The sequence below is a fragment of the Emys orbicularis genome, chromosome 6, assembly GCF_028017835.1.
Source record: "Emys orbicularis isolate rEmyOrb1 chromosome 6, rEmyOrb1.hap1, whole genome shotgun sequence".
In the NCBI taxonomy this organism is placed as follows: domain Eukaryota; kingdom Metazoa; phylum Chordata; order Testudines; family Emydidae; genus Emys; species Emys orbicularis.
This window is the reverse complement of record NC_088688.1, coordinates 122434923-122579101: the sequence shown is the minus strand read 5'-3', so window position 1 is coordinate 122579101 and position 144179 is coordinate 122434923. Positions and strand designations below refer to the sequence as shown.

At 44.0% G+C, this 144179-nt stretch overlaps 1 protein-coding gene across 1 annotated transcript; it reads left to right on the top strand.

Annotated features, from left to right (window-relative positions):
* Positions 1-40474: 40474 nt before the first annotated feature.
* Positions 40475-135921, top strand: GRIN3A (glutamate ionotropic receptor NMDA type subunit 3A). The gene is made up of 10 exons (XM_065406674.1): positions 40475-40737; positions 40837-41260; positions 72563-73164; positions 78359-79406; positions 101586-101731; positions 103429-103544; positions 111057-111208; positions 128953-129117; positions 131189-131262; positions 135585-135921. Exons 1-10 carry the CDS (start codon positions 40475-40477, stop codon positions 135919-135921), a joined length of 3327 nt encoding a protein of 1108 aa, XP_065262746.1.
* Positions 135922-144179: the final 8258 nt, after the last annotated feature.

Genomic DNA, 144179 nt, shown 5'->3' with positions numbered 1-144179 from the left:
GGAAGAGCTTTATTGCCAAAGGAACTCATGGGATGTACCAGAGACCCCCATGCAGCAGGAGACCATTTTCAGTCACCCAGTGGGTGGAAAGTTTCACCGCCATTGAAGAACGCAATATAGATCGTATAGGAAAGCCACCATTTGTATGCCATGACTGTAGGAAAAGCTGTTAATCCAAGATATATGTCAAAATACAGAGACTCTATATCAGGGTGAAACCATTTACCTGCATGGGATGTGGGGAGAGCTTTGTGCATAGGGAATATCTCAAAGCACAGCCAAGAATCCACACCCAGGAGCAAACCATTGACATGCCCTGAATGTGAGGCAAGCTTTACTATGAATGAAGTTCAATACAACAAAGAATCCACGCAAAGGGATGCCATCCCCTATGCAGGGGATCCGTAATCACTTAAGTCCCACAATTTAGGTAGGATTTACATGATGCATAGGCTTGTATGGGCCTTGTACACCGAGGTGATTTTCACAATGAATGTGGGAAAAATTTTATTTAAAATGTTTGGGAATCCAAAGAGGAGACAGCCTACCTGCATACACAGAGTGTGGGGAACGCTTTATTGGTAACAGGACCACTCAAAATCGAGCAGAACAGCAACACAGGGAGGTAACAGTCTACATGCCCAGACTGTAGGGAGAACTCCACTGCCAAGGGAAATCGAAAAAGCACCAGAGAGTATCCAGAGGCGGCATCTCTGCTCCTCAGGTTATATTTGGTTAGTTTAAGGAAACTGGAAGTAAATTGGTTATATTTGTTTGCTTATTCTTTTAATAAAACCATAAAAGCAATTAGACTGGTTCCTCGCTCAAAACGTCAGTGTTGAAAAACAACCTACTACAGGTCAAGGTAAATACATTGAGTAGATCCTGACCCCGTATTTAAAATCCTATTATCACTACACAAGACTCTACCCATTCCCTGCTCCATGTCCATGTGGCTAAGAAACATAGTAGCCCCACCAAGGCAGCTCTCCCCTCCCCACTGCTACCCCTGGGTCTGGGTAGCCAGACCAGAGACCCATCTCCCCTGTGCACCCAGGCAGAAAGCTGCCACAGTCTGGCTACATAGCACATGAGGGCACAAGCACAAGGGTAGATTAGCCAGGGCTGACTGCAGCACTCCATCTCCCAGAGAACCCAGCCCCACTGCTGCACACTTCTAAACTCCTGCAGGGATGCACTGAGGGAACACTGACTGTGCCTTTCCAATGGTCCAACAGTGCCACTGCTCAGTTGGCTCTTCTTAGAAGGCATTATGTTTTGCAGAGGCATAACGTACTCCCTCCAATACACTCAGTCACTGAAGGGACCTTTCCCTTTTTGCACTCCTTTGGCTGTCAAACACAGGCCCGCCGACAGCAATTCCGGGCCCCAGGGCAGAACAGTCAATGGGCGCTCTTCTGGCATGGCCAGGGCTTCCACATGCCCACCCAGCTGCCTTCGCCGCCCCCGGTACCACCCCGTGCGCACCTAGGAGACCTGCAGCCCAGCCGAGCGATTTAAAAGCCTACCATGGTGGAGGCCGGGGGCCCCCGGGCCCTTTTAAATCACCCGGGCCCCTGGGCAATTGCCCCCTTTGGCCTCCTCTCCCTCCCCCCGTCGGCGGGCTTCGTCAAAGACTACAGTTTAGCTCAAAATGTTTTCTGAATGCAGCTTCCTTTACATCGTCTGGTGTTGGCCAAACCCACCAATGGCCACGTGCGCTGTGCAGAAGCAGCAACAGCAGGTAACAACTCCGCCCCATCAGAGCAAGGAGCATTTGGAAGATGCAAAACAGCATTAGCAAAGGAATCATAAATGGGGAGGGGTGTGTGGAAGGGGACAAGATATTGGATATACAAAAGAGAGATAAACTCTGCCCTCTGGAAACAAAGGAAGAGCTAAGCTCACATAACAAGTGAGAAGGATAGAAAGATAGTGTGCATGCAAATGGATCAAGAACAGTAATAATCATAAGTTTTAGAAGGGATATAAACTCCCATCCTACAGGGCATAAATCAACCAGTAACTATGGGAGACTAGAAGGAAACTGTCTTTGTGGGCTAGTTATCTCATCTGCTTTCTGCAAGGTTTCTTCTAGCTTCCTCTAGAGGCAGTTGGTGCTGCCATTGTCCGAGTTTGGACACTGGCCTTGATGGACCATGGATCCAATCCAGTCTGGCGGTTCCTATTTTCCTACAGTTCTATAAACAGAGGCTAAACAGCATCCCTGAGGGAGTTGATCTTGAGAGATGTGCCCAGCCTAAAGAGAGAAGGTTGAGATTTTCAAAGCTGACTATGAAAGGGGGAGGGGGGAATGTCAGCACTCTCAAGGCCTCTTTAATCAAGCAGAGGAAGGCAGAACAAGAACCAGTGGCTGGAAGTTAAAGCCAGATACCTTCAAATTAGAAATAAGGCACAAATTTTTAACAGTGTGGTTTATTAAGCATTGAAACAAACTACTGATAGAAGAGGTGGATTCCCCATCCCTTAGAGTCTTCAAATCAAGACTGGATGCCTTTCCCAAAGGTATTCTTTAGACAAACATGAGTTATTCTTTTACTGGTTTCTATTGCACTATGATTATTTTGTTTCATTTTCCATATTGGTGTTCATTTCTGGCATTGCATTAGCTGAAGTCTTGGGAACACTTTTTTCTATGATGGGCCAAGTTAATCGCTGGTAGAGCTTTTAATAGGGAGACTGAGTCAGAAATTTTTTAAGTTCTCTCATCCGTAGTGTTTGGCTACTATAATTGCAAAAACAATTGCATCAACACTGATGCATTCTGTGCCCTGACATATTGTATTTTGATACACATCTATTACCAATTTTGTCTTTTATTCATCAAAGCTTTCCCTTTTACTTGTTGCTTCCAAATGACCCTCCAAGTGCCTCCAGATCAGTTCTATTAAATCTTATTCACAACCTCAATACCTCTGAGGTAATGTGTCTCACTGGAGCCTCACTTGCCTTAAATCAGAGCCATGAAGATCTGGTTTTAACAAACAGAACATGTAGAAGTTGCTAGCATGAGTCAGATCTCAGTGTTGTGGAATCTCCTGGTAAATAAAAAGGTCAGATACGAGGGTGATGGGCACCAGAGAGACTGCCCTGTCCAACAACTGCTGAGCTCCATACACTGGTTCTCTCTCATCATAAAGAGAGATTCATTCATGATGGACACTGACTAACTGCATTTCCTCAATGTTTTGACAGTGCAGATTACGCAGTAAATTACTCCAGTACTTCTTTGCCTAATCCTGTTCACAGTGGAGTCAATGGTAAAACTCCCATCAACTTCAACCAGAGCAGAATTGGGCCCACTGTGTACAAGGCAGTTTGTAATCAGTAACTGATGCAGTCTTGAGTATCAGTGTTTTGACCAGTTCATAGATGAGACTGCTGTGCAAGTTTTCCAGAGAATTTCCCTGTCAATGCCATTATACTTTATTCCTTTGAAGACAGATTAGACAAAATCCAGCACATCTATTATCTCACCGCTTTGATGTTATAAGATTAATGGCTGTAACGTTATCGTGAAATGCAAGTCAAGGCAAAATTTTAAAGAGAGTTCAGTGTCTTCAATAAATCCATTTATGGGTGGTTTTTTTCTGATGTAATCAAAGCAAACATTAAATAAGGCCAGGATAAGACTATCCAGAATGGCCATACTGGGTCAGACCAGTGAACCATCTAGCCCATTATCCTGTCTTCTGACAGTGGCCAATGCCACATGCTTCAAAGAATAAACAGAACAGGGCAATTATTGAGTGATCCATCCCTGTAATACAATCCCAGCTTCTGGCAGTTAGAGGTTTAGGAACACCCAGAGCATGGGGTTGCATCCCTGACCATCTTGGCTAATAGCCACTGATGGACCTGTCCTCCATTAACTTAGCTAATTCTTTTTTGAACCCAGTTCTACTTTTGGCTCTCACACATACCCTGGAAATGAGTTGCATGGGTGACTGTGTATTGAGTGAAGAAGTATTTCTTTGTTTGTCTTAAATCTGCTGCCTATTCATTTCATTAGGTGACTTCTGGCTCTTGAGTTATGTGAAGGGGTAAATGAGACTTCCTTATTCACTTTCTTCACATCATTCATTATTTTATAGACCTCTATCATAGCCCCCCTTAGTTGTCTCTTTTCCAAGCTGAACAGTCCCAGTCTTTTTAATCTCTCCTCATATGGAAGCTGTTCCATATCCTTAATCATTTTTTGCCACCCTTCTCTGTACCTTTTCCATTTCTAATATACCTTTTTTGAGATGGAGTAACCAGAACTGCAGGCGGTATTCAAGGTGTGGGCATAGTATGGATTTATATAATGGCATTATGATATTTATTGTCTTATTATCTATACCTTTCCTATTCGTTCCTAACCTTGTTAGCTTTTTTGACTGCTGCTGCACACTGAGTGGATGTTTTCAGAGAACTATCCAGAATGGCTCCACAATCTCTTTCAAGCGGTAACAGCTAATTTAGACCATCATTTTGCATGTGTACCTGGGATTATGTTTTCCAATGTGCATTACTCTGCATTTATCAACACTGAATTTCATCTGCCATTTTGTTACCCAGTTTTGCAAGATCCCTTTGTAACTCTTCACAGTTCATTTTTCTTTGTTTGCAATTGACTATTGTTATTCACCTGGACTCATTGTTTCTTAACATGAGGTTAAAAAAAAATCAAATGTGCATAAGGTGGTGGTGGTTTTTCCTAGTGGTGGTTCCATTAAGACCATCTTTTCAAGAATTCATTCTATTTTTGATCACATATTCAATTAGACATGTAAATAGACTATGAAATGTTATTTTTACCTGTTTGTTCCAGCTGTTTTGCAATCCTGGCTCTTTTGACATCAGTAGTTCAATTTCCATTCATTAGAGTCCTGGGGAAGAATGATTTATGATCAGGGTTTGGGTTATAAAATAATTCCTTTAAAATAGTTGGGAGACTCAATTCACCTTTATTATCTTTCCAAGTCACACTGTTTGCAAAAGGCTTATAAAATTGAAAGGCTAAATTTAGATCTGATGTAACCAGATACTGTTCTACTCTAGTGAATGAAGTTGTGGTCTCTTCTTACCAGTTCTAATAATATGCAGCAATTAGATAACGCTTTTCATCTGTAATGGCAAACAGCTTAGTAAGTTTAAGAAATTACTAGACATTTTCAGTGTCTATGTGTGGATAGCATGGACAGTTACACTAGCTAGGATACAGTTATAAAAATGGTCAATCCTCAAACTGTAATAATCGCCAGCTAGGATCAGGAAGAAAAAACTTTGTCATTGTATAACAAGGGCTTGATCTGCCTTTGTGGTAGTCAGTGGCATGACTCCCATTCACTGCAATGGTGCAGGATCAAGCCCATTATAGGAGGTTTATGCCTTCCTCTGAACCATCTATCAGCCACTGTCAGACAAGAGGGTCAGATGCTCACGCCTTTATTCCCACTTTAAAGGTCCCTTTACACTTGCCAGAGCGGTGGTCCAGTGATCTGTTCCAATGATCTGGACGGTGGTCCAATGATCTGTTCCAGTGTGGATATTGCTATATCCCCATGTTGACAAAAATAGTCAAGTGCCATTCAGGACCCCACAAGAAAACGTCAACTGGGAGAAAGAAAATTCTCCATACTTCTAGCTGTGCTTGATTTCAGCCATTGTAATACAACAGTCTGCCAGTAAACAGATGCAGTTGACACATGGAAGTATTATCATTCTGATTCTCCATGGCTCACATTGTTTTTATTTGATTACATTCCAGTGCATATTTAAGAAATAAGAACATAGCATTGACTCCTTGATTCTGTCATCTGGGGCAAAAAAAAATTCTTTGCAACCTGGAGTGCACTATGTCATGTTTGCTCAAACATGCTTTATTAGGATTATGCTTACGATGATCTATGCTGGGACAAAACAACTAATTCAGCCACCTGAAAGAAAACTGGCAGTAGATATGTCTAAAGTAAGTTTCCTAATGGCCAAGAAATTGCTTTAAATGCATCCAGTGTGCTGAAAATGTCAGATAAATGGCAGACACGGTCCACAATGCAGATATGTTAACAAGCTTTGTGCTTTCTGCCTTCTTTTCATCTGTGACCACATTAAACATTTTACCAGCCATTAAGGTCGTATTGTGTGAGTAAAATATGCAGATAGATATTCTTAGAGAATTTTAAAATCATGTAATGACTGTACAAGCCATTCAAATGCTGCCGGCTCAGTTCCTTATTAAAAAACACGCATGATGACATAATCAAGAATTCTAGGCTACAAGTCTTTCTAAAAACTTTTCAAAACATCTGCTGAATAGGCTTGCTGGTTCACATTACAGTGACTATTCAGGTCTAGGTATAACCCAAAGGTGAAATCAGGGGTCAGAATGGGAAAAAATGTAAGGGGTGGGATTATCTTGAACTCCGCTCACAGCCAAAGCGCCATCCACTCTGGAGGAAGAAAGGAGGTCAAACTTGGAGCACATTGTGCAGTTCTTCGTAATACAGTTGCCCCTCTTCTTTTCTGCATACTTCAATCAACAGCCAACAATGCAGATATTTACGTTATCATTATGCTTCAGAATCACTCAGCTGAGCATGCCCCTCGAAGCTATTAAGTTTGGGCTGTCTGCGGATTCAGGCAGACATCACTGTATCCATTATTGTTGTTGTATTACAGTAGTGCCTAGAGGCCCCAGTCATGGACAAGGAGCCCCTTGTGCTAGGCACTGTACAAACACAGAACAAAAAGTTGGCCCCTCTCCCAACAAGATTTCAATCTAAGTATCAGACAAGAGACAACAGAAATATAGAGGAGTAAAAGGGGGGGAAAATGAGACAATATTGGTCAACATGATAGGCAGTGGTCTCAGCATACCAGCTGCCTAACATTTTGAAGGTTATCTTAATAACCATAAGAACTAGAGACTTAATTTTTTTATAAAAACAAAACCTTACATTTTTGGACTCAAGATAGCTAGAAGGCATGGCAGCTTTCTGATACATGCTGGGACAACCCAGTTTGCCCCCTACTTCAAATTAATTTGGAAAAAATCACATAAGGTGAAGTCAATAAAATGAAGATCAATAAAGACAAGTGCAAAGTTCTACATTTAGGAAGGAAAAATCAAATGAAATGGGGAATAACTGGCTAGGTGGTAGTACTGTAGAAAAAGATCTGGGGATTATAGGATATCAACAAATTGAACTTAAGCTAACAATGTGGTGATGCTGCTGTGAAAAAAGACAAATGTCATTTTAAGATGTATTCACAGATGTGTCACAGGTAAGGCACAGGAGGTAATTGTTCTACTCTAATTGGCATGGGTGAAGCTTCCAGGTGTACTAAAGTGTCCAGTTTGGGGCACTTTAAGAAAGATGTGAACAAATTGGAGGTAGTCCAGAAAAAAGCAGCAAAAATGATAAGAGGTTTAGAAAACATGACCTATGAGGAAAAGTTGAAAGACTTGGGCCTGCTTTGTCTAGAGAAGAGAAGAATGAGGCGGGGCATGATAACAGTCTTCCACTATGTTAAGTGCTGTTATAAAGAGGACGGTGATCAATTGTTCTCCATGTCCACCTGGAGTCGGACAAGAAGTAATCAGTCTGCAGCAAGGGAGATCGAGGTTAGATATTAGGACACACTTTCTAACTATAAGGATAGTTAAACACTGGAACCAGTTTCCTACAGAGATTGTGGAATCCCCGTCATTGGAGTTTTTGAAGAACAGGCTGGAGAAACACCTGCCAGGGATGGTCTAGGAATACCAAATTCTGCCTCAGCAGGAGGATGGGCTAGATGATCTCATGCGGTCCCTTCCAGCCCTACGTTTCTGAGTCTATTACATAAGATGAGGATTGGTCAGGTGGGCTAGGTCACTGTGGGGTTTTCTGTGCATTGTAAGGAATGTAGGCATTTTAAAAACACTAACCAATTAATCATTGCAACACTTTTCAGCAATGGGTAAGTAGATATTATCATCCCTGTATTACGGATTTGGAAACTAAGGAAGAAAGGTGAATTAAGGTTCAAACTGGCCTCCAAGTATGAGTGCCCAACTTTAAATAGCCTTTCATTGTTGAGCACCCCCAGCTCTCTCTTACTTCCGTTGGAGCTGTTTGGTTCCCAGTACTTCTGGAAGTCAGATCCTATATGAACTGGTCTGGATAAAATGAAATAACCCTTCCCCATCCAACCTGGGTCCAAAACTAATACTTTTACGGTATTTAAGTAAATAGAGCTCTTTAGTTTTAGCCCAGCTTTACAAGCTGGAGAGATTCAGATGAACACCAGGAGGACACTTGTGTTCAGATTTTCAGAAGCGCTAAGATTTCATTTAGGCATCAAAATGGACAGATTTTCAGATGTGCCAGGACCCAGCAGCTCCTATTATTCTCCTTTGGGAGTGGCTACTTCATTAGGGGCCTAAATGGGAGCAGAGCTCTTTTGAAAATCTGCCTACCAAACTTCTGGCTGCTTACCCAAGCCAAACCTGATATGTGACCTGCTTGAGGATTCTGTCACCACCAGGAGTCATGTCAGAAACTGGCATTTATCAGGTGTTCGCAAATCAGCATTTCTGATTTAAAAGCCTTTAAAACAGTGTAGTCTAGTGTTTAGAGCAGTAGGCCTGGAAGTCAGGATGCCTGTTTTCTTGCAGTAGTTGTGTGATCCTTGGCTACTTTTATTAATTATTATTATTATACTATCGTGGGGTTTTCCATCCAAAGATCTCAAAGTATTTTAAAATTGTCAATTAATGAAACATCCCAACATCCCAGTCAGGGGCAGCTGTATGGCTTTTGCCGCCCCAAGCACGGCAGTCAGGCGGCTTTCGGTGGCACGCCTGCGGGCGGTCCGCGGGTCACGCAGATTTGGCGGCATGCCTGCAGGAGGTCCGCCAGTGCCGCGCAAGTGTCCCCGCTGCCAAATTGCCGTCAAAACCGCGGGACCGGCAGACCCCCCCCATCCTCAAAACGACCGGCAGGCTGCCCCCCATGGTTTGCCGCCACAGGCACGCGCTTGCTGCGCTGGTGCCTGGAGCGGCCCCTGATCCCAGTAGCTCGGTAGATAACTAATGTTAGACCCAATTTGCAGATCTACAAACTGCAGCACAAAGAAATGAAGGGACTTGCCTTTATTATTTCAACAGCTGTAAGTATTTACTGGATTGAAATCAGAAATAAGAAAGGAATAATTGTCCCAGGACAATTTTTTTTGCTCAGAGATGAATGGTACATATATAGTAAAACCTCAGAGTGACCAACACCAGAGTTACGCACTGAGCAGTCAACCACACACCTCATTTGGAACCGGATGTACGCAATCAGGCAGCAGAGATTTTTAAAAAGGAAATACTGTATAGCACAGTTCTGTGTTAAACATAAACTACTAAAAAAATAAAGGGAAAGTTTAAAAACAGATTTGATAAGGAAATGGTTTCTGTACTTGTTTAATTTAAATTAAGATGGTAAAAAGCAGCATTTTTCTTCTGCACAGTAAAGTTTTAAAGCTGTATTAAGTCAATGTTTAGTTTTAAACTTTTGAAACAACAACCATAACGATTTGTTCAGAGTTACGAACATTTCAGTTACAAACAAGTTCCATTCCCAAGGTATTCGTAGCTCTGAGGTTCTTCTGTACTTTTTTTTTTTGTTTTTAACCTCTGTCATAGCATTAGAGAATATGTAGTGCTGGTTTTAGCCAATGCCACTGGTTACTTCAGGTGTTTGTTTCACACCGGTTTTCCTTAAGCCAGTTGATTTTTACCATGTATATTCCTTAATAAAAAAAAAAAAAAAAATCAGTTGACATTATAAAATGTCAGTGCACATCCATGCATCACTGCTCACTTCTTCAGGCCAGCTCTGCTCTTCATGTATCAGCCATGTGAAAGTATTTATTTCCATTCCTAGAGTATCTTTAGAAATACAGCTTTGTTTGTCTCCTCGTTAACAATGTCATAATCCATGCAATAGGCCAAATTGATTAATGATGTAGCTCCATGAAGATCAGGGGAGTTACAACAAGGAGGAATGTGTCTCAATGGGCTACATTCTGCTCTGTGTTAAATCCTGAGCAAGTCTACTGAAGAAAATAGACTTACTCTGGATTTATACCACTGTAAGGGTACATCTATACTTACCTCCGGGTCCGGCGGTAAGCAATCGATCTTCTGGGATCGCATCTTGTCTAGACGTGATAAATCGATCCCGGAAGTGCTCGCCGTCGACACCGGTACTCCTGCTCCGCGAGAGGAGTACGCGGAGTCGACGGGGGAGCCTGCCTGCCGCGTGTGGACCCGCGGTAAGTTCGAACTAAGATACTTCGACTTCAGCTACGTTATTCACGTAGCTGAAGTTGCGTATCTTAGTTCGAAGTGGGGGGTTAGTGTGGACCAGCCCTAAGTGAGAAAAGAGTATGTCCCAATTTGCCTCTACTACCATAGGGATAAGGGAAACCGTATGGAATAAAGTAACTACTGACCCAAAATTTCACACAACACACAAGCCAATCCAAAACTACATTAAATGGTTTTGATTCTTGTGTCTACTCTACACTGCCTGGTTTTGGCCAGAACCTGAGGACAAGGGCTGAACTATTGCATGAAAGTCAGTTTTTAACTGGCACTTAAGAAGGAACAATCAGTTGCATACATACAAAATGAGAAATGACTGCCTAGGAAGGAATACTGTGGAAAGAGATCTGGGGGGTCATAGTAGACCACAAGCTAAGTATGATTCAATAGTGTAACACTGTTGCAAAAAAAGCAAACATCATTCTGGGATGTATTAGCAGGAGTGTTGTAAGCAAGACACAAGAAGTAATTCTTCCGCTCTACTCTGTGCTGAGTAGGCATCAACTGGAGTAATATGTCCAGTTCTGAGTGCCCCATTTCAGAAAGATTTGGAGAAAGTCAAGAGAAGAGCAATAAAAATTATTAAAGATCTAGAAAACATGACCTATGAGGGAAGATTGAAAAAACTGGGTTTGTTTAATCTGGAAAAGAGAAGACTGAGAGGGGACCTGATAACAGTGTTCAAGTACATTAAAGGTTGTTACAAGGAGGAGGGAGAAAAATTGTTCTTCTTAACCTCTGAGGATAGGAAAAGAAAGCAATGGGATTAAATTGCAGCAAAGGGGGTTTAGGTTGGACATTAGGAAACACTTCCTAACTGTCAGGGTGGTTAAGCATTGGAATAAGTTGCCATAGGAGGTTGTGGAATCTCCATCATTGGAGATTTTTAAGAGCAGGTTAGACAAACAGCTGTCAGGGATGGTCTAGATCAGTGTTTCCCAAACTTGGGATGCCGCTTGTGTAGGGAAAGACCCCTGGTGGGCTGGGCCGGTTTGTTTACCTGCCGCATCCGCAGGTCAGGCCGATCGCGGCTCCCACTGGCCGCGGTTTGCTGCTCCAGGCGAATGGGGGCTGCTGAAAGCGGCGCAGGCCGAGGGATGTACTGGCCGCCGCTTCCAGCAGCTCCCATTGGCCTGGAGCACCACTGGGAGCCGCAATCGGCCGGACCTGTGGACGCAGCAGGTAAACAAACTGGCCCTGCCCGCCAGGGGCCTTCCCTACACAAGCGGCGTCCCAAGTTTGGGAAACACTGGTCTAGATAATACTTAGTCCTGCCATGAGTGCAGGGGACTAGTACCTTCCAGTTCTATGATTCTATGAAGTACTGTAATCTTTTATGAAAGTCTGTTCTGTGATTCTCAGCCCAGCTTTGCAAACTCAAGAGCTTTCGATAGATCAGATAAGCAAAACTTTGAGGTTCTTCTATCACTAGCATTAGCTTTGCCATAGCTAATCTCTAATGCATATTAGCATTGATGCCTAGGAGTTAATGAATTTAATCCAACCATTTGCCCTCAATCATCTCTCGCGGGCTTTCCTAAAAAGAACAAAATCCACTTTTTTCTCATAGTAGCTGTTGCCTTCACTTATTTATGCTATAACTGTTCATGTTTTTGTCTCAATACACCAGCATCAGATTCTCCCCTCAGTGTTATCAGGGTGACCCCATTGACTTCTCCATTCACATGACACCTTCACCCTACACCATGCACATGATACAAATGGCCACAACTCCTTCATTTGTCAGGAACGAAACAAAAGCTTTCTGCAAACTCCAAGACAAATGGACAAGGTCAAAAGTAATGATAGTCTTGTGTGGTTAAGGCATTTTGGTATTGGGATTCAGTTTGTGGCCATGACAAACTCAGAATGTAAACTTAGGCAAATCACTTACTTTTTCCTGTGCCCCATTTCTCCGTCTGTAAACAGGGATAATAAGAATAATGCTTCAGTGTTGTGTCAAGCAGTTTTTATCATCAGAAATTGCTGATTCATCCTAACCAAAACTGCTCATGGGAACATACCAGGTTCAATGAAACTCTAAATCAGCAAAGATTTCTCAGGCCCAGAATGGAATTACTGGTTAAAACCAGAGACCGAGAAAGGGAGACCTTCCTACCCCAGAATAGTCAATAGTGTGGCAGTAAGTATGTGGGATACCTAGGCTAAGTCCCTACACTGCCTGATTTGGAGCAGAGACTTGCACTCCGGTCTTTCAGATCCCAGGCGAGTGCTCTAACCATTGTACTATTGGCCATTCTGGAGCTCTCACCTTCTGTTTTTCCATCCAAGTTTTGAAAGGGCTCCATTTTGTTCCAGTGAAGAACAGGAAAAATTTTCATACTCTCAAAAATATTCACAGGCTGGGAAAAACATTTCCTTCCCAGCTCTAGTTGGAAGACTAAATCCATTAACGTCTGGGAGATGCTCACTCATTGGGCACAGATAAATACATGGGAAAGCACTTTATGCCTCAACTTAGATTTTACAAAACCTAATGGACAAAATGTTACTCCATTAGATCAGCAGAGCTACACCAAGTTTAAATTAGCCCAATATGAAAAGAAATATATATGTTTAAAAAAAAAAAACACCATTTAAGAGTTCATTTATCTCAATACTCCCCTCCAATGTTGAAAACCCAAACACAATATAGAGTTGAACTGTTACATAAGAATTCATAAATCTGAGCCATGGAGAAAGTGAAACTGGCCAGTTTAGTTTTACTATCCAAGCAGAATAACATACAAACACTAAACAAATAGCACCAATGCCAAAAAAAAAGATGAGACATCCAACATACAATATCAAAATCAAAAGTGAGAGCTCATTAGTAACTGAAGTTGTTCACATTATTTGCTCTGACTAATATTCACTGTGCATTAATGATTGCTCATGAATCACTTTTTCAGCTATTCAGCTGCCTCTTTTAGTAACCCAGGTAAAGAATTCTTTTAATATTGGATCTTTGTCATGATTGGTCATTTTAACAATATTGCTAACTGAAGCCCCCAAAATGGGCACCATCTGACTAGCAGAGAGCCTAGCACTCAATTCCGTTAAGCACTACGTCCTTGTCAAACTTCTACAATTACCAATTTCACAGATGAATTGTCTCCAGCTCTGCTCCCTTGTGCCTCTGGTCTATCTCTATACTCAGCAGGCTGAGAGGCCATGATGCTGACCAAGACCAGCATTTGCACCTGGTTTTATCTTTTTCACCTCAGAATCCCTTTCTCCTTCACTCTGTAGCTCAGCATGCTGCGAGTGGACAAAAATATCCATAGACTGGACTCTTTCATCCACTTTTTCCTTTGTAAGGTGCCAGCTGCTTGATATAAGGGGACTGACCAGACACAAATTCTCTCCTTGGAACCCAACCACTTGAGGGCCGTGAAGAGATTTGTTTCTCACCTTTCTTTGCTGCCAGAGAACCCCTCCTCTTGTAGCGTCCCACGCCGGATTTAGAGGCTCACCCTGCAGCTTTTCCAAGACTGGGCTCTTGTTCCCATCTACATTGCAAATGGCAGCCCAGAGCAGTGAGTCTCAGAGCCCAGACTGGGGCTCACGGGGCTCACGCTACAGTGTTAAAAAGAGCCGTGTAGACGTGGGAGCTCTGAAGCTTCTGGAGGGTGGGTGGGCTTCACAGTCTGTAAGCGATGCAGGATCAGACAAATAAAATTTTGTGGGCCACATTCATTGGCACACTTCAGCTGCTTCATCCCACTCCAGTGGCACAAATGAACCATAAATCCACTATAATCCGCCACTTATGCTCATTCTATGGCTGATTTGTGTTGCCTGCGTGATGCGAAGCTGCTGGAGCGTTGCAGTGTGCCTGGCCCACTCATTACGTGTGTGTAAATAACAACATTCTGAATCTCTGAGTATTGAGCCAATGATTCCTTTTTAGAAACAGGATTCATTAGACTAACTTACCTCATCTCTTTGTGCCTAATAAAATGTAAGCGGCTTTTCTTTCCATTGCACAAGAGGCACACCTACCAAAAAGGCACAGGTGAATAATATGCTCTTATGCATGATAGTATGGAAACCGCAAATACTGCCTCTGAAGAGGATGATGACTGTGCAGCTGCAGGGGAGGGTCACCTCTGGTACACAATGCTCCCGATTCCCTCACACTGCAGAAGCCTCTCCACTGTCAGCTGGACTGGGCTAAAAGGTGTAGGAAGGAGATGGGCTAAGCGATAACACGACCTCCTTCAACCTTGTGGGACTTTAGCAGATGAGTCAGTGCTAACTCTGGCAGTGGTAACCACCTGTTTTCCTTCGCAACAACGTGGAATGCCTCCTGCCAGAGAACCCTGAGAAAGGTAGCAGCAGTCAAGAAAGCTGATAACAGGCTAGAGGGGGCTGGGAGCCACTGCAGAGACTAAGCCTTTTCCCACAAATCCTCAGGAACCTGCTGGTGCGGGGAACCCAAGCCCTGCCAGTGACGAGGAGGCTGGAAAGCATCAAGCCCTGCCCCTCCCAAGGGAAGAATGCAAAGAAACTCCACAGGCACAAAGTCTGAGGTGCAGATTTCCCATCACCCTGCATCTTGCACATTTACACCAGAGCAAAGTGAATGCAAAACACTGCTATCCTGATTTAATAGCATTTGGCACCCGCTTTGCAGTCATGTTAACAGCTACACAAGGAGCAGGGCAACAGAGAACTGGGCCCTGAGCGGTCACCATCCTCTATGCAGTAGGAGCCTGGCAGAAGTTTGGTGTAGGGGACAATGCAATCTTTGGTGAACAAGTTTGTTACCAGTTACATGAGTGCCGCTCTTCCTCCTTCCCTCTTTCACTCCCTTCACCATCCATACTACTACTCTCGTAGCAGGAGACCCTCTAGATAACCCTTTATATGCTCAAGACTCTTCAGGGTATGCATATTCTTGCCAGCAAGTTAAAGAAGTGTGGATTGGATGAATGGACTATAAAGTGGATAGAAATCTGGCTAGATTGTTGGGCTCACCGGGTAATGATCAACGGCTCAATGTCTAGTTGGCAGCCGGTATCAAGCGGAATGCCCCAGAGGTCAGTCCTGGGGCCAGTTTTGTTCAACGTCTTCATTAATGGTCTGGATGATGGGATGGATTGCACCCTCAGCAAGTTCGCAGATAACACTAAGCTATGGGGAGAGGTAGATATGCTGAAGGGTAGGGATAGGATACAGAGGGACCTAGACAAATTGGAGGATTGGACCAAAATAAATCTGATGCGGTTCAACAAGGACAAGTGCATGGTCCTGAACTTAGGACGAAAGAATCCCATGCACTGCTACAGGCTGGGGACTGACTGGCTAAGTAGCAGTTCTGCAGAAAAGGACCTGGGGATTACAGTGGATGAGAAGCTGGATATGAGTCAGCAGTGTGCCCTTGTTGCCAAGAAGGCTAACGGCATATTGGGCTGCATTAGTAGGAGCATTGCCAGCAGATCGAGGGAAATGATTATTCCCCTCTAGTCGGCACTGGTGAGGCCACATCTGGAGTATTGCGTCCAGTTTTAGGCCCCCCACTACAGAAAGGATGTGGACAAATTGGAGAGAGTCTGGCGGAGGGCAACGAAAATTATCAGGAGGCTGGGGCACATGACTTATGGGGAGAGGCTGAGGAAACTGGGATTGTTTAGTCTGCAGAAGAGAAAAGAGAGGGGGGAATTTGATAACAGCCTTCAACTACCTGAAGAGGGACTCTAAAGAGGATGGAGCTAGGCTGTTCTCAGTGGTGGCAGATGACAGAACAAGGAGCAATGGTCTCAAGTTGCAGTGGGGGGTGTCTAGATTGGAAACACTATTTCACTAGGAGGGTGGTGAAGCACTGGAATGGGTTACCTAGGGAGGTGGTGGAATCTCCATCCTTAGAGGTTTTTAAGGCCCGGTTTGACAAAGCCCTGGCTGGGATGATTTAGTTGGTGTTGGTCCTGCTTTGAGCAGGGCGTTGGATTAGATGACCTCCTAAGGTCTCTTCCAACCCTAATCTTCTATGTTTCTATGAAGACCTATCATTGGTCTGCTAAGCCAGCCTGTTCCTATGGGGGACTTGAGCTTGTTTTGAAAGGTGAAGTTCCCCTTTTAGGATGTTTATACTCCAAGGAATAATGCAGCACATTGACTTGAGTGCCAGACAGATGCAAAACCAGGATGGTAATGTTTTGCGCTCACTTGGCACTGGAGAAATAGACTGCTGAGGCATCTCTGTAATGCTACCATCTACTGGGATTCTGTGGCATTGCCATGCAGAGGCTGAGGGTCCAGTGCTGCTTCCACTGAAGTCAATGGAATTATTCTAGATTCCAGGTGAATCTATCCTCTAGTCTGGTTAACTGCTAGCGAAAGACCAGTGCTGGAAATGAATACCCCAGCCATGGCAACATGTAATACAACTTACAAGCTTTCAGCACTTCACTCGGGTCATTATTTTTCTTGCCTGGGAGCTGCTCGCAGGGTGTTCCCACTGATGGGCTGCAAGCTACGGAATTTGCTCCACAGAGACCATGTTGCTGGCCTTCAGGGTCCAGTATAAGGCCAGTAGCTTTTTTCAGGTGATCCCAAGAGGGTTGGTGGGGGAACAGAGGATGGGTTACTTCAGGAAATCTCCTACTATCTATCGTTATGGATAGATCCAACATTTGTACAGGATGGCCCAATTTTTCCAGAGTGACTAGTGATTTGGGGTGCCTCATTTTCAGGGTTCCCAACATGAACCACCTTAAAGGGACCTGGCTTTCAGGCAGTGCTCAGTACCTGCCCTCTGACAATCAGCCCCCTTCTAGGCATCTGAAGTTGGATACCCACAAATGGAAGCACTAGTGAATCCTTTGAAAAATTGAGTCTTATGTTTTCTTTATTAAATTGTGTCTAAATCCCTTCATTCAGAAGGATGGGGCGCTATTTAATGAATCAAAAATAAATATGAAAACAAACAAAGCAATAATGACCTCTGAGCCAGGCACTTCCTAGACTGACTTGAAATGACTGGCTGAAATTAAGGATTCTTACACTTCCAATCCATCATAAACTGAGGGGGAAAAAACAACCTCTACTTCTATTTCAAAGCAAGGTAGATTAAAGTGCACTGGAGAACTGTTAGTGAGCATCAGCAGGGTCCATATGAACACTTGGAGTACAGCACGGTGAATAGTTACACCCCAGCTTTCTGTGCTCTAAATATTTGTGTAGACGAGCCCATAATCATTGCCTATGAGCATTATTTAAATGGGCTTTCAAACTAAAATACAAGCTTAAAAATGAGGAACCAACTGGTGAGTCATGAGTATTTAAAGAAACAGATGTGGCTGTGTACATTCAAGGTAATCTTGATTATTCTTCATCAGTTTAATGAAAGGGGCTGGATTGTAAATGAGAGTGGCCATTGAGAAATCCAATGCATTTCTATTCAACTTAGGATAAATAGGAATTTTTAAAAAGGGTCTATTTTACACGCATCCCATAAATGAAATGAGGGTAGACTGGTCTCTTACAAAAGTATCCCCAGAGCATTTTATATCTGAGCATTTCCACTCTGGGCCCTGATGCTTCAGTCCTGACCCAAGTGAAGACAGAGTTCTGCTTGAGTCAGAACTTGAAGGGAGCGCCTACCAGGAAGGATGGAAAACTCTGAATTTTTAGTTGCATACATTCCCTCAAAAATTAACAGTCGGAAAGGTAGGCTCCCAAGAAGCATATGTTTGCAATTTAAAAGCAGATAGGCCAAGATTAATTTTACATGACAAAATCCATTATTAAAATACGTCAGTCTCTTCAGAGGAACCTATCGCTCATAATTGGCATCAAGATTTTTTGTATTTTATTTTTATCTCCTTATTGAGGATTTAATAATAATAAATTTTATTTTGAAGGGACCCCTCCATCAAGATGCTTGAGGTATAGTAGAATTAAAATACTGCAAGTGAAAAAATATGTACTATGTACAGTAGAACCTAAATGAGAAGGCCTTGGTGGGGGACACCTGAAAGCAGGCATTTGAAATTCAAGTAATCACTACAAACCACGCTGAGCTACTCCCCTGATTATCATTCACTTTTAAAATGAGTTCAGTTACCCCATAAGAACTAGCTGACTCAACAGACCAAAGAGAAGCCTTCGTGCACCAAAGAGACTCAAGTATATAAAGGCTTACCTATGAGGAGGTTTTTATTTACTGAAGAAAATTCTGTTCAAAATCATTTATGCTGTGATGTCTCATAAAGACTTCTTGGTTTTCCTATAAAGTCTCAGAGAAACCAGCTAGCAACCTATACTGTTTTCCATGTTCTTTGTCAGAATGAAACACCATAAAACAAGACCCTCTTCTCTGCTGAAGGAGGTGAAATAAGGGTCCAAATCTCACTTATCTGAAACCCTCAGGAGAACACAACCTTGTGGCCAGATAAGGTAAGTGAGGTCTGTCTAATCAAAGTCCTACTACAATTAAAACACAATGCTACCCTCACCTTCATTACTGGTATTAGTTAAAAAAGGAAATTAGAGAGGTCCTAACATGATAACACAAGGGAAATAAAAATCAGTATAAACATGAGCCCAAGAGTAGACATTCAGAACAGCATCCTAGGAAAAGAAAAGCCTTACAAGTATAATTGTAACACAAGTGAGTAGACGGAGAATGAGTTCAACATTTTATGACCCCAGCATAGCACAGGCACAGTCAACTAAGACATGATGATGAGAATCCTGAAAGATGGGAAGCACAAACACTTCTCACATAGGTCGCGAATTCAGACCTGAAACAGCTGTAAATTCTAGAGTCACTGAATGGAACGTATGTATTTTCCAAAGTGCTCAGGGTTGGCCTCACTCTGCTCCCATTTAAGTCAATGGAAGTTTTGCTGTCACAGGGAGCAGTTAGGCCTCCCCCCCTAGGGTGGGCATAACAGGTTCACTATTGTTCACGCGAGGTAGTCAGTGTGCATTCTGAACAAGCTATAGGGGATGGAAAAGTGCTTCTGGATGCTCTGCTGAAAGGGAATTGTAACTATCAAGTCTCACGGCCATGCTAATATCAGGAATGATCGGTAAACCAACAACAGACAGACAGAGCAAAGAGACAAAATTCTCCTCTCAGTTACAATGGGGCTCACCATCCCATGAAATCAACAGCTATCTAACTTTACCTACATGTGAAACATTTTTGTCCCCCTGGGAATTTTCTTACTATGGGTCTAAAATACTGCGAGGCCCAGTAAACTCTTCTAAGCTCTGGTCCTGCATGAATGATCAGAAAGATACTGTATTTTGTTCCCGATATCCAAGCACCATCCATTTGCCCCCAGATCCCAGCACTATCACCAACCAGCCTGTGTTCAGGACCAGTGTTTGCCTGCCTTGTACTAGGGGTGCTGATGGGAAGAGGGAGGATGTATGCCTGAGCTAGCTAGGAGGTACATCTGCTGTGGCCTGTTTCTAGCAGAACATCCTAGGCAGTGACTCAATTAGTCTGCCCCTGTCATTCATGCAAAAATTACACCAGCTCATGCTCCCATTCACTGATTTACCAAGCTGTAATCTGCCATTTCCAAATTTGGCTCCAAATCAATGGAAAATCCTGGATGCTTCAAGAAATCCCTGCTGTAAGCGAGACACAAATTATTGCTGCTGCTGAAGAATTTCTGCTCGGACCTGATTCAATCAGAGCCACCTCTGTCTCACTTCAGCCTCACACCACTGACTAATTTGTACACGGCTGTGGGCATTAGATGTCATCCCTACAAGCTTGACAGCCATTACGTAACAACCATACTATACTTGGGACTTACAGGATGAAATATTGGAGGGAAGTCCACCTGTACGTGCAGAATTGCACATCTACGTTTGGGCAGGCCCTTACTGTGATTTTACTCAGAGTCCATGCTGATTTCCCAGGCAATACCTTAATCATGCACCTGCAGTAACTGCACACTTCTATGCGGGCACACAATTATACTTGTTGAAGAACTTTACAAACATTAATTTTCACAACTCCCCCATGAGGATGGTATTACCTCCACTTCACAAATGGGGACAATTAAGGCGCTCGGAGGTGAATGTCTTTTCCAAGGTTACACAATGACAGAACTTGGATTAGAAACCCAGATTCCCTAATTCTCAAACCCATGTGCTCAGGCCACTGGGTCATTCCTCTCTCGGGCTCCAGTTCAACCAGGTACTGAAATACATGCATAACTTTAAGCATGTGAGCAATTGTATTGAAGTCAGTGGAACTACCCATGTGTATGATTAAGGAGCTTGCTGAATCAAGGTTTCAGGGGATAACCAAGTAAATTGTTTCTCATGGGACTTTTGCTGTTCTTGCAGTGATGCCTAGAAGCCAGGGCCACATTGTGTTAGGCACTATACAAATGTCTAAACAAAAAGCGTACTGTATATGAATAACAGATAAAATCCCACCACACAAATAAAGGCAAACTTATCTAACTTTCCAGTCTGGGAACATCGCTTAAGTCTTTCTAGTTCCAATATAAAGCAAGCCTAGAAGAGGCGGGAGTTGTCAAAGAAGCACTTCCCCAGTAACAGTAATCCTTTGACAGGCCCTCGATAAAAGCATCTTCTTCCCAGATTACTAATAATATCTGCCACTTTCATTTGAGAAAGTCTTGATCTATAGTTTGACAGCTGCATCAATAAAAGTGACAGTACTGCTCACACCGTATAGCTGTGGGGTAGAGTTTATTTTTTTGCATTCAGAAATGGGCCTGGGGTATGCAGTTCTGGATCCAGATCCAAAGTTTCTCAGTTAGGCTATTTGGAACCAGCTCTATTTGTGGTTAGAAATGAGTCGAGCACTCAGACCATTTGCATCCATAGAGTTAAGGATAAAATCAAGACATCGTCTGTCAAACACATGTCTCGGAAAGAAGGAAAATTAGAATCATTGTCCCACACTTTCAGATGTATCACAGCTCTGCTCAGCTAAATTAACTCCGTTTTAAAGCAGATCTCAAATGGAGGGCGTGGGGGGAGGGAGGGGAAAGATGATGATTTTGTGTTGCCTCATGATATGTACCAACTTTTTCCTCATTCTTGTCCCCACCCCTTTTCTCTCAACGGTAAGTTATTACATGATCAGCTATTTCTGTCACCACCCCAGCTTGAGCATTGCTATAAAATACTGTGTGGAATATCACTGGTAGCTTAGCTACTGGGAGCAATCAACCACCATTGCTACAGCTGAAAGACTTCAATAAAAAGACTTGCAGGTCACCTTGAAAAGACAAAAGTTGAAGGCTTGTAACATATAAAGTTGCATAAGTAAAAAAAAGCTTGTAATAGAACCACTAACAATCCTTCCATGAATGCAAGCTCCTCTTATAAAGTGGAGGAAGTAAAACTGGAAAGTAGACAGCGTGAACTGGAAAATATTGCACCATTCTTGCATCAACAAATCTTAGAAGCATGTGATGTTTGAGAATTTGAGGCCATTATGAAACCGCAGAATTGTGGGCCAAAATGTTCAAATCCTCTGAAGCTGGGTTCCTAAGCCCCTGTTTAGACTCCTAAATAAAAAAGAAATCATGTTTAGAGATGTTCCATTAATTTCAGTGGAGGTTGTGAGTGCTCAGCAGATGTAAGAATCAATACTTTCATATAGGTGCCTGAAGATGGATTTAAGTACCATCTCTTCAGTTATCCAGGATTAGTAATGTTGATTGCAATCTCTAAATTGGAACTTCATAGCTTTTATGACAAACCCTGGGGGTGTGGAATAAGTGCTGTATGTAGATCGATGCAATTTTTAGTGATTTTATTGTCACTAAAACATTGTGCACATAAACCAAACTTCATACAAGAGGTACCGCGGGTCTGATCAGGGTGATAAATGTGCTTGACGAAACTAACAATCCGCATACATCTCTCCCTCGTGGTATAGGTATCCTTGCACTGATGCATTAAAGCGTTTGTAAAAATAGGCAGCTAGGAAAGAACCATGCTGGAGACGGCATCAGAACTGTTATGCAGAGATTCAATTCAGTTCCTTATGTCTGATCTGACATGGGCTGAAATTCACTATGTAAGGACTATGCTCAGCCCCTTTCGAAAAGAAGCACCTGAGGGCAGGTCTACACTACCCGCCTGAATCGGCGGGTAGAAATCGATCTCTCGGGGATCGAATTATGGCGTCTCGTCGGGACACGACAATCTATCCCCGAATCGACGCTTGTACTCCACCAGCGCAGGTAGGAGTAAGCGCCGTCGACGGGGGAGCCGTGGAGGTCGATTTGCCGCCGTCCTCACAGTAGGCTCCGATACGTCGAATTCAGCTACGCTATTTGCGTAGCTGAATTTGCGTATCGTAAATCGACCCTCCCCCCCCCGTAGTGAGGACGTAGCCTCAGAGTATTCTACTGGCCCCTCTGGTGAATCCATGGAGTAGCATTCATGTGCTCCAGCGGGAGCCAAAGGCAGCCCTCTTCTGTTGGAGGAAAGCTTGCAATGATTTGGGGACTATGAAGCAAGGGAAGGGCAGCAGAGAGTTAGGTCGGGGGAAAGGAAGAATGGGAAGATTTTAAAGGAAGACTCAGACACCATCTTCCAAAAGGGTGAAATGCTTAGGCAAGCATATAAGTGCTTTGGAATATTAAGGCTCATAAATAAGTGATAGACCAGATCCTGTGCAATTTTGAAAGTTGACGGGCTTGGGAATGATCTCATTCATGTGTCTTGCATTTTTAAACACCACATATTAATACAAAACACCTTTATTTCGTATGGTATCCTTCATAAAAAAAATATCCAGAAACATTAGTTAGACCATATACTGTAGTTGCAAAGCTAGGCTGCTGCTAATGCTTAGGCATTTGCTTAACTTTACTCAGACAAGCCACCCCATTGGCTTCAATGGGACTACTCACATGCTTAAAGGTAAGCATGTGCATAAGTGTTTTCAGGATCAAGACCTTAAATAATAAGTAGCAGAAGAAGGAAAGAGAAGTTAAGGGTTGCAGGCAAGAGAGAAAACCTGTATTTCCAGCTGAATTGTAACTATGGATGGGGATTTGATGAGGCAGCGGGATAGGGGAAGGCTGTTCTAAATAGCAGAAGCTGCGGGACAGATTCACACAAGCAGTGAAGATATACACACTGAAGAAGCCGGCACAAGAGCAAGGAACAGAGTCGGTGGGGACAAGGGGCTCATGTGCTCAACTGAAGCAAGTCGATGAAGTGTTTGGAAAACAATGTAAAGACTAATATTTCAAAGATAAAAGTATTTGAGTGCCAAAGAAACTTGTTTTTATCCAACAAGATGCTCCTGAACTTGTCAGAATCTCAGATGGACCTAGATTGATATGTTCTCCGACCCTATAAACTTACTGAACTTTTCAAACTTTTTATTTTAACACTGACCTTACTTCCATCATTGAAGTCCAAAGCCTACACATCTAGATCAAAGAAGAAATCGTGTGAATCTAAAAGCAGACCTCAGCAGTACAGGATAAAATGATCACCTGCTGCTTCTGTCTGAAGCACGTGTAAATGTATGTGTCAGTGTGACTAGTCATATTTTCTCACTGGTATCTTCCCGTATGGAAAAGTGACACTGAATTTAATAAGGATAAAGCCAAAAGGGTTAGAAATGTAGCAAAGTTGTATAAAAATTACTCTAAGAACTTACAGAAATGTAACAGATTCTTCTTTAGGTTGTATGAGCGTTAGGAATTGTCAGCCTGGGTCAGACCAATGATCCATCTAGTCCAGTATCCCATCTCTGACAGTGGCCTGCATCAGCTGCTTCAAAGAAAGGTATAAGGAAGCAGTAAGCAGTTATGAAATAACCTGTTGGCAAGGAAAGTTTCCTTCTAACCCCTATAGTTATACGTTGTCTTCGCCCTGCAGTAGGAAGGCTTACATCCCTTCCACAACTCTTGGTATTTTTAACTCTTTGCTATTATAACTCAGGCTATTCATGATGGCCCCAAATAAAGTCATTGGAAGTTTGCCATTGACTTCAGTCAGGTCAGGATTTCACCCATTATCCATGTAATCTTTGTTAAGATCGTGTTCTCAGTGATACCTTGTGGCTATGAGTTCTACAGGCTAATGAAAAAAAATATTTGCTGCCTTTCAGTTCACTGAATGGTCCCTTGTTCATGTCTCATGAGAAGGTGAACAGAAATGTCCAATCTACTCCAAGTATATCGTTCATTATTTTGTATAATTTTACGGTGTCCACTCTTATGAAACCTATAGTAAGGATACAATTCACTACTGAACTCTAACCATCTAGGGATGGTTCAAATCCCTCCAGAAAGGATCTCATTTTCTGTGGAAGTCTAGGAATTCCTGAGATTGACTGTGAGATAACATGAACACCCAGTTCACGTACAAGCAATGATTAATTATATCGCTACCCTTCACCACACTCAAAAAATTGGTATTTAAAGCACCGCTAACTCCTTCAGACTCCTGTTTGCTGACTAATTGTACACATTTTTCACCTGTATGTTTTATTATTCACAGTGGCTCTGTGTATGTGTCAACTTTTTGTTACAAACGGCAGTTCATTTTCTATCATTACTCTACAGGATTCTTAGCTGTATTTTGCTTCCACGTCAATGGTGCCAACAGATCTCCCTGTCTACACATCTAATTATGTAACTCACAGCACGACACTCAATTTAGTGCTTCTCAGATTTCAATTACATGGGGCAGATCCTCAGCTGCCATCGATTGTCACAGCACCTTTGAAGTCAGCGGAGCGATGACAACTGACAGCAGCTGAGGATCTGTGCGGCTGCTCCCCTGTGTTTACTGTCACTATCTGAGCCTATTGAAAGCCCCCCGCTTCCACTGCGCTTTGAAACTGGGACTTATCCCTCACACAAAGTGATGAGTTATGGCAGAGATGACGTGCAACTCTTGATAGTGGGGAGGGGCACAATTTAAAGGGGGGGGCATGTGACCGCCTAACGCTTCGCCTCTGGGCTGAAGAGCAGCAGCACCACCAGGAGTACCAGGGTAGCAGCGAGCGCCTCGGGGTTCATCTCACAGCAGCCAGACCTCCATAGGCAGGGGCCAGCTCCAGGAGGGCCGTGCTCCTTCAGGGGAGAGGCAAGAGCATGTCAGGGCGCAGCTCGGAGCGGTACTGCCCACCCTGCCTGGGGAGCTCCTGGCTATGCAGAGATGGCTTAGTTAGGGGAGCTGGGCAGGAAGGGCTCCCAGGCAGCCAGCCAGTGCCCCAGTTCCCACAGCGTGGACAGCCAGGGGTCTGAGCGGCCAGGGCCGGCTCTAGGTTTTTTGCTGCCCCAAGCAAAAAAAATTTTGGCTGCTCCCCCGCCCCACACTGCACCCTCCTGCCGCCCCAGCCCTGGGTCACTGGTAACTCGCTCCCAGGGCGGGTCATTCAGCAGGAATTTTGGATGTGCACAGATCACAGACAGGATTGGTTCCCACATGGTTACAGAACTGCAGTAAAGTGGAACAATTTTCAGCTTGTGTGATTGAAGGCTATCTGGATGCATATTATAAGACTGTCCTCCATAAATGAGGAAAAGTTGAGGTGCCTTTATTATTCTTTTGTTCCATTCTTTGTTTCTATGGGGAATTTGCCAATGCAATATCACTGTCTTCCTTTTAAACAAATAAAACTAAAACTTAAAAAAATAATAATAATAATAATAAAAAGCAATGGCTGTTGAAAATAGCAATTCCAGTCCTAATAACCACTGGGAAGCATTTCTTGCTCAATTTTATCTACAGCAAGTTACAGTGGATCAGTATATTTGATTTGGGAGAAATGAAGTAACAGCTGCCCAAATTGAGCTTGAGCACTCCTGAATTTTGAGGTTGTTCAAATCTGGAAGGCAGGTGCTGGATTCCCTTTCTGAATATTAGCTAAATCTGGAAAAGAAAAGTCAATTTCTGCTTCCATGGCTCAGAAGTGTAAATCCTCCTACGTGCCTGGTACTGTATCTAAAGCTGCCCAGTCTAGTAGAGCCTCCCCTCCCTTACTTTTCATTTTAAATTCTAGTGGGATCCACGTACCTGCCTTGCTAGGCTTCAGATAGAGAGGTGCAATGTCCATTTAGTCCACCCAATTCTTTCTTTGGGGGAGAGCCCAGGGCTGGGGCGGCAGGAGATGTGTGGGGGGGAAGAGCCCAGGCTGGGGCAGCAGGAGGTGCGGGTGGGGGCCAGAGCTGGGGCAGCAGGGGGTGCGGGTGCAGGGGGGGTAGAAGAGCCCAGGGCTGGGGTGGCAGGAGGTGCAGGTGGGGGCCAGAGCTGGGGCAGCAGGGGGTGCGGGTGCAGGGGGGGGAGAAGAGCCATGGGCTGGGGTGGCAGGAGGTGCGGGTGGGGGGGGGGCGAAGAGCCCAGGGCTGGGGTGGCAGGAGATGCGGGTGGGGGGGGGGGAAGAGCCCAGGGCTGGGGCAGCAGGAGATGCGGGTGGGGGGGGGGGGGAGAGCCCAGGGCTGGGGCGGCAGGAGATGCGGGTGGGGGGAGAGCCCAGGGCTGGGGCGGCAGGAGATGCGGGTGGGGGGCAGAGCTGGGGCAGCAGGGGATGCGGGTGCAGGGGGGGTAGAAGAGCCCAGGGCTGGGGTGGCAGGAGATGCGGGGGGGGGGGGGAGAAGAGCCCAGGGCTGGGGCAGCAGGGGGGTGCAGGTGGGGGCCAGAGCTGGGGCGGCAGGGGGTGCGGGGGGGGGGCGGAAGAGCCCAGGGCTGGGGCAACACAGGGGTGTGGGGGGAGCCCAGGGCTGGGGTGGGGGCGGCAAAAAACCTAGAGGTGGCTCTGTCCCTACCATTTACAGCAAGCTGCAGCATGAGGTTTCAGTTCCACACTCCTTTCCCTCCCTTTCCTGTTAATTGCAGCTGAGGGAATGCTGGGAAATGTAGTTCTTTCCCTGCTCCAGGGCTGGCTCTATAGGCAGGGAGCTAACCAAGGAACTACAGCTCCCAAGGCTCCCTGTTGGTTCTCAGCTCCCATGCTGGATTCTTGCGCCCCTGCAAATTTGCTGCCCCAAGCACCTGCTTGCTTTGCTGGTGCCTAGAGCCGGCTCTGTGAGCGGCTCCCACCAGCTTCCACTCTGGCAGCTCCTGGCAGGAAGTGACAGTTCTAGGGGGTTCACCCCACAGCTTGAAAACCTCCGTGCTAAATGGAAGGTAGAAATCAGGGGGGGTATGTGACCCCCAAACACACACACACACACGTCACCTCTGACTTATGGGTGGATATTGAAAAGGCCCAACTGCCAGTGAAAACCAACAGGCTTTGAAAACCTAACGCCCAACGCCCCTTTGATGATCCCAACTCAGTATCAATATCTGCCCTCCGCAAGCCCTATTACATGTTTTATTGGTTCCTGAATACACAGGGCCTGAGTGTGCAGCCCTCTCTCACATTGGTGAGCACCTAGGGCTGGTCCACTCAAGAAAGCTGCTCCAGTGTAATTAAAGGTGTGATTTCACAGCTGTTTAGTTAAACTGATGCACACAGCTGCATGCATTCTCATCATTCAGATTTATTTCAGTTTTGTAAGTCAGTTAGGTATTGGTTTACACAAAGCCAAATAAGCCACTGTCAAAAAAGGTTGTTCCCACGGGGGTTTGCATTGGGTTAGCTAAATTAGTTTTAAAAACTGATTTACATTAAGAGGTCAAACGTTTTCAACTGGACAAGATCGGATTCATATGACTAGTCCCACTGACTCACATGAATAAGTGCTTGCCAAGATGAGTAGGGTTGCACAATCTAATACTGGGGAGGGGGGTATTAGAACTCAGTGATAATCTAGCAAAATAGATATGCAGAAATTTAGTTTCTTTTTCTGTTCTGCAATCAGTTTACATCAGAAAAAAATGTATTGGATGGCCTCAGAATCATGAGTCAGATAAATTCTGTAAATAACTCTTGGTCTGCAGATTGCTCAGAGGCAGTTTGTTGTGAGTACACAGCATCCAAAAGTCAAACGTAGAGCCGTGTTGAGTAGTTTTCACTGGACACCTACGTCAGCTGGCGTTGTTCCTGTTCTCATAGGGACACGCCTGGAAAGTCACTTTTCATTAATATACTCTATTTGCATACTATTAGTAATATATGTGCACCTTCCTGCCAGAAAAACCTGTGTTAGAATATTCACAAAAACAAATCGGGCTTAAATAGAGCCCAAAAGATTTCAGTTTTTGCTTGAGTGAATAATTATGGGGAAAATACTGAATAATTCCCCTGGCTGTATGAACTAGACACTCTGTTTGGCCCCAGCCCTGCAAACACACAGGAGTGGGGTCACTGCCCTAAGCATGAGTCACATTTAAAAAAATAAATAAATTAGTGGTACTCTTCCAAACTGCACCTCCAAAAGAAGCTCCAACCAGTCCACATTGCATAGATGTTCACAGTTTGAACCTGTGTGCTCTGCTGGATTCCATTGAGTGTGACTTCTGCTAGATGGGCTTCAAATACAATCCTTGACACAGTGGGTTTGGTTCCCCCTCAGTGGACGTCACATACCCTGCTGGGCTTATTGAATGTATTTCTTCTTCGGGGGTGGGGAGGGGAAGAAATAAGTGGCAATCCTGTCTTAACCACCATCCCCCTCCTAGCTCCAAAGTGAGATGTCACTCACAGTAGATTGAAATCAATGGAGCCAGATTACGGCAGTTAATGAGTTAGACTGATCTGATTTTCACTAATAGTTTCCCTGAAAATCTGCCCTCCTTGTCTAGTTTCAGCTCAGCCTTTTTTTTTTTAATTGTGGAAAACAATACATTTTAAACCATCTAGTCTAACGGTTCGTTACTGAGGGCCTGTCTAAACTACAAAATTAAGTTGGCCTAACTTACACTGACATACAGTTACAGTACTTGTGCACATCTACAGTTTGCTCTTTGTGTTGATGTGCATGTCCTCCCCAGGAGTGTTTGTGCTGATTGTACAGGATTGTACAGAATGCAGGACATTGTGGGACAGCTTCTGAAAGCCATCAACAGGCAATGTAAGCAATGCAGGGTCTATACCGATGCTGCATTGGCGTAAATACATGGCAACGTAGCTAGGTCAACCTAACTTTTAGGTGTAGACCTGGCCTTAGAGCAGTACCCAGAGCTATACAAAGTGTGCACAGACTATGGTCTGGATCTTGGAAGGACCCAAAGCATGTGACTAACTTAACTAAGGTGAGTGGGCCCACTGTAGGACTGGACCCTTCCTCTGTATACACATGCCCTCGAGTCCCAAGCAGTCTCCTAGTAAAGAATGCGGCTAGGAATCTCTGGCGGTGTTGAAGTGAGGTTCAATCTCAGAGTACTTATATGGCCCCCTTACTGTAGCATCTCAGCTCCTCGCACTCGTTAGTGTATCTCTACTCATAGGGGTGTTGTAGGCAAGTGCTGCATCCCCGTTTTACAGAGGGGGAACTGAGCGAGACAGCGAGTGAAGTGACAAAGGGAATCCTTTGGCAGAGCTGGGAACTGAAGCCAGGACTCCCACATCCCAAGCTAGCATCTTATCCACCCTTCCTCATCCCTCTTTGAGCGTTTGCTTAACACAAGTAATTTAATGCTTGGTGATTCCTTAAAGAGGTTGTTTTAAGCAGCTGGTCTTTAAAACAGGCTTCATGCCCTGGGGTTGTTGTCCCTGAACAGATGCTTAAATTCTTCAGTGTACTCCAGAACCAGCCTAAGAAGTGAAGTCCATTTATCACACACCTGTCAAGTTCAAGCATTGTTTCCTATAGTCCACCCTCTCACCAGTGCCTCCAGCACAGTGTTATTTAAAGGTTCCCATGAATAAATGTCACATTCTGCTCATCCATTGCCTACCAAAAAAATATAACCTTGTGTTAGCACCATTCTCTGCCCTACTTCCTCCCATGGGCCAGCGTTTTAGTCTGCTGCCCCGTAGGAACAGCAAGGTGTGTCCCAGCTTCTTCTTGGTTAAGACTATAGAGAAACTTGCCAGACAACACTTTTAAAAGGGTCTGATCCTGAACACTCACCCACGGAAATGCAAAAGCAGGATTGAGCCCCATTGTTTCACTGACTGTGTTGCATACACCCAATGATTAGACTTTAGAAAGAAAAAAAAACAAGGTTGGGATTTTCAGAGACTTAATGGATTTAGACATGCAACTGCAAAGCTGGGAACCCAACTCCCTTAGCCCCATTTCATTTGCAATAGATGCAGCAAGGAGGCTCAATTGTAGGAAAGGTTTTTATTAAGCATGCCCAGAAGACTGTGTTTGGTAGATGTATGGCCTAGCTTGCACGCCTGAGCCCTCTGGTGTCACACCAAAGTAGGCCCCTCCTGAAACCTGATTCCCTGTTTCCAGATCCCCGCCTCATACTACAGCCCCTTTGAAAATCCCCTCCCAGCCCTGCTATTCTTCTCACCAGTCCTGCAGTATAAAGTTAAACAAAAATCACCACCACAAGTTACACTGTTTGAAAATCATGAAGTTTTTTCCCCCAGTGAGGTTAGGTTTTTTCAAGAAGCACTCCACCCCTCTTTTTAGGGAGCAGATTGTATTTGGGGGCCAAAACAACAGAGAAGGGCTAAGCCTGAGCCCCACTGAAAGTCAGTGGAACTTGAGTCCCTACCTCACTGGGGTGTTTTGAAAATTTTGCCTAGTATCTTTTAAATAGGGGTGGATTTGACTTGGGCTACACACCCACACAGAACCTCCCTTACACCCCTTCTTGGGCAACCTGGTTTTGGGTCCAGATGTTTAGGACTAAACTGGTGCCCCCTCCCTGGAGCAGGTGAGCAGGGAGGTGCAGTACAAAGGGGGTCACTCACCAGCTGGCACGCTCCCTGGTTGCCAGGCACAGTGCAGCAGCCTCTGACTTTGCCCCCCCATTTGACTGCCCTGAGCCTGCAGTGGTTTGCCCCTTCTCATGACTCAGCCTTCCAGCCAGATTGCTGATAATCCCAGCTCTTCCAGGTAACAGAGTCCAATAAAACAGAAGTCAAATGATCTTATCCATGGCCTTCAGTCCCACTCCGGGCTCAACAGTCCTTGTTCCCCTGTCTAAGGGGGGCTTTTACATCCCTTTCCTCAGGGACTGGTAGGGGAATCCAGGCCCTTCTTCGCTGGGTTCCAGCTCAGAGACCCTCTGTTAAGCCACTAAGGTCTGCTTCCTCAGACTCACTAATGTTTCCTTGAGCCACTTCCACCAGCCTCAACGCACCTTTGGTGGAGCAACTCCTTCAGTACTTTCTCCCTGGAGGGTGCAGCTCCTTGTACCACTTCCCACCAGTTTGTGGCGGATGCACAATCCCCACCAGCAACCTGACAGCATGCAGTACCTCACAAACTGGGCAGCCTGTGGCTATTTAGAAGGTCCTTCCCTCCAGTCCTTTCCTTGGGAGCACCTTCTCTCCAGGAGCACCAGAGAGCTGGTGGAGGAAAATAGCCTTTTGTCAAACCCAGGCACTAACTAGCCAATTAGCTGCCAGCTAAGCAATTAATTACTTTCAGGTGTGCGGAGATGGACTCATTCTCCTTAAAGCCTGTCATGGGTACACTATGCCCTGACTACCCTTAAAGGGGCCAGCCACCAGGAAGGAGTGGGTGGAATCCTGCCATCTTCCCCACCCACCCACCCACCCACCCACCCACTCACTGGGCAGGGCATTTGAGTCAGCATAGCAGGTGCATAGTATAGCCAGCACCCAGTGCCTACTCCCATACTGGAGCAAGGAGGAAGCAGGCATGGAATTATGACTCCAAAACGTCTCTTAGGCCAAGGGTTCTCGCAACACAATTTTTGGTGGCCTCAGAGTGCAGCCGCCAACTCTTGCTGGTAGCTGCACTTACACTTTTTCCTAAAATTATTTATTTTTTCCTAAAGTTAATTAAGTAATATGCACAAATCATTGTAATTTATTTATGTAAGCTGGGGGGGGGGGTTATTTATTTATTTATTTATTTTTGGCAGACTCAATAATAAAAATCATGCACTGTTGTCTCTATTATTTACTGGACCTAACAGAATAGAAACACAAATAAGGAGCTTTGCACATTCTTGTCTTTACCAAAAAAGCAAAAGAAACAATAATAATAAAAGTGGCTGTCTGTATAACAATGCTGAAGTAAATTTAAAAATGCTTTAAAATAATAGAAGTCCAAATAATACTGAAAAACATCTCTGGGTGGCTTGGGTCTGGGGAGGGGAGGGGAGGGGAAGGGGGGCACGGCTGCGGCTGGCCCCGGGGCTCCTCCAGGCAGGTGAGGGGGGGCACTCAGGGCTTCTCTGGGCTGGGGGCTTGCGGCTCCAGGCGCAGGGGGTCTCGGGGCTCCAGCTGCCAGGGGCAGGAGCGCAGGCAGAACAGGGTGCAGTCGGGGGTGCAGTCAACGGCTAGCCTCCCCAAAGGGGGGCTCCACCCTCTGCCCATGAGCCCGCCACTCGCCTCCTCACCATCTGCCCACCGCTTGCCTCCGGTGTCCCTCCTCACTCCCGCCACCTGACTCCCCTGCCACAGATACCCCCCTGCCCACCGCGTGAACTCCTGCTCGCTGGTGGCTCACCCCTCACCTCCTCACTCCCGCGCTGCAGCCAGACCCTCCTGCCCACCTCGTCACCCTGCTGCTGACTCACCACTCGCCTCCTCACTCCTCTGCCAGGGCCACCACCGCCACTCGCCTCCTCCTCACCCCCACCGTCCACCCTCTCACCCGCCTGTCCGCCAACCGCTCACCTCCAGTCCTCACCACTTGCCTCCTCACTCCTCCACCCGGGCCACCTCCCGCCACTCACCTCGCTGCTCACCTCCTGCTCCCCTCCCCCGCTTGTCTCCTCACCCCCCCGTCCACCCACCGCTCTCCTGCAGTCCTCACCCCTCACTCCCCCGCTCACAGCCAGACCCCCCTGCCTGCCTCGTCACCCTGCTGCTAGCTCACCGCTCGCCTCCTTACTCCTCTGCCAGGGCCACCACCGCCACTCGCCTCCTCCTCCCCCCCACCGTCCACCCTCTCACCCGCCTGTCCGCCAACCGCTCACCTCCAGTCCTCACCACTCGTCTCCTCACTCCTCTGCCCGGGCCACCTCCCACCACTCACCTCGCCGCTCGCCTCCTGCCCCCCACCCCCGCTCGCCTCCTCACCCCCCCCACCCCCGTCCACCCACCGCTCTCCTGCAGTCCTCACCCCTCACTCCCCTGCTTGCAGCCAGACCCCCCTGCCCGCCTTGTCACGCTGTTGCTGGTTCACTGCTCGCCTCCTTACTCCTCTGCCAGGGCCCCCTGCCACTCGCCTCTTGCCTTTTCACCCCCCGCTGCTCGCCTTCTCACCCCCTCCTCGCCACCTCACCTGGCTCCTTAAGCGTTGGGTTGTGTCTCCAGAGAGGCAGTGCATGCAGGAGCAACAGGGAGGAAGGGGAAGGGCTGATGCTGCACAGGAAACTGCCATGGCCGCAGGGAAATCCCCTGGAGGCTTCATTTGAGAAACGGTGTCTTAGTCACAGTGCTAACTGGAACCACTTGCTCAGGGCTGGGCCTATAAGTACAATCTAGCTCACTGATTTTTCCAGCTATGCCATGCAGAGACAGAAGCCTCAGTAAAACAGCCAGAAGAGCGGACTGTTAAAATAACATTTGCCAGAAGAGATGCTGATGAGCTAACACAGGACAAGAAGGCAGATTGAGGAAATCTGAGATGTGTCATTAAATACCAATAGTCATTTGGGATCGATCCACAGCTGTGGTTAGTGACCACACCTAGGGCTAGAAGACTGTTTTGGAGCTCAGTTCTGCAAACCCTTGTTCACCTCAGTAATCTTTTCCCTCTGAAGAAAGCAAGGGAGGAATTGTGCTTCAGAGAGAGACCTCTAAGGCAGTGTCCCTTGGGGCTACTTCTGGGGTGTTGCAGGTTTTGCTGTGCAGCGTTAGAACACAATCCTAGTGTATGCCTAGAGCACAATCTAGTCTGTACATTTATTCTACATATGTGGTTGTGACCACCAAAGCTGGCTAGGTGACGGTTTTGGGGCCTCCTTCCACAAATCCTTGCTCATGTCAGTAATCCTTAGTGAAGCCTGCAATCTCATTGAGATCAGTCAGACTGACTGAGTAGGGGTTTACAGAATCAGCCCTTTAAATTGAGTACAGAGGGTTAATTCCATGCTGTCCACATGCCTGTCTCATTGTCATGGATATTTGCCATTTTCTGTTCTTGTTAAAATGTTGACAGGATTGTTAAGCTTGACATATCCAGTGAATTATTCTTTCACAGTGTACTGTTGTGACCTTTCGATCTTTTGGATATTTCTGCTTCTCAGACTTTGCATGTGTTTCCTCCCTCCTGTGATTATAATTTGGAGTCTGATGAACTGCCCACAGCGGCTGAGCATCCCTCTTCCCCATGCAACCTCTCTTGTCCTGTCGCCTCCCCTCCCTCCTGCCTGCAAATGTAGGGAAGCATCTGGTTGAGTGTGTGGGAGCAGTCTTGCTTTCTTAACTTTGCTTTAAAAGCCAGTTCCATTTAGTTGTGGATTCACATCCTGAGATTCTTGCAACTGGATGCAATTTATAGTCTAAGACCACTCTGACACATTTTGGTGAACACTTGACTTCAGAGATAGCACTTATGTAAGTGCTCACCAAAGTGAGTAAGGATTGTACAGGATAGCCCTACATAAATAAAAGGGATTCCATTCTGGATATATAAGGAGACCCCTTACTGAGGTCCATAAGGGCAATGGAAAGTTGATGTAATGTAATGATCTGAAATTTCTACCAGGGATTGTTAAAAAAAAAAAAAGTCTCTGTAGTTGCATTACCAGATCTACTCATGGTTTGTTTTTTTTCTAATTTCATTATAATTAACATGACCCTGATGGAAATAAGATCTATATATAGCGACAGGCCTGATGCTGCTCACACTTTGCTTGAGTCAGGTGGTTGCATGGGGCAGAATGCAGTGAAACTTATCATTCTGCTCTCTGGTAGCAGGGCTCTGGGATACCAAAGTCCCACTTACTCAGATTCCAAGGCTTCCTATGCACCTATCATAGACTCACCATCTCAGAGCACCTATTTATGGCAAGTCCTAGTGTTGCAGCCCCTCTGCCTCACCTTCCTCCTCCGGACATCAGTGGTAGATGCAGTAACTTGGTCCTCCAGCCAGGTCACATGAAGGGTTCCACTTCTTCCACGGTAACAATGTCCAAACTCAACAAAATAAAAACTCTTCCACTCTGCCCAGGCTCTGTTCTCCACAGGCTCCTTGCTCTGCAGAGCTCTTCCTTGCTCTATTACAGAGGACTGCTTCTGAGGGTTTTCTCCATGAAGGCCAAGCTCCTCCTAAGACAATGACTCTCAGGTCTTCATCCCTGTAGCTTCTCTTTTCCAGGCCAGCTTCTCCCCAGCTGCCCTCTCCCTTCAGGAACAGTACCAGGTACAAGTTCCTTTCCACAAGTCCCTCTTTCATTCCTTTCCTAAAGAGAGAAAAAGCCCAGCTATTTCTCTCTTAAGTATCCTCTCCCACTTGCCCTGCAGGCCTTCCTTTGCAGAAACTGCCCAGCTGGATTTAATCCTTTATTACCTGTCTCCCCACCAGGTGCCAGAGAATGGGCTAATTGGTATCACTGGCTCCCCTTAACCCTGTCACTTCCAGTGTGGGGTATACACTCTACCATAGCAGTCTAGAGCCAAATTCTGGAGAAATGCACTCCCTGACTGTATGGAAAGGGTTTGTTTGGGTGGGTCGAGGAAAAGGTAGGAGCGTGGCCCGCGAGTCTATGGACTGCATAGATCCATTGGGCACTGCCTAATTTAGAACAGACAGGAGAAGACCTGGTGTAGCATTGCCACCATCTTCCTTTGAACCCACAGACTTTGCATTGTACAACTACTGCTCAGTTGGTGCCTTGTGGGGTTTCAGAATTTAGGAGAAGCTAAAGGAAGAACTGGAAAAAAGCCATTCTGCCTAGTATTGCCACCTGGTAATCCGAAAGGATTTTTCCTTCAGAGTGAGGGGACTAGAGAACACAGTCACGAATGGGAAGACAATGGCAACATGATGTCTCTCCAACTGCACAATGGGGCAAGCCTTCTACATGGATGCCCTAAACTATGCTCATCTAGGGACAGGAACAACCGCCTGCCTCTGCATTCCTAAGAATCCCTCTCCTCCAAGGGAATGATGGTTAGAACAATCTGGGTAAGGAATCTCATTATCTTTCTTTAGTAAATATTCCTCTCCCATAGGTTTTTGCCACTCAAGGGGATAATCTGGCCCAGACCTTTAAAGGGATTTAGGCACCTAATCCTATTACTCAATCACTGGGAATTAGATGCCTTAATCCCTTTGAGGTTTCAGGCCTAAACCCATTACCAATGTTGAATACTTATTCCATTCATCATTCCTTAATAGCCTTCAATTACAGCAGCAGAACTGTATTCATAGCTATTTAATGTGATCATTGATTAGTTTGTTTTTTCTCCATTTGCAGTGTTCTGCCAGGTCTTAGTCTAATGCATGATTACAGATATGATGCCTTAGGAATTCAACAGCAAGAGTGGTGTTTTTCACAGTGCTAGTGTCATGTGTGTGCTCGTGTGCTCAATGAATGAACTCCCCGGGTAGCTTCCAATGTGTGGGGGAACACAGCCAGTCATTAAGTTAAAAGTTGAGAAGGTCAAGTATTTGTCAAGACTGGTAATTTATTCTACTGTCAACCTTTGGAATGAGAATGTGACATTGTAAGAAAACTAGCTCATTGTTGACACACTTTTAAAGACAGCATTTCCCTTAGCTACCAGAACAAACTGTATCTTTTTCCACATGAGTATTTATAGCTGGGCAAATACAAAAAAAAAAAAATATCCATGACCATTCAAATTGTTTAAACAAATTCACTTAGTTTCCGTGCCCATTTTAGGATCACTTCCCACAGATATTCTGCCCTTGATCCAGGAAAAGCATATGCTTAATTTTAAGCACAGCAGTAGTCCCATTGAAATCTATGAGATTACTCGTGCACTTAAAATTAAGCACATGTTTAAGTGCTTTGCTCAATCCGGACCATTACAAAGAACTTTGCTGGCAAGAATATTTGCAGAAAGAGCAAATTATAAACATATATTGAAGAATATTTGCAGACAGCAAATCTAGATTTCATAATTAGGAATATTCAGACTGGAATGCTGGATTAAAAAGTAGCACTCCTCCAGTCAGGGCACCGAAACATATTATCTGAACTATGTGTGCAATCAAAATAGCTCAAATGTCTCATATTGACTATTTGCAATCATGAATGACCAAGTATTATTTGCAGAAATTATTTTGTGAATTGTTTTGAATAAGGAACAAAAATGAAGATTATGATTTGTTCATCAACAATTCACAAGCAGAAAAAGTATTGAATAAATTGTTTACCATAATTTTTTCACCCAGTTCTTATATTATGCTACTTACTGTAACTCTTACAGTAATACTCTTAATTTCCCTGAAAACTTCCATTTTTTATTATAATGAAATCTGCACACAAGGAACAGATGGAGGTCCATTGCTTCCAAGAAGTTCTAATAAACGTGGAGCAAAGTGGTACACCTTGCATGATAATTTGCAGTTGACTCTTAAACCAGAAGTTTGCATAACTAGAGTAGTTTCTTATACACGTTTCACTGCACCTGGGATTCTAACTAATAATGAACAAACTTCAAACAGCTTGGTTTAGAAGCCTGGATGCCTGTGTAAATGCTTATAACAAACTTTATAAAGCATCTTAGTCTGGAAACTGGACTGGAAATCATATGAATGTTAGTTTTCTTATGAGATTTCTAGTATGTCCTAGTTTCAAGTGGGTGAGAAATGCCACATAAATTCCTTCTCACAACAGAGCAAGATTTCTCCTTGCAGTCCTACCTGAAAACCAGGAATTGCTGAGGTACACACAAGGAAAAAGGGAATTAGCAAGCTTTCCCAAACCTCAGGAAAGGATGTGGGTCCAGCTAATTGTCATTGTGAGCCAAGGTTTGAGTCGGTTCTTATTTTATCACAGATGCGTCACCCACCTCTAATTTTTATGTGTGTGTGTTTCTGGAAAGGCCCACTTTTCTATAGGCTGGATTGGTTCTTTTCCATGTTCAAAACATCTCTCCCAATCAAAGAAGTCAGGAACCTTCAAAGATGCACCTTGTGATCTAAAGGGATGCCTTCCTCAAAGGAAAAAAATGGAGAAAGAAAAAAAAAAAAGCAAGGGATAAATAGGATGGGGAAGAGGATAAGAGTGGGAAGTAAATGGAAATTATTTGTTAAAGTATGAGAAGAATGGAGGAGAAAGAAGAAATGGAAGAGTAAATTAAGTGCATTTGTAGGAGTTAGATATAATACAACTAGGTGCTGGAACATTTTCTCCTTATATCTTTGCTAATGCAAGGCAGTCCTGACCTACAACACCCCCGCCCCCAATGCTGGGGTACTCTTACTACTTGTGAATTAATAAGTAAGAGCTCAAATGATGATGTGCAATTGTACATTAGGAATGGAGACAACCACACTCACTCACACACACCCCTCCTTCCCCCCCCCCCCCACATTTCTTTCTCTCTCTCCCTTTGTATTTGATTTTCTCTGTACAGAACAGTTTTCTTCTACAAGTAATTCTAACAAAGGGTGATGGCTTGGTGATCAATGATTGCACGTCCCACATGTTGAAGACTTATTAAATCTGAAGCAGTAGCTGAATGGAAACGACATCTAGAGCAATACTGGATTCCCAGAAGTGAGCGGTGCAGAGGTGAGAAATCTGGTATGGGACAAATTCAGGGTCTAGTCCTGCTGCCCTTACCCTTACCCTCTGGGAACAATGCTATTGACTTTAGTAAGAAAATGCTGCAGATCCTACTATTGGCCAATGATAAAAGTTGGCATGTCATTCTTTCTGTCTGACAGCTAACTCATCTTGGAGAAGTTAGGAACAGTCTGAGAACCGAAGGATCTGGAGCTCTATAGCTGCTATTTACCGCTCAGAAACATTAGCTCTATAGTCAGTCCATGGAACTATGATTGAGAAACTCACAACTAGCACCCAAAATACCAGGTGGCCTGAATGTATGAAATTGCTCTCATAAGCAACTGCAGAGGATGGCGTGGGCCAATCCTGGTGCTTGTGTAGACGCTTCCTCTGGGGACTGTTGTCAAGATCCATGCAGGGAGCTGCTCTGTGTGTCAATAAAGGCTGTAACAAGCAGGCACACCGGAGCCTAGGAGGGGGAAACCTGGCTGTCTACATGGCCGTATACAAAAGCGCCCATATTACAAAACGGGCGTGGGGCTAGAGCTGTTTAGATTGGAGCTATAAATAGCCCTTGTCTGCAAATCGGACTCTTCACGCTTGTTTTGTGCCCCGTGTTCACTGATATAAGTACCCAGGGCGCTGGCGGGGAGCTGTTCACACGGGCTGTAGGCTCTGCCCGGGAGCGCTGGGGCACAGGGACTGCGGGCAGCAAGGGGAGCGCTCCGGATCGCAGCGCGGCAGGAGAGGACTTTCCCCGGCGCTGGGGCTGCCCGCTGGCTTTTGGAGAGAGCCTTTCGGTGGGAGTTTAGCGCAGCCAAGCGACGGACCGGAGCCATCCAGCAGCTCGGGAACTTTGTCGCCTCGGAGCAAGCCCCCCAGCTCGGTTGGCCGGCGGGGGGAGGAAAGAGAGAGAAGCGAGGAGAGAAGAGCTGGAGGAAGGGCTGAGGCTGGGCGCTTCCCCGAGCGGAGATGTGGGGCTGGGCTCCCTGGGGGGCCCCCACTTGAGGGATCTGCTAGCCACTGCGGGGCGATGATCAGGGCGCCTGGCGGGGCTGCCTTCACTGCACTGACTCTTTGCCGAGCGGACGGGGCTCTCCGGCCAGCCGCCTGCCCTGGAAGCCTCGGGGGGCGGGGGGGGGTGTTTTGGGGTGGGGGTAAGCGATCAATGCTGCTCCCCGACGCGCTGGGGAAGGAGGGTCCCCCTGGCTGCCACCCGCTGGGGCTAATGGCTGGCGCTGGAGCCCCAAGGCGCCTGGAGTGACTGGAGCTGGCCACCACTCCCATGGCTGGGAAGCTGCTCCAGGCTTTGGCGGCTCGACGGTGAGAGGCGCGCCAGGGATCGGAGGAGGAGGAGGCTGAGCTGGGAGGAGGAAGGGGGCCGGTCGCTTCTCCTGGCTCCCCGGCCGCTGGCTGTCAGTGATGTGGAGACTGGGTTTGTGGTGGTTCCTGAGCAGGGTCTGTCTGCTGCTGCTGCCGCCCTGCGCCCTGGTGCTAGCCCGGGTGCCCGGCTCCTCCTCCCACCCGCAGCCCTGCCAGATCCTCAAGCGGATCGGGCACACCGTGAGGATCGGGGCGGCTCACCTGCAGCCCTGGGCGGCTCCCTCCCGGACCAACCGCGGCTGGAGCTGGGGGGCGCACAATGCCGCCCAGCTTGGAGGACTGCCGGATCCCGCTCCGGGAGCGCAGGAGGAAGGGAGACGCGGGAGCAAAGGGGCACAAAGTGCGCACAAAGCAGCCCAAACTCCCAGGACTACCGGCTGGAAGGGCGCCGGGATTCAGAGGCAGTGGATCGGGACCAGCCTCGGGAACAGGGCGCAGCTGGGCACCGGGAACCTGATTGGCAACGAGAGCGGAGACCAGGAGCTGCTGCTGCTGCCCAGGGACGCGCTGCTCTTGGGGGTGGAGAATCTCAACCGCCTGAGCGGGCTGCTGCCCTACAACCTGTCCCTGGAGGTGGTGATGGCCATCGAGGCCGGGCTGGGCGATCTACCGCTCTTGCCTTTCTCTTCCCCCAGCTCCTCCTGGAGCAGCGACCCGCTCTCCTTCCTGCAGAGCCTCTGCCACACCGTGGTGGTGCAGGGGGTCTCCGCCATCCTCGCCTTCCCGCAGAGCACAGGGGAGATGCTGGAGCTGGAATTCATCTCCTCGGCCCTGCGCATCCCGGTAATCAGCATCGTGCTCCGGGAGTTCCCGAGGGAGAGCCAGGTAAGGGAAAGAGAGGGGCGGTGTATTGGGGTGGGGCAAGGGGCAGTGAGGGGTGTTGTGAATCGAGCAGGGCTATAGGGCAGATCGCCCTGCCCCATACAAACTATAACTATCTAACGCCTCAACTCCCCGGGGTGTCCCAAAGAGCCGCGGGGCGTGGGCGTGTCCCAGTGGGGAGGCGCCCCCCGGCAGTGCGGATCAGGACAGGGGTCTGGCGTGAGCTGGCGCAATGGCTCGTCAATTCAGCACCATGGACAACGACGCACCTAAAGCGATGGCTCAAGCTAGAGAGGGGGACGCGGGCCAAACTGCTGCTGCAACCTGCTCTATAAATACCTTAGTGCGGGTCAGACCATGTACAATAAGCGGCTCCAGGAAACAGGAGAGCTCGCTTTCTAAAATAACAACTCCCAGCAGTGTGCTCGTTTGAGGCGTAGCTTTTTTTGCCATAAAGGGACTATACAGAGTTGGCAATTTCAAAACATGCATCAGTAGTCTCTCTCTCTCTCTCTCTCACACACACACACACAGACACACACACATATTGTAGGTGAAGCAGCAGCCACCCCTAAATTAAGGTTGCCTAACATTTTTGTAGCACTCTAGACTTCCTTCAGGCAGGCAGGCAGAATGCTCTTTCTGTTCAATTTGTTCCTGAAGAACATTTCCTACTGTTCTGTTCCGTCACACACACAAAAAAAGTTACCAATATAAAATATGCAGTAGAGGCCCTCAGCTTTGTTAGGTATCTATCTCAGGCTGCCTGGCTTCGCTATTTGGATTCCTAATGTATCTAGAGTGGGTTGGTAGCCATGAAATGTACTGACAAATGCAGAACACAAGTTCTAAAACACCTTATTTTCCACTTCAAGGCAGACCTTTGTATTGTTGTTGGAGGCCCATTTACCAACCAAAGTGTAGGGAAGCAGACTTTAACTGAAAGGAAAGTGGACTGTGGTGCCCTTCAAGGGATCTTATCCCATCAAGAGCCAATATAGGAGAGTAAGGGGTTAAAAAGTCAAATATATCAGAGTGAAAAGGGAGAAGCAGTTCCAAAATTGAACGGGTTAATCACAAATATTGGCATTAGAATGATAAAGGTAGAGACCATGTATAGTATGCCCATGCCCAGAGCACTCTGTGATGCCGTGGAATTCACCCAACAGGAATTAGGCACCTCAGTGCTTTCAGAAATCTCATCATGTGCCTCTAGCTGCATATTTGAATGCCTAAATACCTTTAAAAAAATCTGACCTTTTGTTAAATTCTACATTCCTGGAGCTAATATCACAACAGAACATGGTACCCTATTCATTGCATCAGAAGAAGTCATTTAGATTGAAAACTTAGAATTATCCCCCACCACACAAAATGCTATATAGAGTAAAACATGCCATTCTTGTCCAGCTTTCTATTCTCTATGCAATATCTAATGACTAATGTATACTGACAATAAATCTAAACATAGTTATTACCAAGGAACACTGTTTACTTCATGAAGTTCTCCCTAAATAGTAATCATAATATTATCAGCAAAATGTAGCAATTTAAAGCGATCGTTGGGCAAAACAGATCAGGATTTCCTTCATTTTAATATCAATGCAAATCGCACTGAAGTTTTGACAGGCCATTAATTAGGAGGCAGAAGTTCTTGACCAAAGACACCAAGAAACTGAGTCTTGCTTAGCATTCTTCTGTGCAATATTACATGGAATGTTTACATACACAGACAAAATAGTTTACCTTCCAATCCCAAGATTTCTGATTGCCATTCACCAACTTTCCCAGGGAGATGACTCATAAGCATATGGTCGAAAACGAAATCACTCTACAAAACTGAGTCAGTGGTATGGGGAGAGTATGGATATAGGCAGTGTTGTTGGAAGTATGTGTGAGGAGGTTGAGTATTTTTGTAGCCATCTTCTCTGAATTTTCATACTGAAAAAGTTTGTTTTAAGGGTGAACTACAAATGAAGCATCAGCTGTTCAGTTTTACCGAGATTTATTATTAAAAAGAAACCTCACAAAACCATGCAATGCAGTAAAACAATAAACAGCTAAAGATCTTCACAGTGAGTTCAGTGTGGAGATGGCACTCTCAGAGATGGATATAGCAGGAGGGGAAAAGGAGACGTTATGCCTTTCTGGTTATTCACATATACCCTGGTTCTGTGCTCCAGCAGGTTTCTCTAGTATCTGATATCAAGGCATGAGATATTTTGGGGCACCACTGGGCAGTGGGAACCAGCTGATTGTGGCTTTGGGGCATCAAAAAGGAAAATAAAAGATACATTTTTAGATTAAATGGTGAATCCCTGCTACAATGGCAAATTTGGGCATACAGCAGATGCTGCAGCAGCAAATGGAATGTTGACATTTAATTTGCAGATCAATTGTAAAATCAAGCTTACTATTAGAAAAGGCTTTGTAGTGTCAAAGGATACTGAGTGCCAAATGGCATGACCTTATTGGGGATGGGGTACCTCCAGAAGTGATATTGACCCACTAGTCCCAAGTAAGTCTGAGCACTTGTGCGTAGGCAGGCATTTTGGGAAGTGGGCATAGGGAGAAGGCAGTCTTCTGTCAAATATAATAATTAAGGAGATGTTTCCAAAACAGAAGTCATTTTTGGCAAAGTAGTAATGCCTAGTTACAATATTTGATAGTTTTAAAACTACATCATCATCCTAAATTTGTCTGAATCCAAATACTTACGTTTATAAAGGATCTCTCGATACCATACAAAGCTTACACTATTTCATTTGCTTTAATGTTCATTTTCTCCCATCCCACACAGTTTAGTATTAAAATGTTATGAAACATGCCTGTTGTAGACCCTGAGAGAGATGAAGGAGCCTCTTTAAAGGGTGGCTTTTGATTAACCTGCAGCTTCCCATGCAAAGGGGTGTTCAGTTGATTCTTGCTTTCTTCCAACTCCTGCTGAGTTATTCTGGTTCAGGAATACTTCCTACATGTACACTGTTAGGATTATGGGGCCTGATTCTCATTTAAGCTAAGGTCTCTTTAATCTTCCAGAGTAGTGGTGAAGGCCAAAGTAACCAAGAATTAGGCCCTGTCTGGACAGCAACCTGAGAATTTTTAATCCGTCTGAATGCGAACTTTGAAGGCACAACAGGCCTTTTGGTCATACAAATGTTGTTTTGTATCTTTCCAGTGTTAGGTGGAAGCTTTTGGTTGTGCAATTGTCTACCATTAAAAGTAGTAATATGTGTATTTGCTGTCCTGTGTTTACTGTTTCAGAACCAAAGCCTCCTCATAAGCTCAGGGTTAGATCCCTATCACTTTCCTTCAACATTACGTATGTGTTCCCCAGAAACAGTTTGATTATTGTTTTTACAATGTGCACATTTTGCATAGGGATGTGTGCAGTACCAGCTATAGGACTGGTAGAATTTCCACAGTCCACTGTATTTACAACTGCAGTCCATCTGTCTATAACCTTTGAGTCCATAAAGGAAGGGACACCCAATGGAAAGGTGTCCTTGTTTGTATAGTGTTTTTTCAGTGGGTGATTGGACAGCCCTTGTTTAGAGACTGGGAAACCAATATTGGCATCAGTTTGGGAAGTAATATTTGTTCCTTCTATAGTTTTAGCTCTTTGGTTTCCTTGCTTAATGCATTGACTCCAAGTGTAATTGTATATATTATTACACACCTCATCTAACTGGAAATCCTCCTCCCCACAGTGTGACCTACAGATTAGCAGATTCAAGAGCCTATTTAAATCATTTATTTGGCATTGTTTGTGACATGGGGTGGTTTGACTCACCATATTCCCTGTGTCAATAGGCTTTGTACTAGTAGAAGAATTGGATGATGGATGGAAAATATTGCATTATTTCCTGTGTGGGGTCTATGACTTCAGTTCATCCAGACTGAAGAGAATCCTTTTTCAGAATCAACAAGCACTGTAGCTAAATTTCTAAATAAACATTTCAAAATGAAAAGTCAAAATGTTTCATTTCAAAAATGTCAAAACAAACTGACTTTTCTGAAATTTTTCCTCCCGTATTTTATTTCGCTGAAATGATTCACTCAATTGGACCCAAATTCACATATAGTTTAATTCAACCAAAAAAAAATTCATTCTTTTGTCAAACTAGTCGCTGAAAAAAACATGCCCATCTCTAAATGTAAGGGGCTTTTGTCATTGAATATATACAGATTAGTTGTCCAAAAGGGCCAATTCATGCTCATGTCTGCCTCTCTCTGTAGGTATATGTGGATAGCATATTACTAATTGTTGAATGGAAAAGATAGAATTATCAATAATAATGCAGAAAAGGCAGACGTTCAGTAAATATTTCTGTTTTGAATTTGGGGAATAAAAACAGATAATGTAGTCATATCATACGATGATGAGAATATGCTTTCCATTCCACTAGTATCGTGGAACAATGTTAAATGGCAACTACTAAAGTCAGACATGTTAAACCAACAGGTCCAGATAATTTGCATCCAAGAGTTTTAAAAGAGCTGGCTGATGAGCTCGCTGGACTGTTAATTTTGATTTTCAATAAGTCTTGGAACATTGGGGAAGTTCCAGAAAACTAGAAGAAAGTTAATGTTGTGCCAATATTTTAAAAGGGTAAACAGGATGACTCGGGTAATTATAGGCCTGTCAACCTGACATCAATCCTGGGCAAAATAATGGGTGGGTGTCACCAGGGGACTGCCACTGCACCCCACCTCCAAGCATGCACTGCTATGCCCAGTCCCAGTCAAGGTGGTTTATTCGTTTATAGCAAAGTTTAACAAGCAAACAAAATGCAGCCTTAAGTCAATACCTGACCCCCAGGCTTCAGGGCCACTGCTCCCGGGGATCTCTGGCTTTCCAGCTCCTGGCAGCTTCCTTGCCTCCTCCAGCTCTGCTCCCCTCTTGGAGTTGCAGCACTTGGTCCAGGGACCCACCACAGTAGTTAGCCCTACTCCAGTTGCTGACCAGGGCTAAGCCGGTCTCAGTCCTTCCTCCCAGGGCTCCACTTGCCTCAGTCCTCTCCTCCCAGTTGCCTACGAGCAGCCCTTTATAGGCCCAGGTGTATCTGAGCCCTCTTTTAATTGGCTGGATTGGGCTCCCCTGCTCCAGGCCAGGGGAGCTGGGCTCAGCCCATCCACAGAGACCAGCTCCCCTATGACAGGTGGATATAGGACTTGATTAATAAAGAATTAAAGGAGGATGATATAATTAATGTCCAACAACATGGGTTTATGGAAAATAGAACCTGTACCTAACTTGATATCCATTTTTTTTATGAGACTACAAGGTTGATTGACAAAGATAATAGTATTGATGTAATACAGGTAGATTTCTGTAAGGCATTTGACTTTACGCTCAACATCGTGATTCAAAAACTACAATGATATAAAATTAACATGTTTTCTTGGACTAACTTTTGTTGGTGAGAGAGACAAGCTTTCAAGTTTCCACAGAGCTTTTTGTGTAACCTCAAAAGTTTCTCTCTCACACCAACAGAAGTTGGTCCAATAAAAGATATTACCTCATCCACCTTGTCTCTCTAATATTCTGGGACCAACATGGCCACAAAAACACTGCATACATAAAATTAACATGGCACATATTAAGTGGATAAAAAGCTGGCTAATTGATAGGTCTCAAAACGTAACTGTAAACAGGGAACAATCATCAAGCAGGTGGGGTCCCACAGGGATCAGTTCTTGTCCCTATGCTATTTAACATTTTTATCAATGACCTGGAAAAAAAACCCACAAAATTATCACTGATAAAGTTTGCAGATGACACAAAAATTGGGGGAGTGGTAAATAATGAAGAGGACAGATCGCTGATACAGATTGATCTGGATCTCTTGGTAAACAAACAATATGCATTTTAACGTGGCTACATGTAAATGTCTACATCTAGGAACAAAGAACGTAGGCCATACTCACACAGTGAGGGACTCTATTCTGGGGAGCAGTGACTGAAAAAGATTTGGGGTTCATGGTGACAGTCAGCTGAACAAGAGCTCCCAGTATGACACTTTAGCCAAAAGGACTAATGTGATCCTTGGATGCATGAACAGGAGACTCTTGTTGTTTTACCTCATAATTTGGCACTGACTTGACTGCTGCTAGAATACCGTGTCCAGTTCTGGTGTATACAATTCAAGAAGGATGTTGATAAACTTGAGTGCTTTCAAAGAAGAGCCACGAAGATGATTAACAGATTAGAAAATATGCCTTATAGTGACTTTGCTCCTTGAGTCTATCTATTTAGTTTACCAAAGAGAAGGTTAAGTGGTGACTTGATCCCCGTTTAAGTAGCTACATAGGCAACACATTTTTGATAATGGGTTCTTCAATCTAGCAGAGAAAGGTACAGCATGCTCCAATGGCTGAAAGTTGAAGCTAGACAAATTCAGACTGGAAATAAAACAAAATTGTAACAGTGAGTATAATTAACCATTGGAACAATTTAGCAAGGTCATGGTGGATTCTCCATCACTGACCATTTTTAAATCAAGATTGGATGTTGTTTTTCTAAAAGATCTGCTCTAGAATTATTTGGGGGAATTTCTATGGCCTGTATTATACAGGAGATCAGACTAAATGACCACATTGGCCTTGGATCCTATTCATCTAATTATATAGGTGCACAGTATATTGGTAAATACACGCCTGTGCAAAATGTGAAAGTGCATGTTCCAACAGGTTGAAAGATGATGCTGAACTTTTTGATTTGTTCCCCTGTATTTGCTTCATTGACTCTCACTTGAAATGAATTACCAGCTTTGAAACGTTGAGGGGGATGGTAAGTAAAGAACACTTCCAGCAGCCACCTGGAAGGTTTCCATTTGGCATTGCGCTGGAAAGATTTGATCTGCAGCATGCTGGCTAATTAACTTTTATCTAAAAGGTTCCAGTCACCTGAATCTGAATGGCTGCAGTCAGCAGATGGGGAGTTGGGGGGGAATGCACAGGTGCACCATCAGCCACTGCTAGTGAGTAGTAAACAGGGAAATTACTGTGAGCGTCTGATCATTATGATGTGGGATCAATCAAATGTCAGGACATTCAGAAGTGGGCATTACTTCCCTTTTCTCACCTATGTATTTTTATTGCTGTTTCTTACCAGTTTTCATCTGTGATGATAGTTTCCAAAGCTGCTTGTACAACTTGAAAAATATTTAGGATGCATTATACAGGGTATGAATCTGCTGCACAAGCACATTTCCCTAAAGGCCAGCTCTTGACTCATTTAAGGAAGAGAGAGACATCATTGCCCCTGGCTTTGTATCTTAATATGGACTCAAAAACAAGATAGATTTTCAAGAGTAAACAAGTGTTTTTATTTAAAAGTGGAATCTCATTTATAATAAGAAGATAACGCTATAGGATGCAGCAACTAATAGCCAGAGGGAGCAGCTATCTTTTGCATGCAGACTCTTTCAGTCATGCTGTTTAAAACAGTTGCATCCCCTCATTTTAACGGCCTATTTACTCAAACAGATTTTTCATCTGATTTGCAAAAATCAGTATTATTTTGACTCAGTTCAAAGTTTGCTGATTTTCCAGTGGGGATTTTACATGAAAGCATAAACTATTTATCATTTCTTCTGAGCTTGTGAACTTTACTAATATTTATGAGTTGAAAACCTCACCATAGGAAACCATATGCTAATCAGGCTCTTTACTGTATTGAGTACATAAGCTTAGTTACATAGGAAAGATAAATATAAACCTTGACGTGTTGCTGTCAACTAAGTGTCACCCTCTTTAGAAATGATATTGCAGTTATCTTAGGTATAATTTATCTTTTCTTTTCCATTAATACTGGGAAGTTAATTTTTACTACAATATTGGAAGGGAAATAAAGTGAAACAAACCTTTTTGTTTCGATGTCCTCATTTTAAATGGCTTACAATGATGAGGATGACATTAAAACTAACATCTTACAAGTGAACTAATAGACACCATTAACTGTCTTAAGGGCAGTAGAAATAATTAATTAATATTAGACAAATCCACATGTATTTTTAATGCCAGAATCTTAAAACTGAGTGTGACATTGCACAATGGTAGCAAGTATACCCAGCAATTTATTGTTATTCCCTGGAGTTTGTGGGGGGAGAGGGGGGAGAATTTGCTTTGCTCGGGGAAAGTTTTTAACCTACGCTCTATTTTCCCAGCCATTTGACAGCTCACACATGAAATGCATCATCCATCAGTGATGATTAAGGATGTTATCTTGCCCTCAGCCCACGTGTGGAATTCCCGCTAATGTCAGTGGGACCCTGGTGCCATAAATGATGGTGAGACTATGGTCCCAAGATTTGTTTCTCTCTATTTTGTGAAACTAATTATGCAGTCTCCTGTGCAGATAAATGATCTGTTGCGGTTCTGGGTTATTTTCCAACCATATGGAGGAACATGCAGTCCTTGCTCATGCAAAACTCCCACTGATATAATGAAATTGCCTACTGCAGCTTTCGAGCACTTTCTTTCTTTAAAGATTCTAGTGCTAGTCGTCCTTGAGGGATACTGAGCTAGGCAGGCCCGTGGTCTGGTACGGTATGTCAGTTCACATGTTTTATCTGAATAACGGATGCAAGGCCAAGGCAAAATTGGCTGAGTAATACATGCCACATAGCCACAGTTGGTTTTCAAATCTATTAGCAGAGAAAAGGTCAGTACTTAAATAAGATAATTTCAGCAGTCTCCTTAGTTCTTGAAACTTAAGCCATTTACAGTTTTTCAAAGTGAATCAAAAATCAAAATGCAGCATTTTTGTTTGTTCCTCAGAGATTTACGGGAGAAAAAACTCCTTTTAAATAATCAGTTCATTAAGTGCTCTGATATGAAATGTAGCTATACACTAGTCCCACAAATAGCCTGTCACACTTTACAATGCTCTCTGGCACCCTCTGATTAAAGACCTTGCAGTGACAGCAACCATAGAGAAGCCAAAACTGTCATTTATTCAATCATCTCTGGGACCACTTTTTATCAGTATGAATTATTTGCTTGGTATTGGGTACTTACATGCCTGCTAAAGTAATTAGTGTTGTGCTTTCATCCAATTATACCCATAAGATCTCTTTAGTGAATGTAATCCTTCACACAATATTTATTACATTCTCGCTATGCTGCATTTTATTCCGTGTTATCTTTCATCGTGCAAATATTAAATCGTTCAGTTATGAACTGCTAATGGGAAAGGATTCACTCCCTAAATACATATTTATATGGCATTAAAAAATAAGCTTGGGGATCATCAGGAGCCAAGAAGTTGTACAATCATGACCCTTTGTATCCGTGTGATTTTATTTTGTTATTCTTCTCTTCCCTTCTTTTGTTTGTTACACTCACTCATTCCATCTTGTCACAGTTTAGACTGTAAAGTCTCCAAGGTAGGGATGGTCTTTATCTTTGTGTTTATACAGTGTCTGGTACAATGGATCACAGTCCTCATAAAGGCCTCTAGGAACTACTGTAATATTTATATAATAATAATAATAATTAACAAGATCTGATTTTCAAAGTCCTCAGCACCCACAATTGAGGTCAGATTTTCAAAAAAGCACTTAGGCACTAAAATAAGCCAAATTTTAGTACCAATGAGACAGAATGTCATGTCTCCCTCCAACGTATCAACAATGCATATATAACGGATGTGTAGTTATTTGCAAGTGAGGTGCCATCTTTGGATATTTAGAACTTGTGCAATATTTCTTACCACAAGCCCAAACTGCAAATTGATATCCATGGTGCAACTAATGCAAAGTGGGTGCTTATCATGAAATAGATATGTGGATTGTTCAAGAATTGGACAGAGTTGCCCAAATCATATTACTCTTGTGATCATTTCCAGCAGCACATGTGAAAAGAAGAGGAAGCAAAGAATTCACAATGAATAATTTACCTAGTAATTGTAGCCATTTTTTCTGCTTGCAAAATATCTGAACTATTTAACTTTATGGAATGATCACAAACAGTTCTCTGCAAGAATAGACAACAGCCCTAATCCATAGCCCATTGAAGACAACAGGAGTCTTTCCATTTACTTCCCTGGGTTTTAGATTGGGCCCTATTTAAGATGTGTTGGTTATTTGGTTAGTCAGATAAGTCACCTGATATAGTTTCTGTTCTCTGATTGGATGAGCGCAAGGACTTTGGGAATACAGGCATCTAAAATGTGGTTTTGTGAATACGTGCACACTCTACTTTGAAGTTCACTTTCTGTGAACATCTATCCTTGTAAAACTTGATTGCCCAAATGTTTATGGAAAGCAAACAATCAGGTACAAGCACGGCTGAAGTGAATTCATTTAAACATTGAAATGAATATTTGCTGTTTGATTTTTGATGTATTTACCAGAATAAATGAATATATGCTGAAACTGTAAATCCTTCTGGGCAGAGACCCTCTTTTCATGTGCTTACAGTTGTTAGCACAGTGTGACCTGGAGGTATTACTTCAATACAAATAAATAATAATAGCAATGGTTTAATATATTATTCAACCTTAGGTTTGAATTTTGTCATCTACCATCTTCTCTACTTTAAAGCTACAAGAATTTTAATACAATTACTCTTTAAACAAAATAAACACTAACCCTTTGTCCATCCCATACGTCTTGAGTCTAATCCTTGTATTCACTTAATTAAATCCAGGGTAATTGGAATTGTAATAAATATCTTTTTGCAGATTGCACCAATATCATTTATAATCCCAGATTATATATTTAATGACCATTTAGATAACTGGGAACTTGATTAAGGATGCTAGGGGGAGTAGAAATGAAAATGCAAGGTGGTAATGGATACTTCTGAGGACTTGAAGCAGAAACTTTGTACAAACAAATAATATAGATCTAAAAGAATTGAGAAATGAGTGGGCCAACAATGGAAACAAAGGGTAGTCCAGCGATTAGTGTGCCAGCCTAGCTGTTGGCACACCTGCAGTCAACTCCTTGCTCTGCCACATACTTCCTCTATGACCTTGGTCAAGGATCTTAATCTCTCTGTGCCTCAGTTCCTCGGGTGTAAAATGCAGATAATGCTGCCCTACTTCCCAGGGGTGCCAAGAGGAAAAAATACATTGTTATGAGGTGCTCAGAGACTATGGTACTGGGACCATATAAGTACAGAAGACAGGAAGATCATCAATTTAAAGGCATCCATTTCATTTTTGAAAATCTGCTGCAGAAACAGAAGATTAATCTGTTGAGGCAGGGATCATCACCTACATTTGCATAAGTGACTAGGAGTTTTGGGTGCCTCATTTTGGGGGGCCCAACTTGAGACTCCTGAAAAGCCCTGATTTTCAGAGAGCAGATGCTCAGCAGTTTCTGAAAATCAGGCCCTTTTAGGGCGTCTCAAGTTAAGCTCCCAGTAACCACAGGCCTAAATTCACTCATCATGTTTGAAAATGTACGACCATGTCTTTGTATCTGTGTGTCCACCACCTAGCACAACGTTGTCCTGATCCTGACTGGGTCCTTTGCATACTACTCCAATAATAATTTGCATTATTTATTACTACTGCTACTACCTATTTCTTATCTAGTGCTTTTCCTCAGAAGTTCTCAAAGAGCTTCACAATTTTTAATGTATTTATCCTTACAAAACCACTGCAAGGAAGGGAGTTATTACTAAATATTTTATCTGGCGGAAGAAGCAGCAGAGAGAAAAAATCCTTCCTGCAGCTATAATTCTACCTTTGTTCTCCAGGCAGGACCCCAATTAATGTAAACAGGGATTCTGTTCATACAGGGTGGAATATGAATGTGCTTCCAAGAGAGACTGTGAATCCACATCATTGGAGGTTCTTAAGAACAGGTTGGACAAACACCTGTCAGGGGTGATCTAGGTTTACTTGGTTCTGCCTCAGTGAGGGGGCTGGGCCAGATGACTTCTTGAGGTCCCTTCTAGCCTGTATATTTCTATGATTCCCTGGCGCTTGGTCCAACTCCCTGTCTTCTCGTCAGCTCCACCAGCACCCATCCAGCTCTGCTGCCAAGGGTGGCAGGAAAGAATGCTGAAAGCCTACAGGCAGGTCCTGTTACAATACCTAGTTCTGTGGGAGAACATTTTGTGCTGCTATGGAGTGGAGAATGAGTCAAGCTGGAGGTAGGGCAGGGGTGGCAGATCCCTGACTATACCAGCTATTCTCTCATAATGGAAATAGGTGTGGGCACAGTCAACACTGTGCACCCTGTGGCTGCAGTAGCAGCTAGAGCGCGGACCGGAGTCTTGTCTCCACACGTTTTTGCATTGGCTTAACCCAAGGGTGCATTTGTAATTGATTTCCTTCAACCAAAGCAAACCATTGTGGGGTCAGCACTCTCCCACTGATTTACACCTGGTTTATATCAAGTTCGTTTAAGCTAAAGTCCTCTCCGCACCAGGGGCAACCCTGGCATGAGTTTGTACCACTGCCTTCTCTAGCTGGTGACTAAATGCCCCAGTTTTGCCCACAGTTGGTGGCAGTAGATCAAACCATTCTGTTTATTAGTAGTAATGGTTTTAAGTGCTTTAAGCAGAGCATTTTATAAAATACTTAAATTCTCCCACCAAGCCAGCTGGTAAAATGCTATCTAGAACTGGTTGCTGCAAGCCAGTGCTGCATACTCATTCTTTTTTCAACATCCAGGATGAGGTGCGGAGTTGGGGACGCTGCCAGATCTAACTTCCTTTCCTGGAAGACTGATGTAGAATGTCTTATTCAGCGGACGGAGGCATGAGTACGTGGAGGATCCAAAGTGAAATTGGGAAAATGCCCCTGGGAAATATATTTTTGTTTGTCTTCTGTATTGCAGTTTCTCCAACTCCTGAAGCAGTAATTTATCCAATAGCAGCGAACGGTAGCTTGGCTCATAGGTTCCTGTCAAATTCATGGATATTGTCGCTCTGTCGTCCCTTTCTTTCAGGTTGTCAGGGAGCAGAAGGTGCTTCTACACTCCACTTACAGCCAGCCAAAGAGTTAAAAAACTGTAGGATATTTTTGCGTATACAGGTTTCAGAGTAGCAGCCGTGTTCGTCTGTATCCGCAAAAAGAACAGGAGTCCTTGTGGCACCTTAGAGACTAACACATTTATTTGAGCATAAACTTTCGTGGGCTGCAGCCCACTTCTTCGGATGCATAGAATGGAACCTATATTGAGGAGATATCTATAAACATACAGAGAGCATGAACATGTGGGAGTTGTCTTACCAACTCTGAGAGGCCAATTAAGTAAGAGAAAAAACTTTTGAAGTGTATATAGGTTCCTAAGCTGGGTTCCCCATGATCCTCAGAGTCATTGTTGTTATCCATCATTCGTGAAAACTTAAGCAGCCATGATTCGTAATGAAAATGTTTGTGGGGCCTGATGTTTTCACAGATTTTGTTACAGACCCATTAAAAAATGCATCCCAGAATTTGTTTTCATTATTTGTTATTCTCATACACACACAAAAGTCATGCAGTCAAGGAGAAAAAAAAACCCGATAGCTCGTGACTTACATGACCAGTCACACAAAACACAGAGACCAATAAATACTGAGCAGGTAATAAAACCTGTTTGTAAACAATCCAGCAGCTGGCAATGATGTGTCAGAAGTGCTTAGTGAATATTTATCAAAAATGAATATATTTGCATAAATCAGGAGAGTGTAAATCAGCGGGTGTAAATTAGCACTGCTCCACTGTCCTCAAGAGTTGGGGCCCAGATTCTACCTTGCCGTGCATCTCATGTGGTCATTTACACGAGTGCAAAGTGGGAATAAATCGCTGCCTTCCATACTGGATCATGTTTCACATCCCGCTTGCATTGCTATTAATGACTACACAAGATGCAGGGCTACCGTGATCTGTTTCCCAAAAATAGGTTAAAATTATTGCTATTACTATTATTTCATGTACTACCGTAGTGTTCAGAGACCCCAGTCAGGATCCTAGGTCAGCTGGGCAAGGTGCTGTACAGAGTTAGCGATGGTGCCCCTGCTTGGAAGAGTTTGTAATCTGAGAAGAAAAGCAACATGCAAAGTGTCTCCCCCTCTTCTCCCAATCAAATTCTGTGTGTACATTTGCTATTTTTATACTTTTCAATTGATAATTACATAAATAATATTGACTTGCACTAACTGTGCCTAAGCCTAGCCATTAAGTATTGGCTGATTGCCTGTAAGTGGTGCTAAACTTGTAATGAATATTTTTGGAAACCAAGGGCCAGATCACTCTGATTTAAGGTTTCGCGTGCCAGTCATACATTTTAACGTTTTTAGAAGGTCTCTTTCTATAAGTCTATAATATATAACTAAACTATTGTTGTATGTAAAGTAAATAAGGTTTTTAAAATGTTTAAGAAGCTTCATTTAAAATTAAATTAAAATGCAGAGCCTCCCGGACCGGTGGCCAGGACCCGGGCAATGGGAGTGCCACTGAAAATCAGCTCGCATGCCGCCTGTGGCACATGTGCCATAGGTTGCCTACCCCTGGTGTAAATCATCGTTGATCCATTAAAGTCAATGCCAAGGAACTGGTCCAAAGAGATTCTAACTATATTAATGAGCATGATGTAAGTACCTATCTGTACTGGACTGAAATAGACTAGGTTAGATTGAAGGAAGGAAGGAAGTCAGTGGCCAAACTCAACCCTGGTGTACCTGCATTGATTCATTTGGCCCAGTGGTTTGAAAGTATTTTAATTCATTGTAGCCAGAGTTTAGCCGAATCAGACTTTGAAGCACCATTCTCTGAAAGGTTTTATAACTAGACCAAATATCTCATACAGCTTTCTTAACACAGCATAAATAGTAATGCAATGACATGTATTGCTGGCATAATAATTTTTAGTGCTTCGTATGTACAAAGAGCTTTGCAATCATTAACTAATTATCACAGCATCCCTGTGAAGAAGGTACATATTATTGTTTTACATATAGGTAAACTGAGGCACTGAGCAGTTAAGGGACTTACCGAAGGTCACACAGTGAGTCAGGGTCAACAGTGGAACTAGAACTGAAGAATCCCTACCACTCATTCCCACGCTCACTTCATTAAAGCATGCCACCTATCTTTAACATCGTACCCACAAAATTAAGATTAAATCTTTAAAGGCATTAACTACTGGCAAATAAAGACTCTCTCTTTTAAACTGGCATAGTAGTTCCTTTTCAGAGCGCCCTAATGCAATAGTAAATGCAGATTTTTGCGTGGAAGGACATGCAGCGCAAAGGCCCGTATTTCTAGATCAACTCGATTTTTCATCTTGAAGCCATCATTTACATGGTTACTGCTCTTTGCTGGCTCAGGGGGCGATAGCCGTAAAATACTGTGCACGGGCAAAAATAGTTAATGAGATTTTGATATTGTGCCCAACACCAAAGGTTTTTGCCAACATGCACAACAGACAGAACTACTTTTACCCACAGGCAATTTTGTTTACCGCTATTGGCCTCTGAGACAGCAATATATTTGTTTGACTAAATATGAATGAGTCTCCTGCACTTTGTCCCTCTTCCCTCCCCTCACTTTACCTGGGAAGGGAAAGCTAAAAGACTCTTTAATCTGAGCAAGAGCTTATTTTTGAGGAGGAAAAGCTTCACCTGGGAGTCCTCCCTTCCCACCTGCGGGAACGGCATTAAGGGGGTGAATTTGAGGAGGGAGTAAGCTGCAGCCATGCCACAAAGCAGTCTTTGTGGGGAAGCTGCCCTGGCCACCACTGGCAATTTTTCACTATAGAAATTTCAGCCTGGTTCTGTCTTGGTGGGGAGACCGGTCCTGGTAGGAAAAAGTCTGAGGCCATTTTCACTTCCTCCAGGGGCAGCTGCAGGAATAGAGTGCTAACGGCTTGGGCCAGCACCAGCATCCTGCAAGTGGTCGTGTCAGACATCATCACCGATGTAAGAGGGGAGGATACATGGCCCTAGCCGTGTGGGCTATTGCCTTCCCGGAGTGCATTATGATGTGTTTACCTTTGGTCAAAAACAGGTGTCATGTAAAACATACCTGGGGCTAGATCCTCAGCAGGTGTCAATCAGCACTACTGCATTGACTTCAAGGATTGGGGCCCAGATTCTACATGGCCGTGCACCTCATGTGGTCATTTATACCAGTGCAAAGTGGGAATAAATCATTGCCATTCGTCCTGGGTCGTGTTTCACACCCCACTTGCACTCACTTTGCTTGATATTAATGACTGCACAAGGTGCATGCGTGGCCCTTAAAGGAAGTAGAGATACCCATTTACACCAGCTAGGACTTTTTGTAGGTGTGGATCGTTTGTCCTATAGCTTTCCTTTTTAAAGCATCCTTTAAGGTGGGGACAGAAATGTTCTGATCCTAGCCCCAACAAAAGTTTTAAAAATTCACATTTTCCTCTTGCGTATTATAAACAGCATTAGAAGTAGCCTTTTAGTTGCGTCTACCACAAGCCTTGGGCTAAACTTTGATTTATACCCCCACACAATCCTGTTTAATCTCATTGCTGAATATTTTACAGTCAGGAAGACTGCATTCAAATGACTGAAAACGCTAGCGTCTGCTGAAACAAATGTCAATTGAAAGACTATTACTGCTACGCTTTCCTATACAAACGGTTCCTTTACATTAGTCTGAAAATAATCCATAAAATACTCACTGCTTATTTCAGGCAATATTTTATGCAATGAGCCAGTGTGTCTAGTGGTTTGAACAGGAAACTGGGAATTAAGAGAGCTGGGTTTGGTTTCTCATTCTGCCAGAGACTTGTTGTGTGATCCGGGACATGCCACTTGACCTTGCTTTGCCTCTGATTCTCCCAACTGCAAAATGAAGATAATATTCACCCCACTTTGTTAACTAGGGGTTGTGCATTCTTAGAATGAAAGGCGTTATCTGAGGTGCTTATGTAGCACCTCACACTCTGTAACGTGTTATCCTGGGAGGTCGGACAGTGCTATTATCCCCATTTTACAGATGGAGAACTGAGGCACAGAGAGGCTAAGTGACCTACTTCCACAGGAAGCCTGTGGCAGAGCAGGGATTCAAATCTAACACCCAAGTGTTAGGTTAATCCCTAAGCACTGGGCCATCCTTCCTCTCTCCTCTATACGTGTACAGTCCTAGATCATCATCATTACAACGCTGCTGATCACAGCCTCTTGGGTTTTGATATGTACTTATTGGAAACTCTGCTCTTGTAACATGCTCAGGGCTCCAATCCTCTTGTCTTGACAGAGGCAAATCTCCCTTTGACTACAGGGTCATGCCCTGATTGTGTGTCTGACATTCCAGAATCCCAAAGCAAGTTCCAAACATTACTAAAAATTAGCTAACTTACAAACATTCAAATGTGCTGATATTGTGTTCCCTCATGTTTCTGTTATAGTGAATTAATTTGGGCCTACGTAAGAAAAACTTGTGAGTGGTGATTAAAAATTAAAAGTGAATACAGTAACTCCTCACTTTGTCATTCTGTTCCTGAAAAATGCGACTTTAAGCAAAATGATGTTAAGCGAATCCAATTTCCCCATAAGAATTAATGTAAATGAGGGGGTTAGGTTCCAGGGAAATGTTTTTCACCAGACAAAAGACTATATTTTTATATATATATATATATATAGATAGATAGATTAGATAGATAGATAGATAGATAGATACACACACACACACACACACACACACGCACAGTATATGTTTTAAACAAACAATTTAATACTGGTACACGGTGATGATGATTGTGAAGCTTGGTTGAGGTGGAGGAGTCAGAGGGTGGGATATTTCCCAGGGAATGCCTTACTGCTAAATGATGAACTAGCAATTGGCTGAGCCGTCAAGGGTTAACTCTCTCATTGTACAAGGCAGCACGAACAGGAGGGAAGGGAGACAGCATCGCAGACAGAGACAGAGACACACACCGTGTGGGAGAGAGGGAGAGATGTGCATTTCCCCTTTAAATACGCTGACCCTACTCTTAAGTACACTGCCTTGTTAATTAGATCAGCTTGCTGAGACTGCAGCTGCTGCCAGCAACCTCCCTCCATCCTGAGCCCTGTCGTGTGACCCCCCAGCTCTATGGAAGATGGGGTAAGCGGGGTGCAGGAGCAGGGGGGAGGGGGACACCCTGACATTAGCCCCCCGCTTCCTCCCTTCCCCTCCGCACAGCAAGCAGGAGTGTCTGGGAGCAGCTCCAAGGCAGAAGGCAGGAGCAGCACATGGCAGTGGGGGGAGGGACAGCTGAACTGCAGGCAATTGATAGCCTGCTGGGCAGCTGCTGCACTGGGAACTTAGGGGACCGGGGAGCTGATAAGGGGAGCTGATAGGGGGGCTGCAGGTCCACCCTGGTTCCAAGCCCCCACCAGCTAGCTGCAATGGGCTGCTCTTCCTGCAAGCAGTGGACAAAGCAGGCGGCTGCCAAACAATGTTAGAAGGGAGCATTGCACAACTTTAAACGAGCATGTTCCCTAATTGATCAGCAATGTAACAACAAACAACGTTAACCGAGACGACTTTAAGTAAGGAGTTACTGTATAAGTTACCAGCCTGCACTGAAATATTTAAAGGCTTGATGATCTCATTTATAGGTTATAAGTCCTAGGCCACGTAGCTGATGAATACAACATATAGAACAAGGAGTAATGGTCTCAAGTTGCAGTGGGGGAGGTCTAGGTTGGATATTAAGAAGCACTATTTCACTAGGAGGGTGGTGAAGCACTGGAATGGGTTACCTAGGGAGGTGGTGGAATCTCCATCCTTAGAGGTTTTTAAGGCCTGGCTTGACAAAGCCCTGGCTGGGATGATTTAGTTGGTGTTGGTCCTGCTTTGAGCAGGGGGTTGGACTAGATGACCTCCTGAGGTCTCTTCCAACCCTAAACTTCTGTGTTTCTATGATCCATATAGCCAGATCAAGCTCTTTGAGGAATAAGGTGAGAGACTGAAGGGAATTATTTTCTATCCCAAAGTAATTAATTGTATTCAGAGGAACGGATCCTGCAACCTTTCCTCATACGAGCAATCTCACACTCAAAAAAGAAGCCTGGTTGAAGCTGATGGGATTATTTATACCAACCACAAATGCTCAGCTGAGTAAAAGCTGTAGGCGTGGGACTCTGAAGATGGAGTAGGAAATAGGATTCAGTTTTAATAAATCCCGTTGCCAAAATACGTTTGGGGTTAGCTGAAATGGACGAATTTGAACACTGTAAAATAGAACATTCAAGAGACATGAAGGAATAGCGCCTACGTGCCTGGCAAGCTGTGCACTGGGCATTAGAAAAGAAGAGAGGCTGAACGGTTGATGTCGTTCGAGTGTCTCTTCGAAGCAGGCACAGAGTGCCATCTAATGGCCCGTCAGAACGACATGTCAGGGCTAGAGTCAGCGCACGTAGCTCAGTGTCTGAATTGTTTGACTTTATTTAGTCATGTTCGAGTCCCGGCACTGCTCAATATTGTTGTGGGGGTCGCAGAACATGTATTTGTGAAAGAAAAAGGAAGGTTCATATTTGTCACGTCATTTCTGCCAAGATCCGTGTTGCTCTGGTTTTAAGGATGGAAGCTAACAATGTTCTAGTTCTTTGCTGAATGTCACAACAGTCCCTGAGGGGAACAGTCAAAGAAGGGGTGAAATTCTGCCCTTGTAAATGGGTGGCAGGGGCAGCCCTGGATCAGCTCTATAGTCACTCTGTTCCCTTGGGCAGATAATTCCTTTTTCCTCATTGCACAGCCCAGTTACTCAGCCAGGGCACAGGCGATGCCCCTGAGTTTTCCAGCACGGTGCTTATTTTGCCCTTGTGAAAGACTCAAAATGGGACACCCACTTTTTAGCTATAAATAATGCAAAAGCAGTTAATGAAGGAGATGAGGCTGGATTAACTTCTGGGGTTTTCCTAGGGACAATCCTTGAGCCATTCACTTTTAAAAACCATGTCACTTGACTTTTAAAGATGTTTGAAGCATTTGGATTTTCCTCCCCCAGCCAACTGTAACTCTTGTTTCTAATTTCCCAATCGTCTAATTAAATCCTTAGTGTCTTAAATAAAAACTTCTAGCTGGGATTTTAATGGTTGTTCCTGATTTTATGCCAACTATACAAACATAGTGTTAACCTTTGTGGCAAACAGCTGATGCTACTGTGGTGGGTCCCGCGCTTTTTCTTAGTGTGGTGGGTTGGGGCACCACCCCGTGTCCCTGTTCTTGGGTGCTGCGGGCTCCACTAGTGTTCCGGGAAGGTAAGAGAGGAAGAAAGCAGGGAAGGTGTCCGGGTCCCAGCCTCTTCAGCTCCCCGGGCTTCTTACCCTCTTCTCTCTTGGGTAGGGTTACCCTCGGTCCTTGATGCTAGGGGGAGTTCACAGCAATACGCCTCCAAACTCTAGTCATCTCTCCTTCTCCCCCTCTCTGACTGAAGCAGGGGTTTTTATTAGGTCTGTCAAGGCTGCTTCCCCACTTTGAACTTTAGGGTACAAATGTGGGGGCCTGCATGAAGACTTCTAAGCTTAACTACCAGCTTAGATCTGGTCCGCTGCCACCATTCCCAAAGCTAATTCCCTTCCCTGGGTAGCCTTGAGAGACCTTCACCAATTCCCTGGTGAATACAGATCCAAACCCCTTGGATCTTAAAACAAGGAGAAATTAACCATCCCCCTCCTTTCCCCCACCAACTCCTGGTGAATACAGATCCAAACCCCTTGGATCTAAAAACAAGGAAAAATCAATCAGGTTCTTAAAAAGAAGGCTTTTAATTAAAGAAAAAGGTAAAAATCATCTCTGTAAAATCAGTATGGAAAATAACTTTACAGGGTAATCAAACTTAAAGAGCTCAGAGGACCTTCCTCTAGCCTCAGGTTCAAAGTACAGCAAACAAAGATAAACACTCTAGTAAAAGGTACATTTACAAGTTGAGAAAACAAAGTAAAACTAACACGCCTTGCCTGGCTATTTACTTACAAGTTTGAAATAGGAGAGACTTGTTTAGAAAGATGGGGAGAACCTGGATTGATGTCTGGTCCCTCTCAGTCCCAAGAGCGAACAACCCCTTAAACAAAGAGCACAAACAAAAGCCTTTCCCCCCCCAAGATTTGAAAGTATCTTGTCCCCTTATTGGTCCTTTGGGTCAGATGTCAGCCAGGTTACCCGAGCTTCTTAACCCTTTACAGGTAAAAGGATTGTGGAGTCTCTGGCCAGGAGGGATTTTATAGTACTGTACACAGGAGAGCTGTTACCCTTCCCTTTATAGCTATGACAAGGTCTCTGACAGGGCCTTAATTGGCTGCAGGTGCTCCAACTGACCTGTAGTAACCTTTCCCTAGCCTACAGGGAACCAGGCCTTGCTCAACCTAGGGCTTATATATCTCCTCTCGCCCACTCTTCGTGGAGCAGTGGGCGCTGTCCGGGGTTCTCTGCTTGGTGTCCCCTTCTGGATCCCTAGTTTGGGCCCTTTGACCCCCACATCTGTTCCCGTTTTTGCATTTGTTGCCCCCCGAACTCGGTTGGGTTCTGGGTTTAGTAGCCCCTCCTTAGGCTGGGGGAGGGGCGTTTAGCAGTGGGCAAGCTAGCGCTCGCCCATGTCCCAGTGCTCAAAAGGACTACTCTTCGAGGAGCAATGGGTGCTGTCCAGGGTTCTCTGCTCGGTGTCCCCTTCCAGTTCCCTAGTTTGGGCCCTTTGACCCCCACACCTATTCCTGTTATTTCTTCGTTGTCCCCCATAATCAGTTGGTAGCAGCACCACATTGCGCACAGGAAGCAAATGTCCTGCTGGCTTAGTGGTCAGGGGAAGGTCTTAGAGTAAGACCAAAATTGTTCCCTTCTGTCACACGTCTGACCCTGTAAAACCCCTGTTCCCCACAGGTGCTTGAACACCCTGGCTTGAAGTGGTTTCCATCATATACAGGGTTTACAGTTTGGTTCAATGGCTCTCAGCACCCCCTACTATAAAAATTGTTCCAGCCCCCGTGCTGTTACCCGGGTATCACATTTTGCCTCCTGGCACTTGATTTACTTTTAAATGATTTGACGGTATTTTATATCCAGAATATGAAAACGCAGCCAAATCAATGAGGTATTTCCTCAGAGCAGAAGCATGTAACCCACTCTAAAAGTTCAACCTTAACTGTTGGCCCAGTGAAGAAGATGGGCACTGCAAACAGCATTTCAATAGCCACCAGTAAAACTGGCCAGCCGAGGAGCACGCGATTCCCAGGATGTTAGCGGCAGAGCTCTGAGTTAGCAGAAATCCATGTTTCCTTAAGAAAAGGATTACATCATTGCAGACCATGGCACTTATTCCCCCCTCCCCAAATGTACAGCAAGGCAACGTAGTAGTAACTTGGTTGAAGTCAATGTAGTTGCACTGGTGTAAACCAGTATGACATCAGACTTATTATCCCTATTACAATAGTACCCAGAGTCCCGAAATGAGATCAAAGCCCCACGGAGTTAGCCACAGCGCAAACTCGTGAGGCACAGGCCCTGCTCTGATGAACTGTCTAAACAGATAAGACACGCAAAGAATGGGAGAAAGGAAGATTTATTATTCCCATTGCACATATGGGGGACCGAGGCACAGAGAGATTAAGCGACTTGCCCGAGGTCATACAGGAAGTCTGTGGCTGAGCAAGGAATAGAACCCAGCTTTTTTTAGTGCCAGTACAAAGCTTTGGCCACAAATCTAGTGTTACTTTCTAGAGTCAGGCTCCGTAAGTTTAATGTTCATAGTGTAGCAAATATAACGCAGTGTGTTACATGTACTTTGGTATCATACTTAGGTTTGGTGTTTTATAGACATTAACTAACTACCTCATAGCACTTCCATGAGGTGGGTAACTATTCTTAGACCCATTCTGGAGATGAGAGAAAGTAAGGCACAGAGAGGAGATGTGACGGGCTCATTATTAGGGCCCTACCAAATTCATGGTCCAATTTGGTCTATTTCACAGTCATAGGCAGGGCCGGCTCTAGGCACCAGCAAAACAAGCTGGTGCTTGGGGCGGCACATTTTTAGGGGCGGCATGGCCGGCGCCAGAATGCCGCCCCTAAAAATGTGCCCCGGCCGCCCTAGCTCACCTCCGCTGCTGCTGGCGCCGCGGCCGCTCGGGGTCTCCCCCTCCCTCCCAGGCTCTCAAACCTGGGAGGGAGGGGGAGATCCCGAGTGGCCGCGGCGCGTGAAACAGCCGTTTCGCGCGCGGCTCCTCCTCCTCCCTCCCAGGCTTGAGAGCCTGGGGGGAGGAGGCAGGGCTGGGGATTTGGGGAAGGGGCGGAGTTGAGGCGGGCGGGCGGGGGGGGGATAATTAAAAAACGGGGGGGGGCGGCCAAAATTGTTTTTGCTTTGGGCGGCATAAATCCTAGAGCCGGCCCTGGTCATAGGATTTTAAAAATTGTAAAATTTCATGATTTCAGCTATTTAAATCTGAAATTTCATGGTGTTGTAATTGTAGGGGTCCTGACACAAAAAGGAGTTGGGGGGGGTTGCACGGTTATTGTATGTGGGGGGGGGGGGGGTTGTGGTACTGCTACCCTTACAGCTGCAGAGCGGTGGCCGCTGGCTGGGAGCCCAGCTCTGGAGGCAGAGCCGCCGCCAGCAGCAGCGCAGCAGTAAGGGTGGCATGGTATGCGATTTCCTCCCTTACTTGTGCGCTGCTGCCTGCAGAGCTGGGCCCTCAGTCAGCAGCTGCTCCTCTCCAGCTGCCCAGCTCTGAAGTAAGCAAGCAATACCGCGACCCCCCTAAAATAACCTTGTGACCCCCCTGCAACTTCCTTTTGGGTCAGAACCCCCAATTTGAGAAATGTTGATCTCTCCCGTGAAATCTGTATAGTATAGGGTAAAAGCACACAAAAGACCAGATTTCACGGGGGAGACCCAATTTCACAATCCGTGATGCATTTTTCATGGCCGTGAATTTGGTAGGGCCCTACTCATGATCAAATGCAGTGTCACTGGCTCAGAACAGACTGGAAACCGACTGCGATAATTCCGACTCCCAGATCCCTGTTTTAACCCCTCCACAATGTGTTCTCTCCAGGTAAATAATTGATTGAAACATAAATACAAACAGCCTAATTCGCTGTCTGTGCAAGATTGTAATATTCTAATATTGTAGAGCTTGACACTCACTTCCCACACATGAGAGTCACTATATGCAAGGGAGATTTAAAATACACTTTAACAATAAATCCGTTTGTTAATTGTAATGGCCTATATTGGGGGAGAATAGATATAATGTCTCATGGTATCTTTATGAAATTTCTCTCTGTCATTGACCTTTAAAAGTCTTTCCCCAAACAAAGAACACCTTGAAGTTTTGGAAGTAACATTATTTATTATCATCTGTAAGTGGCGATGTGGATAAATAATGGATCTAACTTTCCAAAAATGGCTGATTGTTCATATTTTTGGCAGGTTGTTTGACCTTGTGTGGAGCTTTACATATTCAGATTAGTTTGGTGCATTTGTGTGTAGTGTTTAGATCTGCTGAGCAACCCTTAGGCGAGATAAGCGTTTGGTGGAAGGAGAAATCATTTTCGAGATGAATTCAGACTGGCCCTAAATTAGTCCAAGCTATGAGGCTGTTGTGTTATCTTTTTTAAACAAACAGTAGATACCTTGTTAAGATCTGTTTACATGTGCTGCTCGGCCAATTGACAAACTCCTTTTGATGCAAGGATCACAAGAATTTTAGCTAGTCTAAATTACCTCCTCTCAGAAGCTTTAAAAATGCCTTTAACAAATATTTCAGCCATTATTTTTGAGATCTTGATTGCTCCACACACTGGGCTAAATTATGCTCTTAGTCCCATAGGTGTATATAACCAGTACAGACAGGGAGTGGCTGCTAATAGTCTTGCCTAAGTTACATCCTGATCACGCAAAGGGCTTAATTTAAGCATATGATTAGGCCCAGGGATCCCTCTTCCAAGCAGTCTGCCCCAGAGAATTGAAAGAGAATAATATTTGCTGGGCATCATTTACATCTAGTTAGCAAAAGGACATCGGTATCTATACTTTTAATTACACTAATGTAGCTTGAAGTTAAACATGACTTAAATGCTTTGCTGGAGTAGGGCCTTCAGGCTACGTTAATGGGAGTTGGACAAGGCCCCAAAGTCAAAGGGAGTCTTTCCATGGCTATACTGTAAATTGGATTGGGCCCTAAAGCAAGATTCGCTCAGACCCCAGCCCCACCTGCCCATCAGAGAAGAGAGTTTGTCCGGGTGCTTGACCACCTGCAGCACAGCTCCTGCAGAAGACTTGCTGGAAGGTGGAAGGATGTACAAAGTGTAACACTGAGGATCCTACCCAGCATGCCATTCCAGGGCCCATGGGAGATGGTAGGCTCCCTTCCTCTTTTGCACACCTGCCTCCAAGTCCCTCCTCTCAGGGGAATGCCTGAAGGAAACTGGAGGATGAACCTTGCAAAGATTCCAGATTCATAAAACTTTCTGCAGGAGGGTTCAGTTTGGATGCAACCATTTTACACATATATTTTCTTTGACACCAAAATCTTACTGCTAGAGCTGGGCAGAGAAAGGTCATTCCATTTTGTGGAGGATTTTGATATTTAAAAAATTCTAATTCGGAGAGAAGGGGAATAGAGCCCTGACTCTGGGCCAGTTCACCTGGTGGGCTGCCCTGGGACCATAGGTCCTGGAAGCCCGAGGAACCCAGATGGCTGAGAAGCCACAAGCCTAGAAGCCCAGGCTCCCCAGCAGCCCACCACATGGGCCACCGTGTGGCAGGAAACCAGGCAGGTTCCCAACGAAAACCCTGCCTGGGTTCCATCTGAACTTTGCCAAAATCAAACCGTCTCTGTGAAATGTTTTACTTCCAACAAACTGGTACCTTCCAGTGACCAAATGTGTTGCCAGAATTTGTCTGACCAGCTCTACTTCCTACATTAATTAAAGGGAAATTTCAAAACCCAACAGGTCCCGCTAATGAAGGTAATGACTCTTGGCCATGTAGCACTGTGTAATCATGTAACGTGTGGGCCATTAACTTTCAGGCAATGTGGCTTCAACTTTGTAAATTCAACTACAGAATACAAAGCTTCTCAAGTTGTGGAAACAACTGCCTTTCCTTGCTCACAACGGCCATTTCGGAGTCACTCCTGAGGTGCGAGTCCCCAGGGGTGCTTTGAATGCTGTGAGGTATATTTTTCCTCATGTATGAGATTCCCACTGATGTCAATTTATAAATATGTTCCCCTGAGCAAATGCATATTTGAGCACTGCTTCAGCCCCAGAGAATCACTGGAGAATAGTAGTTGCTGTGCATCACTTACTTTTACACCTACTTAGCAAAAGGGTGTTAGCATATGTACTTTTAATTATACTAATGAAACTGTAATAATGTAACATAAAATGCCTCTGCAACAATGCCTAATCAGTGTTGCAGACTTTGTGGAACAGATAAAGGGCCGGATCCTCAGGTAACGTAAGTCAGCCTTGCTCCATGGAATTCATTGGAGCTGGAAAGATTTACATCAGCTGAGGATCTGGCCTCGAAGAAAACTGAAATGGAGACTCAGCAAATGTTACCAAGCCTGATTTTAATGAAATGCAAATAGGGTTTCATTTGTTAAATGAACCAGCAGTTCTTATCTCAAGTAGCAGGGCAATGAATACAAGCCAATAAAACTGTACTTGTTGTGAGAAGCTAAGTGATAAAAAGGGACTTGCCAAATACGTTCTCCGATCTAGGAAACTGAAAGACGCCACAGATCATACAAAAGTTAATATTAATATTTCATCAGAATCAATGGGCTGCTCCAGAGCCCATTGAAGTCAGTGGAAAGACTCCCACGGTCTCTAATGGCCTATGGACCAGGCCCCATTTGAAAAGAAATTTAAAATTCCGGGTCAGATCCTCAGCTGGTATACAATGAAATCATTGGATTTATGCTGGTTTATACCTGCTGAGGATCTGACTTTCCATGTTCAACAAAAACAAAGGCTAATGGAGTTTGATGAAAATCAAGTGCTAATAAAACTTTTTTTTTTAATTGCTAATCATCAGGCTGTATGATAATGCAAGTACATTATTAAAAAGAGATAAAAAAAATAATTAGCATATATATAATGTGGTTTAATTCTTTTTGGTGCAATAAAACAAGTTGTGGTGTTAGTTATATGATCTTTAATTATGGTTTCAAGCCAAACTGGGACAGAATAATTGAGTGGCCATCTGCATTTTAATTTATAGATTAGGCAGTTTAATTGGAACAATCACATTTTTAATAATTTCCAATTTGAGATAAATATGGAAGGGTTTTCCCTCAGAACTTTTATAATGATGTCTTGAACATAGTTCAATACACTCCAGTAATTTAATAAATCTGCTGCTCACTGATACCATTTTATATTTGTGTGTCTGAAATATTATTTAATTTGGTAAAAGGCTTGGTCATGAAATTATCCAGCCTCAATGGCAATCACTAAATAAGTGAGTCTTTCTCAACAGTTCTTCATTTCCAGGCAATAATTTGTTGATTAATCATTTCAAAGAGTGATGATTCTACAAAAGCACTGAACTTAAAAACGTGCTACATGACGCCAATATCCCACATCCTGACCATGCCTCCAATATGGAACTACCCTTCAGGACCCCTATGGCCCAGCTGGGCCTCCAGATGTGGAGGAAAAATGAAGTCTTGTGGGGAAACTTGGAAGCAGCCTTCAAACATCTGCAATGCAGTCACAAAGCCCCACCCCAGTCCAGAAGACTCTGCTCCCCTTCTGGAGTAGTGACAGTATGGAGGAGTGTCCTTAGGGGAGGCAATGCCAGGAGGAGAGGCAGGGTTCTTTTCGGATGAGTGACAACACCAAAACAGAGCTGGCCATCAGTTATCTCAACTAGAAGAAAAGGTTCCCACCGTAGGGCCATTGTGGATTGGTGGTAAGACAAAGCCCTATGTAACTGCCCGAAGTCCATGATGGTATTCATGTGCAGGTCTCAGAGTTAGCCAAAAGAGGTGTAAAACCACACCTTGGCAGAGAGCTCGCCATTGTGAAATTTCATGTGCATCGTTTCGGTAAAATTCTGGAATAAGGGTTTCAATAAGTACCCATCAAAATTATTTTGGTTCCTTATTAAAAAGAGAGTAGTAAACAAATAACCCGTACTTAGTGCTAAAGCCTCCCACTTAGGGTCAGCTCATTAAACATTGTCTGCAACTTCATGCACAGGCATGTTAGATTTCTATATCTATCCTAACGTGATTTTTGTCCCTGATTCAGCAAAGCACCTCAGCACATGCTTTACTTTAAACCCAGGTGTCAGTTCCATTGAAGTCAGTGTGATTTAAGCCCGCGTTAAGGCTGCTAAGCAAGTGCTAAAGTCCTCTACTGAATCGGGACTGTTAAAAGGATCTCTCAGTGAAACAACACTTTCACAGTTAAATACTCAAATGCATGTTCCAGTCTATGTTTTGGAAATATAGATTTACCATTGTATGTGCCTGAGGTCAGACTCAAGTGCCTTCAAGTGAAAAGGAGATGAGAAACTTTACACTGCAAATAGTAAAGTGAACTAAGGGTTGATATCAGGGCCGGGACCTTTTTTTTAAGGTTTTGATAGAAAAATCAGACAAGCTGATTTAGTTCCATATCAGAATAGCTTCTGGGATTTCTGATTCTCTCTTGAATATATCTGGCACAAAAGCCAGCTGCATTTTAAAACCCCAGATTTGGAAGGGACTCCCTCTCCAACTTTCACTATTTAAAACCATTTAATTATGACAAAAAATTAATACCTGAAAGTGGCTGCTGTCCATGTGTAGATGACTACTGTTTTTTATAAAACTGTAATGGATCATGGTTTCAGTACTGCTGAAGTCAGTGGAGAAAAACATACTTGAATTTTCTATGTTAAAAAGAAGGTTTTCAAATTGAATCTGTGATCAGCTCTATCCCATTTCATTGGCAGGGATGGTGCCATGTAATCCCAGTAAAACTCAATGGGACCAAACTAACACATCCAGCTGTCCCAGATGTGCATTAGGACTAGACCCTCAGAATGCAACCATACAACCATAGGAGAAACTTAGGGACCAATTTTCAGAGTAGCAGCCATGTTAGTCTGTATCAGCATCTGATGAAGTGGGTTTTAGCCCACGAAAGCTTATGCTCGAATAAATGTTAGTCTCTAAGGTGCCACAAGTACTCCTGTTCTTTTTACAGTCCAATTGTGGGGTTTAGAGTGCCTCCAACTCCCAGGTAAGTCAATGGGAGTTGAATGCACTCACTACCTAACAGGAAGTGCTCAGTATCTTTCGGGATTGGGCCCATTAACCCTAATTTTTAACATTCATCAGTACTTGTTTTTCCTGCCTCATCTATGTGACCCTGCTGGCACTACAGTCAGTGGTAAATCCGATTGGCTTCAATGGGATGAGCATCACATTCCATGGGACTGCTGAGAGTGAGACGAAGTGATAGTTTCCTTAATTTTTTATTTGTTGGTTTAATGCAGTTTCTCTTTAAGAAAATAACCCTTTACTGCATTCAGTGTAGTGGAAAGGTGCCAAATTGATACCCCTGAAGACTAAAGTCCCCCGTTTATTCAGAGATCACGTACAACATGGGCAGTGGCAATCAAAGCTCCCCCCTGACCTGGAATGAGTCATCCCTAAGGGCCTTTCAAAACTTCCTTAGGAGGCTTCCAACAAGGAGGCTACCTTGTGTGGATGTTCCATTTGTACTGCTGTGGCACCAACATAGTCAAGATGTTGTAGTACAAACACACTGGAAGACACAGACTCTGCTCCCAAAAGCTTACGTTGTGCTGTTTTTCCTGAGGTGGACACCTGTGCACTAAGGATTGGACCGAGCCCGTCAATCTCATTCCCCATAGGCTACCCAAAAGGCAACAGATGGTCATAATAAAGCACTCAATCATTCTCCCTCTGAATTTCATGGCCAAAGTCCCATTGACTTAGGAACATAGGACGAGAAGGCACCTCCTGGGTCATTGAATCCAGTCTCTGCTCCTGCAGGTAATCCCACCATATAAACCCTTCAATGGGAGCAGGATCAAACTCCAAATTTGGTGGGTTTATATATATTTAGCACTTAATTTATTACAGGTCTGATAACTTCATTTTATATAAGCAACACTATGTTTCAGTCTGTGTATTATACTGTAATAATTACAGCTCTTGGGTTTCAGCTTTATGCTACCAGTACAATGCATGCACTGTTGTGTTATTTATAAATGTAGAATTTTCATTTATTATTAATTTAAATGGGTGAATTTCTTGAAAAAAAGAATATGCATATGGCTCGGATAACTATCCGTGCATCTCTAAAACATATAGTCCACAAAAATCTAGCTGAAAAGCTCATGAAAACAGACTGTCTTGTGAAATTTCTGGCACCTCCACTCCTGATCCTGGATAGAAATAATCCGAGAACAGCTGTTCTCATGGGATACTAGCCCTTCCATTTGCAAAGGCAGGCAGAAACTGAAGCCGAAAAAACACTTATCCAATCATTTCAGAGCCTCAGAAAAGGTTTAGCTTGCATTCAGTTTGAGCTTAAGTTTGAAGACAGTACTTTATCGGAACCAGTTCACCTATCCCAAATTATTACACGGGATTTTTGTTTTCCAGCTTAATCAAAAGCCTATCATCAATAGACAATATCTCTGTAGTGTGGGATTCATTAATGTCATATTCTTGTTAATTTGGTAGTTTGTCCTTTACCAGAGAGTCAGTCACATAATGTCTTATTGCTAGTACAAGATGAGTATTGATTGTGTGCCATGATCTATTTAATTAGTTTATTCATGTGTCTATGTAAAAGAGGCCCTGAATACCAAAACCAAGAGATAACAAAAAGAGCTGAAAACATTTTTAATTGTGGTATTCTTCTAATCTAACTCATGAGTTTGCATTAACTTCAGTGTAGCTTAACTGATTTATACCAGATCCTCAGCTGCGACTAGTGGAGATATACTAGTTTAGAGCAGCTGGGGATCTGACCTGCATCGTGGGATAGAGATGGGGAGCAATAACTTGGGGTCTTTCATTTATTCTTCAACATACAACATTTGGATCAAATTAAATAATGTAACAGTGTTCCATAAACTCTCAGTAGTTTATTTTTTATTTTGTGTAATTTTGGATCAAAGATATACTCCACATTCTACACTGATTTAGATCCAGTAGTTCCCCCAAGAAAGCTGTTCAAAACTGAATGGGAAGTCAGAATTTATTCCAGTGCACTTAATACACACACACACACACACACACACACACACACACACACACACACACACAGTAGGCCAAATAATACTTGATAGAGGAAGAAACACAGTAAGTTTCTGGTCCACCTTTTCTAATCAATATCTTTCATGTCTTTAAATACAGAATCCCCTTCACCTACAACTGAGTTTAGAAAATTCATTAAGCTCTGATGCGGATGTCACTTTCTCAATCCTGAAAATGAACAACTGGTACAATTTCAGCTTGATGTTATGCCAAGAGTGGAATATCACAGATTTTCTCTTCCTCACGCAACAGAGTTCCAAGTTCCACCTGGGCTCCATTATAAATATTACCACAAATCTCACTTCAACTAGTGACCTTCTGAACTACTTACAAGTTCACCTAGAGAGCATTAAAGACACAGTATCAACCATGGTTATGTTTGGCTGTGACATGGAGAAGACAAGGAGGATTTTTGAAATAACCACCCAGTTTGGCGTGGTGCCCCCTGAACTTCACTGGATTCTTGGGGATTCACAAAACGTGGAAGAACTGAGAACAGAGGGTTTACCGTTGGGTCTCATAGCTCATGGCAAAACGACACAGTCTGTTTTTGAGCATTACGTCCAGGATGCAATGGAGCTAGTAGCAAGAGCTATGGCAACAGCTACATTGATCCAACCAGAGCTAGCACTTATTCCAAGTACGACAAATTGCATGGACATAGAGGAAACAAATCTCACTTCAGGGCAATATTTATCAAAGTAAGTTTTTCCTTTTTATTTTTTCTCCTAAAGACTGTTTTGTGAGTATAAAATGAAATCTCCATTTTTCTCCCATCTTTGAACCATTTAGTTAACTCAACACTATTCACTGCTTCATCTTACTTTTATATTCAGCCGTTGGTATTTCATTGTGCTTAATTACTTGCTAGATTGCGATACCCTTAGTCAGGACGAGTAGCCGCGTGCCTCATAAGTAGTCCCACTGAAGTGGTTGGGACCACAGTGTGAGTAAAGATATCAGAGTCTTATACACAAGCCAGTTTTCAGGCCAAGTTGTAACAGGAATGCAAATTTACAATCATGTATGATGGGAAAAAAAGTCATGGCCAACCTCATACTTTCAGGGAATCCAGGATGCCAGAAGGGGCAAAAAAAATCAGGCCAAGAACATTCCCAAAGCCAGAATGGGTCTGAGGGTGGAAAACAGGTCTTTCCCTTCAGTTCCACTGCTGGGGGTGAGTATGTGAGTGGGGGGAGGGGGTTAGACAGACAGAGAAATGCATCTTGAGTGCCACCCCTTTCTCTGGTGCAGGTTAGAGGGGGATTTGGCTGAGAGTTGATGAAACTGTGTAGAATTTCCAAAAATGCAGAGCCCTCACTCCTGCCAAGCATCTGTCATCTTGCTGGTGCTTAAGGCTAGCCTTGTAAAATGCTGCACACTGCGCAATCACTGCAAAAATTCTACCCTGGACATTCATTTCTAGTTGTTTGGTGAGTGAAGGAAGTGGAAGGAAAAGAGGGGTCACCAAAAGAGGATGTGGTCTGTATCTGCCTGGGTAATATTTGTTGTAGATTTCTCTGCCCATAGTACCCCATTATTGTGAAACAGAATCACATACATGCATGGGCGGGCTTTTTTTCCCCCCCCTCTCCCTTCTTTCTTGTGGTTGTTAATAGTTTTTTTTGAACTGCACTTCACCTGCCTTCCACACGGCAGACTTTTTTTCAGGATTCAGGTGCAAATCCATTGTGGTTTTGGTGTGCATGTTCACAGTTCCTTTTGGAGGGTATCTATCCTCTCTCTTCACAAAAATGATAAGATGAATCTCTCACCCAGTTAGGACAAAAATGTTTCCTTCATCAACCCCCCTCATTAATTTAAGGCTCACAAGATACTTATTTCAGTGAGGTAATGTAAGGGTATGTCTACACAGCAATAACAGTGCATGGACCAATCACCCAAACTAACTAGAATCCAGCTAGCATGGGTAACGATAGCAGTGATGACTGCCCACACTGTTCTGTCTTCCCTGCTATGGTTACCCATGCTAGCTGGATTCAAACTAGTTTGAGTAGGTGGCTCATGCACAGCTTTAGCTGTGTAGACATACCTTAGTCATGAGAACAGATGTTGATTTGGGCTTCAGAACAGCACTGTGGTGATCCATTGGGTTGTGAGATTAATTTCATTCCATTCATAAAGCTCCCATGGAAATCGTTTCAAAATAATTCACTAAATCTTCTAACTCTTTGAGAAATACCACCACAGCAGGAGGACATTTCAAGGTACCAAATGACTGACTAATTTAACTGTTGAAGGAGACATGCAGAGGATCAAGTTGATGACTGAATGAAGAAAGCAAGGCCTGTAACACACACACACGCTTTATGCTACATTACTGCACACGTTTATTAATTTCTTTTCTTTTCACTCTTTGGAAAGCTAGATATTCTCATGACCAGAGTTGCAGTCATGCCCTTAACTGTTTACGCGTCTTGGGAGAGCTAACCCAATTTCACAGCACATGAAAGGGAGAGCAGATGCATTCCAAGCAGATATTTGATGACAGGCATTTGCGCATACAGCTGCTGTCAGAAGAATGCATTAATCAATGGGACAAGATATTCTTAGGTCATTGTGAGCTGCATTGACAAACTGCTGTTTGCGTGAAGCCCCAGTAAAGTTAATGGGGTTCCACATGGGTGAAGCAGGCCTCCTGTGTGGATCACATTACAGGACCAGAGCATCTGCTTTGGTAATTCAACATACAGCAACTACTGGCAACTTTCTACTTTTCCTTGTCTGTCTCCATGTATGGCCCCAAACCTGCAATAAGCTCTATGAGGCTAGAACCCTACACCCATGCAGATGCTCATTGCAGGATAAGGGTCTATATCTCTAACCATTAGGTATAGTTCTACAGAGCTCAGCAAAGACAGGCTCGAAAAGCCTGGGCTCTCAGATCATTATTTAACATAGTCAGTGGATAGTTGGACATTTAAATGCCCAGTTGTAGCACCCAAATGCAGAATTTGGGCCTCCAGTCTAGGCATCCAAGTTTTAAAATGTGGCCTACAATATTTTCAGTTTTTAATGAAATCAGGATCTGGCCCTCAGTGAATAGCAAAATGTGCAGAACTTCCCCCTACATTTTGGGGCTAGATTTTTGCAATTTCCTATTCTCATTAAAAACCCCTTATGATGAGAGTGAATTCCTGCCGAGTGAATTTTTCCTCTTGTAAAGACCCTTGTTACAGGAATAAGGCATTAGGATTTTAAAGCCTTATCTAGTCTGTGAATTAAAACTTTAACTGTGTTTCCTGGGCAATTTCAACAGCCAGTGTTTTGACTTGCTCCCTGCTCCGGTTCTTGGCCCTTACTAAACTTTGCAAGAATGTAATCAAGCTAAAGAAAATAGAGGAGACTATTTTAATTAAATCGTTATCAAAATACTACAAACATAGTTCTTCTAGGGTATGTTGTGAGAGCTTTAGCGCCTCTACCGAAGAATGAACATTAAAAATAGAATACAACAGGAAAGAGCGAGCATCACACTTCGAACTCGTTTCTATTGTTAAATTTAGAATGACAATGGAATGACCGTGTCTAGCTGTCCTGCAGTGGCTCAGGAGTACGAGTACCAGCTTCAGAGCAGACTGTTAAGAAGCCGGGCACAAACCCCAAACTAGCTGTGAGTTCTATACTTTGATTTCACCAACCAAGTATAAACTCCTCAGGCACTATAACAGCTTTAGCATAGAGTCACAGACCGTCCCCTTGGGCAGTCTGATCTATCTTGATACCCAGGTAAGCCTGCCTTGGAGACAGATGGGCCCTTATGCCAAAAGACCACAACATTCGGGTTACTCCCAGTCTCAAAAGACCAATCACTTACCCCAGGTCAATTGCACTTTAGATCTCACACTGAAGAGAATGCTTGTAGCCAATCCTATAATAAACTGTGTAGAGGTTTATTAATTAGGAAGAGCTCTGTATGTCCCTTAGGCCTAACTCAGGCCAAGCACTAGGGATCTTAGAATATCAGGGTTGGCAGGGACCTCAGGAGGTCATCTAGTCTAATCCCCTGCTCAAAGGAGGACCAGTCCCCAGACAGATTTTTGCCCCAGATCCCTAAATGGCCCCCTCAAGGATTGAACTCACAACACTGGGTTTGGCAGGCTAATGCTCAAACCACTGAGCTATCCCTTCCCCCATCTTTTGCTTATGCTTATGCTGAGTGACCCTTGCCCCTCAGCCTGTACAGAAATGTTCTTGATAGGGACCCATTTAAATAAAACAGCTTTTTATAAGCCAGATGCAGCAAGGTGCTTGCAAGATGTTGAACACTTAACTCCTACGGACTTTGCTCTGTACCTCACAGGAGGCCTTGCTAGACTGAGCCCGATACCAGCTGAACTGCTCTAGCTTCTCCTTAAGGTTTCTGACTAAGGCAGTTTTTCCATGTCCATGAAGACCCTTGACTTTGAACTTCATTAATGCTGCATACAGAATATGCAATGATGAATGGCCGTAGAAGCCACAGTATAAGACCATAAGTTGTTAAAATGTGATTTACGCCCGGCTCCCTTTGGATGTTTGGATCAACGTACCACCACCACCACCAAAAGTATCTAACATGGAAATCAGTGACAGGAAAATGCATTCACTTGATAAGGTTGTGAAATCAAACATTTAAATGTCATGAAATCTCTCAAACCATGGAGTCAGAGAGTTTAAGGCCAGAAGGGGCCAACTGACTTCCTGAATATCACAGGCCACCAGCTGCACACTAAATCCAGCAATCAGAATTAGGCCAAAGAATTACAGCCCTCCAGAGACTATGCTATTGTGCCACAGGAGGAGAACAGGAGGGACTAAGGTGCGCCAATGCCCCAGGCCCCTGCAGTAGCAGGGAACTAAAAGTTCATAAAACAGGGGGGAGGGATAACTCAGTGGTTTGAGCATTGGTCTGCTAAAGACAGGGTTGTGAGTTCAATCCTTGAGGGGGCCACTTAGGGAACTGGGGTAAAATCAGTACTTGGTCCTGCTAGTGAAGGCAGGGGGCTGGACTCAATGACCTTTCAGGGTCCCTTCCAGTTCTGTGAAATAGGTATATATGATGGAATGGTGGGATAACACATGTGTTTATTCATAGGGTCTGATAACCTATGTAGGTCTTAAATAAAACAATTTAGTTACCTCAGATGTTGCACTGATTCACTCCTGTGGGTGGAGAGGGGTGCTGTTTACACCACCAATGACTCAGTCTAGATTCTGCCCATGTAAACCAGAAAACCCAACAAGTGCATTTGCCCTGTAATACTTTTTAGTCTCATTCTTCATATTGAATATAAAGCTTAACGCACTATTGTTTAAGTTAATTAAGCTATACCCTAAAATAAGCAGGGTGTACACAATGCCTCAATCGTGTTGCAGTAGAAATTCTCGGCCAGATCCCTGAGCAATGTTGATTTGCACAAGCTGAGGATTTGGCCCTGTAACTTTTGATATTTTTTTGAATTTTGCTTCTTTGATTTCTCAAATTTAATATGGCACTAGCATAATTATTATTTTGCATTATATGGATATTAAATTTCTAATAAGGCTAAGCAGAGTAGGTGGTGAAGTACTCAGCTAGCAGTCTCTCAACCAGAAGGATTCATAACTGCCCAGCTAGTAAGAGACAGACCCTTTCTGAAGAATTTACAATCTAAATAGACAAAGGCTGGGAGAAAGGAAGCATCCTTATCCCCATTTTACAGATGGTGGAAGTGAGGCACTAGGGGATTACATGATTTGCCCAAGGTCATTCAGCCAGAAACAGGAAACAGCCAGATCACCTGAGTCCCAGTACAATGCTTTCAATACAAGCTCATTGTTCCTCTCAAGCAGTATAAGGCTTCAGCCATCTGGATATCTGGCTTTGTTTTCTTACATTTCTTCTCCCAACAGGTTTTTAGCCAACACGACCTTTAATGGTCTCAGTGGCCACATTAAAGTGAAAGGCTCGTCCATCATCAGCTCAGAAAACAACTTCTTCATTTGGAATCTGCAGCATGATCCTGTTGGGAACCCAATGTGGACTCGACTGGGGAGTTGGCAAGAAGGAAAGATCATCATTGATCGTGGGATATGGCCAGAGCAGGCCCAGAGGCACAAAAACCACATCCTGCACCCTCCCCGGCTGCACCTGAGAGTGGTAACACTGATAGAACACCCTTTTGTCTTCACGAGAAACGTGGATGATGAAGGGCTGTGCCCAGCAGGACAACTGTGCTTGGATCCTCTGACCAACGATTCAGCCATGTTGGATAGCCTCTTTGAAACCCTTCATGGGGGCAACGACACCGTGCCCATTGAGTTCAAAAAGTGCTGCTACGGCTACTGCATCGATCTGCTGGAAAAGTTGGCCGAGGATATGAACTTTGATTTTGACTTGTACATTGTTGGCGATGGGAAGTACGGAGCTTGGAAAAATGGCCACTGGACAGGTCTTGTGGGTGACCTTCTGGCTGGGACAGCCCACATGGCAGTGACATCATTCAGCATCAATACAGCCCGTAGCCAAGTGATCGATTTCACCAGCCCTTTCTTTTCAACCAGCTTGGGCATCTTAGTGAGGACCAGAGATACAGCCGCTCCTATTGGAGCCTTTATGTGGCCACTCCACTGGACCATGTGGCTGGGAATATTTGTTGCCCTCCATATCACAGCAATATTTCTCACACTGTATGAGTGGAAAAGCCCCTTTGGGATGACCCCCAAGGGAAGAAACAGGAATAAAGTTTTCTCCTTCTCCTCTGCCCTGAATGTCTGTTACGCAATCTTGTTTGGCAGAACAGCTGCCATCAAACCCCCCAAATGCTGGACTGGACGGTTTTTAATGAATCTCTGGGCCATTTTTTGTTTGTTTTGTCTGTCAACGTACACAGCAAACCTGGCTGCTGTCATGGTAGGAGAGAAAATCTATGAGGAGCTTTCTGGAATACATGACCCCAAGGTAAAGAATGGCAACTTTGGTTAACTCGGTCTTTGCTTCTTCACAGTTTACATTAAGTATTACATAATTTATGGAGTCTAAACAGTCACATTACAGTCAACTATCTCCTGACTCAGATCCAGGAAAAAAGCTGAACAGAGAGAAGTTTAAACTGCTAGATTCAAATCCAGATTGCAAACTGGTCAGAGTTTGGAGTTCTTTGGACCAGGGTTTTGATTTAGGCTATTATAAAGGTAGAAGCAGTTTGCAATATTCAGATCTGAATTTCTAACACCCTTAAATTCGGGGATGTTTGGGATTGATCTGGGTTTTGGTTCTGTTCCATCTCCACTAAGCTAGCCATAAACTGAGCCAATCTGAATAGGGTCACACCACCTTAGATTGAGTGCTCGGTTAGAGACATTCTGGGCAGGATTTACAGAAGCACTCACTCAGCTTTAGCCTAAATCTGCTCCTATGGAAGCCAATGGTAAAACTCCCACTGACTTCCATGGGAGCAGAGTGGGGCTAAGGTGGGCGTTTTGGAAAATCCCACCCTCTGGGAACACACACTTTTCATAACAATTAAAATGGTTTCCACCTGTATTCACCCTCCTTTTGTGTTCTCTCCTTGTGAGTATTCCAGCAAGTGAATTTCCTGATAGCGGAAACAGCAAACGTTATAGAACATAGTGAATTTCAGATTAATAATTGTGAGCATTTTCACTAGAAAACTGAGAGAAATAATCACGTGACCTGTGCCCTACCCAAACTACCCACCACAACTCTCATTTGAGATACTGAACGTAAGAACAGCCATGCTGGGTCAGACCAATGGTCCATCTAACCCTATATCCTGTCTTCCAACAGTGGCCAATGCTATATACTTCAGAGGGAATGAAATAACAGGGCCATTATCAAGTGAGCCATCCCATCATCCAGTCTTACTATCTGGCAGACCTAGGCTTAGAGACACCCAGGGCATGGGGTTGCATCCCTGACCATCTTGGCTAATCATCATCATCCATGAACTATCTAAGTCTTTTTTTAACCCAGTTATAGTTTTGGCCTTCACAACTTCTCCTGGCAACGAGTTCCACAGGTTGATTGTGCGTTGTGTGAAGCAGTACTTTCTTTTGTTTGTTTTAAACCTGTTGAATACTCACAACAAAGTCCTTGTCAATAGGACACTCCCCACAAGATACTGAAAAGTTTTCCCATCCTGAATTGGGATCAAAAATCAAAAATCTCAAACATTTATGTGGACCAAAAATCTGAACTTTTGGTTTGAGTCAATCAAAAATTTTATCTTGATATTTTTGAAACATATCATTTTGATTTCAACATTTTTATTGTTTTTATTATAATTGGCTTAACATTTTTTAAATGTCAACTCATTTTGAATTAGAATTTCTCATTCTGAATGTGTCAAAATGGGACATTTTGAAACTTCTCAACATTATTTTTCAGCTGAGAAATTCATTAAAATGGACCCTTTGTTTCAACAAATCATTCATTTTCTGATGGGAAAAAACACTTAGTTGAAAAATTCCTGACCTGCTATACTTGTGAGTAATCTACAGACCAAGAAATATTCATAGAAATTACTAGGTGAATAGTTTAAAAGAAATACATTTAAGAAAATTGTGACGTGCTTATGGACAATTTGCAAACAAAAAGAAGCTAACTTCATTCAATGAATTCTTTGCACAGCTCTAGTTAGAACCATGTTGATAGATCGTGTTGTTACCTAGCACATCCAAATTATGTTAGCAGCACGCTACAGATCATATTCCAGAGTAGGCTGACATAGTTTCCTCCCTTCCGCACCTGCTGGCTAACGTAGGTTAGAAGTCAGATTAACTGAGACTGTGTTTAAACTACAGCTTGGGCAGAAACCACAGAATTCAGATCCAGATATTGAACTCCCTCTCTCACGCAATACTCAGGGACTTTGGATTTGGGGCTTTAATATGGGCTAGCCAAGGAATTCAGATCTGGATCCAGGTTTGGATTTTGAACCGCTGCCAAAGTTTGGGATGTTCAGATCTGTGGGTTTTGTTTGGGCACATCGAAAGGTGAATTTGCATATTGTTCCTTTACTCTATTGCCTGCTCAGTAGACAGGACCACCATGAAGACTGGAACATGGCTTAACATTGAATAATTTTATTTTGTGTTCCTGGTATTATTGTAAGAGGCTAGCAGATTTGTTGATGAGGCAGCTATTTAGATGGAAAGCGAGATAATTGCCTCTTGGATTAATAGTTTTTTGGGGCTTGTTTCATCAACTGGAGACCCTTTGTGTTACCACCATCCTCTGCATTAGCTGGTTATGGCAAATCCATTCTATCTTCTCTTTGCAGCATCCACTCTAACTCTAGTGAGTAGGGACACTTTCATTGATAGGAATTAGGGCAAAGTATGGATAGAAATCAGCCAAAACCACGGCTACCCCCAATTTCCAAATTCTCTTTGGGAGGATGAGGAAAACTTTAGAAATAGAACCTTCCACTTTATTTTCTAAAAGTGTGTGTGGGGGAGGGGAGGTGTGGTAGCTCCATAGTTCATCCAACAACTACTAATGATCCAGAGAATCAGGACCAATACATCATACATGGGTTTCTTGTCTCACTGTAGAGACGACAGCAACTAGAGCATCAGGCTAGCCCAACATTTTGGTTCCTTGTACTGTACACATCTTATTTTTTTTAATTTCCAAAGCAGTTGGCATTAAATTCTTGCCCCTTTGTACCAACTCCAACTTGGCGGCTTTGCTTTTCAAGGGAGAAAATCCAAGATGTGGTTTGGCTGCTTTGATCCATCCCATTCCAACTTATGTTTTGGGGTTACCATATACTGTTCACTCTGTTGGTATTGCTGGTATCTCAATACCACTGAAATGTCTGTAGTAGACCTGAAGCTGTCAGGTCTGCACTTTATATGACCCAAACCGTCTAAGCCTGCACTCCCTCATTTTTTCATTTATGGGTGTTAGTCACAGGGTGCACCACTCACTGCTGGTCTGGCACCTCCTCCTGGGGATTAACTCTCAAGGCTGCACACTCTCTCTCCCTCTGGGCTTCAGCCCCAAGAACCACAGCATCCTCTTCAGGACTTTTACCTAGCTAGAGGGCTGAGTTCCCCCTTTTGGAGTAGCGAAGTCCCTTCTCTCTAGCAGTCCTAGGCAGGTTTCCCTCTCACTGCCCGGTGCCACTCCCTCAGTGGCTGGGAAGGGAACGCAGGCCCACACCCTTCTCCAAATTCCAGTCCAGGGACCCTGACTCAGCAGTTCTGGGCTCCTCTCTCCACCCTCACTACTTCTTCCCTGGACTGCTTCCTACTCTCTGGTTTCCCTTCTCTCTCTGGGTGTACCATCTCCAGGAACCCTCTGCCCTGGGAGTGACTACTGCCTGTCTTCCTGCAGCCTTTCCCAGCAGCCCTGTCTGTAGCCTGCTACCTGACTTTATAGGCCCTGCCTTTTCCTGCACAGGTGAGCCTCTCTCTAATTAGCTGCCTCCACCCTAAAGCTTCCCTAATCAGACTAATTAGCTGATTCGGGCCACCTGGCCCAATTCCACTCTTGCAGAGTAACAACATAGCTTCCTCAAATCATAAAAGTACCTAGTAAAAATGTCACTTAGAGAACAAGCCTTTTCCTTTTTGTGGTTGAAATAATCATTTCAAACAGGTAATGAATGAGTTAATATTTATTTCTGGATTCACAAACACTTTCTTCTCCTCCTCAATTGACAGTGCCCCCGGAGAACTGTGCTTTTGAAATGTTGAAAGAAAACCAACCTTTTCAAGGTGGTGGATGACAACTATCATTTCTGTGCTGGAAGCTGGCAGGTCTGGCACAGAAACTAAATCCCCTCTGAGCTATCAAGCAAGTAGACAGCAAATATTGAAAAATTAAAGAGACTGTCTGCTCTGAGAAGGACATTAAAAAACGTTAACATCCAAAGTCAATGGTGCCAAAGAACATCCATGCCCCCATGAAGTTAGATGTAAACATAAATAAATAACGTAACTGCCTTTCCATAAAGATCTATGTTGTCATAGTGATGTTTAACGGATCGAGATGTGTGTCGTTTTGTGCGTTGATCGGTAAGGTTCTACAGGGGATGTGTGGAGGTACTTTGTTAAGCTGGGCAGGAATTCCAGTAGTGCTTCACTTAGTGAAAACATCGACGAAGTTGCACAAGGAAATGAACATTGGTACAACTAGTGTTGGGCGACATTTTGGGGATGAATTGTTAAATATTTATTCGTTTCTTTGTTAAAAATGCAGTTTTAGGTCAACAAAAAATATTTGAAAATTTTGGTCAAATTCTGCAAATAGTTTCAGCCAGAAAAAAAAATATGAGGGAAAAAATGCAAAAAAGAGGAAACATTTTGACATTTTCAAAATGAAGCCTTTCAACTTTTCATATTGAAATAATATTTCATTTTGAAATTTTAGCTACATGTAATTAAAAAAAAATAAGAAGGGGAGAAAATAACCACCTGAAAACAACACTAAATATTTAGTTTTAGGTCAAACTAAATGTTTTGTTCGACCCAAAATGATTTTTTCCCCTGATTTTTTTCAGTTCAGCCACTGAACCAAATAAATCAATTACTCACTCAGCTCTAGGGTATGAAATGAAGTGCAACAAATAATTAGAAGTCTGTCTTAATTATGACTTGAAATATCTTAACACCAGTGGGAGTAGAAGTAAGGGACTATATCGGTATGTTGGTGAGATTGAGGTTAGTAAATAAGGCAGAGTGAACTAGTATTCATGTGCGTAATTGTTTGCAGGATCAGGATCTTAGCCAGTGTCTTGACCTTGGATAGTCACTTAACCCAAAATTTTTGAGTGTCTATTAATTCCGCCAGCCTCCATTTTGGGGTTCCCCATTTGAAAAACATAAGGTCTTCTGCATCAGACAGATGACAACACATGGAAGGAGCACATTTGACACCTCCTTAAAACAGGCGGCACTAGGTGTTTTTGGTCACCAGCATTGTGCTGAAAGCTGATACAGGGCAATCTAATCACAGACTTAAAAACCATACTAGGAACTGCAGAACAGCATCTCCTAAGGATCTGACATAGGAGTCAAATGCACTCTATTTCCATTGTTTAAATCACTTTTCTTTCTGGCAACTTTTACAATGAAATGAATAATAGGTTGTTCGCGTCTAAGTAGTCTAGTGAAATAGCAAATATGACAACTTACAGTACTAGAGGAACATTCCTGGCTGGTGAGAAGTCCCAGCAACATTAAAAAAAGGCACAGTCATTTACAAGAATTATACTCTGCTACAAACAAATATAGCCCATAATTCCTATCTTTGTTATTCCTGTGTGTTCTTGCATCTGTGAATCCATAATCCTTTTCCAATGTAGACTGTTATCACTGTCTGCTGAGGGGGGGGGGGGGGAAATCATCTCATTGAGGGCATTCAGACTGTTGTTTGATCATGATAAGATAGGCTGCAAACCTTAATGCTACTTAAAGGATCTACATAAAATCAATATGCAATTTGCATGAAATACTGACAAGAGATTTACAGAGATCATGTAATTTCCTCAGTGAGACAAGGAGACTGCTGTACACTTAACAGCAAAGGTGCTTGTTTACAGGTGTGAGAAAATTGTGAGGAAAATGTTTCGTAGTTCACTTGGATCATACTAAATCCCCCCAACTGCTCATCTGAATCCCAGAAGCTTGTGGGCACCAGTTAATGTCTCTGGGGGTCCTTCTTTGTTAGAGGATTTGTGCTGACTATGTTTGTTCATTTTGGAATCACAGCATAACTAAACACACACAAAGTCTTCACCCTGGATAGTGTGTTGCTGCAGCAAAACTAGTGATATGATGGTATAAAAACCTGAACAGAATAGACTAGATCTAAGTCAGAGGTTAACCACAGTACAGCTGGCCAGAAAAATTTAAATGAAACCATATTCTGTTGAAATATGCAGTTCTGTCAAAACTGAAATGCTTTGTGAAACGGAGATGATTTTTCTGGACTTTGGTTTTGGAAGAGAACCTGGAAAACGTTGCCAATGGCATTGAAACATCTGATTTTGACATTTTTCAAAATAAAACAGTTTGATTTTTTGTTTTGAAATTACCTCTTGTTTTGAATATTTTAATTGTATATTCAAATATAATACAGGACAACAAAAAGTGGAAGTCAACCCCAAATGGAATTTTCCTCGGGAGGACTTCAAAATTTGGAGGTTTTGTTCCAGTTCGGAATAAAGACAAATTTCAAAAATCAAAATCCTTCATGAAACAGAGCGTCTGTCCTCTGCACAGCTCTAGTCATTAGGCTGCATTGAGGTGCCCCCACTGAAAATCTAGGCCCCTATTTGCGCGTCTAAATGGCAGCTGCTGCATGCTGGGCTCTTTTTAAAAAGTCTGGCCCTGAACGTATAGGAGAAAACAGGGCAGTATATTCCACAAACTTTGTCTTTCGTTTTGTGGCTTTAACTGCACCCAATCCTCACTCTTCTTGTTTCCCCATGTAATCACTCAGAATCACACTGTGGTTGTTTTTAAATTGGGGGAAGAGCTGCACTCCTAAGAAAGAAATTATGTTATATTAAAATGTTCTCTAGCTGGGAAGTTTGAGTACTCTTAAGCTTCATAGGGGAGGTCTACATAGCCCACGCATCAGCCCAGATCAATAGATGGGGCTTGCGCTACCGCGCTAAACACAGCTGTGTAGACAACGCTTTGAAGTTGTGGCTTGAGCTGGAGCTCACACTCTGAAGCCCACGCCCAACCCAAGCTACACAGCTGTTTTTTCACACAGGGTAACACAAGCCCCACAAGCCCTGTCAACCCAGAATGGGTCGCTCACTGCCACAGCTGTGCAGATATATCCTCAGTGCCTTTGCAGTAACACTCTGCTCAGTCAAGAATTAAATAAACCACTCTCCAAAACTTGAGCTCTCTGCCATGGATGACAGATGTTTTTACAAAGGGAAGAGTAGATGAATAAAGGAACCAACGAGAACAGAAGAATGGAGGAGTAGAAGTTCCTGGAGTGAGAAGATGGAACAGGAGCATACTTTGCCAAGTTAAGTTCCATGGAGCCAGCATGACAGTGCTGTTACAAGAAAAGTAATAAGCCTGTATACTTAGTAGCATTTCAGTTTTAAGCACAGCAATCTCAAAATGTTTCCTTCCTTGTTTCGTTTCCAGTGTAGTTTTGCAGAAGTTGACACAATGTGTCTGTGCAACAGCAGTGATTTAGGCCCCAATCCAGCAAAGCGCTTAAGCATGTGCTTAACTTTAAGTGCATGAGTAGTCCCATTGATGAGTCGCATGCTCAAAGTTAAGGATGTGTTTCAGTGTTTTTCTCATCCTTGCCCTAAAGAGATTGCAATTTAAGACCCTGATCCAGCAAAGCACTTACAGTAAGCACACGCTTTACTTTTAGCACAGGAGTAATCCAATTGAAGTCAAATGATCATATCCCAATGGATCAGAGCTTTAGACTGAACGTTCCTTGAAGCAGAAACCTTGTCTTTATACTTGCCATTAAAAAGCATGCCACAGTTTTAGGAGTTATATAAAATAATTATAATAACCAGATCTACCACCGTCCAAACTACTTTGAAGTAACAAAACATTCACAGAAACCCAGAGGACTGAAAGAGATGTTTCAAGTATGCTCCCTTAGGGTATGTCTACACTACCCGTCGGATCAGCGGGTAGCAATCGATCTATCGGGGATCAATTTATCGCATGCAGTGTAGACGAGATAAATCGATCCCCGATCGCTCTCCCGTCGACTGCTGAACTCCAGCAGTGCGAGAGGCGGAAGCAAAGTCGACGGGGGAGCCGCGGCCGTCAATCCAGCACCGCGAGGACGCGAAGTAAGTAATTTTAATTCGATTTAAGATACGTCGACTTCAGCTACGCTATTCTCATAGCTAAAGTTGCGTATCTTAGATCGATCCCCCCCCCCAGTATAGACCAGGAGCTAGTGACCAGTACAGCCGACAACGTATAAACTCTGAATAGTCTTCCCAACAGGCATGTAGACACCTGGCCTTTCTTTCCCCCATTCATATAAATGGTGTTTCAATAAGAAAGTAACATAAGACGTGACAAGCTTATTATAATGTTGATTTGACAGTCATCAGTTTCCCTTGGCCATCACTAGAATCCAGTTCAGCAGCCCTTCTAATTAATTTATCTTGGGAGGCATTCAAATATTCCTTCTTAGCAGCCAAGAAAGAAATCAAAGCACACCTCAAGAATGCCGCAGCTGCCTCCTAAAGTGTATTTTTCACAAGAACAGACATACTCATTGGCCAGAAACATTGAGATTCATTGAATCAAAAGACAAGGGAATTGCAATATAATCCAAAGCCCATTGAAGTCAATGGTCATATTTCAATCTACTTCAGTGAGCTTTGGATCAGGATTTTGGAGAATTAAGTGTCTGATTCCTCATTGCAAATCTCCTCTAACAGACTGAAATGAACTTGGAAAGTTAATTTAAATATTTACAGTAATTCTTGATTAAGGAAAAGTTCTACTCAGGTTACTTCCCTTCCACCCTGACTGAAACAGGACCTGCCAGATATGTACCAGAGAAGCCTGCTCTCATGAGATATCTAGCCCAAATTTGCAAACCCAACAGATTTGGATACTTCAGATTTACTCCTCGGAATCAAACCTCCAAGCTTTTCGTGGTTTGCTTCTTGCTCATGCTTTGCTCCTCTGTCGATTCATTTTGCAATCCCAGAATTTAGTTTCTAAGCTTGCAAATCATCCTTCTAGGCTGGACTCAGCAATGTTAAAACATGAACCTTCCCTTCAGAGTTATGCAGTCTCACAATTAGCCTGAAAACCCCAAACCAGGTCTTGGAACTATAGCTAGGTCTAGACAGTTATAATGTACCTCTTGTGATTATTAAATGCAGTATAAAAACATCACTGAGTTAAAGAAGACTGCAGGTTAACATCAGTGATGCCATACCATGTAGCACGGGAATTCATGGCCCTGAGAGTATGCCATCACCACTTCCTATACCTTTGGGGCCAAATTCTGTCCTCTGATACTTTTGTGCAGGATCTTTAATGGAAGTGTTGCAAGCATCCAGAATTTGACCAATACCTTTTCACTGAGGCCCCAGTTAGCAAATTACTTAAGTACATCCCTAACTTTTTAAACTTCAGTGGGGCAACTCACATGCTTAAACTTAAGCATGCCTAGGTATCTTTGTGAATCAGGGCCTAAGCATGTCAACGGCTTTGGAAAGGTGTAATATGAACTCCCTCTTCCTCCACCAGACCTAGGAACCCCCTTCCTTTTGGTGCCTTCTAGGGCATCTCCAGAAACCTGCACCTCAACCTCACTTGTATAGCCCTTGTCTTCCATATATCATTTCAGAAGATCATGAGTAGCCACTGCCCCCAGCCCATCAGACATCTTTAGGGCATGTGAAGAGAATCACCTGCTACCATTGAAATCCAATCCTGGAAGCATGGGGAAAGACTAGTGGGGAAGGAATGAAGAACATATTAATTAAGCAGGGCACTAGAAGACTGACTGACCTGGATGTCAGTCACCTCCCTATACTGCAGGAACAGGACAGGCTGTCAATTCCCTTCTGCAGTACCTCCACTGACTGCTATGGGCTCAGAGATACCACCAGCTCCTTAGCAATGCCCTGAACCATGTCACTTAATGAGGGGGAAGTGTTTTCATGGACTCTAGCCTTTCCTTGGCTTCCGCCCACCAGTAGATTTCCACCAAGCTTTCTGACAGATATACCATCTTAAAAGACAGACAAAACCAAACCATGTTTATGATTGGAAATTAGATATCTTCTTCATCAAAATCATGTACAATATAGCTTTGAGGGACTCAACCAGGAGCATATCAGTGTCAAGGGGAGAAAAAAGTCCTATTGAAAATTGACTGTGCATCAAGGACTTTTGAGGGCAAACTTTCTTGCAGTTGCCCTGCTTTTTAACTTTCTCTTTTCCTAAAGGAAGGGAACACATCAGTCAATGCAGGGCCAGGGGCAAGACCATTGAAGTTAAAGGGACTCTTTACATTGAGTTCAGAGAGCTTTGGATTAGGCCCATAAGCATCAGTGAAACTTAAGGATATATTATTTTCTTCCTTATGATACAAGAGTGCTGGCAAATTAATTAGTCTTTGAAAAGCACTTCGCAGTTGAAAGCACGGTGCTAAATTTAGAAATGTGGACGCCATGGACCTTTCACGTCCTAGCTATTGTTGATCCAATAAAAAGTCATTTGCTCTGCTGCTGTGACAAGCATGTAATACATGCTTTGTTATGAGCAGGGGCACGGGAGAGCCTGACCCAAAGCCCATGAAGGCAACTGAAAGTCTCCCATTGACGTCAGTAGGCTCTGGATCACTGACTAAGAGGGCAGAGGTTTTCCATTTTCACAGCTGCAAAAGGATTCCTAAAGGACACATTTTTCTCCTCAGGAATTTGTCAGAAGCCGCAAGGTGATAATTCATGGCATATGTGTTTCGTTAGCATACAGTGCACAGCTGACTTCTAGTGATTTACTGAAGAATCTGAACTCAAAAGGACTTCAATGTCTTGCGGCTTGGACATAATATTGGAAAGTTAAAGTACTAAGTGCCAAACTGAAGCCACCGAACATGGAACACATTTCACTAGGTCTCTCATGCAGAAAAAAAATAAAAGGCAACTGTGACTTAGAGCGGCTATTCCATTGTGGGGTACTGGGGATGTTGGGAACGATTAGACAGGCTTATGAAGTCACTAGAACCTCCGGATGGAGATAAAGCCCCATAGTTCATAATTTGCCTGATTTAGATTTTGTAGAATTCTTGCATCCAAGTCCTTGATCCATGCACTGCACAGTGCTCCAAAGCCTACTTCCTCCCTCCCTGCTGCGGCCTTGCTACTGCCACAGCTGGTCCTGTCCCCAAACCCTCCCCCTTCTCTTTTCCTTTCCCTCAGCTCTTCTTTTAGTGCCTTGTAACGCTGTTCCCTATTGCTCTAGTGCTTCATCTGCAACTTGGCTTTTATGGTCACCTAAGATGCTGGCAGCTATTCCTCTGCCTTGCAAGTGCTTTGATCATTGGAAGTCATTGGAAAGCCTCCCATTGTCTTCTTTGAGCTTTGGCTTAGACCATAGTGGCTGGTTAGTCATTGCTGTTTCCACAGCAGCCGTGGTCTGTGTGTTTTCGTCCTTCCCCAGCTGTTTCCACATCTGTAAATTACACCGTTGATTATTTGCTTTCAGCTGGATTGCAGTATATTTCATCTGTATATTACCTTAAGATAATGAACCCGTTATTGTCAATATCAATTGCATTGTACATGGAACTCTGAACCTTTCAAGAAACAACAGAATGAAACACAAGAGGAGGTCTTGAATGCGTTCACTACTGCAGAGCCAATAGTGCATTGGAGCCAGTGTACAGCAGTGATCTGCACCCTCTTTGCGTGGCTCTGTGTCCCTTAAACATCAGGGAATATCATCTCAGCCAACCTAGCAGATATTGCCAACCTGAGGATTGCTGGGAACCAAGCAAAGAGCGGAGGCCTGATGCGGTTTGAGAAGATAGGAAATTTAATCAGTTAGGGTCAGATTTTTCAAAAGAGCCCAGCCCCCAGCTCCTCCCATTGAGAACAATGAGACCTTCTTGAAAATCGGGGCCTTACTTTTTTCATTTCGGTGCCCACATTCTTATTTGGTGCCTACGTGTGGAATTTGGGAACCTAATTTAGATAGGCCTCGTTTGAAACTAGGCCTTAGGAAAGAGAGAACATTCAGTTCCAGGACTAAGCCCTCCACTGTATCAGCAGCAAATCATCAATAAGGCAAACCCTCCACGATAGACATTCAGTGTAACCAACTTTACGTCAAAAACTAATAGCTAATTCTTCCATTGCAGCACTAATTTCTCAAGCATGCCCTGTTCTGCTGTCAGCAATGGGGAAATCTCAGGTCGCTGATGGCTTTATTTACAACCAAGCGGTCATTGGTCTAGTAGCAATGTGAAGCACTATTTATTCCCTTCATTGACACTGCAAGGCACGTGTGTCCCAGCATCAGGCTTTTATAACGTTTGACTGACTTCCATGGTATGTTATTCTCCACTAAGGTCTAACCACTTACAGTTTTGATAAGGCACCTTACTGTTATCATGATCTGTGGGACAGAAAGCCAGACACCCCAACTGAGAGTGAGGCCCCATTGTGCTGGACACTGTACAAACCACGTAAGAAACCATCACTGCCTGAAGAGAAATCAAATCATATCATCCCCATTTCACCAATGGGGAGACGAGGTACGTACAGGGTAGAATAAATGGCTTGAGTCCCAGTCTAATGCCTCTTTAAGGCAGCTTGACCACGGTGCTTTGTGCTACTGAGGTGTTGTTGGAGCCAGGAATATGGTCCATTGGAAGTAACCAAATATTTCCTCTTTATTCTTTTCTCTAAGTGCTTGCGTTTAATAGCTTGCCCTTTCCAGCCCTGCAAAGCAGCAGAATAAGACCAAGCTCATCATGCGGATATTATGTTTCCATAATCACGAGCTGCAATGTTAACATCAACTGCTTGCTGCTATTAGCGTCCCACTGCTGAATCGCATTCTGCTCTTTTCCCCCCGAATGGGTCAGGCCAGGAACGGATTCCTCAGCCTCCGCTCTCCTAGCTGCGTTGTCTCTGCAGCACTAGACGTAGAGAGGAGTGTAGAATTAAAGGGGTAGTATTTGTACGGTAAGGACCGACTCTGCAGGCTCCAGTTGGAGGTGTGGGTCTACAGCACACTAGCTTGCCAAGCACGAACTGGCCATGCAGACAAGCCCGGGGTGTAACTGCACATTGAACTCAATGTTGCTATGCAGTTTGACACCGGCCTGCGTAGGTTCCAAAAGAAGTGACATGTACTAAGGTTTAACACTCTCTTGCCGAGGCAGGCTGCCTCCTCCATCTGCAACTCAGCTCCACCAGCACCTGTTTTGATAAGGAAGTGAAGACGATCCTTTAATTCAAACCCTGTACTGGACCCATGAGACACCTCCTGAGCCATTGCCACACCTACACTGTGACCTAAACAATATCCGCAATTAGGGTGACCAGATAGCAACTGTGAAAAAACGGGACGGGGGTGGGGGGTAATAGGCGCTTATATAAGAAAAAGCTCCAAAAAACAGGATTGTCCCTTTAAAAATGGGACATCTGGTCACCCTATCCGCAATATTTGTCTCCACCATTTTCCCCAGCAGTAGTACTCCCACAGAAGAGAGACAGCATTTGCTATTGTACTAGCAGAGAACTACTACAGTGGTTCTCACAGGGGTCCGAGGCCCCGTGGGGGGCCACAAGCAGGTTTCACGAGCCCGCCCAAATAAACTACAGAGCAGGGCCAGCATGAGAGTCACTGGGGCCCAGGGAAGAAAGCCAACGCCCGAGCCCCGTCATGTGGGGCTGAAGCCAAAGCCCAAGCAACTTAGCTTTGCGGGGCAATTGCCCGGCTTGCTTCCCCCTACTGCCAGCCCTCACTTTTAATCTACTGGAGATGCAGAAAAAACATCTCCAGTAGATCCAGTAGACAGTTGTTGTGGTACAGGTGGGCCATGACGTTTTTATAGCAAGTTGGAGGGTGGGGGACAGGCCTCAGAAAGAAAAGTTGAGAACCCCTGCTCTATTATATGGCAGGTAACCCCTTGTTTGTATACCTCATTTTTGTCACTATATCGTGGGTGGCACAGATAGATGTTCAAGCAATTTTTGGGGAAATAAAAGGATTGTGAAACCATTTAGATAGTTTTAGCAGCAGTTTAAAAACCAAACAGTGCTAAAAATGTGGATCTGAAAAAGTAATAAGATGCATAACATCTTACCCAGACTCAGTGAGGCAGTTATTGTATCCCATTAATCAAATATTGTTAAAGCATTTGCTACACTTAAATAGATAAAGAGTAAATTAATCTCATTGCTTTGTAATTAACTGTAATTTACATTTAAGCAATTGATTTATAACCTAGCTGAGCACTTGACAACATAAAACATTCCTCTGGGTTTAAAATGGCTGTGGTCAAAGGACAAGATCCACCAGCCTGACTTATGGTTGGCCATGTCCTTTATGCACAATGCCTGCAGTAACCATGAGGAAGCAGGAAATCTCAGGTTCCAGAGAAGTGCTTTTATTAAACTATTACATCATGAACATCATGGATAAAACTGGATTTAGTTTCTCACTCCAAAGAGTCTCTAAATGTCAGACTCGTATCCCTCCCTAACCTACTTCCTGTTAGATACCTGAAGGGTCCACCAGAGGGCACTAGGTTGGTGCCCCATGCAACCAGTGAACCCCTCTCACCACAGAGGTTCTACTAGAAAGTGTCCTCTCTCTGCCCCCAGACCTCACTGGATGTCTTTGTTATATTTCTCCCCTCAAGTCTCATTTAGCGTAATAGCCGTAGAGTGCATGTGATCATCAGAAAGCCGCAAATTCCTAATCAGAATGTGAACTTGGCCAATCTGCCAAGCTGAATGCACAAGCTTCCTCTTGTGCAATACCTGATGCACTGGCGCGAGTCACGATTCCAATGTGTGCCTGCCCGGCGTGTGTTATGAGAACACAAGTCAGACACGTACACTTCTACACGTATGGCTGTTAAAAACTGGGCCTACCGTGTCCTCAACCAGACTGATGGCATTTGATGCAACAGACACACAATGTAAGTCCACAGTAACCTCTCATTTTAGGATTTATGTTAGAATGTGCTAGGCCATTTAGTTCCTGGTCACATTTAGGCCACCTCTAGACTACAAGCTAGGGGTGCGATTCCCAGCTCGCTTAGACGTACTCCTGCTAGCTCTCATCTGAGCTACCACACTAAAAATAGTAGTGTCGCCTCGGTAGCACAGGCAGAAGCAGTAGCATGGACTAGCTGCCCTGAATACGTACCCAGAGGGTTCAGGCAGGTTTGCACTTGGAGCGGCTAGCAGTGTGCCCTAGTTACACTTGTTTCTACCGTTGTGTTAGTGTTGTTATGTCAGATTTGTGTTCTTATGCATTTTTTCATACCTCTGGAGTGCTAGAGCTTATATCGTCCTTTGGAAAAGCCAGAGGGTGATAGCTTCATAAACACTTGAGAAGGACCGACATTCTATCCAGGGTACATGTGCTTACACACAGCAACAATTACAATGCACACTCCGACAGTCCTGACCCGTATTTCACCAGCACAGGTGTTCTTTTTAAGCTTCAGGCCAGACCCCAGCATTGTGCAGTGCAAAGTCTATGTTTGCACATCAGGAATGTTAAATATTAGTTTAAAATTTGCAAATAAAACCTGTTAGGTGTCTTTATTTTCTCTGTAAGTGATGGCATTGGGACCTCCAAATCTGGCTCGATTTTAAAGAGCCGTGTGGCTCCCCCAGGGAATTACCTGACTGAACTCTACAACCATTTCTGTTTGTTCATTCCTTTTTGCTGATTGACTAGTAAGCTTTAAGCTGCATGTCCCCTCTTCATCTTTCGAGCTGCATGCTCCACTTCAGAGCTCCAGCAAGGGGAAATTGCTCAAGTGGAAACTGCCTACTCAAAATGTCTACCTTGGCTGGCTGCCATTCAAACAGTTCTCATTAGCATTCTCCATACTTAGCGAGTCCCCCACCCATAGCATCCCCATGTGCCTGGTTACAATATCGCTGCAAGGAGCTGTTGGGGAGGACACAGTATCAAGAGACCATGGAATAACTGAACTGGTATTTCATTGAGGAGTGAGTACCTCTTCATGAATGACTCCTACCCTCAGGCCTTCAAAGGGAGGACTAGCAGCTTCTGAGATGAACAATCAGGGCTGTGTCATACTCATACCTGGAGCTACCCATCTGTATCATACCCATCTGTAGCTGCCCGTGTAGCTTATTTGGAAGAATTGCTGCTCAGGGATTTCTGAAGTGCTGGTACACATATGTCTCTACCTTAGTACAAAGCTTCATTCCCTTTGATTTCTTACAGCACTAGACAATAATGCATCTAACTGGATAGGAGTCTTATTAACCCTAACTACACTTTTGCCAGAAAGCTCATGTCAGCAGCCTGGAGCTGAATCTGCAGCATTTGAGTTCATTTAGATGTAATCAGACTTGAATCATTGAAGGCAGGTCTGCAGTAAAAGCTTTCCTAGCCAAGTGTCCAAGATACTGTGACTGTACCACACAGAGTAAATGGAGAGAGATACCAGTCACCCCCATCCTAATTATTCCCCTTTCAGTTTGGCTAGATTTCAAATTAAATATAAAATGGAATAAAGTGTATTCTTTGGTTACACTAGCAATACATACAACTTTAGGTTCCCTACAGCAATTTCCTTTATATAAACCAGTTATCTTACACACTATTGCCAACACCAAGCATTCAAAATTAATGAATCAGGCCCAACAAATCATGAGGTTTTTTTTCTTAAAATACTACATTTTGGGTTATTTTTATTTGCCATATGTTTTTTGAGTCTCTAAAGATCATGTCTTCTAGCCTCTCTCTGAAGCCATCAATGCTAGAAACTTTTTTTTAAATGAAAGCTGAGATTCTCTCATCACATGACTCCAGCAGCTGGGGCTTTAAGAAACGCACCAAATTTTGTGAGAGCCATAATAAAATCTCAAGAGTGTGCAACAAATATAAAGATACTTTGAAGGTGCAGAATTTTCTCAAGAGAAGACTAAAAGAAGATATTAAAGGTATACTGTCAACTTGAAAAAAAATCAGATTTTCATCCAACAGTTTTGGACCTACTTTTGAGACACAAAACCCTTAACATTCTTGTGCCTGAAGGAGATTAGAGAAAAACAATATTTGTCTATATTTTTTCCAAGTTAATTTTGTGCATGTGACAGCACTTCGTGCAGAGTCTGGTTCTGCTGAAGTCAGCTACACTTAATGTCTCATGCACCAGTACAATGAAACCTCCCTGGTGTGGAGCAGGAATTCATGGGCACACTCTTCCCAAAGCCTCACATAAAGCTCTTTACTAGAAATTGCAAGAGAGCTGCTGTTCACTCTTAATTTGGAGTTAGCAGTATTCTCTTCCCTTAACCTCTGAAGAAGGCAGAGAGCGGGGGGAGAGGGGGCTGAGGGAGCTCCCTCTTCCTGGAGTCAAGGCAATACCTGAAGAAACAGAGAAGACAGTCCGTCCGTCCCCTCCATACACACAACTTCACTTGACTTCCCTGAAAGTTTTAGGTACTCTGCAAATCAAACTCTCAGTCTCTCAGTCTGAGTTTCCCCACCCATAAAATGGGGTGACTGACTTACCGCTCTCACAGGTGTTATGAAACTTAATTGTTGCCAAACACTTAGCAGATGAAAAGTGTTAGCTAGCAGCATTAGTCCAAGAAAAGAGGTATAGAAAAGCTTTATTCACACTGGGTGAAATTCGCCCATGTACAGAATCAGCACAAGCCCAATGCACCAGTGAAGTCCCACTGATCCTCAAAATGGGGCCTTGGGCTGGTTCTCTGCATGGGGCTGAATGTCACTCATTTTACTTTGAATTCACATATGAATTTAAAAAAAAGACAGATACTGATGACAGCGTGTATGTGAAAAATATCCCCACTGAGAGGTTTGGCGACAGACACCCTGAGTTCATCCATGGAGCAGATACTGCAGGCGCTACAGCAGTACAATCTTCCACGTAAAACCCACCAAATACCTCAACTCTTCCTTGAAGGATTGGAGAGTAGTACAGTCTTCATGCCCATCCTTGACCCCTATACCATGCCAAAAGAGGTCACCAATCAGGGCTCCCTGTGGTGATTGGTTTATGTAATGGGGACACCTGTCTGCTTTGAAACAGACTGAGCCCTCTAACTTATTTCATAGAATATCAGGGTTGGAAGGGACCTCAGGAGGTCATCTAGCCAAACCCTCTGCTCAAAGCAGGACCAATCCCCAGACAGATTTTTACCCTAGTTCCCTAAATGGCCTCCTCAAGGAGTGAACTCACAAATCTGGGGTTAGCAGGTCAATGCTCAAACCACTGAGCTATCCCTCCCCCCAACTCACGACTTGAGCTGGAGTTGAACTGGCAACACTAGTCTCCCTAATGGATTACCAAACCACCAGCCCAACCAATCCCTGCTGTTCATGTCTTTTGGCACTTTACCAAAACCATGAGGTGTTCAGAGACCCCCACAGCAACAGACCAATACAGACCAACGCAGCTGGTCCTGGCCGCTGGGCATATCTACACTGCATACGGGGTTGACCTTCCGAGTCTGGGTAGATGGACTCATGCTAACTGGGTTTATGGTAGTGCTCTAAAAGTAGCTGCGTAGATGTCGCGGCTTGGGCTGGAACTTGGGCTCTGAACCCGGGGCGGATGGGCAGGAGGAGGGAGGCAGGGCTTGACCGCCCAAACTCCAGTCTGACCTGTGTCAAAGCAACATCTACCCCGCTCTTTTTAGAGTGACCATGAGCCCTATTAGCACAAGCCTGTGGGCCCATGCTGGAAGGCTCACCCCCAGAAGCACCGTAGACCTGCCTTGTCAGTGTCAGGATACTGAACTAGAAAAGGCCAATGGCCTGATCTAGTCGGCTAGCTCTTATGTTCAAGGGGTAGTGATCTATTTTTAGCCATGGGATCATCGATGAGGGGTGGAAAGGAACTTCTGGACTAATCGCCCAGGCTGTATTCTATTCTATATTGGTAATATCTAAGCCCCTGCACCAGAGCAAGATCATCCTTTCCCCTGGATCCCAGCTTGCTATCGTCTAACTCTAGACACGTATGCGACAGGCAGATGGACGTTTGATTTTTTTGGCATGCTTTTCTCCACAATGAGCAGGACTGTTTAGAATGACCTATTCTTTCTTGCATAGTGTCGTTTGCAAAGCTCTCGCTGAGACTCCTGGGGAAGTGAGTAGAAAACTGTTCATTGAGCCTGAACATCATTTGATTTCCTTTGTGCTATAGTCTGGATCCTGTGCACTGCTGTAAGGTGATGAGCACTCAACTCCTTCTGACGTCCATGGGAGCTGGGGGACACTCAGCTCCCCACAAGAGTGCTCCGCACCCTGCAGGATTGAGCCTTTACTGTATTCTGCAATAAGCCAGGTGTTTCCTCATTATTCCACTCCAGGTATTTAGCAATTGATGTGCACTGGAAACTTACCAAGGTCAACTCCCTGAACCTCTCAATAGTTCAAGAAGAGACCAAGGGCTGTAACACAGTGAAATGAATCCAGTTATAATCAGAGCACACACACAACACAATTAAAAAATTACTGATTGTGTGTGTGTGAATTTAGTGCATCTGAAAGGTACTGGGCTGACAGCCCTGGAGACTGAAATCTTGGTTATGCTCAGAACATGTACAGCACTGCAACCTTCCCCATAGTGCCCTACCAGTTTGTTTCAATCCTAGCTTAGTTTCCATAATCATTCAGTCCATCTTTCTACTGATGGATAAGAACATAAGAATGGCGATTCTGGGTCAGACCAAAATGGTCCATCTAGCCGAGTATTCTGTCTTGCGACAGTGGTCAATGACGGATGCTTTAGAGTGAAAGGACAGAACAGGGCAATTTTTGAGTGATCCATCCCCTGTTGTCCAGTCCCAGCTTCTGGCAGACAGAGGTTTAGGGACAACCAGAGCATGGGGTTGCGTCCTGGACCATCTTGGCTAATAGCCATTCATGGATCTATCCCCCATGAACTTATCTAATTCTATTTAGAACCTAGTTATAGTTTTGGCCTTCACAACATCCCCTGGCAATGAGTTCCACAGATTGACTGTGCATTGTGTGAAGAAATACTTCCTTATGTTTCTTTTAAACTTGCTGCATGTTAACTTCATTGGGTGACCCCTGGTTCTTGTGTTATGTGAAGAGGCAGGGGGGAAATGTCCTGTGTTAGTTTGTGTGTCTTTTGTTAATTGCTCTTCAAATTCTTTTTTTGGCCTGCCTAATTATACTTTTACACTTGATTTGCCAGAGTTTATGTTCCTTTCTATTTTCCTCAGTAGGCTTTGCCTTTAACTGCCTCATTTACTATGCTTTTTAGCCACTGTGACATTTGTTAGGTCCTCTTACTCTGTGTGTGTGTGTGTGTGTGTGTGTGTGTGTGTGTGTGTGTGTGTGTGTGTGTGTGTGTGTGTGTTTTAAATTTCCTTTACATTTCCATTTAATTAGCTTCCTCATTTATGTGTAGTTCCCCTTTTTGAAGTTAAATACTACTGTGGTGGGTTTCTTTGGCACTTTCCCCCCTACAAGGATGTTTAAATGTAATTACATCATTGTAATTATTACCGAACAATTCAGTTATATTCATCGATTTGGACCAGATCCTGTGCTCCACTTAGATCTAAATCAAGAATTGCCTCTTCCAGGACCAGCTGCTCCAAGAAGCAGTCATTAAGGGTGTCTAGAACATTTTATCTCTCCATCCCATCCTGAGGTGACATGTACCCAATCAATATGAGGATAGCTGAAATCCCTCATTATTATTGGGTCTTCCGGTTTTTGTCACCTCTCTAATCTCCCTGCACATTTCACAATTACCATCATCATCCTGGTCAGGTAGTCGGTCGTATATTCCTACTACCATACTCGTTATTCATTAGTCATGGAATTTCTATCCGTAGCCATTCTATGGTACAGTTTGATTCATTTAAGATTTTAAGACTTCTTTCCAGTCTGAATTTGTCTAGTTTCAACTTCCAGACATTAGATCATGTTACCCCTTTCTCTGCTAGATTGAAGAGCCCATTAGCAAGTATTTATTCCCCATGTAGGTACATAAAGGCTTAAATTTTTAAACAGTGAGGGCAATTAGCCACTAGAACAAGTTACCAAGGTTCATAGTGGATGATCCAGCACTGGCAATTTTTAAATGAAGATTGGAGGTTTTTCCAAAAGATCTCCTCTAGGAATTATTCCAAGGAAGTTCTAGGGCAGGGGTAGGCAACCTATGGCATGTGTGCCAAAGGTGGCATGTGAGCTGATTTTCAATGGCACTCACACTGCCCGGGTCCTGGCCACCGCTCCGGGAGGAGGGGGGAGCTCTGCATTTTAATTTAATTTTAAATGAAGCTTTTTAAACATTTTAAAAACCTTATTTACTTTACATACAACAATAGTTTAGTTATATATTATAGACTTATAGAAAGAGACCTTCTAAAAACGTTAAAATGTATTACTGGCACGCGAAACCTTAAATTAGAGTGAATAAATGAAGACTCAGCACACCACTTCTGAAAGGTTGCTGACCCCTGTTCTAGGGCCTGGTGTTCTAGAGAAGGTCAGACTAGATGATCACAATGGTCCCTTCTGGTTTTGAAATCTAAGAATCTCTATGAATGTTCCCCCTCCAAACACCACACCCCACAACTCCCACAGGGTTCACAAAGCTCTGCTCTGTTTCCCTTTCCACTTCATGCAGTCACAGTAATCAAGTCACCCCTCAACCTTCTCTTTAAATTAAGCTCATGACCCTTTCCTCAAACCTAGGCTGGACTTCACGTAGAGAACAGAACTGAACCCCACCTGGATGTGGGGTGGTCTCTGGCTCAAGGGGAAATTTTTTCACAACCCTAGAGCAGATCCTAAGAGTATGTAACTGGTTAAGTTGACGTTAACTGGTCCTGAAGATGGTATGCATCTCTGTGATGATCCCATTAAAACACATCATAAGCGCCGACTCCGTGGGTGCTCCGGGGCTGGACCACCCACAGGGAAAACCTGGTGGGTGCAGAGCAGCTCCCCTCCCGCCCCAGCTCACCTCTGCCTCCGCTCCGCCTCTGCCTCCTCCCCCGAGCGTGCCGCCGCATCCTGCTTCTCCCACCTCCCTCCCAGCGCTTGCGCCGCAAAACAGCTGTTTCGCGCGGCAAGCCTGGGAGGGAAGGGGGAGGAGGGGGAATGCAGCGCACTTGGGGGAGGAGGCAGGGCCAGGGCGGGGATTTGGGGAGGGGTACAATAGGGGCAGGGAGGGGCGGGGTTAGGGCGGGGACTTTGGGGCAGGGGTGGAGTTGGGGCGGGGGCGCGAGCACCCACCAGCGCAGAAAAAAGTTGGCGCCTGTGAAACACATCTGTAAAATCCGTGTAGCAGTCTTCAGAGCACAGAAGACTGGGCCTGGAATGGAGGTCACTCAACATGAGTAAGACAAATTACTGTGCTGGTCTGTCTTTTCCTGTTTCTTAGCTCCACCACCCTTCCCAGGGATTCCGCTTTGGAACGGTGCGAGAAAGCAGCGCTGAAGATTATGTCAGGCAGAGCTTCCCAGAGATGCACGAGTACATGAGACGGTACAATGTACCTGCAACTCCTGATGGAGTGGAGCACCTGAAGTGAGTCTCTGCATGCTAGCTTCATGTGATAACAGGCTGATCAAAGAGTAATTAATTTCACAGTCCTTGGCTTCACTAAGGCCCTAGTTCAAAGCTCCTTGAAGCTAATGGACATATTTCCAGTTACTTCAATGGGTCTTAGTTATTCTAAGTGTCCACTGTACATGCTTTCTAGATTCAACCTGCTTTGTATATTTTTTAAAAGGGTAACAAACTTTGCTTGCCTGGATCATATCCGATTTTCCATTTTCCAAGGCATCAGCAGCATTGGGTTGGCATGGCAGAGCCGGCGAAGAAGGCACAAGCTCATTCTCCATCACTAGAATGGAGCAATGCCAATGTAACAATGACAGCCTGGATAGCACAGAGAGGCACTTACAGTCCTCAGGCAAAGCAGCCCTTTCCATTGCCACTATAGTGCCAAGATGACCCGTCTGTTGCTAACTGGTGGCAAAATAAATCCAGGCAGGTTTCAGTGCTTGGAAGATATTCATTAGGCGGTGGGCACTATCCATGAGGCAGGTGCAAAGTACTGATAAAAACAAACCTTAGAAATCTCCGTGTCTCCCACACAATAGCAATAGGTGGATTGCCCCCAACAGAGATTCCTTAGAAAGATGTATAAAAGAATTAGCCATTAATTTAAATAAGAACATTAGTGACACTAGATCATTCTTATAATTTTCCACCATCAGTCCTCATGCTTCCAGAAAGGTGTGGGCTTTCAAATATGTTTCCCCCACAATGTTTTGCAATTGATTACATACATTGCAAGGTAGGAGGCTGCAATCATGGGCATCATCACCCACAGTTTAGATCCCCTGGTGATCTGTATAACAAAATGCCTCTAATTATATTTTTTAATAATTTTTATGGCGCCCTGATTGGTTTTCATGATTAACTCCTAAGACACTGCCACATCCCCAGCGGGTGTAATTCAGTATAGTTCCATGGAAGCAAGTGGATCTCTGCCAGTTCGGGATTTGGGCACTTGTTTTTTTCCTTGATTGGATGAGAACACATGCCACCATTTCCACACATGCCTTCAGTACTTTCAAATTTGCTTTCCATAAAACATTCATACCAGTGAAACTCAGTCATCTAAATGTTCATGGAACACAAATACAAGAGAAAAGCAAGCCTGGATGAAGGACATACATTTTAAAATAGCAGCATGTATCCATGGAAAACCTTTCGTAGGGTTTGCCCAGCTCTAATTTTTAAGATAGTGTAGATCGATGTTAGAAGCAGCATAAGGAAACCGAGCCTGAGTGACAACCTTGGAGATTTTTGGTTTCCTCCCCGGTGGTCTTTGTGCTACTGTGCAAGAAACTCAATTTGATTCTCACCCTGTTGCACTTTCCTTCTTCCAGGTCAAAGATATGTCAAGTGAACAGAACTGGTCTGTATATGAATATTCTGCTAGCCAGATCAACCTCTCTGCACATGAACCCTTCAGTCTTTGATATTTCACTCAATTCTGTGTTTATATCAATAGCCCCTGATCCTCATCTTTATTGGGCTTATAAATTAGGTTTTGGCTTGGTTTCGTGTTGGGTTTATATCAGAAGCTTCCTAAAAACTAGATCAAATATATTCCTGGTTTCCAGCCCTGAAACAATCGCTTCTGTATCAATGAACATAACTGTACAGCTTCTCTTATCGATTCTATTTTCTTACTTTGATCTTAAATACAGGCATGATCCAGAGAAACTAGATGCCTTCATCATGGATAAAGCACTCTTAGATTATGAAGTGTCAATAGATGCTGACTGCAAACTTTTGACAGTGGGGAAACCGTTTGCCATTGAAGGTATTTCAGACAGTATCCTTCTCCTTCTGATACATTCTGCCTGCCAACATGGAATGCAGACATCAGAATTAAAGAATATTGGCCAGATTCTGACCCCACTGAACTCAGCAAAACTTCTATAGAATATCAGAGATGGAAGGGACCTCAGGAGGTCATCTAGTCCAACCCCCTGCTCAAAGCAGGACCAATCCCCAGACAGATTTTTGCCCCAGATCCCTAAATGGCCCCCTCAAGGATTAAACTCACAACCCTGGGTTTAGCAGGCCAATGCTCAAACCACTGAGCTATCCCTCCCCCTGACTATCCATCAACTTCAGTGAAGCCAGGATTTCCCCTTATTTGTCTTTCAGTGTTTTCATTTCAGCTTTCAAATCGCTTGTCTATTACATTAACGTATGTTCTCTGTCTCACCGTTATTTATATTGTGGTAGCACCTATGAACCCCACTCAGGGAACCCCATTTTGTTAAGCACCGTTCACACACAGAACACGAGTCTCTCTCAAAGAGCTTGCCATCTAAGTATTTAATCTCAGGCTAGTCCTATGTAGGCTAAATAGGAGAATATAGCCTGCTGAAAGGGTGCTTTGTGATTAGGGGAGTGGCTCTTATAAAACAAAATGCTTAGACATGCTCTACAGTAATTGCCCCAAACATTAAAGTAACTCTATGGTAAGTGGTTGAGTCTATTGCTATGGAATGGGGTGGTATTTCTTTATAAAGACAGCATCCCCACTGGGATTTATCTGTGCCTATGGGGCTAATCCTGCTTGCTCCTGTGTGGGAATGGAAAGCCTTGAAGGCATCAGAACCTATCCATGTTGACTGCGCTCGGGACATAGGATGCCGGAGGACTGGTGCAAACGGGATGTGGATGTCTTGCCCCTAGAGCTGTGATCCCCAAGGACGATTTTTTTCATTGTTGCAAGGGAGAGGCAGATAGTTTGATGGTCAATGGCGAGGTAGGTCCACTGGCCATGTCCCCTTGCACTGAAGAGCTACTGTAGCCCTAAAGCAGTGATAAGTGCTTGGTGGTAGTATTTCTACCACATCCACAGTGGATCACCCTGCACCAAGCCTGCGTATGCAGTCTTCCCTCAGGGAATAGAAATTGACCCTGTACTTGGAAAAAGCAGTATCTAATGATACCTGTACCACTGTCAGACAGGGGAGACTCATTTTCACAGTTCAGGATGGAATAACGTAGCTACTGAAAGACTTTTCACCCATAATACTGGCAAATTCAAAAACTCCATTCCCCCTCTGTAGGCACACCCCCCCTCCAGAATGGATTCCCATAATCCCCCTTTCAAACAGTCAGCTTGATTATTCAGCTGGGGCTCGATTTAAAATAACTAATTCACCCTCTCCAGTTACCTGACCTCTTAAAATGCCAGTATATTAACAGTGACACACAGACAGCTTCACAATGCAGCCGGAAAGCAAAACTTATCAATGAGCCCTGCAAAACACATTAGCAGCTATTACACTTCGGGCTTTGTTTTTGTGAGGGATGGGCCATGGAAATGATTTCCCCCCCCTCCTTCCAAGAACAATCAATCCAGTCGCACCATCACAAGGCGAGGCGACCTCTCCCAGAACGTAAACAGATTCAGGAATTTAACACGGGAAATGAAGCGATGGAAGCGGAGTAGTTTAATCATTCAATCTAGAGCCATCAAAAATGCCAACCATATAGCAAATCCCTTTTGCTGGAACTGAACAGTGACACTAAGTTGTAGCCATTTTATAGCACACTAGGACATTAAAAAAGCAATCCATTTTTATTTCCCACCAGGGGTTATAATGGTCATAAAATCTGTCTATGCATCAGCAGTTAGGTTTACACTTCATTAAGCGTACATGTGAGAATGTCTAGCTTTATGGAGATAGCTACAAAATTACCAAACTTTGAATCCATTGAAGTCAGAAACAGTAAAAATAATAAAATCAGGAACTACAGCTTCTAGCATCAAACTACCACCTATTTATGATGCATATTGTACTTGTTATTTTGTGCTGTCTTTTGTGTTTTTCCCCACACACGGAGTAGCCATAGACTTCCAGTCTGAACTCCTTATCTTTAAGATTAAGGAAAACAAAAGAACACAAGTAAATGTTCCATCTTGGAACAGTGTGTATGTCTCCTCTGTACAGCTAGTTATACAGGCTGCAGGAACTTGGAGAAAAACAAACAACCACCACCTCTTATAGTGTACGGTCCATCAGTAGATTTCAAAGCATTTTACAGTCGGAGGTCAGTTTCATTATTCCCATTTTAGAGATGGGAAAATTGAGGCACAGAGCAGGAAAGCGACTTACCCAAGGTCACCTATCAGGCCAATGGCATAGCCAGGAATAGAACTCAAGTCTTCTGAGTCCCAGTGCAGTGGTCTATCATCTGCACACCAAAGTTTTTAGAAATGTAAGGTGCAATACACAGATAACAAAGATGCCATCATTTGACATCTATATACCCATCACAATGCTACCTCGCTTCATTGTGTAGCAAGCCACTGGGGCCGCAGACTTCCTGCTGGTATTCAGTTTGCATCTCCATCTCTGTCCACAAAATATTTTTGGTACAGTGTTTGTGAGACGAGGCTACACTTTAAAGAGGGTACATCTAAGCTGCGAACCAAAAACCATGGAGCCGCGTATGTCAAAAGAGTAGTTGTACAGGCAATTGGTAATTTCCTGCTGGCAAATGACAAGGCGCGTGTGCAGTTACTTGTTTAATGTGCACAGTTGTATGCTTCATGTGCACAAATTAGGGTATTTTAAAAATAAAAAAAAAAGTTTTTTTTTCTAAAATGTGGCATCCAGTAATTAGAATTATTGAGTCTGTTTCTCATTTGCACCAAGGATTTTTTACAGTACTCTGGAAGTGTAAAAGGACCCTCAGGTGGATATAAAATACATGGGTGCCTGTTTAAAGTCCCTTTACACTGTCAGAGCAGCATAAAAGAATTTTCGGCTATGTCTACACTGGAGCTGGGAGGTGTAATTCCCAGTTTGGGTCGATATACACAAACAGTAGTTTGAGCAGAGCTAGCATCTGTGTGTCTACCCGAGCTGGGAATCACAGCTCCCAACTGTGGGTGTAGACATTGCCTGAGTCAGTGTGAATGAGAATCAGGCCCACTGGGTATTGAGCTATTGTGAGGTATAGCAATACAATCTTACTGCAATAAAATCTCACAATATCTCAGTACATTTTTAAAATAATTCAGTAAATACTACATGATTCTCCATTGCAGAGTCCAAATACATGTCTGCACCTGTAATATGTGCCTTCTAATCAAGAAATATAGGGCCAGATTCCAATTTACACCAAGGCCACCTTGTGCTGCTCTGGGAGTGTGAAGTGGCTGCAAAGTGGTTGGAGTCAGGGATGGCAATTTCCTGTGGAAAACTAGTTTAGGAAGGGGCAGTGGGAACATGGTAAGTGGGGAACATGGAGACCTGGGAGATGGGTCGGAAACGAGAGGGAGTGTGGGCTATATTGGCAGAGAGAAAGGAGGGTCAGGGCAAAACTGGGAGGCAAGATCAAACCAGTATCTTAGATGCCTATATACAAATGCGAGAAGTATGGGTAATAAGCAGGAAGAACTGGAAGTGCTAATAAATAAATACAACTATGACATTGTTGGCATCACTGAAACTTGGTGGGATAATACACATGATTGGAATGTTGGTGTGGATGGGTACAGCTTGCTCAGGAATGATAGACAGGGGGAAAAGGGAGGAGGTGTTGCCTTATATATTAAAAATGTACACACTTGGACTGAGGTGGAGATGGACATAGGAGACGGAAGTGTTGAGAGTCTCTGGGTTAGGCTAAAAGGGGTAAATAACAAGGGTGATGTCATGCTAGGAGTCTACTACAGGCCACCTAACCAGGTGGAAGAGGTGGATGAGGCTTTTTTTAAACAACTAACAAAATCATCCAAAGCCCAAGATTTGGTGGTGATGGGGGACTTCAACTATCCAAATATATGTTGGGAAAATAACACAGCAGGGCACAGACTATCCAACAAATTCTTGGACTGCATTGCAGACAACTTTTTATTTCAGAAGGTTGAAAAAGCTACTAGGGGGGAAGCTGTTCTAGACTTGATTTTAACAAATAGGGAGGAACTCGTTGAGAATTTGAAAGTAGAGGGCAGCTTGGGTGAAAGTGATCATGAAAACATAGAGTTTGCAATTCTAAGGAAGGGTAGAAGGGAGTACAGCAAAATAGAGACAATGGATTTCAGGAAGGCGGATTTTGGTAAGCTCAGAGAGCTGATAGGTAAGGTCCCATGGGAATCAAGACTGAGGGGAAAAACAACTGAGGAGAGTTGGCAGTTTTTCAAAGGGACACTATTAAGGGCCCAAAAGCAAGCTATTCCGCCGGTTAGGAAAGATAGAAAATGTGGCAAAAGACCACCTTGGCTTAACCACGAGATCTTGCATGATCTAAAAAATAAAAAGGAGTCATATAAAAAATGGAAACTAGGACAAATTACAAAGGATGAATATAGGCAAATAACACAGGAATGCAGGGGCAAGATTAGAATGGCAAAGGCACAAAATGAGCTCAAACTAGCTACAGGAATAAAGGGAAACAAGAAGACTTTTTATCAATACATTAGAAGCAAGAGGAAGACCAAAGACAGGGTAGGCCCACTGCTCAGTGAGGAGGGAGAAACAGTAACAGGAAACTTGGAAATGGCAGAGATGCTTAATGACTTCTTTTTTTCGGTCTTCACCGAGAAGTCTGAAGGAATGCCTAACATAGTGAATGCTGATGGGAAGGGGATAGGTTTAGCAGATAAAATAAAAAAAGAACAAGTTAAAAATCACTTAGGAAAGTTAGATGCCTGCAAGTCACCAGGGCCTGATGAAATGCATCCTAGAATACTCAAGGAGCTAATAGAGGAGGTATCTGAGCCTCTAGCTATTATCTTTGGAAAATCATGGAAGACGGGAGAGATTCCAGAAGACTGGAAAAGGGCAAATATAGTAACCATCTATAAAAAGTGAAATAAAAACAACCCAGGAAACTACAGACCAGTTAGTTTAACTTCTGTGCCAGGGAATATAATGGAGCAAGTACTTAAGAAAATCATCTGCAAACACTTGGAAGGTGGTAAGGTGATAGGGAATAGCCAGCATGGATTTGTAAAGAACAAATCATGTCCAACCAATCTGATAGCTTTCTTTGATAGGATAACGAGTCTTGTGGATAAGGGAGAAGCTGTGGTATACCTAGGCTTTAGTAAGGCATTTGATACGGTCTCGCATGATATTCTTATTGATAAACGGCAAATACAATTTAGATGGGGCTACTATAAGGTGGGTGCATAACTGGCTGGATAACCGTACTCAGAGAGTTGTTATTAATGGTTCCCAATCCTGCTGGAAAGGCATAACAAGTGGGGTTCCGCAGGGGTCTGTTTTGGGACCAGCTCTGTTCAATATCTTCATTAACGACTTAGATATTGGCATAGAAAGTACGCTTATTAAGTTTGCAGATGATACCAAACTGGGAGGGATTGCAACTGCTTTGGAGGACAGGGTCATAATTCAAAATGATCTGGACAAATTGGAGAAATGGTCTGAGGTAAACAGGATGAAGTTTAACAAAGACAAATGCAAAGTGCTCCACTTAGGAAGGAACAATCAGTTTCACACATACAGAATGGGAAGAGACTGTCTAGGAAGGAGTACGGCAGAAAGGGATCTAGGGGTTATAGTGGACCACAAGCTAAATATGAGTCAACAGCGTGATGCTGTTGCAAAAGAAGCAAACATGATTCTGGGATGTATTAAGAGGTGTGTTGAGAGCAAGACACGAGAAGTCATTCTTCCGCTCTACTCTGCGCTGGTTAGGCCTCAACTGGAGTATTGTGTCCAGTTCTGGGCACCGCATTTCAAGAAAGATGTGGAGAAATTGGAGAGGGTCCAGAGAAGAGCAACAAGAATGATTAAAGGTCTTGAGAACATGACCTATGAAGGAAGGCTGAAAGAATTGGGTTTGTTTAGTTTGGAAAAGAGAAGACTGAGAGGGGACATGATAGCAGTTTTCAGGTATCTAAAAGGGTGTCATAAGGAGGAGGGAGAAAACTTGTTCACCTTAGCCTCTAAGGATAGAACAAGAAGCAATGGGCTTAAACTGCAGCAAGGGAGGTTTAGGTTGGACATTAGGAAAAAGTTCCTAACTGTCAGGGTGGTTAAACACTGGAATAAATTGCCTAGGGAGGTTGTGGAATCTCCATCTCTGGAGATATTTAAGAGTAGGTTAGATAAATGTCTATCCGGGATGGTCTAGACAGTATTTGGTCCTGCCATGAGGGCAGGGGACTGGACTCAATGACCTCTCGAGGTCCCTTCCAGTCCTAGAATCTATGAATCTATGAAATACTGGCTTAAATCAGGAAAAATAATTGCATCAGTGTCCATCAAGTTCAGCAAGCATAGAACAAATCTTTTCAAACTTCAGATACATCCATTCAAAACTGAGGAATAGTCTCGGTCTAGCCACTCCATCAAAATTGGTCTTCTGCTACAGAACGCTTTATGACACAATGATCCAGTCTGCAACTCTCACATGCGTCTGATTTCTTAATGCTTCAAGCCTACAGCTCTGCATTGCTGTCATTTTCATATAATCGAATGGTTGTTGAATGTTGTTTATATGAGAGTGGAAACTGAAATTAGAGTCAAGACATGTATAACTTCCTTGAGAAAATACCAAATCAAAACATATACAGACGTTCCGAAGTTCAATATTATAATTCTATATATTAGCATTACGCCCACTGCAGTTTTATTTTTTATTTGTACAACCCTAAATTAATCTATGAATATATTGCCTTATGTAACCACAATTTGAATATAGAACTAAAACTAAGTGTAATGTGGTATGCATTAACAAAACAGTTTTTAAAATAGAAAATGCCTTAAACTGCGACTAACTATTTTTCCCCAGGATGGTCAAAACAATGATTTTACCTGGTAAAAAACCACTTTGGTAAATATCATGCCAGCCCGGCTTGGAATTTATTCCCACTTGAAGGCCCTTTTACATTGCCAGAGTGATGTAAAGAGGTCTGGGTATAAATGAGACTGAGGCCCATAGCAAATGCATAGAAGAGGCTGTGTTTCTGAAATGAAGGCATTCAGAAAACATTCACATGCATGTTGCAGTATCACTGTGTTGAACTTCTTTGGCTTGTAATTGTGCACTTTTGTTTTTGCAGGCCTAGTCATTTGCATGAGTAATTTTGTGTGCACAAATGCGGTTTGCATGATCCTGTTTTGCATTGTGAAATCTCATTTGGGTTTGGGCCCCTTCACACTATAGATGAGTCAATACACAGCTTTGGACCTGGTTTTTGGACCCTAGAGCAAAGCACAGCACCGAGCTGTGCCACACACATACCTGAAGAGGATGTGTTGATACCAACTACTCATAGACAACCAAAACCAACCCAACTAAAAAACCTTGTATTTGTATTTTCTCCTAGGATACGGCATTGGCCTTCCCCCAAATTCTCCACTGACCTCAAATATATCTGAGCTCATAAGCCAATACAAGTCCCATGGCTTCATGGACGTGCTGCATGACAAGTGGTACAAGGTAGTACCATGTGGGAAAAGAAGTTTTGCTGTCACTGAGGTAAGCAATCCATTTAGTGGTCATAGAAATGACCGTGTCTGGGGTTTGTGCTGACTGCTTATTATTTGGAAGGTTCATGACACATAAACAGACAAGAGTCTCTGGCTGGGCGAGATTACAATCTAAGGCTTGAAGTGGTAGCTCGATGAGCTATGATTACTAATACACCAGTGTGGTAGGGAACAGAGCACAGGGATAACAGGAGTAAGATTGCATGGTTGCATTGGATGGTGAAGCTTGCATCACGTAGGTTCTGTACGTGTGTTAGAGCAGAATACAATGTGTAATGTTGCAACGTGTGGTTAGAACAGCAGATTTTGTAGATGCAGGTACACGTTGTTAAGTGGAATCAGTTTAGTGTAGTTGTACAGTGACTAGTTTTAGTTTCACATAGGTCACTCTCTGAAGTAGCTGACAGCAGGAATATCACAGGAAAAAGAACAGACTGGGGGAATCTCAGCTAGTCTATTAATATAACTGTGCCTACTGTATAACTCAGAGGGTACCTTCTGCTACAAGGATAACAAAGATTTCAGCTAATTACACTTTCTTAGGCCTGGTCCACACTAACCCCCCACTTCGGACTAAGGTACGCAAATTCAGCTACGTTAATAACGTAGCTGAATTCGAAGTACCTTAGTCCGAACTTACCACGGGTCCAGACGCTGCAGGCAGGCTCCCCCATCGATGCCGCATACTCCTCTTGCTGAGCTGGAGTACCGGCGTCGACGGCAAGCACTTCCGGGATCGATTTATCGCGTCTAGACAAGACGCGATAAATCGATCCCAGAAGATCGATCGCTTACATCCGGACCAGGAAGTAAGTATAGACGTACCCCTATTTGCAGATTGGAACATTAGAATCTAAAAATAGGGGGCTTTAAGCTATCATTGTACGAACAAAGTAAATGCATATTTAATAACTTAGCAAAACTGAAGTATAAAAAAGGCCAATCCTCAGCTGGAGTAATCTGGCGTGACTCTACTGAAATCAACGGATCTAAGCCAATGTTTAGAGCAGCTGAGAATATGGTCCATTGCAGAATAAAAAGACATCTAATATGAATGAGAAGAGAGGTAGTCTTCTTGGGAGAATCTAAGGGTTAAAAGGTTAAAAAGTGAATTCAAGAAATCAAAGTCTTGAGGAACCTAAAAAGAGCTTGTAGCTTAGAAATTAGCATGTTACGTACATTTTGTTCCGAAGTGTGGTACCCTGACACAAGCTATCAAATTCCTGCTCATATGAAGTACACAGTCATGGATCCACTGTCCCTTCCTCAGCTGATTCAGCCCAACCCTACCCCAGCCCTCAGGGTTACATGGGTATCTGGAAGAGCGACCAGAAAATTCCACACAAGAGCCTGATTTTGTGGAATTTCCATTTCTCCAGTTCTGCCCACGCCCAAAAGATTCAGATGAGCATCTCAATTCCTTGGTCTAACTGAACCACTAAAGCTATTGGAGGTTTATCCATCACTAATTGTTAATAGCATGCTCTAGAGACTGGCCCAAAGAAAAGCCCAGAAACGAATATCCTCAAACTTTGGTGGAGTGTAGATCTGAATCCGTATCTACATTTTGCAGCTTGCATCAGTGTTTAGTATTTTCATTAATGTCAACATGAACCTAATTAACACTTTTTTAGTTCCCTCAATAAAAACGTATACTTTTGTGTCTCTAATGTTCAGCCAAATTCCAGGAAAATAAATTTCGAGGGGGGGTGGGGTGGCGGGGAGAGAAGCTTAGTCCAGGCAATTTCTGATCCAGTTTATCTGGAAACGATATTAATATCCAAAGGGAAATGTTCTTGGGGAAAGGCCAGGTTTTAATGCAGCATATCGACTCTTGACAGACTGTTCATTCTGTGACCTCCTGTTATTTTACATTGGAAAACAAGTCTCTTGAATTAAACCTGATCAAGATTGCCAATAGGCAATGGCAGTTAATTAGCACAAGTTGCTTAAAATTGAAAACCCTTGTCTGCCAGGGACAAACTCGACTTTTGAGTGCTTCCCTATGAAATGTTAAATTGGCTTGTTAAGCTTTTGCATTTTAAAGAGGGCAGTCAAAGCTCAAATACATTTGACAAGTCTCTTTTTGAAGAGTCCTTTGGAAGCTTTGCCATGGAAGCAGGGCAATGTTTGTTTTCAACCCCATATAGAACTACATGGAGCATGGGACCATAATAAGGGAGCTTCATTAAACTGAATTGTAGAGTTTCTGAGCATGGGATTTAATCATACAAGACTGTAGTTCTGTGGTTGTTAGCAATGGGGGTTTCTTAACGTATACCCAGAAGCCTGAGTATAGAACTCCCCACGGAGCAGGGAATCTCACGTTTCAGTGAAATGCTCTTTTGCCTCTCCCCCAGTTACATCGACAACAAAATGGATGAACTGAATGACTTCGGTGTCTGATTCACAGAACCCCTAACCTCTGTCTGTCTCCATCTCGCTCTCTCGCCTACTTCCTACTAGAGACTGTGACACAGAAGGGCCAGGGAGCAGTGGTAGAGGGGAAATATATAAGCCCTAGGCTAATTAAGGTATGGTTCCCCGTAGACTAGGGAGGGTTGCTACAGGTTAATTGGAGCACCTGTAGTCAATTAAGGCCCTGTCAGGAACCTAGTAAAACCCCCCTGCTTCAGGCAGTCAGAGGAGAAAAGAAAAGACAAGATGACTGGAGCTTGGAGGTGTGTTGTGAGATCTGAAAGAGCAGAGAACCAAAGTAAGGGAGACTCCCTCTCCCAGTGTCTAAGGACTGAGGATAACCCCTCCCAAGGGGGAAGAGGGTAAGAAACCCACAGGGGTTGCAAGGAGCTGGGACTCAGAGCGAGGAGCAAACCCAGACCCCACCCCTGCTTCCCTCCTCTACCACCTTCCCGGGCCACTAGCGGGGCCTTTGGCGCCCAAGAGCAGGGGCAAAGGGTGGCGTTTTAGGGTCCCCCCACAAAAAAAGCACAGAACCCACCATATGAACATCGGCCATCTTGTCACAAGACCTATAGGGTCCACCAGCTGGCAATGTGCCATACAGATCACAACTCTCATCTCTGCTGTTAAAAATACATTGGAACTGCTGAACATGGATTTTTTCCTCCTCCTTTCCACTTTCACCCACACAGATGCATTGACATGCAGCCCCAGGGGGGCTGTTCAGACCTTGCACTACATGAAGCATGGCCAGCTCTCTTCATGAAAGTGAACTGAATAGAATCAGAGTCCGCTGGCGTTCTGATGGCAATGCAGCTCTCACAGACGGACTGACAGATGTCTAGAAGACTGTAGTCATTAAACCCCCTTGTTCATTTTGAAAGCTTCAATGATGTAGGTGGGCAAGGGACTCACCATCATACTGAAGTAGGGTTCTAAGGGGCAAGAGCCAGGGCTGGAGACATACCTCGTTGTCAGGAGCCTCTGAAGAAATTAATGCAGTCCAGGGCCATGTTAACTTTGACTTTTGAAACAATAGTTGTACAGCCACATAACCTATTCTTTAGTGTCAGGCAGAATAGATCTCAGGAGTGTGACATGTTGCTACGTGTTTTCTCCTCCACAAGTCAACCCATCACAGCATTTCACACCCATCCAAAACCAACAAAAAACAAAAAAAAAGCCTCCCAAAGTTTTTAGTGATCCAGACAAATTTTGGATGAATATATTAGACGGGTACAGACAAAAGCAGAAACCACCTGAAACCCAAAGATGTAAGATCTGCACCACACCATATCTAGAGCATTTTATTTGCATGTGTAGGGTCTAGAGAGAGAGTGGGGATATAAGGAACCTTACCTGTGGCATCAGTATCTCATTGAGTCAACTGAATTCCAGAATCAGACTTTTGGCTAGAGATAGAATTCAGATCCAGATTTTAAGCATCCCCAACATTAGTCAGTTCTGCAATTATGGCCACAGTTTCTTTCTACTTTTCTCAAGAGGCTCTTGGTTGGGGGGGGGTGGGCCTTTCTCAGGCCCTCAAGATTGTCTCTAAAATCTCAGGACTTTTGGCTGTGCCACCATAAGACTGACAGTGAATAGATTAGAAGAAGGAAAGATAGATAGGACCTGCCCAGGCAAGCTGCGGAGAAGATGCTCCTTGAGTCTTGCTATTTTCTAGATTCATTTAAAATCATTTATTTGATGTCTTTTTTTTTTTTAAAGGGTGGGAGAGCGTCAGTTAAGAGGGGTCATGTTGGTCTTTTCTCTTGCCCACTGTAAACATGCATGGATAGATCAAGACATTAAGAACTACAGCACATAATTACCTCAATAGAGACATCTAGTGGCTATAACATTAAAAAGGTTCCACATATCTTTGTTGAAGGAACATTACATACATGCTTTTTAGGTGCTACTTGTACTCAGTTAATGAGGGATGAATCAGGAAGGAAAGCAAACAATTTGTTGACCTGGAATGGATGAAATAGCAACCTGAAATCAGCAGACATTGAGAGAGACTAAATATTGAAACCATGTCATTCTTGTCATTTTTCTGATTATAACCAGTTTAAACACACAAAACTAATAAGAAGGTCTGCACCTGCACATCCATCTACTGTAAACACTGCAGTAACATTGTGACTGATCCAAAGCCCACTGAAATCAGTGATCTTCATGAGTTTGCAATCAAGCACTTTATGTAGTTTTAGCCCAGTCCTGTGTGATGCTAAGAGACCTGAGTCAGGATCATTGGGTCCTATGGTAACAGCTCAGACCATATCTGTCTGAGGCAGGTAGAAATGGTGGCATTATCAAAGCAGTCAAAGATTCCCAATGGCCTGCTAAAAATATGAATATGAGAAGAGATAAGGGAAGAGTGGGGAGAAACATCTGCAAAAATTTTCTCCAGTTCAAAAGAGCATTTCAGTTTGACTGTGTTCACAACCTGTGTGTGTTTCCTTTCTGCGAATCTTCAGATACGTCAGCTTTACTAGCTTTGTCACAATTCCAGGGTGAGCTGCATTTCAGACCCCTTTTAGTCCCTCTTGAGCACACCCTTCAGGTGACACTTCCCCTCTCTCACTTCCCCTCAGGGGCGGCTCCAGGCACCAGCGCAGCAAGCGCGTGCCTGGGGTTGCCAGCCGCGGGGGGCGGCCTGCTGGTTGCTGTAAGGGCGGCAGTCAGACAGCGTTCAGCGGCATGCCTCCGGGAGGTCCGCCGGTCCCGCAGTTTCGTTGGCAATTCGGCGGCAGGTACACCGAAAGCGCGGGACCGGCAGATCACCTGCAGAAACGCCGCCGAATCCGCATGACCAGCCGTGCTTGGGGCAGCAAAAAACAGAGCTGCCCCTGCTTCCCCTTGCAGGGGACTCTCAGTGGCCGCCCGCCCCCAGCTCCCAACAGCACTAACCCAACAGGCCAAACTGTGTTGGGCACCTTTGAGCACTTTGCCTCCAGGGGCCTGTGACTTAACCAGCGAGCTGGTTAAAGTGACTCAAAAATCGCTTCTTCACAACCAAGCATTAGTCAGTCACCCAGAGCACATAGCAAGCAGAGAGAAGGGATAAACAACAAAAGGCCTCTATGCCTGGCTCCTTCCTGCACTTTATTCTCTCCTTGCCAGTGTTGGATAAGTTCCACTCAGGCCAGACCTTCCTACTTCTAGGCATGGAGTGACAGACCCCTGCAGCTTTCTCTGTCTCTGTGTCAGAGACTCCTCTCCAGCCACCGCTGACTACTCAACCCTAGACCAGGATCTTTATAGTTTTAGTATCTCCTTTGACCCTGTTTTTGGGCCTGGGAAGACTAGATCTTGCTAGCCTTGCTGGAGCATTCCCCAGTTAGATTTAAGCTCTCTGGGGCAGAGACTGTATCTTTGTTCTGTTTGTACAGCACCCAGAACAATGGGGTCCTGTTCCATGATTGGGACTCCTAGGTACCACGGTAATACACATAAAAATAATGATCACACCGTGACCATGGTTTCCTCCAGGACCTTACCTATTCTCCAACTGTATTTTATCTTTGCCACTGTTGCATTTGCTGTTTGTTTTCCCCCCTACCAGCATCCTTTAAGTAAACTCTTTGCAGTCAGACAGGATAATAGCAAACAGATAAACTGAGGTGCATAAGACTTTCATAAAAAAAAAGCAGATAACTCCCTCATTCTTCATATGTGTAATATTTTTAACCTGAATGCTGGAATTTTCTATGAAAACTTTAACATATTTTATTACAATGACATTAATATACATGTAAAATTCATGCTTTCTTAAATATTTTCCCAGCACAATGCTTTATTAATAGAGCTGTGAAACACCTTTGCAATTAAGGCGGAGACCCTGTGACATCTGCCTGCAGGGCCGGCTCTAGGTTTTTTGCCAACCCAAGCAAAAAACAAAACAAACAAACAAAAACCCTCTGAGAGCGCAACTGCCAAAGCAAAAAACCAACCAACCAAAATAAAAACCCCACCCGGAATGCCGCCCCTGGAATTATGCCGCCCCAAGCACGTGCTTGGTTTGCTGGTCCTGTCTGCCTGGTTTGGGTTGTAATGACTAATTCAAAACTTAGACTACGTTCTTGGAGAAATTCACCAAAATTGCCAAAACGTTTGAGCAAATCTGGGCCCAGTCTCCAGCAGATGGAGGGTGATTTATGGTTTCATAAAGAAGAATCATAGAAGATTAGAGTTGGAAGAGACCTCAGGAGGTCATCTAGTCTAACCCCCTGCTCAAAGCAGGACCAACCCCAACTAAATCATCCCAGCCAGGGCTTTGCCAAGCCAGGCCTTAAAAACCTCTAAGGAAGGAGATTCCACCACCTCCCTAGGTAACCCATTCCAGTGCTTCACCACCCTCCTAGTGAAATAGTGTTTCCTAATATCCAACCTAGACCTCCCCCATTGCAACTTGAGACCATTGCTCCTTGTTCTGTCATCTGCCACCACTGAGAACAGCCAAGTTCCATCCTCTTTGGAACCCCCCTTCAGGTAGTTGAAAGCTGCTATCAAATCCCTCCTCACCCTTCTCTTCTGCAGACTAAATAAGCTCAGTTCCCTCAGCCTCTCCTCATAAATCATATGCCCCAGCCGCCTAATCATTTTCGTTGCCTTCCATTGGACTCTCTCCAATTTGTCCACATCCTTTCTGTAGTGGGGGGCCCAAAACTGGACACAATACTCCAGATGTGGCCTCACCAGTGCCGAATAGAGGGGAATAATCACTTCCCTCGATCTGCTGACAAAGCTCCTACTAATGCAGCCCAATATGTCGTTAGCCTTCTTTACAACAAGGGCACACTGTTGACTCTATTCAGCTTCTCATCCCCTGTAATCCCCAGGTCCTTTTCTGCAGAACTGCTACTTAGCCTGTTGGTCCCCAGCCTGTAGCAGTGCATGGGATTCTTCCATCTTAAGTGCAGGACTCTGCACTTGTCCTTGTTGAACCTCATCAGATTTCTTTTGGCCCAATCCTCCAATTTGTCTAGGTCACTCTGGACCCTATCCCTACCCTCCAGCGTAGCTACCTCTCCCCCCAACTTAGCGTCATCCGCGAACTTGCTGAGGGTGCAATCCATCCCATCATCCAGATCATTAATGAAGATGTTGAACAAAACCAGCCCCAGGACTGACCCCTGGGGCCCTCCACTTGATACCGGCTGCCAACTAGACATTGAACCATTGATCACTACCTATTGAGCCCGACAATCTAGCCAGCTTTCTATTCACCTTATAGTCCATTCATCCAATTCATACTACTTTAACTTGCTGGCAAGAATACTGTGGAAGACCATATCAAAAGCTTTGCTAAAGTCAAGATATATCACATCCACTGCTTTCCCCTCATCCACAGAGCCAGTTATCTCATCATAAAAGGCAATCAGGTTGGTCAGGAGTGACTTGCCCTTGGTGAATCCATGTTGACTTTTCCTAGTCACCTTCCTCTCTGTAGCGGGGTGGTCACCCGCTCCTGCTCTGAGGGGTTTAAAAACAGCCCTTGGAAAGGATGGGGGGTGAGAGAGAACACCCTGGGCTGATTGGGGCAAGTAGATGCAGCTGGGCCACGCCCCAATCAGAGCCCAGCTGGCCCTATAAAGGCCAGGGCGGCCAGAAGCTCAGTATTCTCTCTCTGAGTGCAGAGAGAGAAGGGCCTGGCTGCAGGGAACTAGAGCAGAGTACCTGGGTGGAGCAGGGCTGGGGAAAGGCTGAGGAGCTCCAGCCTGGAAAGCCCCAGGCTGAGGCCTAGTGTTAGGCCAGGAGGTACTGGGGGTTGCAGAGGGCAGCCCGGAGATAGGCCAAGGCAGCAGGCCCAAACCCAACCTTGTCTGTGATGAGTGGCTGATACTGCAGTCTGCCCCTGGGTGTGGGGCTAGATGGTGACTGACAGTAGCTGGATACTGAGGTAGGGTTAGTGGGTGGGGGTTCCCCTGGGAGGGGAGACCTAGCGTGTGGGTACTGCCAGGGCTCAGCACCCCGAGCAAGGGGCACCGGGTTCCTGGGAGGGACACGGGGCCCAGAAGTAGAGAGCAAGGCAGATCACCGGCCCGCAGAGGGCGCTCCAGAGGCTGGGTCGAGCTAATTCCCTGAAAGACCAGCAGGAGGCGCCGCAGGGGTGAGTCCGCTCGTGTTACACTCTCCTCCAAGTGCTTCAAAATGGATTCCTTGAGGACCTGCTCCATGATTTTTTCGGGGACTGAGGTGAGGCTGACCAGTCTGTAGCTCCCTGGATTCTCCTTCTTCCCTTTTTTAAAGAAGGGCACTATATTTGCCTTTTTCCAATCGTCTGGGACCTCCCACAATCAACACGAGTTTTCAAAGATAATGGCCAATGACTCTGCAATCACATCAGCCAACTGCCTCAGCACCCTCCGATGTATTAGATCCGGATGCATAGACTTGGGCATGTCCAGCTTTTTAAATAGTCCTTAACCTGTTATTTCACCACTGAGGGCTGCTCACCTCCTCCTCATACTGTGTTGCCCAGTGCAGCAGTTTGGGAGCTGACCTTGTCTGTGAAGACTGAGGCAAAAAAAGCATTGAGTCACTAGGTTGCTTCCCCCATTCAGTAAGGGTGCCACACTTTCCCTGACCACCTTCTTGTTGCTAACATACCTATAGAAACCCTTCTTGTTACCCTTCATATCCCTTGCTAGCTGCAACTCCAGTTGTGCTTTTGCCTTCCTGATTACACCCCTGTATGCTCGAGCAATATTTTTATACTCCTCCCTAGTCATCTGTCCATGTTTCCACTTCTTGAAAGCTTCCTTTTTAAGTTTAAGCTCACTGAAGATTTCTCTGTTAAGCCAAGCTGGTCGTCTGCCATATTTGCTATTCTTTCTGCACATCAGGATGCGTTGATCCGGCACCCTCAATAAGGTTTCTTTAAAATACAGCCAGCTCTCCTGGACTCCTTTCCCCCTCAATTAGCCTCCCAGGGGATCCTGCCCATCAGCTCCCTGAGGGAGTCACAGTCTGCTTTTCTGAAGTCCAGGGTCCGTATTTTGCTGCTCTCCTTTCTTCCTTTTGTCAGGATCCTGAACTCAACCATCTCATGGTCACTGCTGCCCAGGTTGCCACCCACTTCTACTTCCCCTACCAAGTTTTCCCTGTTTGTGAGCAGCAGGTCAAGAGGAGCACGGCCCCTGGTTGGTTCCTCCAGCACTTGCACCAGGAAGTTGTCCCCAACCCTCTCCAAAACCTCCTGGATTGTCTGTGCACTGCTGTATTACTCTCCCAGCAAATGTCAGGGTGATTGAAGTCCCCCATGAGAACTAGGGCCTGTGATCTGGAAACTTCTGTTAGTTGTCCAAAGAAAGCTTCGGCAAATGCACGACAGCTATGCAAATCTTGTGTTTGCAGTTTCCCCAGGTCATCGTGAGGTGGGCAGTTCACTTGGATCAACATAAAAGAACTTGTTTGCTTGAACCATTGTAAACAAACTACTGCGTTTCATGTGGTTCTCGCTATTGCCTCCCTGTGCATTAGGTAAGTGAGGCAAACCCAAAACAGGAGTGGTTTATAAAGAACAGGAACATGTGAAGATTCAGAATTGTTCCTCCTTCTCTTAAGAGTGCACAATGGCCCAAGCAGCAGAGCTTACCAGAGAAACAGCAGCTTTCAGGGAGTCAGAGAACTGGTAACACTAGGACCCTTCTGCATGGCCCATCAGATAGTGCTCAGAATAATTCTCCATTCCCATGGTGTGAATTCAGCTAGCCCCTGTGCAGCCTATCCTGGCTGAAAGAGGGTGATCTTTAATTAATAGGATGTTAATCATCATGTATAGTCCACACGGAGACCTAGACAGTGAATGGCTTCATATTTTTATTGCTTTTGGGTGAATATTTGGCCAGCTACACATTGCACATGTCAATTAAGAATAGTAGCATAAAATGGAATATACATGAGTGAAATATTGATCAATATGGCCCCTAAACTGATGAAATATCCATCTTCCTATTTTGTCATCACTCCTGTAGGATATTACCAAACCGTATCCATCTGCCACTTCTGTACTTTTGGGGATTAATTTCTCTTTAGATTCATTTAAAGATTTTTCTTCCTACTCATCATTCTTTTCTCATCTTACCTTCAGGACCTGTTCTTTCCAGTGGCAGAGGTGGCTGTCTGCCCCTTCCACCTCCCCTTATTTGGCAGCTCCTTGGTCATTTAAAATGACATTAGAAAACAGTCATCTTGGAAAGGCACAAGCCAAACTGAGTCTGGGGACATTTGAATGCCTCGAAATGCAGGAGGGAAATCATGGGAAGGAGTTTGGTGGCCCAGAGGTTGGTAGCCTCTTTACCTTCCTCGACCTTTAGAAGCACTCTCAGTAGAAGTGCTCACAGGGGTTATGTTATCATGTCGGTCAATGCTGGCTAGCAACAGAAAATCATTCTTGGAAGACCTGCCTTGTAGAGGCTCCTATGAATGACTTAATTGACTCACATTGCCTGATACACTTACTAGTAAGTGTCACTATCTGTAAGGTATTCTTCATTATCTCTAAATCATGGGAAAAGCAAATGAGCCTAGTATCTGAGTCGTCTCAGGTCCAAATTGGCATAGGCAGCAATTAAATTAAGTCTGAGTGTCCCATTCTAGCCTTGAATGAATTTTTCTATACTGAAAAAAATCAAGTCTCTGGCGAGGGTAGAACAAAGACTAGGATGGAAGGATTCATAATGATCAGGGTTCAGCAGCATGTGTCAAGCTATGTGACAGAGCCTGCAAAATATTTGCACGTTATTCCTGGCTCTAACCGTTGCAGCGAGACCCATTGCCCTGTTTACACTACACTTTTGCCCTCAAACGTCTCACCATTGCAACCACCAATACCACTCAGCAGTGGGACCAACAATAGAAGCCCTGTTGCAGACAAAGGGCTAGTTTATACTCCATTGAGAGTTCGGTTTGTTCTCTCTCTTTCCTGTGGCATTCTTTTAGGACTAGGATATTTGAGGGACTCGGGGTTGGATAGCAAGTGTTTTCTCTGCGTGAATCTCTTGTTAGTTGCATGGCTTCCTTCCATTTGAATAATTTCTTGGGAGGTTCTCTCTTGTTTGTTTAATTGAATGCTGGGCTTGATTTCCCTCCTTAAATTTACCTCGATTTGATTACCCAAAATCTCATCCTGGTTTATTGGACAAAGTTTGCACTGGCTGTATTTTTACATGGAGTAATTATTGCATGTGCCATTGAAGAAAGGGTGTGGATGTCTCAACAGCATAGTAATGGGCTTTAGAGCCTTTCTTCTCTAGGAAACCAGTTCAGCTCAAGCTCAGGAGTGATTGAAGGGTATTTCTCTCTACAGTCTGTGTGTGGCCCATGTACAGTAAGTTAGTTCTCTCAGTCCTGCTATTCCTAGACAGGTGTCAATGTCACCAAACCATCCCTCCAGGTGGAAGGAAGGACAAAGATTGAATAGTGAAACTTGTTGTCCCCTGGGATCTTGAGAGATGGTCACTTCAGGTTAGGGTTATGGGGAGATACATGGACTCCCATGGTGAGCAGCTGTCTGAAAAACAGGCGGACACTGAGATTATATCTACACTACAATACAAAGCCCATGGCACCAAGTCTCAGAGCCAAGGTCAATTGACTCAGGCTTGCAGGGTTTGGGCTGTGGGGCTAAAAATTGCAGTGTAGACAGAGAGCCTGGGCTCCAGCCGAGCCCTGAGACCCACCCCACTCACCAGGTTTCAGAGCCTGGGCTCCAGCCCGAGCCCACACATCTTCCTTGCAATTTTTAGCCCTGCAGCCTGAGCCCCATGATCCCAAGTCAGCTGACCTGGGCCAGCCATGCCACAGGTCTTCCATTGCAGTGTAGACAAACCATGGCAGTTTCTGTGGAGGAGTCAGAAAGAACCAGGCTTTTCCAGATCCAGGGAATGGTAAGCCTGAGAAAGGGCCAGAGATATGTGTACTCTGATTTATTGCTTTTAAGATACGTTTTCTCTGAAATGCTTTTGTTCTAAGTCAATAATATTTTGCTCAAAGGAGGCTGCTGGATCACAACAGTTCGATTCAACCCGAACCATTTTTTTTTTTTTTTCAAAATTGCCAGCCAACCTAAGGGGGGGGGAAATCAATTATTCACCCAGCTCTGCATATATGAGTATTAAGTCTGCTGACTGGGAAAGCGAGGAAGAGCTTAAAAGAATACACTGGAAAATTGATGACAGATTTGGATTTCAAGCAGCTTGTTCAAACTGAACAAGGACTTTCCTTTCCTAAAAAGCAAGTGGTCTCACTTAGCTCATTACTTAATGAATCAGGCAAAGATGCTGCACCTCATTCATCAGCAGGTGATGCTAAGGACGTGATCTTGGATTTCAAAGCGAGGGCTGATGGAGTGTTCGTTCTCATTCCTTTCGCCCTTATTGAGAGGGACTGGATTATGGATTTGGCTGGGAAGAAGAGAGATTTGTTATCAAAGTCCATGGATATTTTTCCAGACCGATGTTGAACTACTGAGAGCAAGACAGACATTTGTTTCTCTAAGGAAATACTTGAGGCCAGGCTGGCTTCAATGGAGTTACTCAGATTTGTACCAGCTGAAGAGCTGGCCCTTCGAGTCTCAGGCCTAGATCCTTAAAGGCATTTAGGTGCCTAACTCCCATTGCAACAAACGGCAATTGGACACCTCAGTACCCTTTAGGATCTGGACCTCAGTGCTGTGGCTACTGTTCTTGACCATGCCAAATTAAGGATGACCTACATAAATGGGGCTAAACATATATTTTGTGACTTTGATGCGACATCCTTTCCGAGAGCACACAGAGTAACCAGCACACATGGGGCCCCATGGAAGTGAAGGAAGGATGCTTTAATGATTAAGCACAGAACTAGGCTTCAGGAGATCTGCCTTCTCTGCCGCTATCTTCCTGCAGCCACAGGCGTGTCATTTAACCTGTGTGTGCCTCAGCTTACCCCCTCTGAAGTGGGGGATAATGATTCCTACCTCGCAGAGGTATGAAAGTTAAGCCACTGATCCTTGTCAAACACGTTAAGGTCCTGGGGTGGAAGATGCTATAGAAAGGATATTACTTATTATGGTTATTACAAAGACATCAATAGTGCTGCTGTTTAGCCCTCAACAGCAAATCATCATGGAATGCAATAAAGCTGCTGTATACAGTGTTGTAGCCGTGTTGGTCCCAGGATATTAGAGACACAAGGTGACCTGAAGACGAGCTCTGTGGAAACTCAAAAGCTTGTGTCTCTCACCAACAGAAGTTGGTCCAGTAGAAGATATCACCTCACCCACCTTGTCTCTGTAATAAAGCTGCTGGAAAGTCTTGCAGAGAAGACTCATGAGGTTTGTAAACAGTCAAGGTTGGTCCATTGATAGCAGACTGAGATTAGCCATCAAATCTAATACAGCCAAGAAGAGGGAGGAGGACACCAGCATGATTTCCTTTAGCAGGAAGGTAAGAGGACTTGTTGATTTTCCAGGCAAAGCTTAAAGGAATATCTAGACTGCTGCTGATTCTCAGCTCTCCTCCCGACCTTGATATTTTTGTCTGCTTACGTGTGACTTGTGGCATTGAGTGCACAGAACCATTAAACACAAACCATCAGCTTTTAAAAAGGAAAATGCACATGTGCATACACAAAACTAGAAAAGTTATCATTTTGCAAGGAATTGCAGGGGCGGGATTAGTACGTCGCTCTCTCCAAGGATGTATAGGACTTTCCTAATTCTTGCATTTCTACACCTTTCTAACTGCAGTTTTCCCATTACTTAGCAGCAAACAGTTTGGAGAGAGTAATGAAAAGCATCATACCTCCATGGCCATCTTTTGGGCAGAGTTGTCACTTGAGTGCCCACTATGGTTGCTCAGAACTTCATAGCTACAGCAGGGATAGATTTCAGAACCTCTTGCTCCCAAAACACAGCTACTACCACTTGAACTTGGGTTGTAAACTCTTTGAGGCAGAGACTGTCTTTTTGTTCTGTGGATGTACAGTACCTAGCACATTGGGTCCTGGTCTAGATCTGTGGCTTCTAGGTACTACTGCAATACAAACATTATACAAATAAAAATATGGGAATTTCTGCTGGCAGTATAGGACCTATGACACACAGTTGTACATTTCAATCCTGCTCAGAAGAGAGCTGTGATATAGAAAAAACGGTTTATTCAATTCTGTCTGTTCTGTCTGAAAATAGAGCTGAACATGTATGCATTATACACAAAAAGTCCTGTGGCACCTTACAGACTAACGGATGTATTGGAGCATAAGCTTTTGTGGGTGAATACATGCGTCTGACGAAGTCGGCATTCACCCACGAAAGCTTATGCTCCAATACATCTGTTAGTCTATAAGGTGCCACAGGACTCTTTGTAGCTTTTTACAGATCCAGACTAACACGGCTGCCTCTCTGATACTTGGCATTACACACAGTGAGCAGTGAAGCTTGGCGTTCTGCTATGCGGTGATGTAAAATGAGACCACAACGTATAATACGATGCACTGTATCTCTGTTGTCTTGATTTTTGTGTTGTGCAGTATAAACCACTAAGAAAATTAGCAATTTATAATAGTTCGCACACCTGTTATTGTGTTGAATCATTTCATACTCTCCAAGCCAAAGTGTGGTAATTATTTTCTCCCCCTCCTACTTGTCCTGTTTAACTTATTCCTAAAATTTATCTCTAAAGTGTGGCCTTTGATGGGTGGCTGCTTCATTGTGTTTATCTTCTTTTTATCGCCAGATGAAGTATTTTTCATGCTTGCTTTGGCATTTCATGGGCTAATAGAGAAAGATGTCTTGTTTGGGGCAATTTAAAGAACCATAAACAACAAATAACAATACATCGGAGACACCATTGCTGAGATTTCTTTTGCCTATACCCAGCTACGCTGCGAATGAGTTCAGTAGGGCTGACAAAATATTTGGCACTACTGAGGGTCTGGCCAATCACTTTCTATTGAAGACAATGGAGCTACACTGATTTATGCCAGCTGTGGATCAGGACCAGTATATTTTTTTCTGCACCTCAGTCTCAAGGGTGTTGAAATGGAACAAGATCAAGGATGAACATTCTGGACCCTTCAGTTGTCTGGCGGCGGTTGATATTAGGACTATGATTTAGTCACAAGTTTTGGTCTTTGTTGGCCAGCGTTTTATTATTCTGGCCCAGATTCTCAGGTGTGACATGGCTGCTTAGCAGCCTAAAGCAGCCACAAAGCCAGCGGATCAGGCCACTGAAGGATCTCTACTGCCTACAGGCTGCTGCACCACTTCATATCTGGCCATGGACACCAACACCACTTCGCATATGGCCTCCAAAAAGGGGCATGTTCCCTTTCGGTGGAGTTTTTTTTTTTATATATATATATATATATATATATAATTTTTTTTTTTTTTTTTTAAGAAGGAATGCCCCCTCAAAGATGGGGAAAAGAGAAGAGGTTAATTGAGATGGTCTGGATCTGTTGTTAAAGTCCAATCCCATTTCATCCCAGGTTGGGTTTGTGATTCAACTGGAGCCAGTAGAGATGGCAAGGTCATCTGGGTCCCTCTCTCTGGCCTGGTTAAGACATCTCTCAGGATCATGATGACAAAGGCCGGGGATCCCAGGAGAGGGTAGGGGTAGCATCCATGATGGTGAAGCTTTTAGCTTACGGCCTTTTAGCTACTCCCAAAGATGCTGCTAAGTTTTTCATGATCCTTCCTGTTTTGCAATTATTTTCTTTAGAAGAATCGTTTCTACTCCCTATTATAGCACCTGGAACCGCTGATTCATCAGTAGAGTCACATTGTTCCTAGAAATTCTGCCCAGGGGCACATTGAATAAGTAGGTAGCTTTCAGCAGAGAACCCCAAATACATTGATCATCCCAATGCTGGATAGCACTGGTCACATACCTGTGTGGCAATGAAGCTCTGCATTTGCAAAATGCTCCAATCCAGCAGGGTGAATTGCTTAGGATTTGTTGCCTATTTGAGGCACTTCTGACCTTGTATCATTGTGCTTCAAAACACTGAAAAAGGAAAGACTCCTCTACAAATCTCCTGAAACAAAATGCATGGGGAGACCCTCCAGCACTAAGCGTCAGTGGATTTGGCACTAATCCACTACTGTTTTGGAAATGTCATTGTAACCCTAAAAGAAACCCCAAGAATGTATCCAAAGATTAATCTAGGGACTTGTCCAGACAAGTGAAATTTGCACTTCGATCTAGTTATAGCAATGCAAAACACCCCAGCATAGCCAGGGCCTAACACTCCAGGGTTATATAATATCCCCCAAAGAGTGTGAATTAAAGACACACAGTCCTACCTCTCTATTGGAGATCCAGAGTTAGCTAACTTGTATATTCTGTTCTTCTGTTTACAGCCATAGGGAATCTCTTTTTAATGGATGGGCACTGATTTTTATTCTTGGCAATATTCCTTAGCTGGTTTGGGGGCAATGATTAAAGAACAGACATAATATTCCCTATTACACCAAAGACTATAACATGAAGGAACCGCATGGGCCCCATGTGGTTCAAATAACCACGTATATAGACATGACTAAGTAATACTGAATATACACAACACGCAAGGCCTAGCCCCCTTCCCCACTACACACACACACACACACACACACACACACACACTCAGCTTGGTTTCGAAAACTTAGAACACAGCAAGCACCACTAGAGGGCTCACAAACTAAGAGGGATTCTACCCACTTCCTATAAACTACAGGGTGGGGGAGAAAATTGTTCCTCTTTTCCTTAACTGCAGTCAACTTTCATGACTATGAAATGAGGATGGATATGCAGCTTAGTTAATTAAGGGAGTTGAGGCTGCCATGAATATGACATCTACTTGCAGTTTCTCCTTGATTACTTCCCTCTTTTGCACTTAGAAAATCATTACCATTGCCTTTAAAACACAAAAACAACCACTAACGATCACTCTTGACTCTCTGCTGACTAAAGCCTTGGTCCTTGATCCTTGGATGATGTTCGGCCAAGCAGTGCTAGTATTTCCAGATTATAGCATAGCTACCACTGGAATAGGATTCTCATATGTGCCACTAATCTAATTTTCCCAGGAAAAACCATCAGTGGCACAGATTCACATTTACATCAAGATCCCTCTTCACCACTCTGACAGTGCAAAGAATCTTAAGGCAGCCAGGGTGGTATAAAGGGGCCTTAGAATGAGAATCAGTCCATTATCCACCTGTTATGATTTGGCTAATGCATGCTCACTGAGATGATATTTACGCATTTGAAAATGCAATGTGTACTATGTATATTAAAATACACCAAGAGGGCATTTTATTTTTATTTTGCACAGACACTGCAAATGGGCATTAACCACTTCTCCGGACTCTTTGTGATGTTATGCGTTGGATTTGTCTTATCCATTCTCACCACCATTGGAGAACATGTAGTACACAGACTGGTCCTACCACGAATCAAAAAGAAATCCAAGCTGAAATACTGGCTCCATACAAGCCAGGTAGGTATTTGAGAGGCTTGCTGGTAATTCCATCAAATGTTTCCAGAGCTGTTCAGTAAAAGCCTGATCCAAAGCCACTGAAGTCAATAGAAATTCTACCGTTGGTTTCAATGGGCATTGACTCTGGCCTAGATTATTATTAGTAGATTTGCTCTTCTAACAGAACCTGTTGCAGTTGACGTTGGTGCAAATTTTACCAATGACTTCGGTCGGAGCAGGTCCAGTGTCTCTAGCACCCCTTCTGTTATTGAGTATCAAGGGGAACCAATTAAAGATTATCAATGTTATTTCTCAGACCAGTCAATCACTCTCTAATGAGGAGGGGGAGGAAGTAGACACTGGGATGGCCCTGCAGGCAAAGTTTTCAAAGTAGCCTCCAAGCGGGCTAGGTGGCTCAGAGGAGTGATGATGGTGATGCACACTGGCAAGAGAAGTCCAGACTTCCACATACGCTGCTCAATATACAGCAGCACTGAAAATGGGAGGCCTTATTTTCATTTACATTAAGGCCCTTTAGTAGTATAAAGAGGCCTTCATGTAAATAAGAATCTAGGCCAGCATGTTTGGACTAAAAATGGGATAGAAAACAATGTAGGAAATTATACAATAACACTACCAGTAGATATGGAATAATGGTACAATTTTATCTGGAGTTTGTGTTTAATTTGGTCCTGCCACTGTCAGGAAGTCACAGAAGAGGTCCAGAGAAGGTCAATGATGGTTAGAGTTAGAAGGATGCTAGGGACTACATATGAGAGTTTGAGATCAAGATTATTTAACATTGAAAAGAGAAGCATCAGAGGGGACTTGAAATATTCGCAATTACGAAGTACATAGTGTAAACTGAAACACCCCCCCCCCCTTCTTTTTGCTTCTCAATCGCTGCTGTTTTATAACCCAAACACTGCGCAGGTGGCTTTCTGTGCTAGCTGCATTGTGAGACTGCCTTTCCCAAGGTGAGCAGGGTCAGTCTTGGGGTATTTTCCCCCCTCTTTCCCCCATGAATGTTTGTATCTTATTTTTCCATATGCCAGAGGAAGATGGCATCTCTAGCCCTACCACATTCTAGAGGTGATCATAGGAGGCATCCTGGAAACTCCTGGGCTGTATTTCTGTATACAATTGAGCGAAAGCAGCGTTTGCTAGAACGTAGAGATTGCCTCTGTCCGTTCTATCAGATCCTCAGCTGGTGTATCACCAGGCACTATCATTGACCTTAACTGAGCTACGTCCTCTTACACCAACTGAGGATCTCACCTAGAGTGAGCTGCTCGAAGTCCAGTGAGAGCCCGACTCCAGCAACAAGTTGAATTCTGTCAGTAGCACAGAGCAAGTTATAAAGGAGAATGGCTGTGGACCTTTGGATCTTACACAGCACTAGTCAGGTGAAAGCATTTCGAGAAAGACCTCGTTTGGTTGTCTGAGGACTGAGTCATTGTTGGAAAGTCCAAATTAAGCGAAGACAACCGTTTTTCTGTAAATACTAGAATATGAAAAGAGAGGGGGGAGGATTGTTGTTCTTCAGTGCGTGTTTGTTTTCTTAAAGACACACCTCGTTTGTGTAAAAAGCCTGAACCAAAACCCGTTGTGCTTTGGGACAGTTTGAATTTTAATATGCTACAAACTAGCATGAATTCTAAGTAACATTTTAATATGCTACAAACTAGCATGAATTCTAAGTAACATCTTGTTTATCAATCTATTGGTTCCCAAGCTTTCTATGCATCTATAAAAATGTGGGTTTGCCTCCTTTGGCACGGTGCTTGTAATAAAGTGGGGGAAATATATTTATCTTTCTGCCTTGGGGGTATCTTATCTAATGGATACATTACTTTCTGGTAGATGGTCTTTAAAAAAAAGTGTACATCAGGAAATCAACCACTCTTGCTCCAGAAATAGGAGACCTTTATGACAATGAATAGGAGCTGGGCATTGGGTTTGTATCCCGGAATGTGCAAAATAAGAAGCTACATTCAGGTGGAGTCCACACAAAGACAGTCGTTTGCCTGCCACCAGAGGTGGGGGCTCTTTTTTCTTGTGTTTAATTACTCCCCTGTTTCACTTCTTCTAGAGATTGCATCGTGCATTAAACAGTTCATTCACTGAGGACAAACACCAACCCAAGACAAAACAAGTAGAAAAGAGGTAAGTTGTGTGTGCTTTTTTTTTTTTTTTTTTTTTAATAAAAAGGGCTTATTTTGGAACTAGATCTGTTGGAACTGGATATCGGACCATGAATTTAAACGTCTCTCAGAGATAAAGATAAATCAAGAGAGAAAAATGGTACTTTGACTATTAGCTAACAATATTGTTACAGGCTGAAGTTCTTTAGATGCCCAAAGAGAAGCAGAAAATGGATATTTATTAGTTTAATACAGAGCTACATAGATTCCCTAGTATTTTTTATCCACACTGCAATCATAAATCCAAAACCCAATACCAGCCCCCATGCTCATTGCCAGCTGTGAATCTAGGCATACCTTAAGTGTAACTTGTTCTAGTCACAGATATACACCAGTCCTAAAATGGTCAAATAGCATACAGGGCAATCCCTTCTCCCAGGAATCTCAGCTCAGCCCAGATCACAGGGAGCAACCTCAGGCATTGACTCTAATTAGAGACCAACTCAGAGAGCAAACTCCCCTCCTGTTTGCACAGCTGCATGTCTCCAGAAGCTGTGTCTACACAGAACATTGCATAATCAAAGACAATACAACAGCACATCTTCCTAAGACTAAACACTTGCTCACACACTAAGAAAAAGAATTTGAAAGACGATGGTACATCTATGCCACAAACGAAGGTGTGATTGTAGCATGGGCAGGCATACGTATGCTAGCTTTAATCTAGCGAACAAGAGTAGTGAAGATTTAACACACAGACCCTGCCATGGGCAGCAACCTAAAGTCCTCAGTGGGCTCATAATGATGGGACTATCCCATGCCACCATTTCTTCACTACTGTTTTTTTTAGCCCACCTAGCTCAATTAAAGCTAGCAAGGATATGGCTACCTGTTACAGTCACACGTTCATTAGTGGTATAGACATAGCCGTCATGCAACAGCACCACCTAGTGACACCGGTCATAACAATACCATCTTTTTGATGTGGTACTGCTAGGAAATACTTCTAGATAGCAGCATTCCTTTCCTACAGAGGAGTACAGATGCAGAGAGATGTCAAGATAGCACCCTGGCCACTTACAGCAAAAATCTCCATGAGTAGCGTCCGGGAAAGATCCTGTCTGTGGCTACGATCAAAGCACTTACTCATGGGTTTTGTTAAATTTTGGTGCCACAGAAATGACACCAAGAAAAAATTCTTGGTTGATTGACAGATGAGAGAGGGTCAGCCTCCACAACACCCCACATCTGGCCTCCTCAGCACCCCCGGGCAGGCAGGCCACTAATAACAAACTGACAACAATCCCAAAGAAAACACAGAACAAAAAGGTCCTTCACTTTTCCTGGGTTACCCTTCCCTCTCGTACAGCAATGACCCTCCAGACTTTCTCCTTGGAGGCCCAGCTCCTGCCCAAGTGGCTCAGCTTCAGGGCTTCCTCCCTGGAGTCCTTCCCCCACTCTGGGACTCCACAGGCTGGATCCGTATTCCCAGTGTACCTGTAGACTTTCTACCTGGGGTCTGACTCTCTCCAGGGTCTACTACAGGAGCTGCCTCCTCTCCTGCTGTACTTTCCTTCCCAGCAAAACTCTCGCCGTCCTTTACAGAAATCACCCAACTCCTTCTCGGGGTGGGTCTGATAATTGACTGCAGCCATCTGATCAGGATCAGCTGCAGGGCTACCTGATCATAGAATATCAGGGTTGGAAGGGACCTCAGGAGGTCATCTAGTCCAACCCCCTGCTCAAAGCAGGACCTAATCCCAACTAAATCATCCCAGCCTGACTCCCCTGGAAGAGCCAGCCAGTCTCTCTCTCTACTGGCCACACTCTTCCTCTGTCTCCTCCCCATAACAAGCCCAGTCTGACCCCAAGGCAGCTTCATCAATTCAAAAGCACAACATTCGGAGGCACAAGCTGCTTTCAGAAGCTGACTGGTACAAAATAAACGTCGTGCTGCTCACACCGCCAAGGCCCTGATTCCTCCACAGGATGTTTTTTTATATAAAGGCACTTTTGCCATCTCTAATTAGAACCCTACTAGCAACAAGCCTGTTCAAAAACACTTGTGTTTAATCAAGCCTTTAACTGCACTGTGGACGGGACCCTGGTGAATTAAATTCAAGGCTCCCAGTAACCTGGAACGTAGCTGTAATGAGTCCTAATATTGGAAGGGACAGTGCTGAGCTCCCCAATTAATTAGATGAGAACACTCTCTTATTCCTCCAGGCGGCTGTCCTCTTTCAAATGGTCAGAGAGGGAAAAGCGATGGGATTAACTTGTGTTATTTCCCTCGAGAGGGTCCTCTGATATCTTCTTCAGGCATCATTTTCAGAAAGGCTCTTTTAACACAGTGCCTGCAGACCTGCACATTCTCACCCTCTGACTGCCAGGGGTTCCATTTACACCTGCCTCGAGCACAGCACCCGCTTACCTCCAACTCTAAATGGGTGAGCCCATGACCGGCGCCTGCCTCCATCCCCTCTTCACACTCCCCACCACCACGAGCAGCACCCGGCGAGCCCTGTGAAGGCTCTTTTCGTCTTGGGTTGTAAGAGGCAGGAAAGATAGAGGCAGTCACTCATGAGTGCTATTCCTAAACACACCCAGAATGCAGGACACGGCTACCTGCTTCATCTGGGGTGTTCCTGAGGAGGAGTGCGCCATAGCCTGCACCAACCAGCTGCCCATTGATTTCTGGGTGTGATCTGAAGTGATGGAGTCATGCTGTGGTTTAAAGCCTGAAATGGGTTGGGACCACTTCTTTTCCCATCCAATACTGCACCAGTGGAGGGAAAGTGAAGCTCCCAGCGAAGAGTTCCTGATTGGACGGTGAATGTACTGGAGGCGGAATGCCATCAGTGAGATGTCCGCCACAATAGGCCCATTTCCCATTTATTCCCTGTTACACCACATGCAGCTCACCCTGTTCTTCTTGGCTTTTCCTGGCAGAGGGAGGGATGGCTGACGGTGGCAGGAGGGGGATTTGCGAAGGTTTTTGCACTCAGACTCTGTCACATTGCAGTTGGTAAAATGTTTGTATGTACACCTAGAGCATTGGGCTGAGCAGGTTTTAATGAACTGAAAGAAGGAAAGAAAATAAACTTACGAAATGCTTTTAACTTTTCACTCAAGCTGATATATCAGATCCATAGACAGTTTTCCTTTTAAAAGCAGGCTAGTTAGACAATCCCCGTCAGCCCTCCTCAGCTTTGATCCCACACGAGATCAGTGTGACATACTCCGCTTTTTCATGTTCCTGATTTTCACTGGCTCTGGTTTTATTGAGACTGAAGATAAGCCCAAATCACCAAATTGCAATCTGGCTCCAGATTTCTAATGTCTCAACGGCCAGGAGCGTTCAGATGCAGGGGTTTGGTTCAGTCCGTTATCAGAATTAGGAGCCAGCTGCAAAAGTCAGATCCAGATCTGGATTTGGATAAAGAAACTCCCAGTGTTTGGGGATTTGGGGGACCCTGGGTTTCAGTTTGGGTCCATCCCTAATAAGAATGATTCACGCTTCCACGTCTCCTGTTATAGCAAGTCATTTGGGTGCTCAGGTAGATTTCATTTGCTAAATAAGTCAGTGTCTTTCTCACAGCAGGCATCTTTGGTAGCATGGAAAACTTCAAGACTGAATCACTGAAGTTCTCTAGTAGCTGGGCCACAGTGGTTTCCAAGCAGTTAGGGAGTCTGGCAGACTGGCTTCGTCTGATCATTTGAGACACACTGTGGGAGCATCTAGGATGCAGTGTCACTGCAAATTTCTCTGCCAGTGGGAGCCACATATTAGAAGTTCCTTATTTGTCTACTTAGCAACTCAAGTTCACCGAAGAGGCATGGTACATGGTTTAGTGATCTGAGAAGGGGCATGGGCACCAGGACTTCTGGAGATCTAGACATTGCTCTGACATTCACTATGGCCTTGGGCAAATGAACCTCTTCATCATCTGTAAAATGGTGTCTGTAAATGGGACATGATGGTATTTACCTACTTCACTGTGGCCGGGGGAAGATTAATCAGTCATTGTTTTTAAGCCCTTTGAAGATGCAAAGTGCTATATAAATTACTGCATGTTCAGATTTTTCCTCTTCGGCCAAAATGATTTGTGCCGGCCAGAAGGTTAATCAAAAAAAGGTTAATCAGGTCAGCTGAGCTTTTTGGAGTCATGGCCCTTCTGTAAAGCCATTTTTGGGGAAATAAATCAAAACGCCGGTGAGGTCTGAAATGCAGCTCAGGTGTTTAATGGTGGATATTGCACAGGCAGGGAATGCTGGGCAGGCCTCAGGGAAAAGCCCTCTCTGCAACTGTTATGGTTTCATTTTAAAGAGTGATTCTTTGTGCAGGTCCAACACAGGTAACAGCCAGCATGCGGTGTGGAACACTGCCAACCCAGGCAACTGTCACCGGAGGAAATACATATGCAGTGAGGAAGGGCAAAACGAAGTGACCCTCAGACAGCACCAAGACATACCCCTACCCCAACTGAGAGGAGAGACTCCAGCACCCCTGACAACGAATGGGAAAGCAGATCCCCTGAATATTGCTAGGACCTCAGTGATCCAAGAGCTCACTGAATTAGAGAAGCAGATTCAAGCGATCAAGCAGGAGCTGCAGCTAGCCATGAAGAGAAAAACTGAGCTGGAAGAGTATCAGAGGACAAACAGGACTGCAGAGCCCTAGGCCACCACACCTCCGGCCCCCTGTACAATTTGCAATGCACTTTTGTAAAGCCAGAAAAGAGACCTGGGAATAAAAAGAGCAATATGTTCTTCATAAAGCCTCCGTCCTGCAAAGCAGACACTGCAACAGCAAGCGGGAAACTTATTCCTGGTTCCTAGAACAGTTCTGGTTCTTTCATAAGACTGAATCTCTCATTCGTTCCGTGAACATCTAAGGGGTAGCCTCGCACTAGAAGAGCTGCGAGCACCCAGACCGCACCAGTTCCGTTTCCCTCACATGGCACTAAAACAAAAAGTTTCCACTTTTTAGCCCTTTCTGTGCATTAATTAAAAAAAATTCTAAAATGGTCAGCAGCTTGTGTCCCTTGTTGGAGCGTGTGTGTGTGTGTGTGTGTGTGGTAAGTGACAAAGGACCTGATGCCCATTTACAATAAGGCCCCTAAGGGACTGCACCGTGAGTACCAGAGCAGCGTCAAGGAACCTTAGCGTAAGAGAGAATCAGACCTGTCATTTTAAGGGAATTTATTATGAATGCATCTCTCTCTGAAATGATTTGCTTCTTGGATTTTGAAGATGGGGAGAAGTAGTTTAAGCTATTCAGCAACTAAATAGATAGTACATCAGCCTAAGTGATAGTGCCATCAAATAATCTTTAACTAAACAGGATTTCTATTAACTTTTAAATAATGCTTGACCACACCCCCTTTGGGACAACAGCCTGTGTGATGTAGACAATGTTTTTAATGTCTTATTTAGTACAGGCCAAGAACCGATGGATTATTCCCGGTGCACGGCACATCCAGAAGTGGATGGATTCTAATCATCTCATACCTGGCTAGCATTCAGTCTTTTTGCAAAGTAAGCTGTAATTATAGAGCTTAACCTAAGTATGCTTTTTCAAGCCTCTCTTTGAATGACAGATATTTTGGGAGGCAGTGGGGGTAGGTGGTCCTTGATTAAGATGCTGCTTTGGTGGGTTGAACTCAAGTTGATGTGCCTACAGTCAATCAAGCCAGTGGCAGATATTATATTTAACATTTATATTAGGCCTGATTTTCTGCTGTTTAGTCAGCCGCTGTTAATTCAGAGTAGCAGTGCCATAGAGAATCAGGCCCACTGGCCCTGATCCTGCAATGATCTCTATATAGGAAGACCCTTCATCTGCCCAGAACTTCACAGGGCTCCATGTGCAAGCGGAGTGCTTTAGACGTGCAAGGAGTGGCAGCTCAGCTGTCCCCACTCAAGTCACTGGGGGTAAATCAGTCAGAGTTTGACCATTGACTTCAGTGTGAGCAGAGTTAGGCTAACTGAGTGCTTTTGAAAAATCCCACTATAGAAGACAAAATCCCTGTCCTGAAGAACTGACTTCTCAAAGGGTGGGATTTCTGGAACTGCTTAGCAGCCACAGCTCCAACTGTAGGAAGTGGGAGACACAGGTAACCAGCATCTCTGAAAATCAGGCCTTACATAAATAAAAACAAATGAGGGATGGGGGAAAGGAGGCAAGCAAAGCGACTGAAGTGATTTATCACACATCACAGCATGACCACGCTCAGTGTCACGTGGTCTTACCTTTTAAGCAAACCACACTGTTTCCTTATTTTGCAAAAGAGACAACTGGAAAAGGAAGGATAGAAGCCATCATGGTGACATGAGGAGAAATTTTGTTCTACTTAGGCTAGTGACTAGAAATATTTTAATTGAGGGTGCACAGTGAAGCTGTCGGTGTAGGATCAGGGCCTTATTTACTTTCACCACTGAAACTATGTAGGTTAATGTTTGCACATCCATCAGCTCCAATAGTGGCCAGCTTGTCTTTCTCGTTCTTATACACTAGTACGCTGCTGAAAATCTTTGGGTTTACAGCAGTGCAGGCTGGCGCTGGCTGAAAGATTCCATCAGGCTGTTTTGACAGAAAACTGTATTTTTCAATTAAACAAAATCTGGGGGGTGGGGGTGGGGGGGAAGTCTGCTTTCTGCTGTAAACTTCACATTTGTGCAAAACAACACACACACCTATACATGCATGCACACCCTGAAGTTTCAGCCCAAACCTGAAAAAACTTTATTCAGAAATGCTCCTGGGATTTGTACTTCAGCTGCTTCAAGTGCCCATTCTCCTCTATGGGCCAGGTCACCCTGACGGATTGCATCTCCCATGATGCTCTGCAGTGGCTCATCAAGAGGTAACACCATGGTGCATCATGGTACATGTAGTCTGGCCAGGGACCCCATCCCTAGAGGTGAATGGTAACATGAGGCCCCAAACAACTCCTCATAGGAGAGACCATGATGGCATTTCCAAAATAAAGCTTTTGGTTGTCAGTTTTTACACACACACACACACACACACACACACACACACACACACACACACACAAAAAACCTTGCACAACGTTCTATAGAAAAGGTCCTCATTTTCCAACCAGTCCTCTTAGAGAAACATTTAGACATTTTAAAAAACATTAATAGGGAAAAAAACAAAGGCGAACTGAAATGCTTTTGAAATAATTGCATCCTGAATGCTATTTAAATGGCTAAGAGCCAGCATGTGATCCTGACTAGAATCTCACACAGGTTCCGACTCCCGTGAGAGCTGCTCACAGTGCAGGTGAAGGAACAGCTTCTGCGAATCTACTCCTTACCCCGCCACAGGGATGGGTGGGGAGGGGGTTGAGCCTTGGGTTTTTCCCACCTCTCCAAGATGCTAGCCCGTGTGGCTGAGTCAGCATACAGAAGGAAGTACTCTGCACGAGGTATAGAGCTGGCGCAGGTTACTTCCCCCCCAGAGCAAGGTGAGAACCAGGGACCAGACTGCGACTTGTACAGTCGCGGGGTAAAATGTTCAGAAGCGCCTAAGTCACTTAGGTTCTTAAGTCCCATTTCCAAAAGAGACTTGGGCACCTTCTGCTCAATGAAAGTCAATAAGAATTAGACTTCTAAGTCAATTCTGAATGTGGGACTTAAGAACCTAAGCCATGTGGGTGTTTTAGCCAATGTTGCCCAAAGTCTGGTTCCTGGACTGCTCAGTGCAACTGCACTTTACTCAGGGCTTATGGCAAAGCCACAGTTTACCCCACAATCATTAAGACCCAGATCCTGCTACTGCTGAAGCCAACGGTAACACTCCAATTGAATGACAGGTTTCAGAGTAGCAATTGAATGGGAGCAGTTAGGCCAATGCTGAGCAGATTTGAAACTCCCACCCGTAATTCATAATACTAGGCTGTGTCGCAGACATAGATATTAGCCCTAAACTGCCAATATCCCTTTAAGAGTGAGTTTGGAACAAGGGGATCGTAAGTGGAAGAAGAAAGGTGACAGCTGAGTCTAATTAAATTGCTTCTTCCCCCACTTGGATTACTTGGGCCATTGTCCTTGAGATGGGAGGGGAGTGTTTTCCCCAATAGAGATTGAGGATTCCGTCTCAGGGCACGTTTCCCCCCCAAAATAATTCCAGGCAGCTGACTGGTGCCTGCAGCGATAGAAGCAGCTGCCTGAGACGTGGCTAGGGTTCAAAGGCAGTTCAGGACTCTATATGGTATAGCATTCCCAGGGTTTGAAAACGTCAGCCATGCTGAATGCACAGGCAAGAGGTGATCAGAATGACAATCCCTTCGCTGAGACCTGTGTTTCGAATGCAGACAGGTGCACTTTGGAGAAAAGACATGAGATGCTGAAACCATTTGAGTCTAACCCATCGGAGCAATAAGGGAGTAGAGTAGAAGTGACAGGGAATTCAAGCTTTGATTAAAAGGTGTCACAATTTCTGGGTTAACTGAACCTGTATTGCCCCTCCATGCTCCCTTGAGGGCACCCCTTTTAGGTTTCAGGCTCCCAGCTGTCATCTCCCTTAGGCAGAGACCCGCGTCCCTCTCCCTCCTGACTGGGCTATAAAAGCTGTACAGCCGCCTGTCTTGTACTGTGATACTGCCTAAAAGGCCAGCACTGTGCTTTGTTTTCTCTCTGAAGTCTATGAGCAGTGTATTGCCAGCAGTAACAAGGTACCACAGCTTTTTCTAAGCAAGCACGTTTATTCTTAAGGTAAAAGCATTATAGAAAAAAATAGATTTAAACACACACAAAAGATACCAGGAGTCGTCTTATGGGGTTTTAGTAGGTCAAAGTCTTTCCAACCATTCTATAAGGGTTGGGCTCACAACCCCTTGGGCAGAAGGTCCTGGCTGTCGCCGGATCACAAAGAAGGCCCTGATTCATTTTAAACCCAGCCTTTTTACACCAAAAGCCTTTTCTTTATCTGTTGGAAAACCCAGTTTGAACTAGTATATACAAGCCTCCCCAGGGGACGGTACTTCTTTGGAAGTGTTTACGACCTAAGTGATTCACTTTAACCACCAACACCCCCCAAACTGTTTTTGGTTGAGAGGCTGTGGTAAACTCCCCCCTATGGTTGCATACAATCCCTGTCTCATGGTGCTATATAAACAGTTCATATGCTGAATACAACATGGTCCCCAAAGACATTGCAGCAGCTTGCAATATCTGCCACAGAGCCCTGTTCTGTAAAGCACTCCACTGAAAGATCAATCTGTTCCTCATTGCCCAGTGAGTTTATTAAATGATTACAACAGAAATGGAGACACGTCTCCTCTGAGCATATCGCAGTACATAACAAATGCATAAACCAAGGGTTCACCATCACAGCACAGACCAATAGTTCAGTTAATCTAGGACCCTGCCTCTGCCAACGGCCAGTACTGGATTATTCATAAATGTCAAGTATCAGAGGGGTAGCCGTGTTAGTCTGAATCTGTAAAAAGCAACAGAGGGTCCTGTGGCACCTTTAAGACTAACAGATGTATTGGAGCATAAGCTTTCGTGGGTGAATGCCCACTTCGTCAGACGCAACAAAACTAGAAAAGTTATCATTTTGCAAGGAATTGCAGGGGAGGGATTAGTACGTCGCTCTCTCCAAGGATGTATAGGACTTTCCTAATTCTTGCATTTCTACACCTTTCTAACTGCAGTTTTCCCATTACTTAGCAGCAAACAGTTTGGAGAGAGTAATGAAAAGCATCATAACTCCATGGCCATCTTTTGGGCAGAGTTGTCACTTGAGTGCCCACTATGGTTGCTCAGAACTTCATAGCCACAGCCGGGATAGATTTCAGAACCTCTTGCTCCCAAAACACAGCTACTACCACTTGAACTTGGGTTGTAAACTCTTTGAGGCAGAGACTGTCTTTTTGTTCTGTGAATGTACAGTACCTAGCACATTGGGTCCAGGTCTAGATCTGTAGCTTCTAGGTGCTACTGCAATACAAACATTATACAAATAAAAATATGGGAATTTCTGCTGGCAGTATAGGACCTATGACACACAGTTGTACATTTCAATCCTGCTCAGAAGAGAGCTGTGATATAGAAAAAACAGTTTATTCAATTCTGTCTGTTCTGTCTGAAAATAGAGCTGAACATGTATGCATTATACACAAAAAGTCCTGTGGCACCTTACAGACTAACGGATGTATTGGAGCATAAGCTTTTGTGGGTGAATACATGCGTCTGACGAAGTGGGCATTCATATAGTTATTAAAGCTAGTCAGAAAATGCCAATTATTTCTCTCACTTTAAAAAAATTTTTTTTCAAAACTTCTGACCAAAAATGGCTGTTTTTCAAACATTAAAAATGTTGTGTTGTGACCACACACACCCTACGCCCCAGGCAGGTATGTGTTTTACCTATTGACACAGTTGCCTTCACTAGGAGGCAGTATGATCTAGTGGATAAAGCACTGGACTGGGACTCAGGGGACCTGACGGACTGCTGGGTGACATGGGGCAAATCATTTTCCCTATCCGTGCCTCAGTTTCCCCATCCGTAAAATAGGGTTAATGATACTTACCTCCTTTGTAAAATGCTTTGAGATCTACGGATGAAAAGCCCTAAATAGGAGAGGATATCTTTCTTGCTCACTATAGTGTAGCTTTCCAGTCTCCTTTAAACTGGGGGTGTCAGAAAAATGACTGCACCAAAACAACATATGTTCCCTTTGAGTCTTTGAGCCATATTTTCTTACTTTACTTGTGTTAGCACTGCAGAGCCACCTTTCATACAAACAGGGAGACGGAGTCTACTGAATCTCACGCATTATATCTAACGTTTGTCTGCAAATACTTTCTTACTCATGCGGATATAAAAACACAGCTCAGTGGTCAGATCCCAGATTGAGTTTGTAGTGCTGGGTCTTAGAAAGATCATCAGTTGACTTGGAAGCAGAACAATTTTGATATAGAAGCCATAAAAGCAAGACTAAATACACACACACACACACACACACGGACATTTTTCAGTCACTTCCATAATTCCGACTTAACTCTAGACACTTTTACTTGCATCAGAACTCTACTTCACAGACAGACTTTTTTAAACCTCACTTTGAAAATGTTAATCTCCCTGAGGGAAAGTGTTTCCAAACCTTTAGAGTGAAACAAACCCGGATAGTTTCAAATACCCTGCTTTGTTCCAATCATCAGAGCCAGAAGCTACCAGTACATACATCAGCGACTCCTACACAGTGATTTTTAAAACCCAAATAAACTTTTTTTTTTTAAATGACATGGCTCAAGAGATTGGGAATGGGATAGGGAGCTTTACAGCTCTGTGTTGTCAGCTCAAACCCGTCCTCCCCTGGTTGTGACAGTAAGTTTGTTGCTAGGAGTTGTTCAATAAAATACACACAGACCATTGGTGATTTCAGCCCAGGTGTCTACATCACAAACAACACTTTCATAACTGATATTCCTAAGCATCCTCTTCTGCAAGTCTCAGCAGAGAAGCCAGGCATCGTACAGGCAAAGGATGGTGGAGGGAAGGAAGGTTGGACTTCGAACGTAAGCTCCTTGGGGCAGGTACCACCTTTTTGTTCTGTGTTTGTACAGCACCTAGCCCAGTGGGGCCACAACTGCGTCTCCTACGCGCTATGGTAATACAAATAAACAACAACTTGTGGTTTGGAGCACAGCAGCTTTTTTTCATCGCTGCCACAGACTGAGAGCTTAAGCAAGTCACCGCCTCAGTTACCCCCTTTGACACTTTTTTCCCCTACTAATAAAGTTATGAGATTTCATTCATTAACATTTATAAGTGCTTTGAGATGGAGGATGCTATAGAAATACAAAGGTGTATTAAGAACCCTCACATTAAGATTGAAATACAATAGTGGAGTAAAAGCTTACACTGCCCCAACTAATGATTTAACTTGTCTGTGAAAAAACAGAGGATGTCAGATTCTCCGGCTGTCATTCCAGCACCTTTCAAGAAGGCTAAAGCTGCAAAATAATTGTTTATTAGCCTGTAGAAGTAGACTCACCACTGGTGTGCCCCCGGTGTCTGGGCATGGTGTAGTAAGGTCCTTCTCTACTGCCTGCCGCCTGCTGGCAGCTGCTCCGGCTCTGCAGGGGTCTGCCTCTTCCTATGTGTCTGCCCTCTGGTCAGTCACTGAAGTATCAGCACTCCCAGGGTAACAGAAAATGCAACAAAACATAGTTCCACAGTCTCAAGCTGAGTCTTTGGCATGACTCCTGACTCATTAGTCCTTCCAGTCCCGGTGTCTGGGGTCTTTGCTATGGGCTGGTAGGAGAACCCAGCCAGTCTCTTCTCTGGGTTTGAGACCAGGGACCCTGTATTAAGCAGGTAAGGTCTGGCTACTCAGACCCCCTGCTTCCATCCTGGGTAACTTCCTACCATGGTCATCTGCAGGCTTCCCCACCAGCCCCTTCATGGGTTCACTGTGAATCTACAGTCCTCTCAAGCTGCCTGCAGGACCATGTGCAGGATTCCTCTCTGGAGTTCTCCAACAAATCCCAAACCAAAAATATAAACTTAAATCACTTCCACCCTCCTCAGGCTGGACCCCAGGGCTGTCTCCCTACTGTCTTGTCCCTATTTTGAAAACCACCAGAGGAGCTAAATCCCCTCTTCTTGTGGCTTTTCCCCAATACTTCTCTCCCCATTTGCAAAAGCAGGAACTCACAGCCTCCTCTCTGCTGGGCCCCACCCTAACTGAGCTTTTCTCAATCCTTGTAAAGCAACCTGACTCCTTTCCAGGTGGACTTGATAACTGACCTACTTAACTCCCCTCCAGGTGCCAGCAGGAGGGATAATTGAGCTCTCAGGCACCTGGTACAGCGCTCAGTACCAGTGTGGGGTTTACACCCCCTCACTAACTATATTAAGAAGTGAAGTGAATTATGGAACCACCCTATCACTTCCAAAGACATGGGGTTCAAATGCTA

Bases quoted from the DNA above. Each gene is read 5' to 3' on its own strand.
- GRIN3A (XM_065406674.1), top strand. From the start codon at position 40,475: ATGTGGAGACTGGGTTTGTGGTGGTTCCTGAGCAGGGTCTGTCTGCTG. The intron at 41,261-72,562 runs GTAAGGGAAAGA...CTTTAAATACAG, and splicing joins AGTTCCCGAGGGAGAGCCAG to AATCCCCTTCACCTACAACT. The intron at 73,165-78,358 runs GTAAGTTTTTCC...TTCTCCCAACAG, and splicing joins TCAGGGCAATATTTATCAAA to GTTTTTAGCCAACACGACCT.